At 44.1% G+C, this 128,345-nt stretch overlaps 3 protein-coding genes across 23 annotated transcripts; 2 read left to right on the plus strand and 1 right to left on the minus strand.

The window, feature by feature from the left end:
- Positions 1 to 12,335: 12,335 nt before the first annotated feature.
- On the plus strand, positions 12,336 to 14,820 carry LOC104635275 (transcription factor HES-4-A). Of its 3 annotated transcripts, XM_075761841.1 has the most exons (4): positions 12,336 to 12,456; positions 12,909 to 13,004; positions 13,155 to 13,233; positions 13,698 to 14,820. In XM_075761841.1, exons 1-4 carry the CDS (start codon positions 12,394 to 12,396, stop codon positions 14,141 to 14,143), a joined length of 684 nt encoding a protein of 227 aa, XP_075617956.1. In that variant the 5' UTR covers positions 12,336 to 12,393; the 3' UTR covers positions 14,144 to 14,820. The 3 variants fall into 3 exon arrangements, with proteins under 3 accessions (XP_075617956.1, XP_010300321.2, XP_075617955.1); XM_010302019.2 differs by lacking the exon at positions 12,336 to 12,456 and having other exon boundaries at positions 12,649 to 13,004; XM_075761840.1 differs by lacking the exon at positions 12,336 to 12,456 and having other exon boundaries at positions 12,649 to 13,004; positions 13,158 to 13,233.
- A 30,438-nt stretch (positions 14,821 to 45,258) lies between these two features.
- LOC142602903 (transcription cofactor HES-6-like) lies at positions 45,259 to 47,801 on the plus strand. Of its 2 annotated transcripts, XM_075760937.1 has the most exons (4): positions 45,259 to 45,410; positions 45,490 to 45,576; positions 45,659 to 45,740; positions 45,825 to 47,801. In XM_075760937.1, the coding sequence occupies exons 1-4, from the start codon at positions 45,330 to 45,332 to the stop codon at positions 46,256 to 46,258; spliced, it is 684 nt and encodes a 227-aa protein (XP_075617052.1). In that variant the 5' UTR covers positions 45,259 to 45,329; the 3' UTR covers positions 46,259 to 47,801. The 2 variants fall into 2 exon arrangements, with proteins under 2 accessions (XP_075617052.1, XP_075617051.1); XM_075760936.1 differs by having other exon boundaries at positions 45,659 to 47,801.
- Positions 47,802 to 61,663: 13,862 nt separating this feature from the next.
- On the minus strand, positions 61,664 to 113,191 carry PER2 (period circadian regulator 2). 18 transcript variants are annotated; one of them, XM_075760959.1, is made up of 27 exons: positions 112,759 to 112,842; positions 104,836 to 104,892; positions 103,768 to 103,821; positions 101,676 to 101,739; positions 95,936 to 96,032; positions 94,190 to 94,460; positions 93,521 to 93,589; positions 90,271 to 90,425; positions 89,630 to 89,751; positions 87,789 to 87,990; positions 86,190 to 86,241; positions 84,974 to 85,116; positions 84,551 to 84,629; positions 78,218 to 78,324; positions 77,451 to 77,604; positions 76,927 to 77,035; positions 76,382 to 76,513; positions 74,762 to 74,858; positions 73,871 to 74,027; positions 73,661 to 73,788; positions 72,537 to 72,710; positions 72,026 to 72,286; positions 69,777 to 70,624; positions 67,624 to 67,810; positions 66,923 to 67,115; positions 65,120 to 65,270; positions 61,664 to 64,103 (listed from the first exon to the last, which is right to left on the minus strand). In XM_075760959.1, the coding sequence occupies exons 6-27, from the start codon at positions 94,444 to 94,446 to the stop codon at positions 63,954 to 63,956; spliced, it is 3,927 nt and encodes a 1,308-aa protein (XP_075617074.1). In that variant the 5' UTR covers positions 94,447 to 94,460; positions 95,936 to 96,032; positions 101,676 to 101,739; positions 103,768 to 103,821; positions 104,836 to 104,892; positions 112,759 to 112,842; the 3' UTR covers positions 61,664 to 63,953. The 18 variants fall into 18 exon arrangements, with proteins under 18 accessions (XP_075617074.1, XP_075617060.1, XP_075617057.1 ...); XM_075760945.1 differs by having other exon boundaries at positions 94,190 to 94,664; XM_075760942.1 differs by having other exon boundaries at positions 94,190 to 94,664; positions 101,487 to 101,739.
- Positions 113,192 to 128,345: the final 15,154 nt, after the last annotated feature.

The following is a 128,345-nucleotide window of genomic DNA, read 5'->3' on the forward strand; positions in this document are numbered from 1 at the left end:
AATTTACTCTCGCCACGGTGAGGTGACTGGGTGGGTGAAAAGCAAAAGCAACTTCTGTGGCGATACCTGAAATAGCGCAATGGGGTTTCCGCGGGCTCCTGGACCTACACACCCCCCTGGGGACTGCAGGGTCTCCTCTCTGCCCCCACGCCTGGTGGGCATCCGCTTCCCCTGAGCGGGAAGTTTACCAAATTAAAAAAAACCCCGAACATAAGCAAAAATAGTTTTCATACCCAGAGGACAAACAGATCCCCAGCTGTCTGCGAAAACCCAGCGGTCCAGCGGTGCTGGGCTGGCACGCCCAAGCAGCGTGCTCGGCCATCGTGCTGCCCCGTGGGTGGCGTTTCTGGATGTATAGCCCATGGACTCTGCGCCAGCCGTGTCTTTTAGCAGCCTGGCGGCAACCTGCAGTATTTCACAGTCCAACTTCTCGTCCCTGTGAGATGGATTTTCACTTCTGGAACCTTTGCACAGCTCTGCCTGCAACTTCCCTGCGCAAGGACCCCCTGCTCTCCTCCGGTTTCCCACCCTGGTAGCTCCTTGGGCTCGCCTGCGACGTGCTGCAGGAAACAACTCCTAACAGCAGCAGAAAAGAGATTCCCGGTGCCGTCCCCAGCGTGGAAAGATCTCACAGAACACGTGAAATGCTCGGCCAACATGTCTTCTTGAATTAGCCTGCTTAGTCAGCTGCGTGCTACAGCTTGGGCGCAGAAAAATGTTCTGACCACGCTTGCCTCCGTCCCTGCGCCTGACAGCACGGGAGCGCAGAGGAATTTGCGCCGGGCGGCGTGGGTGCTGGGCAGCTGCGCCAGCGCTGGTTCGCTGGGGATGCTTCCCCGACCGGTCGTGGGACAGGACGTGGGAGTATAAGCAACTATATATATATACACACACACACACACATATACATTTTTTTATATATACATATATATTTATATATACTTGCTTGTATCCCCCAAATGTTTACTTGCTCTTATATAAAAATATAAAAGCTGAAGCAGCTCTGGACCCGGAGCAGGCAGGGCGACACGCTGCCTGCCTGAGGTGACGGCACCTCGGGGCACGGCTTGCCAAGCTCGCCTGGGCCCCAAAGCCAACATGGAAAGGGTGTGTATGTCTGAATTCAAATTGTTAACCTGTAATTATGCTAAAAACATTCAAGTTTAAACAGATAATATTCAGGGTACTGACAGAGAGAAGAAGGAATTAAAGGCAAGGGCTGGTACAGGGATTTGACAGCAGCTCCTGCTGGTGACTACCACTGCTTTGCAAAGGACCATTGGAAAAAGGATCATTGAAGTGATGGGTTCACTGCGGTTCCCATCCCCGTGCAGCACGCTGCAGGGAAAGCCCTGAGCAGAGCGAGCGTGATTTTTTCTAAGCTCTTAGAAACAGGAATTAAATTCCACACGTGAGAGAGCTCTTAGTACACTAGCAATTCGCTAATTCGCAACCATGACTGAGACATCCATAGTGAATTAATTAATCCTTGCAAATTAGGAAGTGAATAACCATTTAAAAATCCAAGTTACTTCACTGGAGGGAAAAAAAAACAAAACCCAAAACTTAGTCAGAAAGGCAAGTACTCAGGTGCTTTGCTCAGGAGGGACAGCCAGCTGGATGGGACCCTGGGGGGTTTGCTGCTGGTCTGAGGCCGGGGAGCCCTCCACTACCCCGCCGCGGGGGCAGGTCCCCAGTGCCTCTCCTCCTGTCCCGCACGGCGTCCCCGCAGGTCCTGCAGCCTGCCACGCGCTTCTGGGTGTCACTGCCCGTAGCCCGAATGGGCGCAGTCCCAAGCAAGGCAAATGCCGCTCCTACGAAAAGCCCCACACCGAGTTTTCCCGGCAGCGGTGCAGGTGAGAGCTCCCCGGCATGAGCCCCGTTTGCCCAGAGCCCAAACCGTCACAGGAAAGCGGGGCAGGGAGCAGAACGGTAGGAAGAACCGCCCGTGCTTCGTGCACGTCACCACCTCGCCGTGCGATGGCTACGGAGATGTTCCCGCCAACTGCACAGCCAGCTCAACAGGCACGGCACGGACCATGCGAAAAAATAATCTGGGCTTTCTTACCAGCTGCGTTGGCAAATATGCAAAGAGGAAAGAACATAACCAACATCCAGTTTATGTTTTAACTGGGCACGGGCACGCGTTGGTGTGATTCACAGCCCAGAGCCCGGGTCTCCGGTCCCTGACAATGTGCTTCACGGAAAAGGCTTTGGGGAGGAAATATTAGGAGTAGGGACAACTGCAGTGATGCTGAGTATCTTCTACTTAAAGTTTGGAAGAACAAGAATCCTGAATCTTTCCCTGGACTTTGGACCAAGCTGAAGCGCCTGAATTTAATCACCCGGATTTCGCAAGCGCCCGTGACTGTTCCTCAAACTGCGGGTCACCCGTTACTGGCTGGGGCTGTTCACTGCAGACTTTTAAGGGTCTTCTCAAAGAAACATCTCCGTGTGAGCATTTTGTTACCTTTCAGTTCATTCAATTAATACATAACAAACGGACTCACGCCCCCCCAAAACCTATTTACAGTAGAAAGCACAAATAAATGTAATTGTCATCCATATCGGTTGGGGGTTTTTTCGCACAGGGATGCTATGATTTATCCTCAATTCCAGGTGCCATTTCAGAATTAAAACACATTTAAAAAATATTATTGGAAATCACAAGAACTAAGGGTAGCATATAAAGACTGTCAGAAAAGAAAAACAATTGCCAGAAGAATCATAGGGGGGGAAAAAAAATCTGTTGCAAATTCCTTTCCTGGACAGCAAGAAGAGCAGTACGTCATTTTGCAGAACCATGTCCTTTTAATAAACTTTTTGTTACTGTGAAACAATTGAAAGTTATCTATAAAGTGCAGCATCCATTCCGGTGAGAATCTACTACTAAAGCCAAAACCAGATTTCCATCAGTGTGGTAAACATGAAAGGAAATAACAGAAGTCGCCCTGAAAAACAGCACCATAGAAGAATGTATTTCCTGAGTTTAAAAAAAAAAAAAGGCAAAACCTCAGTCAAATACATCCATTAATTCAACAAGACAGGAAGCAAATATATCTATGAATCCCAAATCACGCAGGAAAGATAGATGAGGCTCTGAACACTGGTGAAAGGATTCGAAAGGACATTGCACATTCAAAAGGACACTGCACACATCAGCAGGAGCCTTTAGTTTTCGCCCTTTCAACGCTGGTGCTGTAAGCAATGGCAGAAGGCAGCCTACGTCCAGGAACCTCTGCACGCGCCCCCCAGGCAGGCAGCCCGCGTGGGAGCTCTCGCTGGGCGACGTTTTGCTCCGCTGGCCACCCCAACATGCCTAATGACCGTCATCCCCACGCGCCGGCCCCGCGCCACGTGCCCGCGCCAGGGCTAGCTGCCGCGTAAAAATTTCACGAGGCTTTGGGAGAAGAGAGGCTGAGCTACCGCGGACGTACCGCAGGGACGTTCTCTACCGACCTGAATTTACCCACCCATCTTTCTGAACGGACTGCTTTTCTTCTATTATTTCTCAGCACTTTTATTCTCCTGCTTTTACCGAACCAATTCTAAAATAGAAAATTATTGAAGGAGAAAGGTTTTCCCTGGTTATGCTGGCAGGTTAAGGTTGAAAGCCAGGGAAGGGGAACTGGAAGCCAATTGCTCGTCCTCCGGGGAGCTGGCTTCTTTTAGTGACTCTTCCTCAGGCTCAGCACTACCGAAACGACTGGTGAGGTTTTTTTCAGATGCTTTCCCTGTTGTTTTACATTTTACAGAAATTGCAAACCAAGTTTACTACCTCGGTTCATATTTAAGTAGCACCCGTTAAGCTTTGAAGCCCACACCCTCTGGATAAGGCTGCTACGCACGCACTTACTGCTTTACCCTTCAGCGGACTTTGCAAAAACTAATTAATTAGCTCAGCAAACTGGTGCACTGAATGGCATGGGCTTAGTGCTGCTGGTCGGCGGGATTTGGTCTCAGCTGCTGTGGGGCTGAGTTAACACAGGAGCCGTTGCCATGTCGCTTGACGCTTAAATCTGTGTCGAGCCACTCCAGCAAATACATACAGGGACCTTCCCTGAGAATCTCCAAAGCTTTTGTGTGCCTCTCCTCCTTCTCGTCTTCCTGCTCCTCCTCCTCCTCCTCCTCCTCCTACTCCTGATGGGCTCCCTGGCTCCCAAGGAGGAGGAGGGCACTCGGAGCTCTGCCTGTCCCCACCCTCAAAGTCAGGCACTGGTTTGGGGAAGGGCTGAGCCCCTTTCCCCCAGCTCAGCAGGATTCACCTTCAAAAGAGAGTTTATTTACTTTCTACAGTGAAATTTGTAGCTTCTGAAAATCTTCCGTGCGCAGGTATGCAAGTGAGTTGCTGTCTGCACGCGTGTATACGTACACACCAGGAGTAGGGAGATGGGACGAAACATCACCTTCGAAACGCAACAAAACGCCCAGCTGATCGCAGGTATTCTTCTGGAAAACTCCCTGGGGCGCTCAGGTGTGTCGTGGCCTCTTTTGCTTTTGACAGAGCAAACCCAGGGCACAGCTCCTAATGTTGAAAATAGACAAGAAATTAAAAAAGGGTTGTGACAGCGGGGTTTTGTTATTATTTTTACATGCCTCATTGCGGAGAAGCTGAACCAAGCGTAGGCTCTGCTTTTCCCCTTCACAGATCGGCCCGTGGAGCATCCCCCACCTTGTCATGGGTCCTGGGTGCTCTTCACCCCATCGGGGCTCTGGTCTTCTCTCCACCGAGCGACTGTGCCCCAAAAGCTAGCAGGACTTCCTACACCCTTCGGTTTCTCCAGAGAAATGAGAAATCCTCGTCCCAATAAAAAAGGACAGTCTCCTAGATATACTTGAAGAGGGGAAAAAATTAAAGAAATTAAAGAGGAGAGATGGGTAGAACCAGACAGCTTTATAAAACAAAAAGCAGTATAAAACTTTTTGCTTTAATTGGTAAAAAAAATTAGATATAAAAATAGAGATACAAAAAAAATTATCTTAGAGAGCAGGATGTGATTTTATGTACAATCCAGGATGAACTTGACTCACAAAGACCACAGACCCTGCAGCTCTCGCCCTCCCATCCTAAACGCGTGTGTTTTCCGCTGCCCCAGCAGCAGCCGGGCTCTGCCGAGACTGAACCCGCAAGTGCCAAAAACCCCAGGGAGTGTTTCTGCCGGCAGAGCAGTAACGGTGACCGGCCTCGTTGCCTCATTCGTGCTGACGAGGTATTTTGTGTCAGGGGGTCAGGATGTGGTGTCGGTACACGCGTACACAGGTACTATAAAAAGAAAGGTGCTGTTGGCCCGTGGCCAAGCCGGGACGAAAGCCGCGCTTACTCGCGGTCACACGAGAGAGATTTGTCTCACAAAGGTGAAACTCAACCCGGATCCTTCTTCCTCCAAGAAGCTACAAGAAACAGGCTGTGTGGGATGTGCCGGGGCTGGGTATGGGGCGTGCGGGGGCTGGGATACGGGGTGCTGGGCCCCGGGTTCCGGCGTTTGGGGAGCCAGGCACCGGTGTTGCTGTGAAAGTGAAGCTTACTGAATAAACCAAGCACTTGCTGCATTACAGATGAGGTTTGTTATCAGGTGACATCTGGTAACATCACACACACACAGAGCGTGAGAAAGCCCAGAGCCGCCCTCCGGAATGAAACAACTCCCCATGAGAACAGCTCAAGAACCCCCCTTGAACACTCCCTCGAAGCCCCCCTACAAGCTTGGCTCTTCCCCCTCGTCCCACCGCTTGGGCAAGGGGCTAACCCTTACCAGCCTGTCCCCACCCACACGGCTTATCCGACGTTCTACTTCCTATAAGGTGCTCTTGGCCGAGGAGCTGTGTTGCAAGCAGGAGCTTTCCGACTTGAAGCAGCAGGTGAGAACTTCCTGCGGGGCCGGGAGCGCTGCTAACCCGCCAGGCAGGAGACAGCTTGAGCAACGGCTGGAGCATCAGCTGATCCGTAACACCAAGGCTGGATGGGGGCGTGTGAAAGAGAAGCTGAGAATTGCTCAGCTGGTACCAGCCTTGGAATTATTTCCTGTCCCAGGAGTCCACTTCCCGAAGATGGCAGAGCCAGCTGGTACCGAGGAAGCCGAGCTGGGGCTAGCGAGGTTTGGTGCGCTCAGTAAAGGAGCTGGATCAAGAGACATCAACAGAATTTACAGATGTCCAGTGCTACTTCTGGAGCTGGACTTCCCCTGTGATGAAAATACTGCATGTAGCACTGTCCGATGCCATAGATGTCCTCGCTCTCTGCACCCGTAACTGTCTTTGGAGCAGGTGAACCTCCAACTGCTCCTACCCCTGCCTACACCCTGATGAATTAATTGCACAGGACAGTGCCTTGACAGGCCGCCACTTGACCACAGACATCAAGACTCATCTCCCAGACACCCTCTGCCACACAACTCTCGCCCAGCCACAAACCCCATTGCTGCCCAGCCCTCTGCCACAACCAGTGACCCGGTACAGCCAGTGTCACCCCTGCCCCAAGGATTTAACTGATACAGCCTCCCAACACAAAGGGGTCTGGGGCAGCCTTCCCCAGCGCAGCCGCAGCTCCCCTCGCTGCAAGCTCTGATGGTGCCTTCGGTCCCGTGTCCCACCACGGATGGTGACTGCTGCATCGGGGCAGTGCTCTCAGCCGACTCCCCTTATCATAGCAAATGACTCCAGATGCTCTTCTCCACGCAGCACAGATAAATCATCCTTTGCTTTTCTGCCCCAGCCTATTTCCAGCACTACACTGTGCTGGCCAGGCTGCGGGACACGGGGGTCCCCTGCGGACTCCGCTGCACCAGCCTGAGATGGGACACGGTGGGTACAACGTCCCAAACTGAGCCAATCTGGAGACGTAGCCCTGGTCCCCCCAGGCAATCCAGCGGTGAGTAATCTCCGAGCAGCTGCGGTTTACGTGCCTGCGCGCCCGGAGCCAGCCTGCCTGCCCAGGCACCGCCTGCACCCTCCAGACCCGGCGCGTCCAGTCACCGTGCCGGCATGTCCTCCTGCTCCTCACATTCCTCTCTTGCTCTAACATTTTGGGAGCAAACCACCCCTGGGCAACACAGGACTTCAGAATGAGCTGCTTGGGATTTACAGCTATCAAGAAACCTCCAGATTTAAACCTTCTAAAGGAGAGCTTTACCCCTCATTTTTAAACCTCACCCTTGAACCAGAACTGACCTTCTAAAAAACCCAGACAAAACCCTCTTTATTCGTAATGCCCTAAGCCCCTGGAAAAGCAGCCTCTCCTCGGCGAGTGTTTGCTTATGGCAAGGCGGGTCTGGAGCCCGTCCCCGAGGGAGGGAGCGCAGGGTGCGGAGGGTGCACCGAGGTTGCACATCGGGGCCGACCTGCTCCCCGTGCTGGCGGCAGCCGCTGCCTTCCCCTGCCTGGGATCGCAGCTCCCGAATCCGCACTTTGCTCCTCGCTGCACAACGCCCCGGTTACCGCGTGTGCCGACAGGAAAGCTGCTGTAATAAAGGCAGAGCCAGCAAACCCACCCACAGCTGGGAGCGCTGGCTGGGGCAGGACACCTCGAGCACCCTGTCCACCCCCTGACAGCCGGCCCGCCGGCACCTCCTGCGGGCCAGGGACCCCCGCTCCCACACCCAGCCAGCAGAGATGCCTCAGAAGAGGGGCAAGGAGTCACTTAATTGGGGACAAAGCCAGTCCAGATGCATCCCCAGCCTGGAAAGGAGAGGGCATGGTGCAGTCCTGCTGTGAAGCACACGTGCAGCAGACCGGGCGGCTCTCAGGAGCACCTGCTCATCCCTCCTCCTGCTCTCCTGTGGCAAATCCATCCCCGCAAAAGGCTCAGCCACGTTAACGAGGCTGTTTAATTAATTAGCCAGGGGCCTGGGGTTGACTCAGTGGCCGCTCCAGTGCTACAGAGGCCTCCTGGTTAGTCCTGCCAGGTTGCGAGCTGGTATCCACAGCATCACCCCGAGCTGGAAGAGGCAGGAGGGACCGGCGTGCGTGGGCGCACGGGTCTCTGGTGACGTGCAGCATCCTTCTGCAGTCTGGGGCTCCTCAGCCCGGCTGAGAAGGCTTCTGCTTCCCAGCCGCCGTGCAGGGAGGGCTTTGCCGATGGCAGAAACACGGGGGACACCCACAGCAGGGGTTTGGGCTGCTCGCCCCAGCGCCGGACCTCCAAAGAGGCAACGCGGCTCCATCTCCCCGGGCTTTCCCCTCCAGCCCCGAGCGGGAAAGAGGCACGGCTGCCCCAGCACCAGGAGCAGCTCTGCCCTGCCCAGAGAAAATGGACCGGGCCGGAGATGAGGCAGAACAAAACTCAGAGGAATTAGAGGAATAATCACAGAGCTCAGCTTTAACAGCAAACCAGAATTTCTTACGGGAGTTTTCTTGGCTCTGCTTCCTTTTCTCTAGGCTTCTCACTTTTTTCCTGTGAAGTGCCTAAACTGAAATACTACCAGCTTTCATGGCAAAAACTTACTTTAAATCACTTTACCAGCCAGAGAGAAGGGGAGGGGGTGAGCAAGAGGTTCACAGAAAATACATTTTTCTCTCAATATTTTTGCTTTCCCTTAAAAAAATCTTCTTTCCTCAAAATCAGTTTCACAAGGACCTTTCAACTGGCCCTAATTAATAGGGTTGGGGGGGGGGGGTATTATTATCTTGGCAAAACCTCTTATTTAAAAGCTTAATTAGACATCCCTGCTGTCCCATAGCTGCCCCTCTCCTGCTGCTTTGACCGGAGGGGGGTTCGCCGGTGGCCTGGCCGGTGGGTGTGGGCCAGCCCAGCCCAGCCCCCCAGCAGGTACCTGCCCTCCATCTCCTGGGCTGCTGCCGTGGGGCAGCCAGCTCCCGCCCAGCTGGGGCTGCAGACCAGCCGAGACCATTTAGCACCTCGAGAAGGACCGTCCTTGGCCAAAGTCCCGCTTGGATGCCCCAGAAGGAGCAGGCGGGGGGCGAGGAGGGGACACGGCGAAATTCCCTCCTTCCGTGGCCCCTGGCTGCCCCGAACCCCTCCCCAGCGGGGCTGGGGGCCGCTGACCATTTCTCTGCTGGTTATTAGATTGTTCACGGCTCTCAGGTTTGTTTGAATAAGGCCTTTTGTTCGCCGGCGCTTTCCCACGTCCCTCGGTTCGCTAGGCAGTCGCGTGTCCCAAGTCAAAGAGGAGCCCTGGCCGCCAATCCCTAAAGAAAGTTTTCTTCGGAGCAAGACATCTGCGTCGGAGGGAACCTGCCAACATCTGCCACACTTTCTCCCTTTTCAAGAGCCTTTCTTTCTCTCTTAAAAAGTGCAGGAACAGATGTTAAAAGTTGTTTTCTTTCTCCAGGGTGTGAAATGTAGACAAATAGCAAAAAAGAAAACTCCAAGCAGCGCTGACCCCTTTCTTTTTCTTTTTTTTTTTTTTTTTTTTTTGGAAAGCCCAGGAAAAAAGGGAGGCTTTGTTTATGAAGCAGAATCCCCTTTTCAGCGAAACCTGGCGGTGGGCAACGTACAAGGAAAGCGGGAATTTGCAGAAAGCTCCCTTTAATGCTCATTTGCATTGGCCTGTTGGGTCCCTACAATCCCCGGCACAGATGTCAGCCTTCCCCCCAAAGCCGGGGCAGCTCTCCCGCCCGCACCCTCCCGCCTCCAAAATAAAGGCCTTTGCCCTGCCTGAGAGGTGTAAAATAACTGTTTGCAGCAAAAGCCGCTCCTCTTTTTCACCGCGGTGCTGTCTTACAAATGAACCTTGAAACGAGCTCCCTGGGAGCGGATGCCAGCGGGCAAGCCCGGGGTCTGGCCCTGCTGAGCCTGGGCTCTCGGCGGGCCCTGCGTGGGCTGGGCACGGACCGTGGCTGGGCACCGGATGCCACCGCGCTGTTCGCGGTCCCCCGCCGCACCCAGCTGTCCCCAGCACCCACCGCCTCCGTACCAGCACCCCCCTGCCTGCTCGCTTCGTGGAAGCCGCTTTGCCGGGGAAGTCTGCGTGCCACCCTCCCGCAGAGCATCCCGCTCGCTGAAGCTCAGCGGCATCTCGCAGGGCGAGGAAGGGGGGAGGAGGGTAAGGCAGAAGCAGCGAGTCCAGGCCAAGGAGGAAAGGGGGGGCGAGAGAGGAGCTGCCACCACCGCGGAGACCAGAGAGACCTTTCCTGGTGGCTCTGGGGGCTGGCCAGCCCCACGGCCACTAATGGGGGGGGGGCACACACAGCACCCTGCGGCTGTGCCCAGCCAGGGAGGGATGCCAATGGGCACGGGCCGTGTTTTTCAGAGCTTTTAAGCAATTCTGCATTTGATGACACCTCTGCCATGGCCAGCAGCCAAGGTGGTCCCAGGCTTCCCCTGCTGCCCTGGCTGCCTCGGGAAGGTGCCTCCTTCTGCACAAGGTGCTGGTGGAGGGGTGCTAGGCTGGGAGTGGGGGACTTCTCTTCCCCACCCACCGTCCGAGCCAAACCCAGCTAGAAGCTGTGTGCCCAGGTGACGGGCAGGTGCTTCCAGCCTCGGGCACCCTAGGAAACTGCCCAGAGCCAGGGGTGCCCTTGCTCCGTGCCCCCCTACCCCCGGGCAGGGCAGAGCCCTACCCCAGCCCGCCCGCTGCCTCTTCCACGCCAAGCTGCTGGAGTTGAGTGGCGATATGGATGCCTCAGCTACCCCTTTTATAAATACCAGCGACACTCCACTTCCCCAGGCAGACTGGAAAAAGCTCGAAAAACCAACGGAGCCTTCACTTGGGAGCAGCCAGGGCTGGCGGACCTGTGGGGCTCCCGCACAGGGCAGTGGGAGCTCCTTTTGCTGTCTGTGCAGGGGATGCACCTGAGATAAGGAGCCCATCCCTGGTCCCTTTACCTAGCACAAAGGACAGGTTAGTAACCTTCCCCTCCCAAACCCTCCTCTCCCAGCGCAGCAAGCACACCGGCCCGTCTCCAGCCCTTGCCAAGTAGGGCGCTTATAAAACCGGGTAACTGCCCCCCAGTTCTGCCTTTGACTGACAAACAACCTCTGCCTGCAAGATACCACGTCTGGAGATGCGATTTCGTGGTGAGCCCAGGCAGCGGGGCGTACGGATATGCTGCAAGTATGTTTGCATTTACACAGGCAAACACACACCCACACGGTGTTTAAGCAAAGGACGCAATGTCCTCACTTTTATCTCTGGGGTACATCCCCACCCACGGCTGGAGGGGGGGAGAGAGGGCTCTGCAGCCGCAGCGCTACGCCGGGTGCTGGGAAATCCCACCGGTAGATCGGGACGGGTTGCGGTGCTTCTGAACCGCTGCGGCCGCTTCCTCTCCATTTCAAGAAGGTGACACATTTGACACCAGCCCAAAGGGCTTCACCTGTGGGACTCAACAGGACACTGCCAAATCCTGCTCATTAGCAAAGCGCCCGTCAGAAAGCAAAAGCACGGTCATGAAAAACACCTTCATACTCCCCCCCCCCGCCCAGATCAGGCAGAAGTGAGGAAGCATAAAAGTGCATTCTCATCCTGTGCCAAGTCTCTCCAAAGGCCCGTCTGCTTCTGCACCAGCATTTCAGAGGAGCGAACAGAAAAACACCCTGACCCCAAAGCCACCCAAGCCTCCTCGCAACACGGGGGGGAAAATCCAAGAACTAAAAATCCCACAGTCCCAAGTCACCTCTAGGTTCGTTTGCATCTGCAATGGCCTGTAAGTTTAATATTAAATTCTACACAGCAGCCAAAAACTAGAAGAGTTGCGTATTTCCTACATCCAGCTATGTGCAACAGAATTCGGGTTCCCAAGAGGTAAATAAAGTTCCCCTGTTTTCCCCAGAGGATTTCTGTGATGGAAACAATGTTCCTACAGGCGTCTGCTGTCAACAGTTTTCAATCCATCATCATTATCTTGTAATAATAATTCCTGGGAGGAGGAACTAGCTCAAGTGCTCTATTATTAATTTAAGAGGGTGCTTCAAAGACGTAAAATGGCTGGGGCTTGGGTTAGCAGGTAAAAAGAGGCATCGCTTCAAGGAGATAGAGAGGAAAAAAGATGGGTAGAAGGCATTTTCCCAGGTGTAATTCAACCGCTTCCCGGCTATTGTTTCCCTCCCTGGGAATCTGTGCGAATTGAGCGAGGAGCCATGCAAGCTGCTCAGAGCGCGCCCATTTTCCTTCCCTTCTTCGCTAACAAAAGAGCCCTCCAAAGCCCGGCGTCGGAGGCTGGACATCTGTCGCCATTTGGGGGGGCCGGCGTGGTCATTGAAAAGAAGCAGTGACCTGTCAGCTTTGATTGATGGCCGCAAACCTCCAGGCTCGACCCCTCGTGTGGGAAAAGAAGTCCCGCCAAGGAAAGTCGCCTTTCACATGCTAATTCTGGGTTATAAATACGGCAGAGGAGCAGCAGAGCAGCAAAGAGCCCGTCGGGAAAGGGAGCGACCCGCTGCCCGAGTGCATCCTTCCCATCCCCGTCCTCCCGGCGCGGGCCGGCTGGATTACAATGACCGCCGCAGCCACCGCCGGCAGCACCCACAAGCTCGCCAGCACCAAGGAGGAGAGGAAGGTAGGGCCCCTCTGCGCTCCTGCGCCCACGCGTGCCCAACGGCAGCCCCACGCGTGGCACGCGAGCGATGAGTGCGGGGCTGCGGGCACTGCTTCTTGGAAAGAGAAAGGGGACAATTTTTTTTTTCCGTCTGATTATAAAGATGCTTTCTCTGAATTTAAGCCACGTGGGTGGTTTTTTTCTGCTTCCTTTCTCCAGTTTAGAAAGGTTTCTTTCTCTTTCATTTCAGTAAATTCTGCTTAAAATGAGTGGAAGTGGGAGAACTGAGAGCTGATGCTGTCTAAGAGACAGGCCGTGGCGGGAGACCGCACTCTCCATCCGTAGCTTGTCCCTGCCGAGCATCTGGCTTCACGCAGGGGATGGGGCACTCTGCCCTCGCTGAACTGCAGCAGGGAGAGGAAGAAAAAATATCAACTGCGATTTTTCCTCCTCCTTTTCTTTCCCCCCCCCAGTTAAGGAAACCCCTCATCGAGCGGAAGCGAAGGGAAAGGATTAATAACTGCTTGGACCAGCTGAAGGAGACTGTTGTGGGTGCATTTCACCTGGATGTAAGTGCTCATTTTTATGCTGCTTTTTGTCCTTTTGCTGGTGGGAGACTGGGGTGCTTTTTTTGGGGGGGGGGTTTGTCTCCTCTTTTGAGGAACTGGACATGCTACAACCCTTCATTGCCTCTAACTGCTGTGCTCTTTCCTTACCAGCAGTCTAAACTGGAAAAAGCGGACATCCTCGAAATGACGGTGAAGCACCTCCAGAACATCCAGAGCAGCAAGCTGATGGGTGAGTGCCCGGTCCCGCACCCTGCGAGCGCGGGCGGTGCCGGGGCAGGAGGGTGCCAGCAGGTTTAATCCGCTGGCAGCTCGGCAAAAGCATCTTTCCAACCTGTTGAGGCCCCCGGCTGCTGCTCGGGTTTGGCTTTCTCCACTAGATGGGGAGATGGAGCTGGGCACCGCTTCACCCACGGGAGGGTTTTTGTCCTCCCAGAGCCGCTTTCTGCTTTTTTGTTCTGGTTTTGCCCTTGGCCGTGGGCAGCAGGACGTGGGGGTCCCTGCCGGGGTGGCTCGCGCCCCGCGTCACCTTCCCCCGCGCCCTGCGAACGAGTCACCTTCTAGCAACGCCCAGCTGGGTTCAGCAAGGAGCCCCCCAGGAACCCGGGGAAGCTTCAGGGCGAACGCTCTTAAGCAGGAGCGCACCGGGCAGCTTCTACCCGCTCACCAACTCCCCTTGTCTCCTCCCCAACGCAGCCGACTCCAAAGTGGGTCTGGAAGCCCAGCAGAGGTACAGCACCGGGTACATTCAGTGCATGCACGAGGTGCACAACCTCCTCCTCACCTGCGAGTGGATGGACAAGACCCTCGGGGCGCGGCTGTTGAACCACCTCCTGAAATCCTTACCCAGGTCTGGCGAAGACACCTGCAAAGCGGCATTAAGGTCTTCGAGCCCATCTCAGCAGCCTCTCTTGACGCCAAAAAGCCCCCTGAGCCCTAAGGGGAGCGCTCGGGGCACACACCCATCGCAGGAGCGCTTCTACCCCGCGGAGAACAAGCAGGCTTCGAAGAACTCCTTCCAGCTGCCATCGCTGTCGGTTTTCAGCCAGGCTGACGCTGCACCTCCCAGACAGGTCCTGCAGCCAAATTTTTCCCATAACAACCCTAGAATGGGATCCTTAGATATGTGGAGACCGTGGTAAAGTGTGTTTTAAAATGTTTATCCTAACCTTAGACACTCTTACGTATGTATCTTATAGATATGTTTCTTTAAAACACTTGTGGAGCAAGTCTGTTCCTGTAGGTGTACTAAAGACCAGGGTACTTCAAGCCGAAGTAAACCTATGTGTAGCCTGCATTGTAGAAGGCTGCTATTATTTTTTATTTATTTAATACATCTAAATTATTGTATAGAATCCTCTCATGCTCTTTAGTGTATATTAATTATATAGATTTCTTGTCTCACTTTCTTAAAATAATTAACTTCCTATTAATAAAAACACAAGACGACAAGCAACGGCCCTCTCTGGCATCAAGTTTACCTCTCAGACCTCTCGTAAGCCACTGAGATCACTTCGTTGGGTAAAGGGGTAAACGGCCGATCTCTTCTGCTTTTTATTTTTATTATTATCCCTGTGCAGCTGTAGGAGATTCCCGTTCTGATTCCTGTAAAAATGCTGCAGTGATTAGGAAAAAAAAAAAAAAAATAGAGAAAGGGAGAGGCTTGGTTTGGACTTTCTAGGCTGTTTAGAAATGCTCTCTGGATTGCTCACGCTGGCTGTGCTGTTCCCAGCCACCTGGATGCCCTGACGTTACTATTAAACTCGTGAGCTACGTGTATATATATATAATGTTACATATAGTTATTATTTAGAGATTTTTGTTTCTATAACTAAAAGTTCTAAATAAACTTTCGGAAGATAACGACTGATATTTCTCCCAGCCTTGTCCTGTCTGCTCTGAATAAACAGTACTTGAGGTTCTGCTTTTGTTTTCTTCTTTCACAAACGGTTTTTCCTGAAGGCGGTTGAAAGCGATGGTTTGGGTTTCACCCCTGATGCTTTGTAGAAAAAGCAGTGTGCACCACACACACAATCACCTGGCTCACAGCAACACTTCGAAAATTATGAAGCAAATCAGGAGTTGAGTTTATCATCCTGGATTGATGCTTTAGCTTTTACTTATAAGGGAACTGCAGAGATAATCTAAAGGGCAGAAGGCAAAATTCCCTGCAAATTGGACCAAAGAGACTGGGACAAATCTGCTCAGCTTGTTGGCAACATTTGGTTGCAGTTTTTCATCTCAAAGGCAGTTAAAGGTTCCTCACAGTTAAAATAAAAGAGCAAGGAGCTCTTAAACAAACACTGTGCATACTAATTAATGGCCCCGCAGTTCAGAGGGGCTCATTATGCAGCGAGATCTATTTGATGATGTGCCGAAGGAGCGAAAACCATCACCTCTGGGTTTAGCATCTTTTTCTGTCAAACTCTCCCTTTCATCCAGCCCGCCTGAAAAGCCATTAGGAGCAGCGGCATAAGGGCGGTAGGAGAAACAACTGGCCTACACATGGCTGCGTGGAGGCACGGCAGGTTTCTTCAACCGTGGGGTCAGGAGGCAGGTAAAGACACCGAATTGTACAGCTCTTACTGCAACCTTGGTTTTCACCCTCTGCCTGAAAATTAGCCCGTCCCTCTTTACTGATGGGGGCCTCCAGAGCGACCACCAATACAGAAAATCCATCCAAATCATCCCACCACAAAAATCCAGGTGGGGGTGGGAGCTGGGGCCAGCCCGAGCAAACAGCCACAGCAAAGCACACCGACTACTCAGAGCACACCGACCGCCCACGGGCAGGGGGAACATTCAGGCAAAGCAAACCCCCAAAATCCTGGAAGAGGAAAGACATTAAAGACCTTCCCAGTTTATTATCATGCGTATTGCTGAGTTTAGATGAAACCCCCACGCCACACAGGCCCACGTGGCTGCACCCACCAGAGGAACCTCCATTGCCCAGCGCTGAGGTCTGCGCACCAGTGGGGCAGGTAAGAGGAGCAGATGGGGCCTGAAGCTTTCACTTGCTTCTAGACGCTGTCAGGAATGCATCTCGTGGCACTTGCGGCCACCTTATTGTTATGCTGGGAGAGGCTGTGATGAAAATATTTTACTATGGTTTGACAGCATCAACTTAAAAACATGCTTTCCCCCTAAAAGCTGTAAATCCCCAGTGACTATAATTATCGGCTATGGTTACTGTGCTGAAAGGAGATCAGTGGGAAATACATATTTCTCACCATCTCTGCTTGTTTACTTTGCACATTTGAAAATATTTTGTGGTTAGTGAGTTTTATTATTTCCTGTTTCTAATCAGTAAGGTTTTTTCTGTTGTGGGTGTGGAGGGAAGGGTCACATAGCAGCTGGTGAGAAAGTTTTAAAAATAGGAAAGTGAGACTGCAATACTTGGCCAACAATCTCCAGTTTTAGTACCAGACACTCATTTTTTCATTGCCTTCATTTCAAACCGATGGTGACCTTTTATATGATCTCCCTGTCACGTATCCAACTAATGCTGCGGGAATCCGTTGCGAGTCACTACTTTTCAATAAAGAAAACACTTCTTCCAAAAGCCAGAAGATTACTCATAGCACTTCACATACACGAATTTCAGATATTATGTGTGGTTGACAAAGGAACTCCGTATTTTCTCCAAACCCATGTGGTTTTACCAAAACCAGGACTGTACAAGAGCAATAATACTTTGCTCTTCTCTATACAGCCCTGTCCACTGTCAACCGAAAAACACATTGCCAGTTACTACCATCTTCTCCCCAGGAAAAAGGAGGCATAGAGAAGCTCTCCCAGCCAGCCGGCTAGTGCAGAGTAGATAGCACTGTCCTCGTAAATCGGTGTTTGAAGCTACACCACGACACACGCTCTGGACACAGCAGCAGGATCGATACAGATGTTATTTTTGCTCAGTCCCCCAGCACCCAGATGAGGCACCTTCAAGACTTCACCACCGTTCCCACCTGGGCTGCATGCACCAGGGGTTTGGAGGCGCAGACGATGGGGATGCCGCACACCCAGGTCTTCACCTTCTAGGCAGACTGGAAACAGCCGAGACAAGCACCCAGACCAGATTCCTCACCGTGGGCACGGCCAGACAGACCTGTTTGCTAGAAACGGTTACAAGATGCATCACATCTCACCCAGCACATGCAGGGCTGGGACAGCTCTGGTGCAGATCTGGGCTTTGTTTGTCCCCTGCCAAAGTGCTGTTCCAGACGCTATTTGTGAATTAAAAAGCATTAAAACACAGAGGCTGGTTGCTGTGTGCCCGGGGACGTGGGGAATGCTGGACCCAAGGCTCAGGACCCCCACATGCCTTTAACACAAAGCAATTACAGATTTATATAATAACATATGTCCAGGTGGACAAAATACCCACGTGCACAGCAGCTCCCTTTATATAAACTGTGCTCCCAGACCCGCTCTCATGGAAACCAACAGGAAAACTCCCACTAATTTCTCAGACAATGGGACCAAATCCTTTTCCATTAGGAAAGCACAGAGGTTCACGAGTTTGTAAGAGAACTTACAGCCCGGCCATGCGGTCTTCTCCCAGCCACACACAACCCCGGGGGCCTCCGAGCACTCCTGCCTTTTCCCTTACTCCTCCTCCCACCCCAAGGGCAGCGGAGCAACCTCCTTCTGACCCACCCGGCCCCAGTCACCCACAGCAACCTGGCCAAAACGCTTTAGGCATTCAGGAGTGGCGCTGAGCCCCTGCGGATCATTACCCGAGAGGGCTGAGCGCTCTGCTTAAAAAGGGAACACGAGCCAAATTTTCAGCTGACCTCTTCGTTGAGCGCTCGCTTTGGCAAAGAGGAGGCTCAGGGCTGCCGGCGTGACCTCTCCAGGAGCCGCGGAGGGGCTCCGAAGCCTCCACGCTCACAAGCAAGTGACTTCGCAAAACCCCCACGCAAAAGCAATTCTGGGGCAAAACGTTTTCAAACAGATTTGAACCATGCTGCCGTGGCTGCGAGTGCTTGTAGCTCGCAAGCAAAGCGCTCCTCTTGGGAGGGAAGTGAAAACAAACCCACCGAGAGCAGAACACCAAAGACTTCACTTTCCCTTTATGTATGCCATTATCTCACAGCTTCCAGTGTATACATTCCTGCCTTCACAGGGACACGCTCGTATTTCATCTCATGAGAAGTAATGTTGTGTTGACAACCTAACCCAAAGTCTGTCACATTTTTCAGAGCTTTTGCATGCTCATGAATAACGCAGCAGAAGCTGAAGCCAGCCCTGGATCTGATCTGCACTGCTGAGATGCTTCATTTCTGAATCGCAGCCCTGGTGAGAACGTGGCTTGCTGCCCAAGGCATCACCGCAGATCTACCAGAGCCTGGGAACTCGCCCTGCTTCTGAGACTCTCCTATGGTCCCTGCATTAGGTGTCGCAAATCCTATTGCACATTTGGAGTTAAAAAGCATGTTGGAGCATTTTCATCAAGTTTTCTATGGCTAACACCACCAAGCAAATGGACTTCTTCAATCGATCCCACATCTGCTGCCACAGAGAGATCTCGTCCTCTAGAAACAGCTCAAAGAGCACAGCCCACATCTCCGTAACGTTCTCTGCAGAGAAGAGAAACCCAGTTTCTGGTCTTGCTACCCCATCAGAAATGCCGTCCTGTGCTGCGAGGAGCTGGTTTACTGCCTTTCATAGCCATCTAATGGAGCGCTCACCTCTTCACTTCTATCCTCTGTTGATACGGACATTTAGGGCGGCTCTGGCTTGCTCCTGACACATCCTGTCCATTTAAAAGCACAGGACTTAGCTGTATGAAAGAAGGCTGTACATAAACCACGCAGGCATTTCCATGGTCCTGGTGTGGCGTTCACCTCGCCCCCCTGCACGAGCTCCGTCGGGATCCTGCTGGCTCTTGCAGCCCGGCCACCAGCAGCTGGCCTTTGCACAGCACCCTAACAAACAGGATTATTCAGGGACCCAGCCAGCCCCTGAGGAGCCATCTGTCACAGCCCTGGCATCGCCGACCGCTGAAACAGCACACTGCAGCTCCTCCTTTAGCCGAGATGTTGGTGCTTTCCAAAGCCCCAGTGCTCACCAGGAGATGCATTCCCACAGGGAGGTGGAGTTCCTACCGTCCTGGGCCATGAGCATCATTTCTGGTGTCTGCCGAAGGGAACGCAGCAAACTCTGCTGGCAGCACCTTCTTGCCCCTGTACGTCCCTCACCCTTCGCTCCAGGCTGCTCCAGTAAAAAATGTTTTTCAGTTGAAAAAACTGTAAAGCTAAAAAAAAAAAGCCCTACACAACCACAACACTACAAGGCAAGGAAAAACCTCACAGTGGCTCTGGAATGCCACTCCTTTTTGTCTCAGACAGCTGGTAGACGGAGTGTGGATCATGCCAGGGAGCAGGTAACCGTCTGTAACGCAAGCCACTTGCAAAACTGAGCTTAGCAAACAGCTTAGCTTTCCCCCAGCAACGTCTCCGCGCGGTCACACCATCGCCCACTGCTCAAGCTGTTTCTTTCTACCTACGGACTGAGAAGGGAGAAAGAGAGAAATAAGCATCTCCACACAGTTCAGAAGAGCAGATGTTAGGCAGGACAGTGAAGTGAGCCAGGAGGGCTCAGCCATGGCTGAGCTCCTCAGGACAGAGGAGGCCCCATAGCAAGGGCAGAGCATCACTGTGCAGGAGCTGGGACTTTCCTGGGTCCCTCTGGGGCTGTGGGAAGAACCGCTCAGGAGCAACCACATAACCTCAAACCTCTCTGTCCCCTGCCCTCCCCCTGCCCTACCCTAGTTAGCCTACAGAAGTATTAAAGTACAAAGCCAAGCACTTCAAGATATGCACTCTTCCCACTGGAGAGGCTGTGAGAACAAGTAATCCACGTGGGATAGCAATCACATCACCTCGTGCACTCCTGAAAAGTGCTGAGATATTATTTTGATAGGTGTGATAGAAGAACCATCCAGACCATTGAAAACAATGAAAGCACTACCTGGACAGACAGGTTCTCCAAACCAGACACGTTGCTGTCAAAATCCTCTGGGGAGAAGGAGACCAGTGCCTCCCAGGGTTTCCCACAGTTTGACACTGCACACATGAGCACACACCTATTAGGAGATCTTTGTGGCAGTCCAAGGCTTTGTCCTCCCTCGTCCATAAGCACCCACGAGCAGAGAGAGCTTTCCACTAGAGGAAAGCCCTATGTCTACCAGTATAGCTTATTTCACCCACGGCTTTGGACTTGGTGTTGATTGCTGTGTGGTTTTTCAGAGCAGACACAGTTACAGCAGCCTAGCGTGGGGCAGCAGCTGAGCATGGCCCCATGAGACAGCTGATCTCGTTCTAAGCCCAACTCTCACCTCCACTTGCTCCACACCTGAATTTTTCCAGTCTCCTACCTGGGGTGATGATTGTATTCGTCTTGGAGATGTCCAGATGAAAAGCACCAGCAAGATGCTACGGATTGCACAGATTAAAGAGATGAGGCAGGACTTGAAAAGCACCTCTCCCACCACCTGTCATATGAATCACTTCTCCACATCTTCCCAACTTGCCTCTTCAAAGTTCCTCCATACAAACATACCCTTGCTACCACTGGAGCCTTCCCTACAGAGCGGGCAGCGTCTGGCCCAGCCTTCCCACTGCTCTCAGCCTTGTCTGCTCCACACTCCCCACCAGACTTGCATCACCTAACTGCCCTCCTACCGTTCTGCCCTTATGTTGGCAATGGTACGGTCAGCCCGGGTCTTGCTCCCTGATCAAAACTGCCCAGCTCACAGGATGCACAGCATCAGTCCTGTCTGAAGTCACCCCCACCAGATCAGATAATGCTTGTCCTCCTGCAGTTGACATAAAGGCAACATGAAAGCATGAAGCTGTGCTTGGGAACACTAACTTGTGGCTGGGAGATGCCTTGTTTTTGCAGAGTAACCCTCTGTTTCTTTCATGTGGAATTTTTTCCAGCCCTGGCCCCTTATCAACGGGCTGGGAGGCCATGCCCGTATCAGAGTAGCGGGCTCTGCTCAGCATCTCTGCCCCTTCCTGCTGGAGGTGGTGCCTGGTCACTCCAGACACTAATGATTCACTCAGGAAGCGTGTGATTTGAGGTGATACCCACAGCTGGGCAAGAAGGAGTGGGGAAGCATTAAGCCTGAGAAGAGCTGTTTTCTGTTCCAGCCATTCCTCTGAGAGCTGTGGGGAAGCTGGCACTGCGCTGAGCACTGCATCGGCCGGTTACGCTGCCATTCCCAGGCTGGTGGTAGCTGAAGGACAGAGCCCAAAGGCAGTGAGCTTGGAGGTGCTCCTGGGGGTACTCCCCGGCACAGCGCAGCTCCTGGTGAGGTCGCTCAGCCCAGATTCAGCGCAGCCGGAGCACAGTGCCTGGCAGCTGAGCACATCAGCCACTGGTACTGCCGGCAGTGCAGCAGACTGGCGCACCCTCACCTCCCAACAAAATGCTTCCAACAAACAAGGATCCCAGGATGGCTGCACTTACTTCCAGATCACAGCAACCCCAGGGAAACCCCAGGATCTGTCTTGATGGAGGTCTCAGCAAACAGAGTTGGAGGAAGAAGACAATTTTGACCATTCCCTGAAACACCTAATGTATAAAACAGCAGCCTGTGTTCTTCCTGATGGCCCATGCTGATCCTACTTCAAAGGAGGAATACCTAGCCCTCACCCTGGCAGAGTGGAGCCTGCAAACACTCGAGCGCAGGCCATACTGCAGTTGTAAGTGTGGGACACAAGCATGATGACCTATGGTCCCTGGAGAGCTAAACTTCAACACCCACTTGAGGCTGCTACTCACCAAGGACTCAAGGTCACATAAGCTCAAGGGCAGTGTCTACATCGGCAAATAATTGCATGATAGAGGAGGTCAGCTGGCTGAATCAGTTGGTTTTGGGGCTCTTACATCTATCCTGTATGCTGCTCAAGGATGTTACTTCCAGCTAGACTTAGTCACCTGGACCAAACCCCTGCACATGCATGTGGTTCATAGCTCCTCAGAGGACCAGCTGCTGCTTCCAACCACCACGTCCTCCCCTGCAGTCGGAGTACATCTGGTGCAAGCTCAGAGCAGAACTTCTGATCTAGTTTCCACCAAAATGAACCCAGTTTGTGTTCACAAAACTGCACCACCACTGATACGGTGTGCAGAGAGTGAGGACAATTAGGAAATTTGCTTCAAAACCACACGACTGCTCCAAAATGAACACCAGTAGAGTTGGAGCCTATGATCTCTCGACTCCCACTGGTTTTGGAGGGAAATAAAGCTACTCCAAATGAAGCTCCAAGTATTTCCATAAACTTTTGGTTTCACAGCTTTAATCCTAGCCCCTCGGGGGGGATTTTACACACCTTTCACCTTTCATCCAGCTGTCTGTGTCTATATCCAGCTCCTGGCATGCAGATCAGAGAGGCCTCGCCCAGCACACAGACAGCGCTCCTTCCCTAAACGTGGGGCAGACACCGCTCCAGCTGCATTTAGAAAGCCAGCCCACAGTACTCCTGGGGATCGGGAAGCAAGTCTGAGCGGGAAGAGACCTGCCTGCCAAGGGCACACCCCCCTACCTGAAGGGACACTGGGCCAACAGTCTTGAGATGGTTTTGGGTAGCACCTACCTGTCCTCAGCTGGACTGGGTCCCATCATGAGCAGCAGGGGCCACATGGGAAAGCGGGTTTCTGCTCCACACCACGTTCCTCCTCAACCGCTCATGTGGTAGGGTTGGATCCTGAGAGAGGACAGGGAGCTTGAGGTAGGCATCAGGAAAGCCCCCATGGCAGAGGATCAAATGCAGGCTGTGAGGTCCACCTCAGACAGACTGACTGCTGCCAGCTTGAGGGGACAGAATTCTCCATTTACATGGGATCCTGCCTGAAATCAGAAACACCGGATTTAGCGGCTTTCATCAGTCAAAGAGGAAAAGCAGAGAGAAAAATGAACCAGGAGAGCGCGTACACAAGCTACGTTTTAGAACAAGAGCAGGCTCACTCCAGCGCCTGTGTGTCTCTCTGTCAGCCCCTGCCAGAGGTCCTGAGTCCTTCCATAGCTGGGATGCGAACCACGATGAGGTGGACAATATCTACGTCCTCAAAGGCAAGATGTCTGTGTCCCAGGCGTGCTTTCATAGCTTTGACAATACTCTTTTCAGCCTTGTCACCTCTTCACAGAGTGGCCAAGGGCTGAGGAGGAGCAGATTCTGGCTGCCTCAGAGTCACGAAACATCTGTGGCCGAATTGAGTCTGCAGGTGTCTGCACCGCTGCGTGGTGCAGGGCTGACCTGGCGGTGGTCAGCCCTGCCAGGGCTCTGCGCTCGCCCCTGGTACATCGCTGCCACCTATTACAATTCTCTCAAACAGAAGTGAAAAGCCCCTCTCAATAAATATGTGAAGGCAATACATGCTCGTTTTGAGGGACATTACAGTAACTCAACAACTAAGTTTCTTTGGCTCAACATATATATCCATATGTGTGCATTGCTCTGTGTGTTAATGTATGTACATACATGTGCGTGCATGTTTGTACATACCTATATACATATACATAAAGAAATATCTGTCAGACTGCTTGGGAAATAGAAAGATCAGGACACAGCAAAGCATGAGGAGACTAAAGCCACTACACAAAATAATTGCTTCTCCGAGAGCCTCCCTATTTTTTTCCACAATAAAGTCAACAATACCGAGGGCAGAAGAACCAGCCCAAAGCAGCGGTGAAACCTGCGGCAGTAGAGCAGAGAGAAACAACCACAGACTGAGAAATAAATGGGGCATAAGGTGAGGAGCACATCGCCCTGTACATGCCACCGTCAGAGTCCTACCGTGGCATTCTGTGGAGTGTCCTGGCTTCCAGGGATTCTGGAGGAGTCAGAGATCAGCTCCTGGCGTGCCCCTCGTGCACAGCACAGAGACAGCTAACCTGGTGCAGGTGGGAAAACAGCGCAGATTTCATTTCGGGGTTCCAAAGATTTATTGCACTCACAGGCAGGATGAAATGGCTTCGAGATTATGCAGCTTGTTTGCTGTGGAGAAGGGGCCTTGTCTTTTTTGAAGGAAGACTTCACAGGTGTGAGAGCAGGACCACCACAATTTTCAGGAAAAAGAAGGATAAAAATGCTAATTATTTCATGCTCCCCTCCTTCTCCAGCACCCTCAAAACCATCAGCTCTTCTTTAGCATCCCCCTCTCCCCAACTCAAAAGAAGTCATTTCAAAAGCTTGTTTTGCCCTGGCCATTCCTAGCGACAGAGCGCGGTGTGTATACATGAAATGAAGGAGATGCTGCATTCCTCTGGGGGAGATAAGGAGGCGGAGGGGAGGAATGCTCTCCCCTGCGTGTCTGTGCACGACCCAGACCCAAACAGAAGCAGCACGCGACTGGCGGCTCCCCAGCAGATGACTCTCAAAGTGCTTGAATGCAAATCAAGGTGGCAAAAGCGATCAGCCAAAAGGCTTGTGTGCAGGCAGGCTGTGCAGACCTCCAGGACACAGCGAGAGGCCATGGTGCAGCACTGTCTGAGGGCTCCCTGGCTGCTGGAGGACCTGGGCTTTATGGAGAGCTCAGCTCAGGCTTTGGGTCCTGAGATATCTGGCTCTGGGGCACTCTGAAGAGAAACCCTCAACCTCAAGGTACGATGGGGTATGGACACGTGAACATGGGTCCACACATGCACATACGGTGAGTTCCCTGAAGACTACTCTGCTCCCCATGACGGGAAGCCCACCACACATTCCTGCTTCCAGCTATGAGCAGGGATTGGCCATGCCTTACCCATACCACATTGAATACTGGCTCAGGAAACAAACACCCTCGCTTCTCGTATCACCGAGCCAGCAGTGACTGAACGGGGAGATACGGTGTATTGGCTGCCGATCAATTGATGCGCATCCAGCTCCACTCACCTGCACTTACCAGTTTTGCTGGTGTAGCTATACTGGCAAAACTCCCCACCACAGCAAAATCCACCAATGGAATCAGCACATCAGACAAGCAAAATCACCTTCATTTACCCGGCACTTTTATGCTGGTATAACTGGTAGGGATTTTGCAGTGAAGCAGCAGAATTAAAATCAAACAAACAAACCAGCCTTTGCCACCAACGTCCTGCACTGACCAGACTTGAAAGCGTGAGGCTGTTTGAGCCAGGGGTCCCCTGCAAAGCAAGTACAAGGGACTATTTCAGCTGCCACGGGGAAGCTCCCATCTCTGGAGTAAAATACAGAGCAGCGTAACGCTGAAGGTGCTTTGGCTGAGGTAAACGATCAAAAATGCTGTAGGCAGCTGGAAGTGGAGGAAGACGGAGAAGCCTCATGCTAAGAGGCTAAGAGCCTAGCATGAGGCTTTGGCCACCGTAACACTGATGTATTTGGTCTGTGGCCTGGAGACCCTCTGAGTTGCAGGATTTATGTGTGCAGGGGTGTCTGGTGTCTAACAGCCAGGTTAGAGACAGGAATTTTCCCCGTTTGCACCATTACTTGAAATACCTGTCAGGAGGTAAGAGCGTAAGACTCACTTTAGACGAGAGCAGGGGCCCACCTAACACAGCATCCCATCTCTGATGGGCCGGGGAAGGAGCAAAAGGAGTGAGCACGGAGCTGTTATTCCACAGCACACCACTCTTACCTTGCTGGGGTTTTTTTATGGTTTCCATTTGTAGATGGCCTAATTACAATCCCTATATATTGAAATCGGGATTAAGCAGGGCCAAAAAAAATGAAGATTACGGAGACTTGAATTTCAGAGAGATAGTGCTGAGGTTCCTATTTTAAGTCCAGCCAGATTTAGGGCTGTCAATCAAAGGGTCACTTTTGCCTTCAAAGGCCGCTGTGCTATGAGGCATTTCCTGATGCTGAGCGCCCGGGCTTAGCTGCCCATTGCCACGGCAGGCGGGGAGCTGCCAGAGCAATCACTGGAGGTATCAAATACCCAGCACCTCAGTGCTCTTCCTTCTCTGGGGGATGCGACAACATCTTTGCCCTAATGTCATTTTCCAAGTGACGGTGCAGCCTCAAAGCGAAGGAGCAGCTGCGGCGTTGGTCTCTGCAGCAGCATTTCTCCAGGCGTCCCTCAGCCCAACAGTGAGGACACCTGACGTGGTGAGGGCCTGTACTCTGTTTCCATGGTCTCTGCTCTCTCCAGGGGAGGTGTCCTGGCCAGCCAGCACAGCTGAGAGGGAGGAGATGGGCGAGGGCACAAGGCCCCTACCTGGGTGCCCCCGGGGTCGGGGAGCTCTGCCTGGGGCAGCTGCGGCCATTGTCAGAGCAGCCGGGGCAGAGAGCTCCCCCGTGCTTCCCCTCTCCTCCCACTGCCTTGCCAAAGTTTTTACAATTACTTTTATGAGTTTCCCCCAAGGGGATAAAAAGATTAAGGCATGAGTAAGAAAACCAGAGGCGTGTGGAGTCTGGCCATGGCGCGGGGGCTGGCTCAGGCTCCCGCCTGCACTCAGGGGGGCTGTTTTGATGCCTGCAGCACCCGGGAACTCCCGTTTTGACTCCCGGGGACCATTTTCTCCAGCAATTTTGGCACACCTCGTGTTCCCACCATGTTATCCTCCTTCGCAGATCTGTCCTCAGACAGCAGCGTACCTCACCTCGTCTGCCGGGGACTGCAGCCCTTCTCAGCTCACTTCAGCAGTGGCGACTCACAGGGAGGAAAAGCTGTTTTCAGAGTTGAGGTTTGGCACTTCATCCAGCCCACCCCTTCCCCAGTCCAGGGGAATTTGGGATTCTGATCTGGTCCACTGTCTGCACAACAAACCCCTTCACCAGATCCGTGACTCCCCAGCTGCCTACAACAACTCAGCCCATGGGGAGCCCTTACTTGCTTTCCAGGTGGTTTCTCCATTTGTGTTACATGAACACAGATTTGAGGAAAAAAAAAAAAAAAAAAAAAAGGAGGTGAAGTGTCTTCTGGAGGAGGCACAGCACAGGCAGGCCAGGGCAGAAGGAACTCCAGGCTGGTCGCTTTGAAAGACCTTCTTTTTCACGTAAATTTGGCATGGCCGACCACCAAACCTGCTTTGGGAGGCCAAAAATAATGTATGTACAACATATCTGTGAGAAAAACAAGCACGGGTATGACTGCCTTCAATGAAGACTTCCCCATACAGGTTGTGCTCCACTTAGGAACCACCTGCTCTGAGCAACCCCACATCCCAGCCCCAGAGCACAGGAGTCGGCAATGTCAAACACAGCCAGAGCCTGCTGAGGTACTGCCCACAGCAAGGGCAGCCCTTTCCAAACTGGGACCAGAGGGGTCAACCAGTCTGGAAAGCCCTACAGCCCAGCTCCCCGTGCCCGCAGGGACTGCCTGCTGGCGAGCCTCGGCGCGGGCAGGGTTTGCAACACCTCCCTGCTGGCATCTGAAATCAGAGTGCAGCGAGAGGCTCGCCCGCAGTGGTAACTGGTGGGGAACATCCTGGCGGGGAGAGCATTTTGGGGTGGTGTGACAAGCTATATTTACAGGAATACAATATCCACAAGAATACACCGGGGACTCGCCCAGCTGGCAGAGACATGGCAGCTCCTGCAATTGCACTCGACATACGAGAGACAGGATGCCAGCTAACACCTGCCTTGTGTTTGTACAACACCACAGTACAACAGCTGCTGCGTGCCCCCTGCATCCCAGACCGCCTGGAAGGTAAATATACCGAGTATAGGATAACCTGAAATTGCTCGGCAGCTAGGGCAAACGCTCGGTGCAATTGCTGGGCTTTGAAAAGGAAGGGCGTGCGTGCAGGGATTTTTACCAGTGCAGACCAGGTTCTCCGGGAGGCAGCTACCAAAACTTCGATGCCCACACGTCTTTTCTTCTCCGAAAGCTGCACCTCTTCTTTCTTCCCTTCAAGTCAGTGTGTTATTTGCAAAAGCCTAGTGAAACCCTGAAGTCACACTTGAATGAGCTCTAGGAAACAAACCCACAGCTGACAGCTTGGCTGCAAGCACTGATTGCAAGAGCAACCAATGCCTCCAAAAGCTGAGCAAAGCGAAATTTCAGCCCAGGTGAGCTGCTGCGAGGCAGTGGGGGCATACGTGACCCTGGCTGGTATCCCTGTACGGAGCGGGAGCTGGCTGCTGTGGGCTGGCTGGAGGGATTGTGTGGAGATGCCATTCTGGTTTATGAGCTGGAGAAAGGAGAAACACAGGCACTCAAGAACAGAGCAACCCTTGGGCGTCCCGAGGGAGAACACACAGTCCCACACCACCACCCAGGGCAGCTGGGCCCTGCCTTCAGCTCTGCCACTGGTCTCCTCTGGATGCTGCTGGAGTCACTCATCTTCCCCTTGCTCGTGTCCTGCCCTTGCAGCCCTCTCCCCACCTCCCTGGTGCCGACAGCAGCACGGCCGGGCTGGCGCTGCCCCTCGCCCCTGCTCCTCTGCCGGCGTGCGTCACGTGGGGAGTACTTTGCCCTCTTCTCCTCGAAAGTGCAAGCAAGAAGTTATCTCGCACAACCCCAAACGAAAGCTCACAAACTTTCCCCCGGGTATTTTAAATTGCTGTTTGAATGATCGGTTTCTCCCCCATCCTCCTCTGCACCGAGGGTGAAAGGGAATCGTGCCAAGCTCCAGATCCTGCCCAGACTTCAGACCATCATGGGACTGGCTTGTACGCAGCAGAGTTACAGTTAAGGAAAATGAAGAATAGGGAGTAATGGTTTGCTCTGAGCAGACTGGATTCAGCCAAATTACAGCACATCACCTGTAGTCCACATGGAGCCCTGCTAAATTTAGTGAAGCTAGACTCAGTGAAACGCCAGGTAAAAGAAGATTCAGAAGTAAAGCTGCCAAAATACATCCCCCTGGGAGGCATGACAAACACTGCACAGATTTCCAAGGGACGACAGCTAATTTAAAGGCACAGTTGATGCATGAAGGTTTCAGGAGGATCCACTGATTCCAGTGTGTACCTTTAGTGCCATTTCAGGAGATGGATTTCACCCAGAAACGATGGGACGAACTGAAAGAAAAACACTCAACAAAGTGGTTCCACGAAGGTGATACCATCGAGCATCCACGGACCGGTGCCACAAGGGTGCGGGGTTTCCTGCTGTCAGAGAGGGGCTGAGCTCCTGCTGCAGCGTGTCCTGCAAGAGGGACACAAACAGGGTCTCTTTGTTTCCACCCAGCTGCCTACTCCTCCAGCCCTGGAGAGCCGGGGCTGTGCAGCACCCAAACCCACCGGCTGTGCAGCACCCAAACCCACCGGCTGTGCAGCACCCAAACCCACCGGCTTGCCCCACAGCCCAGGCAGATGCGTGATGGAGCCCCGACAGGAGCATGGCAAAGCGCCAAATGCTCCCGCTTCAAAGCCGAGCGAAGCACCCAGCTTGTCTGTTGGCTTTTATTACGCCGCTATTGCTTGCGTAGTGAATTCCAGGTGGGGAATGTAATGATAGACCGGCGCGGATCACGTCGCTCATGATAAAGTTCAGGTACAACGTGTAGCTCATAAAGAAGAAACCTCCAGTTTCATCCTGAAATTGCTGCTCTGAGTCACGAGAGTTTGCGGAGCACGGGTGCAAGGCGTGACAACCGGCAGTGATTGTCACCTTTGGGAAGAAGGTGGATTTTTAGCCCAGTACTGGAGATGGTAAGAATATTACCAACCAAGTTTATTCCTGTTAAAGGCTGGCTCATCTGCTGAAATCTTTGAGTGGGGTGTTTGCAAATAGGGTGAGTTGTGGAGCTTTGTCTTCCAGATGGAACTGAGCCACGCAGTCTTCGCAAATCCATCCCCCTTCCACCTCGTCCCACAGGCTGGAAGGAAGCAAGCACAGCGGAAGGGGATACAGCTAAAGGAATATCACGGGCCACGTCTCGAGGAAAAGTACAGTGGCGATGCACTCTGGTGGGTAGGGCAACAGAAGGACTCGGTCGTTACTACATCTGCTAGCTGCCTACTGTGTGACTTCGGGGGAAGTCACGTCATTACTCCACCTCATTTTTCCAGTCTATGGAAGTATTTAGGTGACAGTATTTTCAAACTAAAGAACAAGAGCACTATATATAAAATAGGCCTACTCAAGCCCAAGTAACTTCTGTTTGCTGTATTCAGAAAAGGGCTGTTTGCTTTGGCCGCAGCTCTTACACACATCTAAAGCCCAAAGGTGTACACTGGTCTGCCAATCCTTGTAATGCTACACCACTAAAGTGTACCGTGAAGCAGAGAACGGCATCCAAAACCTATGGAGAGCCAAAAATTCCCCCACACTATACCAACAAGCAGGTGATAAGTGAGCAACCGTACAGCCTGAGAATTTGGGACTGCTGGCAGGTCTCCATCAGGCAGTGGCCCTAGGGGCTGACATCCCCTGAGGATTTTCAACGGCAGAGACAGAGCCTGGCACAACAATCCCATCAGTCACCGGCTGACAGCACCGCTCAGATTTGGCACTGTGGCGGAGATAGCAGCAGAGATATGCGTAGCCAGGTGTGCACATCTGGATCAATGTACCCAGGGAAGATACTCAGACTCTTCCCTCCCTAAGACAGGCTGGGCTTTGCTTGGATCTCTCAGGGTACCAATCCGCCAAGACCAACACTGCTTGCACTGACATACCCTCAAAAAAGCTGCAAATATGGCCCTGCTTTGCTGGAGTGACAGGCTGGGGAAAGCAGCACAGAGCACAGGGAGCACCTGTGGGCAGCCAGAAGCGAGCGTGTGCTTAATCAGCTTAGCCAAAATAGATCAATAGGCACTAAAATGGGAGGGTCCCCTCAGAGCGCCACGTGGCAGACAGAAACCCTCTGGAGGGAATGGAATGTGCAAACGAGCAGCTCTCCCCAAGATATGATCTGAATCGACCTGAAGCAGCCCCGGCCAGATGCACCATCTGCTCAGAGCATTCCACAAGGACATCCCGGTTGACGGTGTCAAAACCAGCAGACAGATCAAGGAGCGTTAATACAGAACATAGCCCCGAGCCAGCCGGCAGGGAGAGATCACGGCAGACCTTCAAAAGGGCTGTCTCAGGACCATGCCTCCCGCTTGAGCCAGACTGGAATTTATCAATGGCATCGTATACACAGAGGTGTGACTGTCGCTGTAATGCAATGGCTGTCTTGGAAGAGGGGAAGGAATGGCAGGATGGACGTCAGACAGCAGCTGACAAATCATCCAACAAAAGAGACGGCTGCCACGAGAGAGAAGACGAGACATCCAATTTTAGTGCTCTAACAGAACAATCCAACAGTAAGGAAGCCCCGATAGGGGATAACGTTTCACAAGTAACATTGGTACACTTGCAAGCAAAGGGTCGCTCAGTCAGATCATAAGGGTAGCAATGAATTCACATCACACTTCTAAAGTTCACCTACTTGGTGTGATCTCCAGGGAGTTCCCATAAGATGCAGGATGTGGCTGATAGACAGACGTGGCTCCCGCGCGGCCCACGATCTGGGGATGTAGTCCAATCTTATCGTCTCCTGCACACCTCTGGAAGGGGCAGGTTACCTCTGCTTTGCTTTTCCTCTTGTCATCTCCTGCAACAACAGATGCAATTTTTGAGAGCTCGCAAGGCAACACCTCCTGGTCCTGTGTCACACACAGCGAGCTGGCACTCTGGAGTACCAGCTAGAGCAAACAAGTCGAGCCAGCAGCGGGCCAGCGCTGCACGCTCCTCTAAGCCTCACCCCCTGCGTGCTGCAGGGAGCACAGGTTTAGACCGTCAGCCCTTTGGGAAACAGCATGTGCAGTAGCCCCTGAGTCTCTAGAGGATGTAACTGGGAAGAGATCACTCTTGCCCTCACCCCAAGGATCCGTGGTGTGCATGACTCCCTCCCAGACATGCTCACTTCTCTCAGCTCTCTGGCCACCATCATTCCTCAGGTGTCCAAGATCCAGCAGACAGAAGAGCAGCACATCCCTGCTCTTCGCAATCCTGGCACGCAGGGAGGGAATACAGACCAGGTGATTTTCTCTCTGCATCTCAGCTCCTCCGTGTGTTTCATACACCGATGCGGCTGTCTGAGGTAAAGCGGGGAGCAGAGGGAGCTGTATTAGAAACCCAGCTTTCTTCCTGAAGGATTTTGAATGGGGACCGACATTAACAGGGCAGAAGAGAATTATCCCTCTTTTCTTTACGGGATGGCTCTATCAGCTACAATACAGGTAACATCTGAAAGGGGCAGCTCTGGAGGCTGGCTGGACATGTTGCGAGTATCTTAGGAGTAAGATGATTCAGTGCAAGAAAAACAAACAAACAAACAAACAAACAAAGGCTGGAGGCCAACCAAAGGCTAATTAGAGCTGTACAGCATTTGCCCGAAAAGCCCCCCGCTGAGCTACAGCTTACCCTGGCAGAGGGACTTGTCTGTCTGTCCAGACAAATCACATCCCAGAACAGCTCCTGAGCAGCTGAGGGGCAAGAGGGCTCTCCTGGGGGGCCCCTCACGCCCCCCCCCCCCGCCGGGACATCCTCAGCGGCACCCTGCGGGGCCAGGTGCCCTTTCTTTTTAACTCCTCGAAGGCAAGGCTATGCCGTGAAAACGCCTTTAGGCTGAAGGAATGCAATTCACTAGAGATCAAGCCTCTTCTGGCAACCTGGGTTTTAAGACAGAAATGTGAACATTTTACAGGTCTTCCTGGAAAAGTTGGAACGTCCCCAGCCATTTGTGGGACAGCCAGGGGACACCGAGCCGGCTCGGTGCCACCGAGTACACAGCCGCGCAGCAGGGCTCAGCCGCATGACATGGTCACGCTTGGCTTGGTCGGTTGATCTCATTCCTACACAAAAACAAGGCAGGCCCTGGGAACTCAGTGTATTTACTGCGTTCAAGGTACATTTTAAAAACCCCATTCCAACTGCATTAAAATTGAGTAACTTGGCAGAGAGTCTACCAAACAGACTGCATTTCAAGACATAGCAAGAAAGGAAGATGGTTAATGCAATTATGCTGACAGTAAAATGCCGAACTTAATTATGACTTCAGCAATGATGACATATTTGTGATGATTAAGTTCAAGATCTGCAGATAAGAGGACACGGGTAAGCTGCTGGGTTCCATGGACTCCGCTCCTCGGAAACAATCTGGCTGCAAGCCTCAGTCTCTTCCTCAGCCTGTCAGTCCTCCCCCAGTAACATTTGGCTTCTCCAGATTAAATTTAATAAAGGACAAGGAAGAAAAAAATTACAAGGAAATGAAGTTCCTGTAAATTCTGTGAACATGAGCATCTGGGCCAAAGTGAGAGGTCCTGCAACAGGAGTTCAACTTTTGCTGGGATGCAAAGGCACAAAGTATGGACACAAAGGAGAGAAGATCCAACCAGACAACACAAAGCCACAGGGAATTGAGTTTCATTGCTCCCAGAAAAGCTTGCTAGATGGCAAGCATGGAAGGAGACTTTCTGGAGGCACACAGTACATCAGAAAAGATATTAAAGATAGTTCCATGTCACTCCTCCTCCCTTTCGCTGGCTACTTGTCCTGCACAAGTGCTAAAGAGGCAGCTTGTTACAGCTCCACGGCCACCTCTGCACAGCGTTGCACACATACAAGAGGCCTTCTGCTGCCAGAGCAAACTTTGCCTTGCTTCTGTTGCAAAATTCAGAGAGCATTCAAACAAAATTCCAGCCGGAATGGGCCGCTAGAACAGCTCTCTCCCCTCGCACCCACCTCCTGGTCAGGGGGCAAAAGTGACTCCTTTCCACATCTACCCCACTCCCTGAACCAATATTCTTCATACTGAGATCATGCTGCCCTAGTAAGCTGGAGCAGACAGCTTCCATCTAGATCTGGGTTACTGTGTCAAACAAAAACCAGCAGATATTTAGATGCAGAAATTCTCCTTGAAAACTCTGACAGCATGCTGGCAGTCTTACCAGAATGAACAGTGACTCAAATGCTGGTTGGAAGGGGCCTGTGGACGTCTCCAGTCCAAAAGTCCTTGAAGCAGGGCCATTGCCAAGAGCAGATCAGGTTGACTGTAGCTTTGTCTAACTGCGCCTCAAAAACTACCCAGGAGGGAGATTCCCTGCCCTCTGCGGGCAACGTGTCCCAGTGCTCCCACCCCTGTGAGAAAAAGGGTTTCCCAATATCTAATCTGAACCTTGCAAGCTGCAATGTGTGGCCACTACCCCTTGGTTTATTATCTGCCACTAATGAGAAGAGTCCGACTCCACCAACTCTGTAACTGCTCTTCCATTAGTTGTGGGATGTTGATACATTCCCTTCAGCTTCCTCTTCACCAGACTAAACAAGCCTACCTCCTCCAGGTCCTGACCACACTGGTAGCTCCCTACCAGGCCCTCTACATGTTCTCACAACCCTTCTTACCCTTGGGTCCCAGAACTGGACGTTACGGCACTTGCCATTGGCACAAAACCAGAGTCCTGTCCGTAGCCCGGCACTCAGCGTTTCTGAAGCTCAGAAGCAGCCTGATGCTGGGTAGTCTTACACAGGTGATTTCTATCCATCAAAACCATGGAAGAGGTGTTGCGGTGAAATACTGGGCAGTCTAGGGTGAAGACAGAACTTTTAGTAATACAATCATTGAGCATTGCTCCATCATCTAGCGATGAGCTGCTCAAATGCAAAACACATAGGTCCAGGATGCCAGCCTTGCTCACTCTGCCGCACCGGGACAGCAACCTGCTACAAGTGCCGACTGATGTTTCTCCTGCCCTCCCCAGGAACTTACCACACACCATGAGCAGGAAGCTCTAATTTAGACCAGAAGTTTCCAAGATCACGTCATCCTTCAGATGAATTCTGTGCAACTAACTATTGATACAACAAAGAGACAGACATCGCTAGGGTGCATCAGTCAATTGCCCTCCCCACATTGGCCTGAACACAAACATCATAAAGCCTTTTCCTGGGAACCATGACACAAGAAGAATAAAAGCAGACCTTGGAGTCAGGACCTGAAATCACAGTTCCCCTCTCTTAACGTGTAGCCCACAGCCCATGTTCTCCTTCCCTCCTTGCTTTCACAATCCCAAGAGATGGGTTTGCCTGGCCTGAAAGGAAAAGCTGAAAGCAAGTCTCCTACTTGATGCAGTACTGGGCTCGCCAGGAGACTATGACAGCAAAGACAGTACCTATCCTGATGGAAGCAGTGCTGCTCATGAGCACTGCTGGATCCAGAATGGATGAGCACCTGTCTGAAGCCTTAAATCAGCTCCAGGGGTCAGGAGGGTTTCAGATACACCCATACAAAGTCCCCGACTGACAATTTCCTGATAGCTTCTTGCTAAGCACGTGGCTTTCTTAGACCTCCCTTTCAAGAGACACAACTCTCAGACACTATGGTTAGATGGTAGATGTTTAAGTCCCTTCTTGGAGCTCAACTCTTCTCTTTGCAACTCTTTTCTTCTATATAAAGCCATAAGAAATAAATTAAAAAATAAAAAATGAAGTAAAACCGAAACAGTCATCATAACAAAGGAGCTTTTCCTAGAAGAGAAAATCCTAGAAAACAGGAAGGAGTTTTGGAGAGATGACTGTGTCAGCAGAGCTATGGGGAGACACTGCAGAAAACCACACACTCTGGCACTCGCAGTACCTGCTAAACACAACACACATGACAGCCAACAGGAACTTGTGACAGCTTCTTCTGGCTGCCCTTTGGATTACATTTATCACCAGAAGATTTTTCCCCAAAACCACCACATGTTTTTGGCAGTATAGAGTAAGAAATACTTGAGTTTCAGCTGATTGGGAAAAGCAGAAGAGCATGACTAGAACCTCCATGCAACTGTCTGTCCCAGCTCCAGAGGGTACAAAGATGTCCAAGAGATATGGGAGGCAGAAAGGTGAGAAACTGAAGGAGTTCAGGATGCCACAACACATGGCATGCCCAGAACAGAGGCTGTAATCACAGCACCAGGCAGAAACATGTTCAGTAGTCATCTACAACTACCACGTGTCATCCCCTGCCCTCCTGCGCTTATTGCTCTTCGCAAGAAGGAAGAGCTGGCAGGCAGCGGGGCAAGCATACACCCCATTCATACAGAAGGGCCCTCATCTTGTGGAGTCCAGTGGAGCCCAAAGGACCTGCCTTCTTGCTCCATAAGGAACAGCATCAGTGTCTCTGAAGACTCTCTCCCAGGGATGCTGTGACCTGTTGATCCTTTGCTCAGCAGAGACATGCTGGATCCTGCACTACTTTGCTCCAGCCTTCCCGGTCTGCCTCCTAGAGTTGCTGGTGCCCTCACTCTGCAGTAGTCTCACACTCCAACCACCTTGCTGCAGGTCCCTGCCGTGCCCAGGGCTGAGAGAGTTCTCCATTCTTGTTGAGGTGAGGCCAAAGCTCTTCCCAGGCAGCTGCGGGAAGCAGCTCAGCTCTACCTGCCCGATCTGGGTTGTTTGAATTTCAAGCACTGACAGGTAAGGACTTGCATTTTTGCCCATGTTTTCCATAATGAAAGTCCCCAGAGGATCTGTTTACATTGACATCTAGGGTCAAGCCTGAGGGTTGACTCCACCCAGCTGAAGCCTACCTCAGAGAGCTTGCACTGAAGCCATCTGCTCTGTCCTTCCTGATCCTCCAGATGAGCTCTTCAAGGAATCTATCTTGTTTCTCCTTCTGGGCTTGTCTCTAATTACGGGCACTAGAGACAGGAAGTGGGCTCCGCTCAAGACCAGGCAACTGTGGGTTTGGTGTTGGCCAACTCCTTGAGCTTGCATCTGGCAAGTGAACGGTTTGATCCCAGGCACACAGCACGGAGGCGTGGGACTGACAAGCTGATTTCTTCTCAGATCCTTAAGTTGAGCAAAGCTGTGCCAGAAAGTCTCCAAGAGCAAAGCTAAGGGAGACATCAGAGTAGGTGGCTAGCAGAGCAGGAGCTGGAGATATCTCTAAAGTCAGGCTTTAGTGATTTCCCTGCTATGGCCTGAAACCACGTCCCTAACAAAGTTTGTGCTCTATATCTGTGCTGGGTTTGCGTGGCAAGGTTTTGGTAGCGGGGGGGGGGGGGGGGGAGGTGTTTTAAGATTTGGTTTTATTTCTCATTCCTCTATTCTGTTTTGCTTGGTAACAAATTAGATGAATTCCCTCTCTAAGTTCAGTCTGTTTTGCTCGTGATGATAATTAGTGAGTGATCTCTCCCTGTCCTTATCTCGACCCACAAGCCTTTCGTTACACTTTTTCTCCCCTGTCTAGTGAAGGAGGGGAGTGATAGAGCGGCTCTGGTGGGCACCTGGCCCCCAGCCAGGGTCAACCCACCACAATACCCCTGTAATCCAGGGGCATTTTATAGACCACCTGGAGCAAGGGGCACCTTCTGCACCTTCTCCGGCACATGCCTCTTGTGAAAATGTGCATAGGAAGTCACCAGCTGCAGCCCCAGAACTCTTGCTCCCCAACATCTTGCTCTTTGAATTCCTTGTTACTCACCAAACACTTAATCAGGGACAAGCAGCTCTTCAGGTGTCTGTTCTCCTACCTTTCATTCCCCTACTTTTATCCGTACAGTTGTCAGATGAGCTTGCTGGGATCCAGACAGCTCAGCAGCTCTGGGAACAAGCCACCCCTGCTCTCTTGCAGCCCTGGCAGACCACATACCACACCTCAGAAAGGGGTGGGAGGGAAGGAAAGCAAGAAGAGTGACTCAGGCAGTGAACCAAAGCCGCCTGCATTTTCAGTCTGTACATTGATTTTCAGAGCTGCCCTCTAATTACAGTTTTAGGCTGTATATCATTGGGATTTTTATTTGACACAGCAACATCCACTAGCCTCTAGTGCATCTAGTCCTACCGCTTTGGTCACAAGCCCCTGTTCATGCATGTGTGCAAACTTGGCATTTGCTTTGTCTATCAATTGCAAGGACACAGAAGCCATGGCTGTGCTAAGAAATTTTTACTGGAGTTTAGAGAACATCGAGTAATCCCCAGAAGCCAATAAAATGCCTTCCCCCCAAACTAGCCATTTCTGAGTCCAATTAGACTGGGTCCTGAATTCATCAAGTAAATGAAGCCCTTCCTAACATGCTCCATAAAACAAGGCATGCTGCAAAGGACAGCGCTGCCCTTTCTCCAGAGCTTAAAAAAACCAAACAAACCCCCAAAATAGAATAAAGCATTTTGAATTCTCTAGGAAAAAAATACTGTAGTGTATGAACCAGCTACAATACTAGCTACTAGCATTTTTTCCTCTTTTAAGTCACCCTCTGTAGCAAAAATCTGAGCCTGCATGTTCCTGACTTCCTGTGATTCCATTGCTCTTTCCTGAGCTGTTTTGCTTACGTGGTTTGTTTCTAGTCATAGGAGCTGGCTACGATGCTCTGTTGATGTATCCATAATCACAGGAACAGCAACCATTTTCTACTGATTTTGGAGGCACAGCACCTTTGCTTCAACCCTCTGAAGATCCCATCCATCACCACCACACGGCTGCTGAGAGGTGAGCAGAACTACTGAGCAGCCCCACATGATCAAAAGTCAGCACAGAAAACAGCAGGAAGACATTTTGCATTCTCCTGCAAATACCTATGTCCCATTAAAAAACAAACAAACAAAAAAAAAACCAAGAAAAATTACTGTCCTAGCAGAGGAATTAGGTTCTCCTCTGCATGTTGCAATCCTGGATCACGCTCATGCCCCTTGAGAACCCATTGAGGCTTTGGGAATGGGAGACCCAGGCAGATCACATTCACTGGCCCCATCGGGGCAAAGCGTATCTTCCCATGGCTTGCAATATCTGTGAATGTTTTTGTTTCCACCCCGTTTCTGACACCCACAAGTAGCCCAAACCACATTTACTGGGACTGACTTGCCAGCCCCGCGTTGGTCTCCCAGTTGAACTGGAGGCAGCGGGTTTCCAGCCAGCAGCAGCCCCTTGCTCTGTAGCTGACCGGATTCAACTGTGCATTGCCTGTATCAGCAAGCTGTGAAGAAGCACCTTGTAGAGGTTATGTTTCTCTGAGATGAAGTTCCAGAGCTATTTCTCAGACCAAGTATTCAAAAACATTATGCTCCTCCTAAAGTATGCTAGGCTTCTCCAGAAACAAGGGCAGACACATACGGAGAGGAAGGAATGACAGCACTTGTCACCTTTCAAATCTGCTTGCTAAGCTCCCTTCACACTACCTCATATCAGCACCTTCCAGCATCACTCTAAACGATGGCCCCTCACCAAAACGGACATAAGCTTCTGCAGTGGATTAAAGGACTCAACCACCAACGTCAATCAGCTGAGCAGTATGCCAAGTAAATGAGCTGTGCAGGACAGCAAGGCTAAAATCCACTCTAAACTTAGAGTAGTTAAAAGACACCCTCTTCCGTAGTACACAATAGACCAAGTCCACCAAAGGGTCCTTTTTCATACCGTTAAAAGGAGTCTGGGCTATAAAATATCACCTCCTTTGAGAAACAACCAGCCCGGAGTGGGAGCAAGGCACGGTTAAGACAAGATCCATGAACATCTGTTAGTGTGGTCATGTCCCAGGTTGTCCATGGGCACCTCCAGGAAACGCACCTGTGCAACTTGAGGTGTGTCTTGCAACAGGGTCAAACCCAGTATTTATACAAAACACGAGCTACCACAATGGGTGCCGGGACTCTCAAGTAAAGGGGATTGGTCTCTGCCTGTAAAATATTTCTCATTTTGATTGAGAAAAGACCAACGTTTATCAAAACTGACCATAAAATATATTCTGTCATTGCTAAAAAGGATCTCACAAACATCCCCCTGAGAGCACAGGGGTTTTTCCCCCCCACCTACAGACAGAATTTGCAATGTGAACGCAAGCCCGTGAGAGACGAGACTATGAAAGCAGACATTTTCTAGAGCATTTCACAAAACACACGGGAGCAAAGTTCAGAGCCTGGTTATGTACATATTAATCTGATAAAAATAAAACCTGTGTCCTGTCAACAAACTTGGAGTGTCATTGCCAGAGGTACAGGCTGGGAGTTACCCCGGCCACACACTGCATGTCAGAAGAAATATGCTCTGAAGGGCACACACTTAAAAAAGCTTTCAGCCTCAGTCAGGATTGGGGTTGAGGGATTCAGAACCTTCTCTGAAGAAAATTTACTTTAACAAGGATGCCTGTAAGTCATTTAGGAACTAATAAAAATATCTTGCAGAGGAGGACTAGTGATATACGCATCACTGTTATAAAGATAGGATGAAGCCTATGATGAAGTCAGCCCCATGATTAAGATAACTTTCAAACACCAAAAATATTAGAGAAATCAAAATACAAGAGGCTTCCCTGGAAACACCACGAAACTGCTCCCTGAAGCACCATAGGCAGATTATTATTATTTTTTTAATCCAACTGAAAGAAACCTCTGCACTTGCTTCAGATAGTCCTTCTCACCTCCCTGAAATAACTTCGACAAACACAGCGTGACCAAGCGCCGGTCCCTCTAACCTCGCAAGACACGGGACCCTGCCGCAGTCGCTGACAACAGACCACAGATGCGAGACGGTACGTGTCGAAGCCGTTTGCGACGAATGACATCTGAGCGTGGACACCTCTCTACTACAGCCCAACAGGTTGAGGGGAAAGAACGACAAGGCAATAAAGGCGGCACACAGGGGTTTGCCGGGGGGAGCCCCACAGCGCACAACACCCACCCGTCGCTCACCCGCGGGGAGGGGCTCTGCCGTCCTCACCGCTTGCTCAGCACAGCCCCCCACCGCCTGCTGCATTCGAACATCACCACGAGCAGCTTTGCAATGGCAGAAAGCAGGGCCCACCCCCTCAGGCAAAGGGGAACCCGAGCCTTCACAGGCAGCAAACGCGATCTTGGGGCTCGTCTGTGAACGGACGTAAGACCCTTCTGAATGCTGCTCGTTAGCAGCATGTGGCTGGCCTGAACTGTTCTTCTGTGCCCCAGCCGGTGAACACGAGCGCTGCCGCCAAGCCTGCCGATAAATAAAAAAGGGTCAGAAAAGCCGTATGATTTTTGAATCGGATTTTTGAATCGGATTTTTGACGGAAACTCAAGGCAGCAAACACAATTTGCAGTAACAAACAGATTCAAGTCCAAGAGCAGCTCAGTGGTGATATTCAACCCCATTTTCCTCTTAAACATTTGCTTTTAACAGCAGAGAAATCGATAGCACTAAAGGCAACCAGGATGAAGCTGATGGGGAATGCTGCAAACTTCTCCAAACAGCCTTTCTCATTCACTTCATTTAGCACCTACAGCCCTCAGCTCTTCCAGCTCCAGGCACGCTCCCCTCCGCCTTGGTTCTGCGAGGGGGACTAATTTTCATCAGAGACAAGTCAGGAGACTAATTACAGCACACATTTCATTTGTGAAGGGACCCCAGGGAGAGGAGGAGGGGGAAGATAGCTCTGTGCTTGCTCTGCCACCTAAACAGTTTGTATTTGTTAGTGTGGAAATACGTATGATGACAGCAAACTGATGCCTAAGGAGCAATTCACCCATTAACCTAACATCCGCCACAGTTCACACCCACCACCATTTATATGCACCATTAATATTTATAAGGATGACGTGTCTCTTTGACAGGAACTTGTGGCTCCGATGACAACAGATGTTATACCACTTATGAAAGAAACTACTCAAGCATTTCCAATGGACCTTGTCCATGCTCATCATGTCTTTATCCCCTGCTCTGATTATATTATCCACGGAGAGCCTGGGTGACCTACTGACTCAAGCCCAAGAACACGGGTGGCAGCACACTTGCTGTAGAGTCCTTAAAACTTTTCAGAGTTGCATTATGTCTCTGTGGATGTTCTTCTGGGAGCTGGAGACCTTTCAAACGCACCTGACAGCTCAAACAGAAGTGCGTGAGGCATTACATGGCAGACTCCCCCATCTCATGAAGATCTGCCACTTGCCTGGGCCTCCAAAACACATGGCAAGTAGCTGAGGCTGCAGGATTGTCTCCCACAGTTGCCTTTGCCACTGTGACCACAGCTGCATTAGTGATCATACATGATCTACAAAGAATTAAAACCTGTTATTATATGCTGCATTATACTGCTCTACACACGGACTTGCAGGAAAACGCACGTAGCAAGACACCGATCCCATTATCTCTGCTGAAACCATACTGCTCCTCAGCCAAACTGTAACTGCCTCTGGCAGGACAGGGCTCCCTGCTCTGGCAAAGCTTAAACTCCCACCCTCCGCGTGGGAGAAAGCAGTGCCCGCACAGCTCTCCATCAGCAGAGAACAGGATGGGTTTGCCCTGGAAAGAACGATATGGCTAAGTCGATGGGTTTACCGAAATCTCCTTCAGGAACCACCATGCATGAGCAAGCACTGAGGTATGAGACAAGGTATCTAAGGAACGTTCTCTTTTACTAGATTGCAGTTGACATTTCCATTAAAATGCATGAGGTTATCATGAATTGCTTCACCTGATGTGACGGAGCTTGTTTAAAGTGGCACAAAAATGTCACATTATCCCTGTGGGCCAGAGCAGATAGCCTGCAGTGACTTCTTGCGCCGGAATGGCAGCTCTAGTAATGCCCTGATATTTATGGCACATACATTTTTAATGTCCAGCACAAACGGCTCCAGCATTTGTCAACTCATTTGACCTGCAGCTTTTCAAAGCACATACACAAAGACGTGCTGCAGAGCAAGAGCTGGCAATGCGTAAAATACCTTGCCATCAGCTCCCACCAAGTCAGAACAGAAATTGGATGTTATAGCCATGGCCGACTCACTCTGGCCATTCTTGGCCAAGCTTTGCTAGCCCGCTGCTGGAATTTCATCTTCTTGTGCATCCAGGAATCCTCACCCTGTGCCAGCGGCTCCTCACTGCTCCAAAACACGCAGATCTAAGGTTTGTGAGAAATCATTGCTGTTCAGCAGCCATCAGCGTCCCATCGCCCACGTCCTGCCTCATCTGAACCACGACTGAGGTGAATTCGGGAGCTCCTCCGCTCCACATTTTCCTAGATTAACACTGCAGCACCTCTAACCTAAGTGAGCTCTGAAGCACAACCAATACGAACGACTGCAGTAAGGAGACCTGACGGATTTGGGGACCATGCCTGCAGCCACGGCGGTGCAATGCTTCTTGTGTAAATCAGCAGAATTTACGCCAGCGTAAAACCCGCTGTTTGAGCATCTCTGATTACACATGCTAGGAAAAGCTAAGCTTTCTCTGAAGAGAAAACAAGTTCACAAACTCTTGGAAGTCCATCTTTTACCATGCGATTACATGCAGTCAGTGCGTTACTGCATGTTTTATAAACGCGTGTGTCTGTGCTTATGTGTTTTTATACACCTCTGCTGACCTTACATGCCTAGTTTTGGTTCAGAACAGAGATGGCTCCTTCAAAATCGTGACACCCATTACTTTGCTGTAGTTTGCACCCACGCAATTGTCTTTTCTCCCTCCTGTTTAGGCTAACTGAATGAACTATACGCAAAATACAGACAAAAACATTATGGACCTAGCCTGGCCTAAACAGCATTTCTGCTTAGTCTGCGTTAATGGTATCGATGAAAAGGATAAGCCAGTTTCCACATTGCGTTACATGGACCGTTGGGTGCATCGGAAGGACAGATTTAGTCATCCAGCCCCAGCTCCATCCTACTCTGTCCTGCCCAGTGCAATGAAATGTGTCACCTACAGAGCAAACTCCACCAAAATCCAGCCATTGTTGCTTTAAAATACAAGGAAGAAACACAACAGAAGCATCTTTCTGAAAACAGAATCTCCTGTCTATTGCAATACAAAAAGCAGAGCGGTCTGAGCTTAGGTCTCCAGCCAAGACATCCCACGTGCCGGCCTTCTCTCTGATGTGCTCCCCTGCGACGGCTGCGAGAAGACGGTGCTGAACAGCTCTATCCCGGTCTGCTCTTTTATCAGACACGGGTTAGCACATTGCAGGCACGGAGGTTTATACGGCGCTTTGAAGACGAAAAGCGGCATTAAATAAGAGTGGGACTAAGGGCTACCCCGGCCTTTCTCAGCGCGTGTGCCGGTACCCGCTGGACCACACGTGGCAATTCAGACGCCGACCTACGGCCGCGGCTCGATAAAGAGTAACAGAGCCGGGGGTGCCAGGGCACCCGGCACGGCTGTGGGCACACCAGCTCACCCCAGACCTCTCAGCAAGGAAAACCTCAGCACCGCCAAAACCGGAGGGTGCTCCCTGGGGGTTCTAACGGCGAAATGAACAGGGGCGTGCCGGAGCGGGAGGGGAGCTATACCGGACGCGTAGAGAGGGGCAAGCGCGCGGCTCCGCGCCGGCGACGTCGATTCAAGCGGGGGACGCGTCTCCCGTTTCCTCGGGTGGTAAAAATATGACATGCATTAACGAGGAGAATAAAAGGAGGGAAACAAAGGAGCGGGAGCGAACACCTGTCGCTCTCCTCGGGGACGAGCCCTAATGCTTTTATTTGCCTCAGTCTGCTGGGGGAACTGCAGCTGCCAACTGTCATCAGCATCAAGTTACCCGCACAAAGCCGGCCTGCCCCGCTCTTTCAGCCAAGAGAGGCGGAGGGCTGCGACGCACCCAGGGACGGCACCGAGCATTCGGGGCACAGCTCCCCAAGGCTGCCAGGCGGGTGAGCAGCCCCCCGGACAGGGAAAGGGCCGCACGGCCCCGTCTCGGCCAACCGCCGGAGAACGGCCACAGTGCTAACGCGGCACTGCTACGCAGCCCGAAACGAGCGTGTTGTCCCAGGCAGGCACCCAAACGCCGAGCCCGGCTTTAAAAGCCTCCCGATCCATTTGGGGATCCCCATTTGGATGGGGACCCGGACCCCTCCCCAGCTGTGCCCGCTCTGCCCCGCTGGGGGATGCATCAGCCCCTTTCACGCCCGGCCGTCCCTGCCCACGGCCGTAACCGCGGCTGGCAGCGAGGGGCATCGATGGACTCAAGCACGCTCTCGAGGCGATGCACAGAACCCCCACACAGCCATTTTCTAAGCCTTTGACCACGCAGATGGCGGATGGCTGGGGGTTTCGGGGTGGGGGTTTTTGGAGGTGACCGACGTGCCCCAGCGCTTCGAGGCCGCAGCGGGAGCTGCCACGCTGCAGACAGGGGGCACGGCCCCCGGCCCCCCGGGCCCTGCCAGCCTCCGCCCTGCTGTCCAGGCCGTGACAAGCCCCGGGGAGCGAAGGCAGAGCCGGGCCGGGCGGCGGAGCCGTGCCCGCCCCGGGCCGGGCCAACAATGCGGGCAGGGGCCTGCGGGCAGCGCGGCGGCCCACGGCAACCACGGGCTCGGCGGCGCGCGCCCCCCTTCCCCCGCCCCGGCGCGGACAAAGCGCCCGCCTTCCATTGGCCCGTTCGGCCAACGCTCCGGCGGCTGCCCGCGCGGCGCGGCCAATGGGCTCATTGACATGCAAATCAGAGGGTATAAGTAGAGCGGCGCGGGGCGGGGAGCCGAGCTGAACGGAGCCGCCGGAGGGGAGCGGAGCGGAGCCGAGCGGGTCCGCCGCGCCGCGCCATGGCGCCCTCCTTCCGGCCCGGCAAGGGCCGCCCGCCGCGGGGGGACGAGGACTGCGCGGAGCCCAGGGCCGACAGGAAGGTGAGCCACAGGGGCGCCGCCGCGGCGGGCGGGGCCGGGCCGGGCGGACGGCGGGCTGACGGCGCTGTTGTCCCCGCAGACGAGGAAGCCGCTGGTGGAGAAGAAGCGCCGGGCGCGGATCAACGAGAGCCTGCAGGAGCTGCGGCTGCTGCTGGCCGACAGCGAGGTGAGGCTGCGGGGCGGGGGCCGGGCCGATGCTGGGCGGCGGGGCCCGGGGCCGTGCTGACGGCCGCGGCGCCCCGGGTTAGTTTCAGGCGAAGCTGGAGAACGCGGAGGTGCTGGAGCTGACGGTGCGGCGGGTGCAGGCCGTGCTGGAGCGCCGCTCCCTCGGTGAGTGCCGGCGGGGCGGTGGCGGCGGGGGGCCGGCCCGGCCCGCGCCTCACCCCGCTCCCCTCTCTGTCTCCCGCGGCGCAGAGGGCGGGCGGCTGCACCGCGAAGCCAGCGAGCGCTTCGCCGCCGGCTACATCCAGTGCATGCACGAGGTGCACACCTTCGTCTCCAGCTGCCCCGGCATCGACGCCACCACGGCCGCCGAGCTGCTCAACCACCTGCTGGAGTCCATGCCCCTCAACGAGGGCGGCTTCCCGGACTTGATCGCGGACGTTTTGGCAGATCCGGCCCTCGGCCCCTGGCCCGGCGGCGAGGCGCTGTCCCCGGCGGCCGAGGCCCCCCCGGGCCTGGCTCTCCCTGCCTCGGCACCCTCGCCCTCCCCCAGCGAAGAGACCTGCTCCGACTCGGACGAGGCGGAGGCCGAGCCGGGCCAGACCTCCACTGACGGACTGGACGCGTCCCGGACGCAGGGCCTGCCTTCGCCTAGCTTACCCAAATCGATGTGGAGACCCTGGTAACAGAGGAGCGCGCCGGAGTCAACGCAGACCTACCTATAGCGGGGAGAGCAGCCGGCCCCATGCTCCTCCAAGCAGCACGGGGGGACCGCCAGCATGCGTGCGGCTGGCATGGCTGCGTTCTGGGACTGCATCTATGGCACTCTTAAGCTGTCATGCCCTGACAGGCTAATAGCTAAACGTGTTAACATTTCATCCCTGTGTATGTGTGTGTGCGTGTGTGTGGCATTTTGTAACTTTAGGGGTTGTTTTTATGAGAGGTTGGGGAGGGGATGGGGGGAAGGAGGGAGTTCGCTTGTAGTAGCAAAGCTCTTTGGTGGACACACAGCAGTTATTTTATAGCCCTGTCTCTTTCTCTTGGCCCTTATAAGTGGCCCAAATATCACTACCTTTTTCTCTTTAAGAAAAAAGCCCTTGTGCATTTTAAATCATGACAGTTAACTCCATGAGAAGCTCTGATAAGTCTGCATGTGCGGTTTTAAGTGTTCTAGTGATAGCAAAGATCCCTGAAAGGGGTTGGTGTGGTTAGCATCTCTACTCGGTAGCAGTCTAGCGTCTCGCCTTCAGTGAAGGAAGAGAAAACTAGAAACCTGTTTGAATTAGACGAACATTAAAAGATATTGGTGGCAGGGTGCCTTTTAGAAATGAGTGTCTTTATGCACATTTTGCTTTTAGCACATTTGAGTTTATTGTGACTTAATGTATATTAGGGTGTCAAATGTTCTTTTTATTTTTAATCTTTAATAAATACTGAATTCACAACTGATTGCACGTGTTGGAGTGTGATGCACTTCTAATTGGTTTAAAAATTAAAAATACAGTTCCCTGTTAAAAGCATCTATCTGTTGTGGAAACAATGCTGGTAATTAAGCACTTATTTGTACTAAGCATTGTTTAGCTCAAGTATTGGCATTCAAATATTTCTTTTATTTAATACTAGAAGACACTTAAGTTCTTCCAGCAGGCAAGGTCATACTGGTGATCTTGGGCCACAGATTTCTTGGTTAGACTAGCTGGATGCCAGTCTCAAACCTATGCTACTTGATCTCCCATCTGAAGGTGTTGCTCATACAGCTGCAGTCCTGACTTCAGAAGTACCAGGCAAATCCTGGCCTGGAGCATGACTTCACAGGGGGGTTGAGTTTGGTTTAGTTGTTCAGAGTGGTTTGTTTGGGGTTTTTGTTTATTTTTTTTCCTCTCTTGAATGCAAAATTGAAGAGTATGCAATGGATTTAGAAACTATAAAAAAAAAAAGTTTCTAGGGGGCTGGGGGGGAACCTCAGCATTATTGTACATGAGGTTTGACACCTCCCCTGTTCCTACTTTTGAGAGATGCCAGGTTATTTATGCTGTGATAATACCTTTCAGAGAGCTGCCATTGTAAAGAGAAAAACAAAAAACCAATTGTAAAGTTGCTTAATACATGGAAGTTCCCAAACATAGAACAAGCAAGAAAGGAAACAACCTAACTACCAAGGGACTAGACATGTAACTTACTTTTGTTAACAACCTCATGAAATAATAAAAATGGAAACTAAGATACTGGTAAGACCTCTCCTTTGTACTTTTCTTTAAGTTACCTGGGGTAGATGTTCTTATTCAAACATGTCCAGATTTGAATGTGTGTTCTTATCCCTTTTTGTGCTGAATTCCCTTTGAACTCAGGGGAGAAGGGCAATAACCAGCTCAGCAGAGGAAGGTGAGAGCTTCTGTAGTGACCTTTCTGTTTTAGGGAGGGAAGTTAGTGTTTTGAAGTGTAAATGAAGGAGAAGCCTGGGGAACACTTGCACTAAAAGTAACACCCTACACACAAGATGACCTCTCGGACTGAGCCTGCACCTCTCTAGCACCAGCACAAGGCCAGATTTATTTCTTATAAAGCTACTTCCCCTAGGTATCACAGTTGATACTTCACTCTCCACTTCTGCTTAATTAGCCTAGATAACAATACCTTGCACAGTCACCAAGGGCAGTTCACACTACACATCACAGTACATTACCCTGCCGCGCTAAGACAGAGCTCCTTGCTTTTAACACCTAGAACACACCCCATGTTTGTCAGGCCCTCTCAAGAGAGGGGTAAAGCCACAGCACATTTCCTTAACATGACAACAGCAGCCATGGCCCAGCCTGTGGCTCACAGCAGCACACACACAGACACACAGAGCAGCATTGGGCTGCAGACACTTACCTGAGAGAGCTGTCTTCAGGTGTGACATCCAAGGCCATTCCTGGGCTGGCATGGCCGCTTCAGCCACTCTGCTGCTGCAGGAACACCGGAGGCAGCTTGGCTTGGCTTCATTTCCATGAGATGAAAGACCCCCGGGTTAGGGCTCTTCTGTAACGCTCCTGTGAAAACAAGTGCAAATCCTGACACTTCAGTGACAGAAATACAGCCAAGAGTCAACATAGAAGTGCCACCTTTGGTTCAGCAGTGGATTTGGGGGTCTAATAACAAAGTCCTCCCTGTTAAGCAGCACTGCAGATGTGCTACTTAACTTTTCCTGTATTGGCCTTGGAGAATCAGAGACCATTTACCTGCTCCCTTTCCCACTTCTGTGTAAGTGCTTCCCACGCTGAGGGTAACCCTCATGGGCTCGTGGGCCCACACAGCTCCCTGCACATCTGCCATCACAGGGCTGGAGACCGGGGCACGTCCCATCCCCGCTGTTGCAGAAGAAATCACGCAGAGGGGCTGAGAGCTCCCTGGCCACGGCCGCCTGGCCAGCTGCCCCCCCAAAGCTGGGATGGATAGGAAGAGCCACAGCAGAGGGGTAATAGGTCTTTCCGCTGTGCACTTCAGTCCTGTATTAGCTGAAAAGAAAAAGCCAGGTCAAACCAGTCCTATTAGGAATTTTTTAAAAAGTGGGAAAAGCATTTTAGAAATGTGTTAGCAATAAGGCCTTTTTTTTTTTTTCCTCCTTTTAAATCCACAAATTAGGTTCACAGAAAGTTTACATCCTCTGATTAGGTGTTGCTGGATTTCTCCATTTGCATTTCTGTACCTTACTGCAAAGGTGTCAAATCTGACACTTCCCTGACAAAGGCAGGAAGAGGTGAGCATTTCGGGGGTGGGACTGGGGAAGGGGGGAGGGAGGAGGAAGGTTTTCAGCAGCTCTGATGCAAAACCAGTGAAGCCTTTTCAAGTCCTTCTTTATAGAAACTGCCTTTATTCTTTTCCATTCCAAAGTAATACAAACAGACTATCTGATCTGACAACACACTGCCTTGTAAAAGGAGAGAGGAGCAGCACACTAAGAGGAGGACTCTCGTTTGATATGCAGTTGCAGAATAATAGAAAGAAAGGCTCATTTTCCTGTCTCTTTGCATGTCAGTCACTCACACCTGTTGCAGGGGAAAATTGCTCCTTGTTAGACCAGGTCAGCTGGGAGCCTTACAGTTCAAACCTCCTCCTAACCTCTTGGCAACACGTACCAGGTCTTTTGTCCGAGCTCTCTGGCCAGGATGCAAGATCAAGCCTTCACGTTCTCCAAATCAACTTACATCTTCCTTTATCTCCCACTAGCACATACCATGTAGCTCTCTGCAAATTTTTCCCCTCCAAATAAATAAATCTTTCAGTCTGTATTCCAATTAAAAATTAACACAGAAAAATAAAAACTCAGTTCAGCCCTCAGCAGTAGGGTAGTGGAGGCATGTGGATATCATGAGAGGGAAAGTCCTGCTAAGTAGATAGTTCATTCCTGTCTATAACACAGAAAACTTACATTTTTACCATCCAAGATTGTGTTATTAGCAGAATTGTATTGAAACTAATCACAAAAACGGAGGATTTATTTCTATAAGAAATGTGCTGGGATGACTGTTGGTTAATCCTGACATCCAGAACCTTGCCACACCACGGTAAACTCTCTGCAGATAAAATCCCCAAAGAGCCACCCAGTCTTGACATCTCCAGCTGCTGAAGCCCATTTTTAAGATTTCCCAATTTGTGGCCCCATCTCCAAGCATCAGCTATGTGCAGACACACGCACACATAAGCAGGTCTCCAACCCTAACTACTCCTCTGCCCTGCAGGGACATGGCTGCGGACACGTGGGGTTTACAGATTTGGTGTTCAGCTTTTGGAACACAACAAGACTTTTACCCAAGCAGCTCTTCCTTCCCTCCGCTGATGAAAACAACTGGGGCAAACAGCATGTCCCCTGCTGAGTTTGGCCCAGCAGCCACGGCTTGGGCCGTGCTCACTTGGACCACGGAAACACACAAGCCAGTATGGATGGGACCTGGGAGGAGACTGTCTTCTTGTCCCACAGATGGGCCCAATGGTTTGAGCAAGGTCACGCAGGAAGCACATGGTAAACTCAAGGATCAAACCAATTCACCAATCTGGCGGGCTTAACCAGAAGCCTATCCTTCCTCTGCTTCCTAAGGCATACTTTCATTTTCTTGCATGAGATCCCTGGTTCCAAGTTGCATTTATACTCTTTCTTACAGAGATTTCCCAAGCCCATAGTTAGCTAAATGGATAGTGTCATGAAATTGTGCACTTTGAGCCTCTCAGGCTTCTGCACGAGCTGAGCTAAAGAAAAAGAAAAGGAGAAAAAACAGTCTCTCTCCTTCCATGGGATTTTTAGCTCCCTATACAACATAAGCGTTTCATTATTGTTTTCAGCAAGTGCAACTCATTGCACTGCATTTTAAGAAGGTTAAATAAAAATCAAAGCTGGTGCAGAGAACATTCAAACATGAAAATACACCTTACAGCAAGAGACTTTAAGCTTAATTTAGTTAAACAAGATGATGATTGAGGGTGATTTGATTAGTTATACTGCATATGTTATATTACACATATGTTATACTGCTCACTTCCTCAGCTGGTAAGTCATGGGTTCAAAAAGTCTTTTAATGCAATAAAGTAGAGCCTTAAATGCCAAGAGCTAGATAGTGAGTCCACGCTGTTTGAAATGAGAAGGAAAAAGATTGAAATCAAACACTAGAAGAAGCCATGAATTTCCTTTCTCTTAATGTCATCAGGCCAAGTGAGACAGACTCTCTTTCCAGAAGCAAATACAAATTGCTTTGGTTACAAACAAAAACAACATAGTAAAGCAATAACGTGCAAGCAATTATATTAGCTGATGCCTTCTGGCCTTATATTTCTTAAGTATAAAATTACCTCAATTTGTGGGATTTTTTTTTTTTTTTTTTTTAGTTTTCACATTGATCTCAGGCTAACATATAGGTTGAAAGCACAGTGAGTAGTTTTTCTTTGGATCTGGGAAAGTACGCAGACCTAGGGCACCTTCAAACATACATTTGCAGAGAGCTTCAGGAATTGTCTAGATTCAGCCTCCCCCAGCTGAACTCTGCAAAGATCCTGGACCATTTAAGTACAAAGTAGAACAGCCTAATTTGAAATTACCACCAAAAAGCACACTTTAAAAGTATCCTTGAAATCATGTGTCCATTGAGGGGAAAGGGAAATTACTGGGCATTGCATGGAACCTGCATATCCGCTCAGCTACATGTTTCAAAATGGGTTTCACCTTCTGGTGGCCCGCTGCGGAAGACTCACTGTGTTTTGGGGTTTGGACTGTTCATGACCGACAGGCACACTAGCAAAACCATAGAATTTCATTCTCCCTAAACTGACTTTACCAGAACTAACCTGTGCTAAGCAACATACGATAAAATCCCTTCTGCTGTCACCATGCAACAGCCTTTGCTGTGGTGTTCCACAGATTGGGTGGGGTGGAGGGAAAATCACAGAATCACAGAATCATAGAATGGTTTGGGTTGGAAGTGACCTCAAAGATCATCTAGTTCCGACACCCCTGCTGCAGGCAGGGACACCCTCCACTAGACCAGGTTGCCCAAAGCCTCATCCAACCTGACCTTAAACGCTTCCAGGGATGGGGCCTCCACAACCTCTCTGGGCAACCTGTTCCAGTGCCTCACCACTCTAACAGTAAAGAATTTCTTTCTAACATCTAATCTAAATCGACCCTCCTTCAGCTTGAATCCATTACCCCTTATCCTGTCATTACACTCCCTCATAAACAGTCCCTCACGATCTTTCCTGTAGGCTCCCAAATCACACAAGACACACACAGAAGAGACATCACCTCCATTATCAGCCCCATCAAACTTTTCTACCAACTCAGAGAGGTTGTTCACAGCACCCATATGCCTCACAAAGGCCCGAATCACACAAGTTTCTAGCAAATTTGCATCCTTTGGGCCTGCAAATGCTGGTTGGTGTGTACAACCAGCCTTCATAAAACAAGTGTGTCTTCATTACTCACAGCAGACCCCCAACACAGGTGGTATCTGCCTACACATTGCCTCCTTCCAAAACAACATACACAGATTCCTTTGCCACTCAGCAGACCCTCAGATGATGCCTGCAGAGTACCGGGAGTCCAAGACTATATACACACACATCTGAGCTTGGTTCAGGTTCTTCCTGTTCTTCACATGAGTGGATGAACCAGTCAGAAAACAAGTGTAATTGAATCCCTTCATCCAGGCAGAGAGAGTGCACAGCTTCTTACCAAAATCTAGGAGCAAATCTCTACTGAGTAGCTGCTACTCTCACAGCAGCTGCAAGCCTCCCACTCATTAAGCCCTCCACTGAACCAGCAGTTTCTTAATAAGACAACACAAGATCCCAGAGAAGTCCAGAGAAGCAACCTACAAGCAAGCAATGATGTGCTCCTGGGAGCTTTGGGATGCCCAGGATGTCCTCTAGATCCTGGAAAGCTTTATATGAAGTGACACATAATTTGGAAAGCTCCTGAATGTACCTGGTCTCAAAAAGAAGGTTGTAAGACTCAAACGGCACAATTACCCCTACATCATGCCTTACGTGCCCTGTTCGTATGCACAGATGCAGCTGGCCAGAACAGCACCGTTAATACAGCCAACAGGGACAACCAAGCCAACCAACAGGTCTATGCAGCTGCTTTTCCGCTGCGGTGTGTTATCAGCAGCACTTGGCTGCTTAGCAGTGACCACGCTGGCCGTCACAGAGCACAGTCAGGGTGACTCAGGAACAGTGGGACTGACTGCACTTTCAATTGCTGCAGGAAGCAGGAAAGATGATTCACATCCTTTTAGCCAACGCTGAACCAGTGTCGTTCCAAGGCTTGAAAACTCCAGTGACAAAGGGAGTCTTCAAAATACAATGCAAAACCTCAAGATCCTGATGCTCTGTGCTTACTTAGGAGTCTGTTCCCACCCCTGTTCCTTCCCAGAAGCACCACTCCTCTACTTGTGAAGTTATAATCTATTCCCTGAACCCCTTAAAAAAAAAAACAACCAACCAAAACACACAAAAACCCACCAATGAGATTCTTATCTCTCAGCTTTTTGCTAGAAGGTCTATTGGCTACATTTCCAGGGAGGACAAGTAGTAACATCTATCTGCTTGCTTTAAGACCTTGGGATTTATTTATTTAAGTTTAAAGATGCAACAAAAATATTATTATTCTGATGTGCCAGCTGTTATAACAACAACTAATAATATTTTGCTCTTGTGTAGTTCTAGCAAGGCTTCACAAAGAAGGGAGAAGTATTATCTCAGGGTTTTTTGAGGGGGAAAGAGGAGATAAAAAGAAAATTTGCCAACAACTTGCCCGTCTTTTGTGGGTTTATACAGTTACACAACCCTCCTCAAAATTTATGTTCTGAAGTCTCCTATGAATAAAATATGAGGCTCAGGTACTGGGTAAAACATTAAGGTTTTGCATAAATAGCAAGTGTTGATGTAGCTAGGGTGAATGACAGATGCACATGCTCTCTCTTTTTGTATTATTTGGTCACTCACACAGGTTTTCTAAGTCCCATGCAACCCTGAGCAGTTCAGAGACAAGGTCTCCTTGGCCAGCCCAGCAATGACCACTCTGACTCCGCCACACACATGCATGTAAAATTAATAGATGTAAATGACATAGGCCAGATGGGAAATGAAATATGCAAACAAACATGATCAGTGTCATGTAAAATAAAAAGATCAGGAAAGACAAAAAAAGTGACATGCATTCAAGCATTATTTGGTTTGGTTCTGGGTTTTTTGTTCTTCCCCCTTTGCTCCTAAATAACACGCTTCCAAGCATACTGCCTGTCTGCTTTAGGGAAATGGCAATACCAAAGGAATTCTCCAGTATTACCTCCCTCCTGGAATACATTAGATGCCATGCCAAGTACTTTTAAATCTTGTATACACAAAAACAGGTGAACTCTTTAGTCTTGCAATCTGTCTGTTATAGTTACTTTTACAATACAGCATATACAGACAGTCACTACACAGTCATTCAACACATTGAATCACCTGTAACAAACAGGTCCTTGCCACAAGGAAACAGTGATGGTTGGCCAAGGAAGAAGGGATTTAGCTGTGGATCCCAGTTTGTTTCATGACTTCTGGGAAAGTCCATCAGTTTGTGGGGAAGTCTCCAACTAAGTGTATTGCTTTCAGCTTTCCTTCATTTCTTGTTGATGAGAAACCAAAACAAAACTGTTTTTCACAATACATTTCCCCCAGAAATGTCACAGAATCCTACAATGTAATGGGGAGGATTTGGCTCTCTAGCCCAAATTAGAAGCTTTTGACATCTGGTCCTTACTGTTGCTGAAAGGCATCAGTGTTCAGCCTTGCTCCATTTCCTGTTAGAATCCCATCAGTGGGCAGAGAAACCAGGCTGCTGGAAAACAGCAGGGGAGCCTACCTGGTGCCACTGTTTTGTTTTCCGCAGTGCTTGTAACCATGGCATCTGAGCAGCAAGAAATAATAAAAAAAAAAAAAAAATGCACCTTCAGAAGCGGAAGGGCTTCCACTTCCCCTGTCCTTCCCCTGAAACAAAAGAGTATCATTTTTACTTGTTTTGTACTTACTGGTTTTTAGAGAACATTTAATATTAAGAAGCTGTTTAAGAATAAACTTATTTTACACACTGCTCTGAATAAAAACACAGATGGGTTCAAATGGCCCAATTACTTATTTGAGTTTTGGTTTTCAAAGATACCAAAATCTGAAGTGTCTGGACACATAATTTTGACTTGACTCAGTTTCTAAAAGTTACCTTAGAGTTCAAATCTATACCAAGACACTGACAATTCAGGAACATAGCCAGCAGACAACCCAGGTGAGCACAGCCCTTCGTGGGGCTGGGCTCTGCAGCCGTAGCTTCTTTTGCCAAAAGCTCTAAACATCACTTTTCTCTCTCCTCCTCAAATTTTTTTTTTTTTCTTCTTTTTGTCTAGACACAGGACAATTCCAACCTTCCCCGTTTTGAGAACTTTCTCATTTGTTATGGTCACAGCTTATGGAGGCACACAGATTTAACCCTGTGCCTTCCTTTTCCGTCTGTATTTTAACAGCTCCCCTTCTCCATTCAGTTTAACTGTTAAAGGTCCAAATAGCCACATGACTCAGGAGACATTCGTCTTCATCTCATTCTCAAATTCTCTCTCTGACAAGGAACCGCTACATCTCACCCAGAGAAAAATAAAATTCTGTTTTGCTGTTGATAAAACTATTTTTAAAGAGGTAGTGTTAAACGATTTCAAAGAAGAGGCAGTGCCCTTTGGAACTGTGTTATTATCCTCTTCCTCCAATTCTTTCACCAAAGTCACAAACCAGAGCGCAACAACCCAAATGTTTCCAGAGCAGCAAACTGTCACCTTCTATATATAGCCCAGGTGTCAGAGTCAAACCTTGTCTTATCTAGGAGGCTTAGAGGTATGGCAACACACAATGTTTGGAAGGCTGTGGATACATTTAATTACAGCAATTTACTCACAGTAAGTTTTAGCAATCAGCTTCAAGTCACTACCGTGTGTATTCATGAAGTCTGCGAAGTTTGGGGCAGGCTGTTATCGTCCGTATTCCCGGGAACAGTCCTGCAGAACAAATAATACAGATTTTTCACTCACCTTCCTCTCAACTGAAAAAACAAATTTTATATCTGAAAATTTGAAAAGACTTCTTTGGAAATGCTTGAATAAACAAGTTAGACTGTATAAATCAACTAGGTGATAAATACCATCTCCGTTTATAGGTACTTCTTAAAACAAGTTAGATCGCACTGCTGCGCTTCCTGGACCTAATTTACTGCCAGCTCATTCAGACACATGGAGAATTTACATTACGGTGGCCAAGATATCCCAACCAACTGCATTACTTCAGTTTGCCCCCTCGGAAAGCACTATGGGCAGTGTCACCGTTCAACAACTTCCTGAGCATTTGGACCCTTTGATCCTGTCAAATACATTCAAAAAGACTCTACCTGTAAAGCCACTGTTGTCAGCATAATGAGTAAAAGTTAACACCATAAACTTCACAGGCCTATGAACACTAAATTAGGTGACAAAAGCAGTCATATATCACTTCATCAAGCTAATTCTGTCAGTAAGTGAAATCTGTAAAACCATTTACAGTTTGCAGTCAGGTTCAATCATTCTGCTGTGACACTGATTCAAGACTATAACTGGTTTACTCAGATTAGGATACAGACACCTTTATTTTGCTAATCTGTTAGCTAATAGACTATCAGGCAAACTTTTTTTTAAAAAAAAAAAAGCCAAACAGATTTCCCTCAAAAATCCAAACCAGAAATCACTGAAAATTCTACTTAAATTTAAGACTTAATCATCACCTCATAATGGCAGAGTATATACAAGGAAAAGCGCTTACATGGACTGATAGGACTTATAAAACAATGTTGTGTATAAGTGCTTTCATAATCAGGTCTTTATAGTTGATCTCCTTTAAATTCACTGCTCATGTAACACAAGGTAATTATTATTAAAAGAATATTAAATACACTGCCTGACTACATCCAAAGCTCTAGGAGCCTCCATTCGAAGTAGTTTGGTAACCATCTTTTTGTATGTGCATAACTAAGACAATGGAAGAAGAATTTCTGAGTTCTTTACCTAATGTGGGAATCCTTCATTGGTGCCATATGATTTCGGGAGTTACAAATTTCAACACAACTCTAAAATATACAAATATATATATATATATTATTGGATTTGTCTCAAAGGAGGGGAGGCAAAAAGAGAGCTTCAAGGCAACCAGCAGTGAACAAAAGTCTTCCAATCTTCAGCAGCAGGCAGGGAGGTGGAGTTTAGGAATGCATCTTCCTAGAAATCAGATCTGAACAGAAGGCACTCCTCCCCATCCTCCTCTTCCCTCCCGGCCCTGCACAGAGCAGCTGGGACAAAGTCTTCACTATTCACAGGCAGGCAGCAGCTCTTCAGAACACAAAAAGGAGGGGCACATAAAAACAACTGCATATAGACATCAGCAGTAACTCCTGATCACCACATTCTTCACATTGTCACTTCTTTCTGCATTGTGTCACACCATATGCTTTTTTTAAATGCACAAATTGCAATACTTAAGATGCTGCTTTTGGCCCTAGGCTGGTAACTGAGTCTCAGTATGAGGGCCTGAAAGCACAGGCAGAGCAGCCTTGGAGCCTGCGGAGCTCAGTTCGAGGGCTGGGCTTGTTACCGAGCCTGCCACAGCACTCTGGAGATCATCCCGCAGCCAGGCTGGTTTCAGGTCATTCTTGGGTTTTCCACGCCCTGATGCAGACACATATTTTTCTTCAACTCCATTATTTCCTAGAGAGATTTTTATTTTTTTAATTTTTTTTTAAATAAATGAAAATTTCATTTAACCCAAAGAGGAAGAAAAACAATTCTAGCAGATAGCTATTACGCAATAAAAGAATACAACAAAGTTCACTTAAATATTGTCTGATACTAAAATCTACTGGTTAGTTTAGTAAGTTACACATGTTGCTACAAGAGAAAAATAACAAGGTGTTATTTCATTTCGTAGAATTCTGTCTTGCTGCAGAAACAAACTACACGTTTTAGGACTCTAGAAGCAACAGTACCTCTGCATTGCAGCTATTGCCACTCCTGATTGCTTAGCACAAAGAAGTTAGTCTGCAGTATAATTAATGGTTTCCATCATAAACCTCTGGTTTTACCAAATTTAGAAGTGCAACTGAAGCATGGAAAAAAGAGTCTTCCAAAATATGGAAAGACAGATTTGTCAGTATTAAAAATTCAAACTGAAAGTTAAGGGAGGTGGGAGAAGTTTATTAGCCCAAGCGCAAGAACAGCACTGAGCCCAATCTATGTACAGACTTCAGTCTTTGTATGCTCCAGTAATTTTGTACATGCTCCCAACAACACTGCAAACACTTAAAAGCTGGGGAGAGGCAGTCAGCAGGAGCACAAGTCATAGCATTCAGAACAGACAGATGGTTCGGATTAAATCATTAGTGGAAATGCCGGTGTACAACCCACATCATGGATGTGGCTCTTACCTGGGAAGTTGAAAGAGCTGAGTCTCTCACCAGGGCTCTGCAGAATTGAGCCTCTCCAGTCCCAGCACTCATCTAAATTGGAGCAGGGGCAAGCGCAGGCCACCCAAACCTTCTTCTGCTTCCTGTAGCTAAGAAAATTAAAGATTAGCAAATGTATTTCTCTAGTTGGCTTTAAATGTATCCAGCACTTTTATGATTGGTTTGCTGGTGTTTTTTTCTGGTTTCCAGGTTTGTTTTTCTTTTGCTTCCCCTATGCAAAAAGGCCACATGAGATTTCAAAGGGAGTCAGCTGGTGACAACAGAAGGGTAAGCAGCAGACCTACTTTAGACAAGTAATGGCCAAATACATTTAAAAAAAAAGTATAGCAAATACTTTCTTGGACAGAAGTAGAATTTCTGAAGTTAACAGTGCAACAGCAACACAAGCAGATTACTTTTAGACCATTATCACAATTTAAAGAGCGCAATAAATTCACTATATTCAGTCTTACTATATTAACATACAGACTACAGAGAGAGAAGTACACCTTGACAAATCCTGGAATACCAGGAAATTTTAATCCATCCTTAGATTTGTCTCAACTAGTTAAAACGAAGTGCAAAGCAGTGTGGCTCTCTAAGGCTGATGATGTACAGGCAACCCCACCAAGCCACCTACACCTGGCAGATGCTCGAGAACTGTCTTACTATTCATTTCCCCATTCTTTATTACACAGAAATCACTGTACTCGTCACTGGAAATGCATCACAGTTCTGCCAAAGCACGGCTCATCTTGGTTAATCCAGTGCTGACAACAGCGGGGGTTTTTTGGTTGCGTGGGTTTGGTTTTGGGGTTTTTTTGGTTTTGTTTTTGGTTTTTTTTTTTTACAGGTATAGACACACATCCTGTGAGTAATACCAGAAAGCAAAGGGCCCACCACCTGAACTGCTCTTTCATAGTGCCTCAGGACAGTGGACCTCAGGACAGAAATACTTAGAATGACAGAAACCCCATCACACACACTGCTATTGCACATAGCAGCCTGATGTACCTCTGATTTTTTCAGCAGATGCCAGGAGAAATACCCATGATTAAGAGATCAGTTGAAGCACACTGACAAAGTTGTTATACACCTTGTGTCCTACCCCTAGAAATACTGTCCTCTTACACAGCCCGTAAGAAAAAGGAACTGATGAGCTGTTCATTACCTCATTCGATAGATCAAATTATTTCTCAAGCTCCTAACCATTTGTGAGCAAGTAAACACTGGAATTTCTGGAAATGACACCTATGAACGTTATTCTCCTTTTAAGTCATCCGTTTGTCACTTTGCCAGAAGCATGCAACTCATTTCACCTTGTTCTTTGAGTCAGAGGCTTATCAGTGCATTATGTTCTTTCCAGCCTTGCTAGAGAGACAAAAGAACAATCAAGGATCTTAATTCTCACCAAGTAGAGCATTTTTTTCCCTCCACATTCATGGCAGCTGTTAAACTAAAATCTGATGCTTTTCAGTAGTCCGTTTCCCTTTTCCAAATGGAAAATTTCTATTTACATTCACTATCATTAGGCCAACAACTCTTCATTATGAGTTTTCTCATAATCTTATTTGAAATTCAAGCCACAGATCTTTCCCTTTACATCAAATAATGTCATAGCAAACTCAATAGCCCCAAAATACAAGAAGATCAATAGAAGAAAAACAGGGGCGGCAAAACTGTCAAACAGAATCACAGGACACCAGTGACGCCTAGGGGCTACTGAGGTGGGAGAAACCCTCTCTGACAAAAGACAGTTCCCAGCAATTCTACAGTGTGAAGCAAGCCATTATCTTTGAACGCTGACAGAGTGCACATCACCAAGGAGGAGTATGTGAATACCTGAAGCCACGTTTAACTTGTACTCTTACTACATTTATGACTGCAAAAAATTACTGGAAGCAGAAATAACTGTGAAACATTACCTGGTAATTTATTGCATCAGCAGCACTTCAGTTCTCCCAACGTTATATATCAAAACTTACATCCAAACATAATGTAGCACAATACCTTCTCTGCTGAGTTGCACAGATACCCTGTGTATGGCAGATTTGTAGTTCTGTAAACTGCTTCATCAATACATCGCTCCTCTGCATCTTTAGCTAAGCAAGGAACCAAGGTGCTATTAGGATAAAAGTGTTTTCAGACTTCACATACACAGAACTACTCATATAGTTAGGGCCAATTCAGAAGACTTCAAAGGAACGCGTTGAACAAGCATGCTTTAAAATGCACATCTCAGCAACACAGTGCACGACATGACAATTCTACCCTTGCTGTAAAGGCAATTCACCTGTGCAGTGAACTGCTTTGTGGTACAGAAACACCTTCATTTTGCAGCTCACAGAAGTATCTGGTTCCCTCATGACCAAACTAGGGTTTGCACTAGCTTGTTCTGTTTTAAAAAACTACAAACCTATCAAAATGCAGTCATGGAAAGAAAGGCCTAATGAGGGTCTCATAACCTGAGTACATCCTAAACTGGAGGGGCAATCCAAAGCAGCATCCCTCACCCACTAAACTACATCACTGCTCAAAGTGAGAAAGACTTCAAGCCTCTCCACTTTCTCCATGCATCAGAATATATATCAAGAACATCAACAGGAAAGTACACTAGCTTGATGAGTTTCAGCAATCCTGGGAAGACATGACACTTCACACCATGACAGAAGACTACAAAGCAAATTCAAGGGGCGTAACTGGAATTCTCTACCTCTAAGCTACCAGTATAAAACCACAGGCTGCAGGAGAAGAGGTATCCATAGCTGACATTAAATAAAAGGACAATGTGTCTTCTCATGGGTTTGAACAACGCACAGAGAACCCAGTTGCATAAGCTCTTTCAGATAGTAACTTTGTACTTTTTCAGAACAACTAGACAATATAAAAATTCAATCTTTCATTTGACCACTAGACTTACAGGTCAGACAAGCTGGCAACAATTTTACTTCAGGACACAATTAACTTCATAGCTTGCGAGTTCTTCAGTCTGAAATACCAGTTCACATACTATCAATAATGCATATATTTTTTGCTTCTTGCATGGAGTAGAAGGCTCAAGGAACAAAAAGGCAACTAAAAATATATCTGTTTTATTTACCGGTTTTCTAAAAAGCAAAGTCATAAAAATTAGTCACAAGTGGCAAAACCAAAATATATTGCACAGTGTACAGAAAACATTGTTGACATGTTGACAAAGCATCATCACAAATAAATCATCTTACAACAGTTTGGAAAATTACAGCTTCAGAATCTTATCTATAAATGGAGGCATGTAGATTTAAAGTTACAGGAAAATATTTTAATACCACCCTGTAAATGCAAACACTTTAAGGATGCAAGATTAAGTCCATAAGTAAGCACATCCACAAAATGCTCTAAATATACTTTTCTCTTCCTTTCACTAAGTTATGGTTACAAGATGGTCATAAAAAAAAGGAGAACAAATTTAAAAAAAGAAAAAAGAAAAAAGCATGCTAAAGCAAATAAGTTGAAAGTGGTTGAGAAGTCCCTGAAAATAATTTGTATAATTATGATGCACTCCTTTATATAAAGCTTTTATTTTTCCCAAACCCTGGTCCAATTAAAACTCTTTGTGTTTACATGTAAAAATGGAATATATTTAATATGTTGGTATAGCTGCACTGTTCCATTTATGATTAAACATTTAATACATTGGACTTGAACACCAACATTTTAAAATTTCTCATTCGGTTTATATTTACATATATTTAAGTTTGACCTTGCTAAACTATTAAAGACAAGAATCAGATCTTGCTGGGTAGTGCTTCACACTACATTTAAGATACTTGTTTTTTAAATTGTGATTCTACTTGTTTCACAAGTTCACACACTCTGCTATCTGCAGAACCTGTCTCCAATGTAAATTTCCTCATGACACTGGCCAGTTAATACCTAATTGCTTTACACAAATTATTTCTTCCACTAAGCAAATACCAGTCACTTCTGCATGTTTTTGGTGGTGTCAGATCAAACTTCACATCCTCTTTGTATGCAAAGAGAAATATTTTTGTAGAATGGAAAAAACCTTTGATTTCAGTGAATAGAAATGTTATCCTAATAAAAAAGGAAATGGTTTCCATGAAAAATATTTTAAGACAGACATATCAAAGTTAATTGAATTTCTCCACGTTTTTCACCCCAAGACCTACAGATGATATCTAGCAATATTGCAACTAAAGGTCCTTTAACTAACCAATATATTAAAGTTGCTCTTTTGTGTTCTCTTCCCACATCCAACATGTATAAACAGCACAAGAACATAAAGTACACATATTCAAGTCAATACAATCTCAGAGTCATTAAAATTAAATCCTTGACAGCAAAGGATTCCAGCCACACTAAGTTTTAGATTATGCAATTTAAACATAATGAAAGTCAACATTATTCTCAAAATCACTTCTTTAAGAACTATCTTCAAATAACAAGAAATGCCTAATCCTCTCTTGCCACATACAAGTTTGGTGTTTGTTTAGCCACACAGGAAAAACTGATGGCCAACTTCCTGACAGAACAAATCAGAAATCAAGGTTAAAGTTATACCAAGCTTTGTCTAACAGTCACTGGAGCATATGCAGTCATCTTCTGTAGTCTTAGTTTTTAAAATCTTTAAGCATAAAGATTTCTTGTGTATAAATTCTCAGAAATGATGCTTCAAGGTAATAAACAGTTCATAGTATTGCAGTGTCCATTTAAATAAAAGGCTACAAAGTTGTCAGCACTCGTCTACACTTTCTTACACATTCACATAAGTGTTTTAATTCAAGACCATCTTACAAAATTAGTTCAACATTTCTCAGACAAAAAAGGTTCCTACATTCAAAACTATAGGAAACAAAGTGGATGGTATGAAAAGGGCAAGTGTGAATTGACTTGCTTGAAGGTTATTTATTCTACTATGCTGGACCACTTCAAATATTAAGAACAATGCTAAAGAGCCGCTAAGCAAAATTGCTAGAACAATTTATAATGCTGAATCGTTACCAAAAGGAGATTTGAAGAACCGTATGTACGTCAGGGGATTTTCAGTACTCATTAACCCACTCTACAAAAAACAGTAGGCATCAATGAAAGTTTCTATCATTTATAAAGAAATACTTGAGGCATGTAAGTGCAAAATATGAGTCTTTCTTTTTTTAAAGAAAAGCTATACCATCTTCAACAATGTCCTTACTGGGAAGAGATTGCCACCATTTAAAAAGAGATTCATTCACAAATTACTCTTCTAGAGCAAGAAAAAACATTTGTTTTTATGAACTGGATTCATCTTGCTGGATACAAGATTAAAACCTTTATGGATCATTACTGTAGTTTTGGAGCAGCTTTGAAAACAACAGGCTCAAAGGCTATGTTTGTTCTTCACTGACTTGACTCAGGGAAACCAAGTTGTTTTCCCCACTGTCTTCAATCATCTCATTAAGGTCCATTTCATGGATTTCTTCATCGTATGACGTATAAAAATTGCTTTGTATATTGTCCTCACAAAAAATACATTCCTAAAAACAAAAATTATAGAAACACTCATAAGGAAAAAAAAAAAAAGCTTTTCCAAACAACAGTCTATTTGCATGCAATGTCCAATTCCAAGGGAACCTTTACATCTGTACTGCAACTACTAGATAATATTCCACTCCCCAACTTTCCCACAGACAATCATTTTATAATGTGTAGTAAATCAATACAAGTACTTGAGAACTCTACTGGAAGCAATTATGTCATAGATCATTTATAATGCTGACATTTTACATGCAGTAATATATTCAAGCCAGTTGCAGTGCTTAAGAGACTGAAGCAGCTGTACGCTTACACAAGGTGGATGCTATGGTATATTAATGTTGCAGTAACATTAACATCAGGATTAGGATTCCACTACAATTCTGTTACACTGACTTTTCAAATAATCAAATGCAGAGGCTCCCTTTGCACATGAGAACATGCATAAAAGCTACAAATGATGGAAAGCTTAGGGAAAAGAAAATGCAATCAGGTATTTGAGCGTGAATAAGTAAAACACACAGACAACAAAATAAAACTGCAAGGATGCTTTGTTTTACTTTCTTCTTTGCTTTTCAAGCCATTAATCCACTTATAGAATCAAGGCAAGACATGATCCCACATAAGAATTCTGACAGAAAAAAGGAACAGTGTACTCCCATTAATTTTGTACTTTCTAGAAAGCAATGGGCATAAGTTTCTGCGCACAAAATAAAAATTTTTTATGTAGTGAAGTTTCTGGCTCTGTTGATAAATGATTTCAAACAGATACACAGAAATTTAGAAATAGGAAGAAAATTTCTTATACTGTATTCACTGCTACTTTGACTTTCCCATCGGAAAGATGACTTACAGTAAATTAAATCAAGCTAGAAACCACTGCATAGAAGTTTGAATTAATTTTTTTCCCCTACGTAATTGACCCAGCTTTCATAGCAACAGGAATGGAAGAATCTAACATAGGCAGCTAATAATTTAAGCACTGTTGTACATGCAAAAGTAACTCATTTAAACTTACAGAATTAGCAACAGTTTTTGGCAGTCCACCTTGCTGGATCCATGGATGAACTTCAATAAGCTCTCTTTTTTGTTCTTCTGTAAATTTTGGCTGTAGTTTCTGCATTTGCTTTAACTTCTGCTTATCTTCTTTTAAAACTGTTTCCAAATCTCTAAAATAAAATTTATTTAGAAATTGAGCTTCAACCGTTTCTGGGATTTATGCCTATATAAGGTTACACAGTCAAATAACATTTTTAAAGACTATTTTTTTTCTGGAATGTTAAGCTTACAAATCTTATATTGGAAGAAAATTAAGTGTGGTTATTTCAGCAGCTTTCTGCATTTGCAGACAAATTTAATGCATCTTTGCTGGCTCATTGTCTTTTCAAATCCCATCAGTGAAAACAGTTTTCTTAGAGCTATTCAGGCAGCACCACCAGTGAAACCATCAAGAGCTCCAGTTTCCCTCTGCTGCTGCAGTAAGTTCTGAGTTCCTTCACTGGGAGGACAACCCAGAACAGACACTAGATGCACATGAGATAATAAAGCAGAATAAGATATGTTTAAGAAGGTCATCAAGAATGGATTAAACTTCTAGACTGAGAGGGAGAGATTTAGAAAACACTGCTCTATTTCAGCAGCCATTCTCTCCCTCCCCCGCAATGCCCCATCTTGATTCAGAAACTTTAAAAACCCACACCACATCAAACATTTACAGGCTGCATACCTCTATAAAAGATGACAATAGAAAGCAAGTTCCAAGAAACCCAGTACTATTTCTGTTCCTGACAGCATACCTAAGAACAGGTTGGCTTTACACTTCTCTTCTTGAGCATCACGTTCTGACAGTGAGCTTAACTCTTCTTACCACAATATCCTGTTTTATACTATGTTCTCTTTGGCAGGCTTTGCTACTCTTACAGTCTACTGGAATTCCCATCTATAGTTGTCAACCCTTCAGGCTACAAAAACTGAGAAATGCCAGGGTATTTTTAATTATAGGGAAAAATTCTAAGGTTTTTATGATATGTTCTCTATTTCTGCCCCCCATCATCCCTGTGCTTCTGTATTTTGAAAGCTTGTTTTCCTTCCCTTTCAGAAGGCTTGTCTTTACTGAGACTTCTTATTCCTTTCAAAATATCACTCACTGCTCCCAAGAAATATAAACAAGAAGATTAAAAAAAAAAGTCCGGAGACTTGTCACCCCCTCTCCCCCTACATCTACTCTTTGCTATTGAAGCAGGAATTTATTTATTTTTTTTTAAGTTTTTTCTATTAGAAACCTTATTATTTTTACCTTCTACTTCCTTGTCCTATTTGAATGGGAATTTATTGAGAAGAATGAACATGTGGAAGTTAACAATCCAGGAGATAACTCACAGGGCAGAGAAAGCAGCGTACCATTGAATGTGGCATCTCAAAGACAACAGCCAGGGAGTAAAGATTTTCCATGCTACAAACCATCTTTAGATCTAAGCATACTCGCCAGGATCTATTAATCAGACTACAAGGGTTTCCAGGCAAGTAGTTACAAATCACTAACTGTAAAACAGCTTAAAAAAAAATATACACAGTTAATTTCAACTCAGGTAATTGATCTAAAAATCCAGGTATGCCTCATCAAATAATTTTTACTTTTTGAGAACTTCTTGTGTAATATACAAAAGATGTAAAGGAAGCAAGAATTCGTCTTGACACCGAGCTAAACATTAAAACCAATTTACTTCTATTGAGACAGATATTCATATATATCTTTCCTTCTGTAGATCCTGCTCCCCCCAACATATATAAAATTCATGAAGGACTATGACATTTGAATTACCGTGAAGGTATCTGGTAAGTCATCATAACAGTGTCATCTGTGTTTGCCATTAAAAGCCATATAGGATCCTGAAGGACATATTTAATGAAGTGCTCACTTTCTTCCATTTCTGCCTTCATTTTGGTTTTATGATGATTTTCTGAGGAATCAATACTCCCAAAGTATTTGCTGGTATGACTAGTTTCACTACTACCTTTAAAAAGAAATTTAAAGTTTCATTATAAATTGTCAAATACATAGATTATGTGAATACTTTTGAAAATAGGCAAGATTAAAAAAAACTGAAAGCATAAATACAGTCACTATTTTATTTCATTTTTTAAACAGAGGGAACTTCCACCCCTAAGTAACTGCATTAATATTTTTAAAACTCAAATTCACAAGCTAAGTCTACATTAAATTTCAACAGAATAATTAGCTTAAAGACTCTGAAATGAAACATGAAGGAGAACCGTATCTGTCATACCTACATAGCAACTTAATGTCTATTTTACACACACTTAAAAAAAGGTTCTATACTGTAAATCAATAAATAGAAAAAACTTTCATGTTGTGTAATAAAAAAATAAATCAAGAATAAACTATGCAATGAGGATTAAAGACAATAGAGATTTTTACATAAAACACTTGATGTTCAAGTGGTGTTTGCAATACCTCACGCTCCAACTCTAAACTAAGAGAGTACTCGCTGCCAGTGTTACCTGTTCTGCTCCCTGACATGCCACAGCCATTGGATCCAGACCCCAGAGACTCAGCAGCTGCAGATACACCACTCCCTGAAGAAGCTGAGCCAGTGCCTGAACACGCATCTTCTTGAAGTAAAATGTCAAGCAGGACACTAGACATGGAGAGTGCATCGCTATTTTGAGCATCCATTGGAGATTCAGCCTAGTGATAAGAAGGGGAAGGGGAAAAAAATAAAATAAAAAACCAAAACCAAGGCTATTTCATTACTAATCATTTACATTTAGCATTAATGCATTTCACTTTATATTCTAATATGTTTACACAGTTATTCAAAGACAGACAACCACCAATAACATATGCCATATGCAGAGACCAGCTGAGGAATAATGAACTGATAGGCAGAGAAGTGGTCCTTCAGTAAGATTGAGATTTCAATCCAATTTCTGTTAAGAAAAATAAACATAGCTTAGTGAGGAAGTAAGGAGGGCATTTGCTATTCAGCTTTGACAGCCGCTACTGTCCTGGACAAGTCAGAATTACCCAAGCCATCTAAGACATACTAGCAATTGCTCCTACTACAATGTACGTCAAAGATTTGCATCAACAGTCCATCACTGTTACTACTCTCAATGCATGATGAGAAGAAAGGTGTTCCCATATGCAAGCTTCCAAGGCACAATAATTTATTTGTATGTTTTTAAGGGAAAAAGCATTAACTATGTTGATTTCTAACATAAGCAAAACCTCACTGCAAGTCAGTTTGAAGACTGACTATTTGAAATTAAGGTTGACAAAACTTAGCAAAATACGTAATAATGGAAAGAATTAGCTTTATCCTTAACACACTCCTGAACAAATGCCCATATTGCCCTCATTGTCCAGGAAGTGATAAGGAAATTACTGAAAGTTACATTTTGCAGGTTTCCAAAGAATAGGAACTAACAGCTTGAAGAAATTGAAAAGAATTTTCCAGCAAAATTGTTACTATTAAGTTTTGTTATCAACCTTCTTTTAATACAGCAGAGGCATCTCAGAGCATGCTGTAAGATGCACTGTTATACCACAGCACAAGTCAGAGATAACATTGCAGAGATGTTATGTAGTGCACAGAATACATTTGTCCAAATAAGGCCCTGGATGCATAAATCCCTGAAAATTTCTCTGTAAGTGGCATTTACACAGCTAGTATGATACAGATTTTTTTTTAAATGAAAACCAAATGTATTTGTTCTCAGACATGCCTAAAATTAAAAGCCACCTCTTCCATTGCCTGCTTTCTTTTTATCAGCAGTGCACCCAAGTTCTACTTTGTAACTGCACCATTAGATGCAAAGACCAGTTAAAAACCACAGAACAAGAAAAGCAGGAGGGAGAAAGGAGCCAGTCTAAAAGGTTTAGGTTGCAACTCCATCCCATCGCGCACTTTGCATTTACAAAGATGCTCTATCGGGCCTTTAGAAAACACTAATATTAGTCTACATCTTTCTGTCATAGAAACCTTTACAGACATATTATTCCATCTGAACTTTCTGTAACGTTATTTGTTAAACTGATTTGTCGAAAGTGGAATGCATCAGGAAATAAAAACCCCTGAAGTTACCAAACAGATTAGCATAGTTTTAGTGCACCAAATAAATCAGCTTCTTTCAGACCACTTATAGATTGTTTCTCCCCTCCACACAAATTCACTAGCCCAAAACTTTTTGCTAAAAATAAAGCGCTCCTATTATTTTAAATCTGTTTCAGTGCTTTTCACAATAGGCTTATGCATATTCATACTTAAAAAAAAAAGTTGAACAAAACTGTTTCATGATGTATTTCCAAGCTTCCTAGTGTAACTTTAGAAGAACAACAAGGTAGCTTTAATTTTTAAAAGTGTGACTATTCTAATTATTGGATTTCATGCTTTATTCAGTCTGCTGAAGTTTGAATTTACTGAGTACAATTGTCAGTCCACCTCCTGGCATTATATTGACCGATTACCATCTATCATTAAAAAATAGATCCCACAAGTGAAATGACTGAAAACAATGTGGCAGAGACAGGAAAACAGGGAGAAGGGGGGAAAACCCAAAACATTTTAGGCATCTCTGCATATTAACAACTTCAGATATGTTCACCAATGTGAAAACTTTAGAAAAAACCTAAAACCCATCAGCATACTTACTGGCAAGGATCCCTTTCCGCTACAGTTATCAGTTGTCATGATTTTGCCTATGGCTCCTTCCTCACTTAAAGCTCCGTGTAAACCCGCAGGAGCTCCACTTTCAGCAGTTTTTGAGGTTTCTTCTAACTGCAGAAGATTCAAAGGAGAACTGCACCTTGACTGGAACAGAGGTGGTGAAGCCTGGTCTTGAGGACCCACTGACTGTGGAGTGCAGGAACGGGATGGCTCATTTCGTGGCTCTGTGACAGCAACCTTTTCACTCTCTGCTGGTGGATTATAATGGAATGGCTGCGTTGGAAAAAACGCCTGTTGTGGGAAAGGGCTGGGTGTAGCGAATGGTGGCTGTGACGGAAATACTGTCTGTGAAGAGAAAGTGGAATGGGCAGGAAAGTTGGGTTGGCTGTGGTAAAGCGTTTGAGGCAAGTTATTGTTCATCTCTGGGTAGACATAGTTGGGGAGCACAAGAGCTACGACAGGTGTCATGAGGGGTGCAGAGAACTGGGATGGTTGCATAGGGCAAGTATTTCCAGAGTCTGGCAACTGATTAAAACCAGAGAGTGAAGTCTCAGGAGCTGGTGGCACAGTCCCTCCTGCTGGAAAAACAGGAAGTGGATATGCAGGCATAACAGTGGGAAAAGACATCGCTGAATAGCTTGCTTGTGAAGTCTCTGATGGTGACCAAGCAGTAGCATTTAAACCTTGAAGAGGGAACCGATGGGGGAATTTAGTTCCAGAAGTTGTACTGTCTGAAGACTCCTGTGGTTTAATGCGCTTTGATTTCCTGTTCTTTCCACTTTTCTTCCAAGGCTGATCCATTCCAGAAGTGCCATTTCTTTGTCCACGGCCACCTGCAAAACACACAAAAAACCCCCACCACATCAGGAAGGATCCTACTTGCAATCTGATGGAGCCCTTCCACTTTGTCTTCCCTATAAGTTGCTCAAAACCACAGCTCTGGACTTAGCTTATGCAAATGAAAGGAGTCAGGTTCACTTTTACCTCTAGCACAAGAGCTGAGCTAACTGGGCAATGAAAACCATGCTGACACACCATGGAAGAAAAGAGGGCAGCAATGGATCAATTTAGGCTCAGATGTGTGTCACCCAAACATCACAAAGCTGCCAAACAGTGGCTCCCAGAGGGGCAAACTTCTAATTATTCCAGCAATTACAATGAAAGCAGTATGGGATATGACTGAAAGCATTTCCAGAGAGTTAAGGTCATGCAGGTCCATAACTGAAAAGGTGACCAAAAAAAAGCAGGAGAGAAAATACACATAAAGAAGAGAATGTCCTGAGGGGAGAAAAAAAAGCATGCTACCCTTGCAAGCTTATTTTAGGAGAAGTCTGCACCAAGCACCTCCCCTAGGTGAAGGCTGTCTGTTCATCTGATTACAGACATGAGGAAATCCATAAAGTATCTTCTGGCACTAAAATCTGTTCAAACTTTTTGTTTGTCTAAAGCTTATTTAGATAGGCTGAAAGTTTATAGAGCATAAAGAGTGCAAGGGGACTAAAGGGTTCCAGAACAGGTTTCCTACATCAAGGATCTGCATAGCTATTTAAATAAAAAATGAAAGATAAGAATCTGCAAGAAATGCTTAGCCGTGTCTGACTTCTGTTTCAAGTCAAGTCAAGACTGAAATGGGAACAAAGTCAGATCAGAATCAAGCACTTCTGAAAATGCATTTGGAGTTCCTAGTCCTAATAAACAAAAAAAAAATAATCTCGCTATTACGGCTAGTCTGTGCCATTTCCATTCCACCGATCACATTATTAACTTAAAAGCAGTGAAACAGATTGCTTCACTGATTACACAATAGCAGAATGGGGAGAACTGGATGTAAAGTAGAGGGGCTGAAAACAAAACAAAACCACAAATCTGAAAAAAGACAGATGGAAAGACAGAAGGAAAAGAAAAGCAAGGGAATACAAGCATACAGTAAAACAAACATGCTAGAGCATGGGTTTTGTCCCTTGAAAGTAGATACGTGACAGTAGTAGTATAGTGAACAGATAAAAATCAAAACATTTGTTACTAAAATGTTCATTATTACATTAAAAGCTATATTCCACTCTCAATCTTCAAGCAAGACTTATCAGAAATAATTTTTCTGTGGACTTTAAAAATGGCATGCAACTGTCACTATTCACAGTGGCCCCACAATACAGCTAAAAATGGAAGTGCCCTCTCAACTGGATTTACTTTCTATATAAATACAAGTTTTATTGTGAAAACTATTGCCATACCACGTTCACCAGGCCGTCCTTTTGGTTTATCTTGTAAATAGTAATTGCAGTGGGACTGAAAAATATTAAATCTCTTGATTTCTTTAAACTTATTCAAAAAGCTCTGTTCCTCTTTTTGTGTATGCACTGCAAGGACTTCCTTTGTAAGACCCAGTTTTTTAAATGGCTCCTTTTCTTGATTTACATGCGCAGAGCTGGATGGAGGGGCAAGAAGTTGGCCATCTAGGAGTTCTGCTCCACTTGGACCATCTTCTATCATTTCTACAGAAATAGGAGGAAAAAATAAATCAGGATGAAGCAGCTCTATATATGCATTTTTAAGCTATTACAATTCTGTAATAATTTTACTGTAAGTTTAAGATACAAATTCTGCCCCTATTTATTACATTCTTACAGCTAAAATGTTCCTATGGAAATGCAAGTCACAAGCAGATACTAGCTGTTTACACATCTGAAATTTAAACTTGCTAGCAATCACCATTTTAGAGAAAATTTATTAGCAAAATCATACCTAGTTCAGGTTGTGTTTTTTTGTCTCCAACATGAACAATGGTGCTACTGTAGCTGCACTGACTTGTGAGAGAGACAACGCTTTCAGGCTTGCCAGGTAAAGCCAAAGATGTTAAGTGAGCACCAACCACCGGGGGACCATTTGATTTACCAGATGCCTTCAACACAGCAGGATCTATTAAAAGAAATAAAGTTGCTGTTTATTCAGCATAAGAGCAAACACAAGTTATATGCTGCTAAGGTTGTAAAACAGCAGAGGAGATGCTAAACTGTGCTTGACAAAACACAAACCAAACATTTACTTTACGCATTCTACCAACGTTTTAGGAATAGAATAACTTCTGAGCAACCAAATCCAATCCTCTACTTTCACATACAGCCAAACCAAATCTTTTCAATTCAGAACTTTTTGTTCTTTACTGGTCTTCACCGTTCTTTCATGGCAAAATTTTGGAAAACATTTCTAGCCTCTTCCAGCCTGAGATTAAGACCAGCCCAGCTCCCAAATTGTTTTACACTAATCTCTGTCATTAGCTGGTTATCTTAACAGCTTTGCTCTGAGCATCCACCTATTTAAATTCTCTCACTTGAAAACTGTACACAATAATCCAGCAGAGGTCATACCAGTGCCTCATGAAACAGCATTAAAACATTCCTTCTCCAGCAGGAATACTTGGCATAACACATATTTAAGACCTTAAGTTTGCCTTTTTCCCGACTAGAGTATGCTGGTGACTTCATTGTTCTCAGTGATCGGTGCACCAAAGAGCTAGTCAACACACATCTTCTCCCATCAGCTAGAACTGCATAAACTCCAAATGACAGTAGAAATTGTGTTCCTAATTGCATGATTCTAGTTTTACCATTTCCTCCTCTCCAGTTCTCAAGGCATTTCAATTCCTTCTACAGGACACTTTGTTCCTATATATACTGATACCTTCCAATTTGATTCTAAAAGCTGCATTAGAACTTTTTTGAAGCTCAAAAGCAAATACAGATGAGATCATTCCCAAGACCAATTTCTGAGAAACTCCACTAGACACTTCCCCTTCAGCCTCATATCATGACAAGGTTGAATCAGCATTTAGTCTTTTCAATCAAGAAAAAGCTATGATGTAGAGATACCTCCCAAGGGCTGTATAGCGTTATCAGCTGGTTTTTGTTCATGAACTCCAGAATTCAGTGATGCAACACTCGATGAAGGTTCACATTTTCTTTTTGCTGTACCAGGCACGTTACAACTCTCCAAGTACCTAACATACAATGATTTAACAATATTAGATATGCAAATCTTAAGTCTAGATGTTAAGAGTAATTTACACCCTGGTTGCTTACCTGATGACACTGTCCAAACAGCTAATCTGTTGATAAGAATACACAGGCTGTTCTTTCCAAGCCAACTCTTCAGTAGTCACATTTTTAGGAACAGCTGTTACTGCAGTGTCCTTTCCCACTGCATCTTTCACCTGACCACCAGGACCATTTTGTTTTTCTGTGAAAAGAAGTACTGCTATTATGCAATTACGGCATTAAATCCTTGCGAATTCCCCTAAAAGCAACAGTAAAAGTTCTTGTTTATACATATTTCTTAACAGGTCACAAGTTAACCACTGCAAAGCATGTAAGAAGTTTGCGCTTTAATAGATGAACGTTGTGTAAATATCTTCCTGTTCCTATGGATTCTTGGAGGTGTAAAGTTTAGTTAAGTTGATGCATATTCCAAAGGGAATAGATATTATGGCTATAAGAGAATAGATATCGTTAGAGTTGAAACACACTATGAGGACGACTCTAGTGCCCATAAGTTATAAGTATTAGAATAATAACCTATTAATGTATGCAGAATGTAAGATTTTTCATTTATCAACTTAAAAATTCCTGGAGTTACAATGCGAACAGGAAAGACAACATCCATAACATTTTCCTCCACCCAACAGAAAAGATGACACTTGACTTGTATGAAAACATGAATTACAATTAAGGTACTTCAAAACAACAGCTTTAAGACATGCTCTAGCTGTGTGTTATACTATTATCAATTCAGACATAGCTGAACACAGTATTTTTCTGAACCCAGTGGTGAGACACAGGATAAAATAATTTTAATTTATAAAAATGTTGTCTTTATGCATTGATTAGAACTAAACTAGAAACAAATCTTACTGTCATATTGTATGAGGCACCAACACAATAGACTAATACTTAACTAACTTGATAATGTCTTACCTCCAAGAGGCTCTCTCTTACATCCCAGTTTTGCTTTATTGTCAGTGAAAATATGCTGTCCTTTATTTTTGACCTTACGGGCATCTTGACAAACCTCCTGAAAGCAGGTCATTAAAAAGAGTTATTAAAAAATTCTGACATAAAACATCATGCATAGTGATTCCTCAGTAGACTAAATCAACATGCATAGTGATTCCTCAGTAGACTAAATCAAACCTTAGTTAATGCCTATCTTACAATTAGTCTGATCAAGGGAGAAATCCTGATTAGAATTTTACTGTGCAGCAGCAGAATTTTGGGAATTGGAAACAGAAGAAATTTATAGTATGGCTTTTGTACACAATTACTCTGTATTTTGTTTAATATGGTTGAATGACTTGGATAGGAAAATATAAAGATATATTACAAACAAGAGTTCAAAAAAAACCCCAAACAACATGAAACAGCATCACTCAGGAAACAAATTAGTGCTGCTAAGACTGAGAACTTTTTGTGCTAGAAGTTTAACCAAGCACTGACAAGATGTTATAGAACTATATTATAACAGTCTTCACTATCTGGAAATACTGAAAGATAGGTATCTATTCCCCTCAAAACCAAGATCTCCTTAAACATTACTTTTCTGCATAGCTCTGAAATGTAGTAAGTTATCTGTTAAACAAAAACATCCAGAGTGTGCTTAAGCCACTAGTGTTTAAGGACTGAAAGCCAGGAAAGTGACCACCTTGCCAATAGCAGTAGTCTGCCATGACTGATCACAGAAGCAGAAATCAGATTTGGGAGAATTAGCCTATAAGCAATATAATTAAATAAAGGAAAATTTTGGCTTTCAGAATTAAATGCAACTCAATGAGCTACAACAAATTTGGGAAGAATGACAGGAAAGCCAACATGACTAGAGATGTTAAAAGGTGCAGTTCCTTTGACTGCATCCACATTCAGTACATTACTGTCCATCTGATTTACTTTGCCTGTGGAATAATTCTGTTAAGCACAGGCACAAATGTAATGCTGCTGTTTTGTTCAGACTAATGGAAACAAAAAAATTACATCTTGCTATCAGCTAGATGTAGCAGTGGCCCAATCTACAATAAAGTTAAGTTTTAAGCTCAAAAAATTTTAAATTTTATTCCATTCCATTTATTTAATTCAATCTTATATAGTGTATTTTTGCAACATAAGAAGTGATCAAGGTCAAGCTATCACTTGGTTATGCAGTTATTATTGCATTTTATCTTCTTAGTTTCATTTGGGAAAACAGTAATTACAGGCTTTCTCCTCCCAAAAGAAACTGCTTTCAAATATCCATCTGGTTTTCCCCATAAACACAGCATATAACATATAATGGGCATTAGAATAAGTTAATACACTGTACAGGTTTAAATTCTTTACACACACCAACTTTCATGCCTATAACCGCTTCAGTACCCTGAGACTTTATCTATCCCATAAATGTTTATTCCCCCAGAAAGAAAGTTTTTTTCCATGTTAAACAAAAAGGAAAGATCACCTTTTCCTTATATTTTCTTCCATCCCTAATTTATGCTAAAATTAAAAAAAAATCCCACATTCACTAGTTTCTTTTGTGCCACATATTTGAATAAGAAAAACCAAACCTACTGGTTTATCCTTATGAGTGTCTTCATTGTTATTTCCTGTGCTGTCGCTGGAGGATGCCACGCTCATTAAGTGCTCATGAGAGCCATTGCTACCTAGACTTCCATAGCCACTGGATCCACTGTTGTGTACGGGCTGTTAACAACAATAACAAAAAATATGTATATGTGTACATATATGTGTGTGTACACACACACCTCAGCATACCAGCTTGAAACAAAACTGAAATTGTTACCAGTAATTCCATGTGAGGAAAAAAGAATTTATTTTAGGTTTGGGTTTTTTTGGGTTTGTTTTTTGTGGGGTTTTGGTTGGTTGGTGTTTTTTTTTTTCTGAGGACTCCATAGCTGCATGAAATCCTTAAAATACCAACTGCAGCTTTAACATACTTCAGTAAGTCTTGTCTGGTAATCGTGAATTAAGTAATTTCCAGGACTGTAGCCAGAAATTCCAGTACAGTAGTAGACCGCTAAACAAAACGTCATACAAAGATAAATGTCCTTTCTCAGTGTGAAATGAAAAGGGTAACATTAAAGCACATTCCGTACCTGCAATAATAGCCGATATATTTGCTCAGTGATTTCCTGAACACTGGGATGAAGGATTCTATCCTCTGTATAGTTGGGAGCGGCAAAGACATCTTCATTTAAGGGACCCCTGCATAAACCAAACATATCCCAGCTCATTACAAATGCAAGTACTTCAATCACAGGAAGACTACAACTTCAATTTACTATCTATATAGAGTAAACAGAATCTGATGCTTATTCTATTGCATCTACAACCTTTGAATCTGATAAAATCGACACCCTTACTCACTTTGAGCATGACTTCCCTCTTCTGAAGCATTGAAAGCAGTGGCAGAATTTGAAGGACTTCAATTTCTTTTTTAAAGCAGTTACTACATCACAACCTCAAATTTGAAAAGGAAGCAATTTGTATGTGTGTGATCCCCCCTGCCCTAAAATCCCTTATGTCTTTCTTAAGGATCACTCTGTAAACCCGAGGGGAGGGAAAAGAAAAATAAATTTTAAAAAAAATATCTTAAAGTCCCAACAGTTTATTGACTTACGTCCTAACTTTGTGTCTTCCAATAATAAAGGAAACTTTTCGACTCCAAGGGTTAATGAAACTGGACCAGCTAGTGTCCATGGTTATATAATCTCCATTTCTGGTGCAAAACCTGATTGGTGAATAGTCAAAAGGCTGTCCTCCATACTGAAGTACTGTAATGGATGATTCAAAAACAAATTTCAGATTAATATTTGCACAATTCCACTTAATGATTTGGGATTTTACATGGAATTGTAAAGGAGGAAGATGATATTTGAAGGAACAAATACCAGATACATCTGTACATTTAGAAATTCTGAGCTTCCAGAATAAGCAGACCTTCATAATTTACTGGATTACGTCAAGAAAATCACCTTCAGAACACAAGAGATGACTGAAGAAACAGCTTTACATTTTCAAAGTTTAACAAATTAACACTGCCAGAATGGCTCCTCTTCTCTGTGAAATAAGAAAGATTATCATTTAAAGTATGACAACTTCTATCACTGCATTCTCAAGAAAATTTTCTTTATGTATGAAATATTAATTTGCAGTCAATTTGTTTACAGCAGACACATGCTTCATATAAAACATGAAATTGAGTGATTTCATGTTTTCATCTCTTTCCATTAAGAATGGAGTTGTACAGTAAAGAATTCAGTATTTGCTTGCATAAAAATTCAGTCACACTTAATTTTCACCTCCTACTTGCTGAGGTCCTTGTAGTCATTATTTTTAACTTTTAGGGAAAAAATTGTATTTCTGCCACAGTAAGAGATTACATACTTTTTTTGTGAATTGCTAGCATTAAAGGTCTGTCATTTGGGTGAAGATGCACCAAGACTGGTGTTCCTATTAAGTCCTGAGGTAGGTATCCCAAAAGAGGTACTGCTCTGGAGAAAGAAAAACAAAGAAATAAAAATAAAAATCAAGTGGAATAAACATATATTTAATCTTTAAAATGTTTCCATTTTAAGGTGGGGGTGGTTTTTTTGCTCTTTTTCCTATAAAGAGAATGAATAATTTTAAGTTTAAATTTGGAGAAATAGCAGTAGTACTCTTTAAACAAAAGAGTTTTTGTTTGTGGGGTGGTTGGAGATTTTTTTGGTAACTTTACAAACAACATGAGCAGACAAAATCAAGGAGTCTGCTACAGCAGTTCTGTCTTTTCTATGCTACCTAGCTCTAGAAGATAAATACTTACCCTAATTTTAAAAGAGCATTAATGAAGTTTAATCTTGTAAAACTCTCATGAAGGTAAATAGTGCCCCAATCTATGGGCTGCAAGCCAAGGCTAAGGATCACAGAATTACTACAGCTGAACTAGCAACAGGGTAGTTGACTAGGACTCAAAAAAAAAAATTCTCACAGGCCGGTTAAGAGTTCAACTCATAACAGAGCCGCAAGGAAGCAAGTTTCTTAATTAAAATAGATAATTAAAAGTAATGTTACTGAAGTCCTGCACATTATCAATTACTACTCCCAATAATGTGAATGACTAATTTATGTGATGAAATAATTTTTATTGATCACTTAAAGCATTCATATTAAGAAGAAAGAGTGAAAGTTCACAAACATCAGTTTGCACATTACCCTGAAAGCTAACCACCAAAAACATGCTTTGGGAAAAAAAAAAAAAACAAAAAAAAACCACCAACCAAAAAAAAAAATCACCAAGACAACATTAAGTCAATATTACTCAGTAATACTCAGATGCCAACAAGTCACCTTGTAAACTCTAAGTGCTGTCTACCTTTCCCCAGTTCCGTTCACTGACAAATGCCCAGGAGCAGAAAGATACTCTGGCATCTGAATAGCTTTAACGAAGAACTTAGCTGCAGCGCACCACAGACACAGGATCTGTGTTGTGTTGGAACTCAAAAGCATTATGGGACAAACACCTTCAACATTGCTCTTCCAATAACCCACTGGAACTAGATCAGTTCCCCAAAATATCAAACATACCCTTCCCACAAAGGGGTTGAGATATTCAGGGAAAAATGAGTACAGCAATTAATGCCTTATTATTGAGCCAATTAGTTAAATAACAAGTCTTAAAAACTTGTGGATGATCTGAAGCAACAACTTTACAAAGCTGAAACTGGCATGAAACTCATACCAAATCATACCATTTTGACACACTGACATTTAAAAATGCTACCAAGTTCAAAGCACTTAAGAAAAGTTATGCTGCTAGAGGATTTTAAAATACCAATAAACTCTGAATTACTTCAGTTAGAATTTCAAATAACATTGTAAGAAGTAGAAGAAAACACGAATTTGTTCAGCACTGTTCCTGTTCTTTGCCACCTGCTTTATGAAAGGCTGGCAAACTCTACATCTGCTACACATTTTTATACTGACATGTAGATCACTGGAAGACTCAGTGATCTAGAATATAAGACCAATGAGTAGAGATCAAGCTTGGCTTGCCTGTCCTGATGAAATGGAGGCTAAGGAATGATCCAGGAGCTTCCCACAACTACTGGACAGAGGTGTTACAAAGATAGAGTTAAATTTTCTTGGTGGTGCCAGACAATAAAACTATGGGCAATGGCCTCAGACTGCAGTCTGGAAAGCTTATGCTGGGTGTTAGGAAAAGTTTTTTAACAAAGCAAGTAGTGCAACACAGGAACAGTTTCCCACACAGATTGTGTCACCTCTGTCCTTGGAGGTTTTCTGGCATTATTGAGACAAGGTCACAGCTGACCTAACCTAGAACTGGGCAATGGTTTCATTTCAAGCAAAAGGATGGAACAGAGACCTCCAGCAGTCCCTTCCAACCAGCACTTCCGCAATCGCATAATGCTGTGTTTGAGAATACTTAATTTACTATCTACTACAGGCAGTGCCTCAACATCATTATGCTTCCTCATAATGAATAACTCAAAATAATTCAGAGTTTAAGTTAATAAACTCATTTTATGGATGCAAATGCACATATGGCATAAGAATGGCTAATTAGGAGAGGCAACGAGTTCAGTTTGTGTTTTATAGAATGACATTTAAAGCATCAAAACAACATGAATAAGAAGTCTCTTTATATTCTTATTGCAAGTTAAATAGGAAACTGCTTTAAATTCATTTACTAAGATCACTCCACTGTGAGCTATATAGAACTCCTTACACTCATCATACACATCAAGTGTCAAATATGTGAAACACATATACAGGAATGATCAATTTAATTTCAGAAAAATATTTATTCTTACTTAACATATTCTGTGCAGAGATCCACTTACAGAGTTAGGACAAATAAGCATTCTTCTAACTCATGAACACACACTGATTACAGAATTAACTTTATTTTATGCAAGTCAGGCAACAGTTTCAGCATTATATTATAAACAATTCTCACTCAACAGCAGGTGTTCAGTTGTATATTTTTAAATATTAGACTCCACTTTCTCTAATAATCTATTGTTCTGTGTATTCCACCTAACCCTGGAGAGCTTAAGAGTAATAAAGTGCATATGCATATCTTGGGTAAACATTTATCTGGCTGCCAATGCTCTCAGGAGTTAAATAATTAAAAGCAAAATCAACCACACAGACCACAAGAACAGAAATAAATGAAGCAAAGTCCTAATATCAGACCAAGACGTAATCAACCCTCTCTGTGAGGTGTTTGAGAATAAGTGGTAACACCAGACTAACAGGAAAAAAGCTTCCATAGTAGCTATAGAGAAGGGATTTACTGTACTCACTCCACCCAAGAATAAGGGCCAAGCTCTCCATTTAGTAATCTTGCCATTTCTGTTAAGTGACTATCTAAGTTCGAGAATATCTAAGGAACCTGGAGGTGCACAAGTCCATGGGACCTGATGAGTTGCATCTGCAGGGAACTGGCGGATGAAGTGGCCAGACCACTCTCCATCATATTTGAGAAGTCCTGGCAGTCTGGCGAAGTTCCCGCCGACTGGAAGAGGGGGAACATAACCCCCATTTTTAAGAAGCCTAAAAAGGAAGACCCAGGGAACTACAGGCCAGTCAGTCTCACCTCCGTGCCTGGCAAGATCATGGAGCAAACCCTCTCGGAGACTATGCTCAGGCACATGAAAAATAAGGAGGTGATTGGTGACAGCCAACACGGCTTCACTAGGGGCAAAATCATGCCTGACAAACTTGGTGGCCTTCTATGATGAGGTTACAGCATCAGTGGATAAGGGAAGGGCAGCTGACGCCATCTACCTGGACTTGTGCAAGGCATTGGACACTGTCCCGCACGACATCCTTGTCTCTAAATTGGAGAGACATGGATTCGATGGATGGACCATGCGGTGGATAAGGAATTGGCTGGATGGTCGCACTCAAAGAGTTGTGGTCAACAGCTCAATGTCCAAGTAGAGAACAGTGATGAGTGGTGTTCCTCAGGGGTCAGTACTGGGACCGGCACTGTTCAACATCTTTGTCGGCGACATAGACAGCAGGATCGAGTGCACCCTCAGCAAGTTTGCCAACAATACCAAGCTGTGTGGTGTGGTCGACACGCTGGATGGAAGGGATGCCATCCAGAGGGACCTTGAGAGGCTGGAGAGGTGGGCCCGTGCGAACCTCATGAGGTTTAACAAGGCCAAGTGCAAGGTCCTGCACGTGGGTCGGCACAATCCCAAGCACGACTATAGGCTGGGTGAGGAATGGATTGAAAGCAGCCCTGAGGAGAAGGACTTGGGGGTACTGATTGATGAGAAGCTCAACATGAGCCGGCAGTGTGTGCTTGCAGCCCAGAAAGCCAACCGTGTCCTGGGCTGCATGAAAAGAGGCGTGACCAGCAGGTCGAGGGAGCTGATCCTGCCCCTCTACTCGGCTCTTGTGAGACCCCACCTGGAGTACTGTGTCCAGCTCTAGGGGCCCCAGTACAGGAGAGACATGGAGCTGTTGGAGCGAGTCCAGAGGAGGGCCACGAAGCTGACTGGAGGGATGGAGCACCTCTCCTGTGAGGACAGGCTGAGAGAGTTGGGGCTGTTCAGCCTGGAGAAAAGGCGGCTCCGGGGAGATCTCATTGCGGCTTACCAGTACCTGAAGGGGCCTCCGGGAAAGCTGGTGAGGGGCTGTTTATGAGGGAGTGTAGTGACAGAACAAGGGGTAATGGGTTTAAGCTGAAGGAGGGTCGATTTAGATTAGATGTTAGAAAGAAATTCTTCACTGTTAGAGTGGTGAGGCACTGGCACAGGTTGCCCAGAGAGGTTGTGGAGGCCCCATCCCTGGAAGTGTTTAAGGTCAGGTTGCATGGGGCTTTGGGCAACCTGGTCTAGTGGAGGGTGTCCCTGCCTGCAGCAGGGGGGTTGGAGCTAGATGATCTTTAAGGTGCCTTCCAACCCAAACCATTCTACGACTCCATGACTACTGGAAATAAACGAGCTGGGGGTGCATGGAGGAAGGAACATTGTGCCATTAGCCTATTATGAAAAGATAAACCAACCCTGTAAAGTTGCAGTTGGCTTAGAGTATGTGCAGGAATGAGGGGGAGAGAAAAATCCACAAACAGGACAGAACTATGCTGGACTAAGTAGTTCTTTTGTCAACTTAAGCTGTTTAGAGAGACTGTATAAATCATACCATGGAAAAACAGTTTGTCAGCATTACATTATTTTCTGTCCTGCAGGAACTCTTCATACTAAGCCACAACGTATGCACAAGTTGACCAAAAATAGCTGTACCTTAAACTCCAAACTTATCCTCACTGATTAGCCATTGTCATCTTCTATAGTAGTCTCCAATAGCTATGTTTGGCAATTCTTGTTTAATTGCAGTAATACCAATGTGCCTGACCTCTCTGCAGTTAAGTTGTCTCAAAAATCAAACAGTAATTTTACCTTGAGTCCAAACTTCCCAATAACCTCCTTTCCCCCAATCCCCCTCTCCTCTGCTGCAGTTAAAGATTTTGCCAAGAACAGCATATTTCTTCAGAAACAAGAAGATTCCCCAAAAGATACCACAGAAAACCAAAATTGTCCATTATACTGTTACTCTGTCTATAGACATACTCCCCACCTAGACATACAAAGAAAATTTTAGTATTCTGGGATTCTCCCGTCCTCTTGTTTTTAAGCAGTCAGATGCTACTATTGCAGCCAACTTAGTTTTCACTAAGGAGAAAAAAAAAATCAAAATAAAATCCCACATACAGCACATCAGAAACCATCATGAAGAAAATATCAAGTAAAACAACGGAAGAAGAAGAGAGAAGGAAAAGATAGCCTGTGTTTTCAACTCAGGAACAAGTAAATTCTCTTGTCAAGTCTTCAAAACACTACAATATTCCAAAGTGCATCCCTGTCCTTAAAAGCTTGTTGAGATTATCGTCTCCTCCTCAGCCAAGTATGCTCTAACTCTGAAGGAGTATCTTCCGTTCTTTTCTTAGAACTCACATTTCCATCATCTAAACATCCTTTGAAAGGCCCAAGGCAAAAGCAATCCAGAAAACTAAAGGAAAGCTTTGTTTACACCTTAGTTCCTGAGCCTCTACATATGCCTTAAGATCACAGGCGGCATATTTGGTTCTACTCTGAAGATGTGAATATTTACTCTAATCACCTTCTATGATCGTCAAAGCAATGTGAAGTCTTCAGCCAATAGAATTTGAGTAGATTTTGTACACAGACAACAATAGCAAGAACTATGAAGACTGTAGTTTGAACTGAGAACACAATTTTTTTTTTTATTTTTAAATATCCAATGGTGCATTTAAAAGACACGCCTCTAATTGTACATGGGCCAGCAGAAAGTGAGAGCAACACATTGTTTGTTATTAATTGGATCAAACTTAAAAGAAAAAAAAACCCAAAAAAATTCTCATGCAGGTAATGATTGTTAGCACAGGAATTTTCCTGACTATGGGTTTCATTCATTGAATTTATGTCCAGATCTGCCTCAGATAGAAGAAAAATGGAAGAACAAGTTGTTAGCAGGCATATAGTTTTCCACTTAAATACCACAGTGTAATTTGTTTTCATGATAGTGAAAATTGGGGGATGTACTTTTCTTGGGTTAAACACTCTTCAGTAGTCACATAATTTTTTAACTCCACACAGACATCTTAAATCCTAAAAATACTTGTAAAGATACTGGATAGCTTGCTTATTAGTAAATTTAAAAAGAATATTTTTTGTGAGTTACCTTTCATCTACATCCTGGAACAAACAGGTTGGCGTGTGTGTAGTTGTAAAAATTCTTTTGTCAGGTGGAATTCTGGGTGCTGAGAGAAAAATAAGAGGAGATTAACAAGTGGGGTTTTTTTTTCCACACATGAAATACTTCAAGCTACATGTTCATATTAAATACTGAGTAAAGCCTAAAAGTCTGTCTAAAAGCACATAGGAAAGCAGCTTGCTAGCTCACAGCCTTTCAGCAATGGCAGAGAACAGAACCAATTATCTTTCACTTCAATAAAACTGGAGAACACTGATAGTAACTCATACAGTTGGCTTTCTTAGGCTGAAATTAACTTGCGCTACACCGCATGGAAATTCCTATAGCAGAACATAGAACAGTTTTTACTCTCAGGAAATCAAACCAGTCTTTGTGCATTCAAAGGATTACCTTCGTAACCAGAATGTACTTTTTCTGCAAGCAACACACAGCAAAGCTGGTCCTCTGCTATTTCCGGATCTTGCACTTTAATAAGGTAAGGAGTCATCCGAAACGGGTGATAGCAAATATCATTTTCACGCTCCTTTCCTGCACTAATAATTAAACAGAGTTAATTATTTCAATATTCATCTTACACTAAACAAATTTTTAATTCATCTATTGCAATTTCCTCATGACACAAGGACTGCATGATAGCTCCTAAAATAGCACCCAAGAACTTAACTTTCCAAATTCTTTTTTTTTTTTTTTTTTTTAGTAGAAGAGAAGCCAATTTTGATGGCATCTTTTGCATACCAACTGCAATAAAGAATATGTTGTCCTTTCTACTGCCCGAAATAAAAATTACTTTAAATGGAAGTTTGATGGAAAAAGAAAAACCCACCTGCTTTGATAGATCAAGTTATTCTGTTGATCAAATAATCTTGACATTATAGTCAGAGGGATGAATTTATAGTTGTATTTTATGAAGATCACTCTGGAGCAGTGCATTGCCTCTAATTTGTTCAAAGCTTACTCGTACCTTAATGACAAGTATTTATTTACTCCAGAAGTAACTAAGTGATAGGATCCACAGTTTTTGTTTTAGGAAGTGCTGCAACAAGCAGCAAGAAATCAAATTGCACAAGAAAGAACAAGGAATAAGTTGCCAGCAATTCTTAACTAAGAGCAACTAAAGGGAGTGGGGGCAGGAAAAGAGAGAAGAAGAGCAAAACCAAAAGGAACTCTGTAATCTAGTAAATGCAAAAGAGACAAGTCAAGTTGCCCTCATGTATCTTTCCCTACGGGACGCCTGAGGTAAGTTTAAGATTAGACATTAGTCTTCTAGAATAAAAGAGAATCTGTAGCAGGTGCTGAACAGACCAGTTCAATTAACATGAACTGAAGACTTTCCATAGCAGTGGGAGATACCGTATCAGCTTCTTTTATGGTGCAAATGTCAATATTCACACTGATTAACTTTTAAGATGCAACTTCCTGAAATCACTTTGCAGTATTCTCTGTAGCTTCTAGGAATTAATCAACTAGAGGACATGCATATGTTTTGCCTTATGTTCATATTATGGAAGAGAAACTTACATACTATATGGTCCTTATAAAAGTCAAATACTTCTGTAATGCATGGTTTTGTAATATAACGCTAAGCTTTATAATATTGTTGCCTTACCTGATGCGACAGAAAAAAGACTTCTCTTCCATGCAATCCTGGGTGGAAGACTCTAGAAATATGAAACATATTTCATAAATATAATCTCACAGAAATGTGCAACTTCTTAAAAGAAGAATTTTTCCTTAAATGATAAAGGCTGAATTCTTTAAAAAGTTTATGTACCCTATGTCTCTGTATGTATGTGCTAAACAATGTACTTCATAAGCAACTACATCTGTATACCACTCAGATTCTAAGGCTGGCATGTGAATCACAGCTTATTAAGGCTTATTAAGCCTTTTACCAAACCACATCTAAACAGTTCTCCAGTTTGAGCTGTTTACTCTTACCAGCTTTTCCACTGTACATTATAGTGTTGACCAAAAATATTTGATTATCTGGGACCCCAAAGTCTAGGAAAAGTGTCAGACAGGCACTAGGACAGCTAGATCATCAAATCTACTTCCCATCAGCCCTCCCTCCAAAAATAAGAGTATTTTTCATGAAGACTTCCTCTCACCTCTTAAATCTATTTCCCTCCTTTTCTACAGTAGCCATAGACTGATTTTCAAGGCAAGCTCTGGTCTTACAAAGGCCTCAGTGCACAATACTTTTGGATATTATACTCTGTGTCAGCTGACATATGGGATGGTGTGCATTATCCACTTAATGCATTTTTGAAATTTGAAGCTATACACAAACATAATAAAGCTACAGAAAATGTCTTTTAAAAATTGTATAACTGAATAATATCTGTAATCAGGATCACATGGTCACAATTCACCATTGACCCTCTTTTGAGCCAGAGGTTGGACAAGAGATCTCACAAGGTCCCTTCTGACTTGCTTTACATATGCATTACTTAGTGTATGTTTATTGCTAATTGTTTCTCCAGATTAAACACAATTCACACTCTGACTTAATAGACTTAGTATACAATGGACTCTAATTTCAAACATTTAAAGCAGACCTTGAATTTCAAGTGTTTGGTTAAAACAGTTGGCAGCTATTTCTCAATTCCTAACAGCTGTAGCTACACGAGCGAAACAGTCCTCCCACGAACAAATATCAAGTGCCCTAAGACATCTGATCCTTCATCATTAGCATGCCTAACAACATTTTTTTTTTTTTAAGGCTAAAAGAATAGAGATATGATTACACTTGGCGAATGCACAGTGATGGTACCTGAAGTACATCTTTCTACACTGTAATCAAGGTGTCCAGTATTCAAATCGTAACCATTTTAAAAGGAAGGAGGCAGATTATCCCCCTTGTATCTGAAGAAAAGAAATTTTAAAGAAAAACTGTGGTCATTTGATTGCTAGTAAAAGTGGAAAACAAATCCACTCTTCAGCACAAATACCTACTTTGTTTTCATTCATCATTTGGATGAAAGGGGCATGAGAAACAACGACATTCAGAAGACTTTAAGCCAATAGACAAGCCTTGCTGAGTTTATAAGGAGTGTGTTATACATCTAGTATTTTTCAGAGATGTTCTAATAATGCATCTGTGTTATACCCTCAAAGAGTATGGAAGAATATTAGAAATCAATTCCAGTATTTGCATTTGCATGACAAAGAAGGTCAGAGAGTATCTGCTGTTGACACCACTCACCAGCTCTATTGCAAATATTCCATGATGGTAATCTGTATGGGGTAGTAGAAGTATAGAACACACTGACATCCTGAGGTGCCAAGAACTCCACAAATTTGGCATTTTTAAAATAACCCCTCTTACAGCGGAGAATAGAAGCAGCTTGATCAGAGATGTACAAAATTTTCCCAGTTATCAAAGAAACAGCTACAGCAAACATATCCTAAGAACAAAAATCTCAGATTATTTAGACAGTTTAAAACATTCTTCAATCCAGTATGTATTTCTTAGAAAAAACACTTCAGACATAAAAGCATGAACAAGTTCAAAACAAAAATTAAGGAAATAGTATTATACCACATCTGTTTAGGGAGCAATAAAATAAAATTAATCTGCTTATGAAGTAGACACAGACAGTATATTTGTTGAACCATGCAATAAGAATAATACACTAGCCTCTTAATGGGTTACAAGCCCTAAATATCATGGCCTAAAATTTTATGATGCAGAATGAATTTATGAATTAAGAATTAAAGAGCTTCCAGCTATTAAAACTGCACATTGTCCTTGTGGTTGTTACAGGCATATTTTACATTTACAAAGTTCAAGTGTTTTGTGAAAGGCTGTTTATGTTAGCTTGTCCATCCACTGCAAAATGAAAAAAACATGCTCTAAACATTTATACTAATAAAACGTAATAGTAAACATAAAATAATGAGTAAACAGGTGGGAAAAAAGTCCCACACAGCCATACACACACTCCACTTGTATCATTTCACATTGGTTGTCTTCTCAACACAGAAGAGCTTCCTACATCACAACCTTTAGTGCTCTATCCGCTAACACTATACACAAACGTAAGAGCTGTCGTCAGAACACTGGTTTCATAAACTCAGATGCTTCAGATCAATTGAACAATGTTTATGATATTTGGCTGAAGTTCTCAGTTGCACTCTAGACTTCCTATTTATTTTAGCTTGTGGGCAACCTTTGCTATTCATAAATACAACAAAACCCACCTACTTCAAGCTAGGGAACATCCCCAAGCATGCTAATATTTTATTGATTTCAGAATTTCATGCACTCAGACAGAGGCTTCAGGGGAGAAAGAAATAGTGGAAGGTAGTCTAATAAGTTTAACTGCAATTATTTTTTGATGACTCCATAGTATATCCTTAAAACACTGGGAATGTGAAAAATAAATAATAAAAAAATCATTCAGACTATCATTTTACTGCTAAAACTACATTGATCATTGTAGCTATTCTTATCTAGAAGAGAAGACACAGTATCACTGGATCACACAGTAAGTCTATACCAGTTGCAAAGACTAGACAAATACCGTAGGAGAGGGCACAACACACAGTGATTCCAACACTTGCATCACTTTCCAGTCACACTAACACAAAGAACTGGTGAAACATCAAATAACTCCTACTGATAAGGATAAGCTCAAACAATTCAGTGTGCCTTGACTAAAATTTGGGAAGAATTACTCTCTAACTTTAGCAGGTGTTCTAAAATGAAAAGCAATGATGTCTCAACAGTGCATTATATCACACAGATGTTGAGATATGTCACACCATTGTCTCTAAGCATGAAGTATAATTCAGAGGACCAAGGAGTTTAGACTACTTATTTTCCTCCTAACTGACAGAAAAAAGCTTAGATCAAGATGCCATTGGCAAAGTCTGCAAAGGCTCAGAGTTTCTACTCAACATCCCCTGGAAGGCAAAAGCCAACTTCTTCAGCTTGTTGGCCTAGCGACCAACTCTTTTGTTGTAAAAAGAAGGTGTGCCTGAGATTTCCAGTTCTAGAAAACATTTTCAATACACAGTGTAGACTTGGGTCACCATACTCACTGCATTTTTCATGATGTATTCTGAGGTTATAGTCTCAACTTCTTCCACCGTGTAAGATGACACATTGAGTCCAGCAGGCTGGGATTCATTAATCATCAACAATTGGTAATACTCCTCATTGGCTAGATAAGAACATTAAACAACTTATATTCAGAATTAAAAATCTCATCAACAAACATCCAGCCTGGAAGCAGCGAATGGCCAAAATCTTTTTTTTGGCATAAGAACAGAACGGGTAGTTGGGAAATCTAGGTACTACACCAAATTAGTTTTTCCTCAGTAAAGCTTCCTCATCAATAACCCAAATAAATTTACCCATCTTAATATACCCATATATGCATGATCATATATTTTGGTCTGTTTGGCAGTTCAAATAGTATGAAATTATAAGTGGTTTTCAAAATAATTTTCTAACTCAAGAAAGTATCAGTAAAACATCAAACATCTAGAGAGCTGCTTTGACTCCCAAATGAGCACAGGTTAACAGAGCCAACAAACGGGAACACCATGAAAACATCTGTTTAGATGATCTTAAGAGATTCAAATATAATAAACATAATGACAATCACACTTAAATTCCTATTTTAAATGTTTAATTTTATCCAAGTTGGCATTATCTAGGTAGTAGAATACTTGATTACCTTTAACTTGTTTAATGCTTTTAAGGGCGTATTTCAAAGTTGTTAGGACACTAGATTTGCCTTTAATTCTCTTTTCAGAGGGAAGGTGAGCTTTCAGCTCTTGTAATGTTTTCAGCAATTCCTTTTGTGTTTTGGCTTTAGTGGACTGCTCACTACTGCAAGATTAAAGACAAAAAATAAAATGTCACTTGAATGCTTGAAGTTACACACCATCCTCAGAGAAACCCAAATTACTTGGACACTTTTCGCGTACCTAAATTTGTACAGCCAGCCACATTAACTTTTCCAGTACTTAGTATCAACATTCAGAACTTACAATAATTCTTAAATTATCTAGAATCATTTAAAATGAAAGATTTACCACCACCTGAAGTCTTATTGTAAAATGTACTCTGTATGTGCAATAGTACATATACCCAAGCACCAGAGAACTTTTTTTTTTTTTTTTGCCAGTCTCCCTCCTCCCTTTTTAGTGGTATTTTCCTTAGTTCCTTTCAAATTCAAACTCATAGAAATGTTCATGGACTTCAAAGGAGAGAAGCAGGAGGTCCATTCAAGTCTTCACCTCCTGTTCGAGCAGGTTCTCATAAGAAAGGTCCCTGAAAAGGGAATGGCAGTGGGAGAGCATCAAGTTAACAAAACAAATGGAGAAATCCTTGGAACAACGTATCCCAGATAAGCATGGCAATACATTAAATAAGATAAGGAAACTTGACTAAATACGTAGGGTAAAGAATCAGAGGAGACTGGAGACAGAAATTGCATTCACATTTCTCAGGTGCACGTTCAGAAGCACTGTCTCAGTGTAGAAGGTCAAACTACAGAGATTATCAGTGCCAACGTCAGAAAATTATCGCCTGCCTTTGCAGTTCCTGATATCTCTCCCCATTATTAAGAGCTGCTGACAAAATCAAAAAGGAAGATAAAAGGAGGGAAGGGAAGGGAGGGGGAGAATGACAGAGATGGGTGGCAGGTGGGTGCAAAGCAGTTAGAATGAAAAAAATCACCTTGTCTTTCTCATTGGAGTAGATTTTAAAAGCTAATCAGTCACAACAATCAAGAAGATTCTAGAGCTTTTCTTAAACCTTCCTGAAAATAAATTCTTTCCCATCAAAAGGAAGGTTCTTCTCTTACCACCTGATTGTCATAGCTGGTAGTCTCTAAGTACCTAAGAACCACTGTAGAAACAATAGTCTTGACAACTGCACTGCCCTGTGTGAAGAGCTCAATAAAGTGGCTTCAGCTTCCAGGTAATTTTCAAGAGGATTTCTGAACATTTTTCTGGGAAGTTTGAAAGGTTCTTCAGGTAGATCAATCATCTGACGGGTGTTGGGTGTATTTCACAAAAAATACTTGGAAAGTGACAAAGCTGGCTTCTACTAGGGAATACACATTGTTCTTGCTTACATCACAATGTACTATGAGAAACATAGCATTCACTTAATCAGTAGTCATTTTGTACAGAGAAATAATGGCAAGGGATAAGACAAAAGAGTATAGTACTCCCTTGGGAAACATTATGTTCATGCTGTATATTAAAATCACATCTACAACATGGCTTGACAGTTTGGACCAATGCAGTCAACAGGGCCTTGTTAATAGAAGAACCCTCTAGGCTGGCAGTAGAGAAGAAGAGAGAGGGAAAAGATTATGAACCGAGCACACTGCTGGTGTTGTACTCTCCGAGTATGCTTCATGAGAGTGGTCAGACTCTTGCAAGAAAAGAAACTTTTCCAAATTAGCCTATAGCAGCAGCAAATATTTTCCAAGGAGGCCCATCTTCTATAAGTTTTACAACTCAAAAATGTTTTTCCAAAAATAAGTAGTACCAGGCACAGTAGCCAACCACAGGGAAGTTGTGACTTGCAGAGGACAGAATAAGCAAGTTCTGTAAAGACAGAGGCTTCTTCTTTTGCTTTATGTGAACAGTGAACTGGAAAGGTACCTAGAGATATTAAACTAAGTAGTTGGCTGGTGCCGATATTGAATCCAAAGCCCAGTAGTCTTTGAATCAAAGACTAAACCTATAGCTTATCAGCCTATTTTAGTCCTCTCGTTAAAGATCATTCCCTAGACATCCTCAGTCTCCCATTCTTAAAAGATGATCAGATTCTGCTCGGTAACCCTCTATAGCACTATGCTTGACAGCTGGGGAAAACACTGTACCATCTGGATTGCTATTTGTTTCTGAGCAGAGAGCTATTAATGAAATTTAAAATAAGGAGGTATCAGAAAAACTATGAAAAGTAACCCCCCAAAAAATCTTGCAGTGAATAAAATGGAATCAATGGGAAAGGCAGATTAAGAAATGCCTTTGCTTCACTCTGTCTTTTATATTAAGCAACATGAACTCCAGAACACAATTTCCAATTGAAAATACAGCATGGAACAAGATCTCAAGTGCCTGCAAGACAGACACAGAAAATAAATTCAAGCACCAAATGGTGCAAAGGGGTGATTTTAATTTAACTCTTCTCTAGGAAGTGCATCAGGTAGAAACACTTTCAGGTAGGTACATGTAAATAAGGGTCTTAACATCAGTATGCTATAGCTAGATATCCTTGATCTGCTCAGGATCAGGTTTGGTCTCCTGATCAAAAGCTGACTTAGAAGACCCAACAAGTACAGTAGGGCACTCTGAAGTGTCCATATTTGAGCCTTCAAATCACCAGGTTTCTCAAGGCTATCAGGGTCAGAAGTAGAGTTCATACAGAGGGATTCCTGCAGCTGATGTTGGTTTGTCCTTACAGACTTGAGGCTTGAATCCTGGCGAATGGAACACAGAAGAGGCAGATGATATGGCTGCTGGACATCAGAACACATCCAACTCAATGGGTGAATTCTGATGTTAAAACACTACTAGGCTGTCCCCAGGCAAAGGTTTCAGACTAAGTTCTGAAGAGCAGAAAATTTAAAGAAAAGCTTCAAAAACCTCTATGGCTGAAGCAATATTCAAAGTGAACCACAAAAATAAAATTAGAGAGTTAAGCTACCAAATTAAAACAAAGTAAGATGACTTGAAAGATTATCATACAACTTGCATGGAACAGCAACAAAAAGCTCTAATTCAACCAAGTGGTTAATAGGACATGCTACTGATTATGGACAGGAAGAGAATCAAAGATAGGATTTCTTGTGTACTCCTCCAGGTATAGCCAAAACAAAAACCCAAACCACAACACTATTTAGTTTTCAGCATTTAGCATTACATACATGCAAATTACTGAGCATATATGCACATTAAGTTTACCTGCATCCACTGCTAGACTGATTGTGTTCAGAGTTTGCAATCATCAGACTAAATGCATTTGAGCTTGAACTAGAATAAGGAAAGATTGAAAGAGATTAATATTAGTAAACCTAATAAATAACTTTTAGTTCATTTTAGTTTTCTATTTTCCTATTAATGACTGGCTATCTATAAAAAAGAAAAAAGAAAAAAACAACTTTAAAAGCTTCTGCCTGGTACAACAAATGGAAACTATAGCTCCGTTATGAATTTGTCTAAGAAGGTTCTTCTTCCTGTAGCTTTGCTCTGTACACTAAGCTATTATTTAAAAGATGAAAATAACACAGTTGCATCCTTACACATAAGAACAGTTGGCCACTTTTTGATATACAGTTATAGAAGTTGGTTTACAACTACATATATATATATATATGAAAGGCCAAAAACACAATTATGAGAAGAAAGATTCAAATGAAGCTGGACCCACGGAACACTAGAGACCTTCTCTTTATGAGTTATAATATATTACACAATTTACATCATACAAGATTACAAGTTAACTAGAACACTAAAGCTTCAATCTGAAGATACACTTTATACCATAGTCATTATTCAGAAATTAGATTCAAATGAAAAAAAAGCCTTTAGTGACAAAAATAAAACTGAAATGTATTTAATATTAGCTACTACCTTTTATGACAATCTGAAGATTCCATAAGCATTGCGGATTCCTTCCCATTTTCATCAGATTCATGGCCATGAGAATCATGCCCACTCGAGTAGTTTTCATTTGTGTCATTTCCACTGAAGTCATTTCCACTGGATCCACTGCTCATTTCAATATCTTCCTGAAGAACTTCATGATGTTGTTCAGGCTTTGCCTGAACTTCTGAATCTTCAGCAATCATCTGGCTATGGTTATTTGCAAGTCCAGAATAATCACTCATTTTCTGTTGCTCTTCTAAAGAGAACGTCGAAGAAATGTTTTCACTGATACCAGGTTGCTGCTCAGGGTTCTGCTCCTCAGTGCTAGAGTAGAACCCCCTAAACTTGATAGAGTCCATGGGACACTCATTAGAAACACTGCCAAGATCAAGAGCAAATCAAGCCATATTCAGAATTTTCTCTCTGTACAAATTCTGTTTGGAAGTACAGACCCACAAATCTGAGGAGGAAGGGAAGGAAGAAAAAACACTTATTTTCTCCTTTGCTGACAAACTGGAATTCTCACTGACTGATGAAATTAAAAGTGACATTCATGGTTAATATATTCAGCATTTGAATAGTGAAAAGTTTAAGTTAAAGATAATCGCAAACTTAATGTTTCATTGTGGAACAGGTATTTATGGTTTTAGTAAAAAACCCCACAAAACCAGGAAGTGGAATAAACATGAAAAACACCTTAAAAATGTATGTATTCACTTGTTTTCTATTCTCCTACTTAATACTTGACAATTTTACTGCCTGGATTTGGACCATAGCTGCTGTTATTTTCAGCGAAACTATTCCCCTGGCTTCTAGTTTACCTTGATAAACAAAAAAGATTCCATTCAGACATCAGAGGATTCCTTACTTGGTTTGAAGCTTGTTTGGGTTTTGTTTGGGGGTTTTTTTCCTAAATACCCAGTCTTGTTTTTTTAAGATCAGTTCTGCCATTTTGACCAATTCTTCATTTATTTCATTGTACAAGAGCCACATTGGTAGGTAGACTGAACATACTGCAGGAACAGGGAAACTAAGTATGCAAACCTGCCTATTTATCAACAACAAAAATTCTAAGACACAAGGAAGTAATTTTATCTACTGATTACTAGTAATTTGAGGGGAAAAATAAATAAAAAATAAAAGTCTGCATTGTTTAGAAAAGTAAGTTTAAAACAAAACAAGAAAATCCCTTCTTTTAAAGCAAATCCTAATGCAGCAGGCTCAAAATCAGAGTATATACAGAAGTAAATTAAGAAGAAACTAATATTGAAGAGCCATCAAAGGAGAAGTACTAGAGAGCAGTTCAACTTTATGAATAAAGATCTTTAATCTGACTCATTTCTATGTCTATTTGAGCAACCCACAGAGACAACAATACTGCAAAGCCATGAACTAAGATTCTCTGAACAGTGTAACTGATCACTGAGGTTGTTTGTAAAACAACAGAACCATGTTTGTTCCTTCCTCTTTGTTCCTTAAAAATATTCAAGATTACAATTGTTGACTAATAAACCTGACTGGAATAACAAAGTCAATGAAAAAAAATCTGCAACTAAGTTTTGCTAGTATTAACCGCAGCAGCTTCCTTCTAAACAAAAAAAAAAAAAAAAATTAAATTTTTTAGAAAACCTGTAACAGAAAACATTAACTTAATATTAATTTTAAACACACTATGATTCAACTCCCTCCACACACACAAAAAAAAAAAAAGCATTGAAACTATTTTCTTACCCTCCTAATTGCTGTTTTTCCAGACATTTTACATTTGAGTTTTTCAGAAGAAAATACTACTCCTCTCCTCGTTTGGCCAAAGTAATATGCAAGATATCTGTTTTCATTTGAAAGAGGAAGTGTAGTTTAAGGACATTCATTTAAGCTAACAGTAATGGTATACAAATAAATAAGTTATTTCTCTTCAAGATTATTCTCTAGTACTTTACTACAGATAATAATAAAAAACCCCTTTAGGTAGAATAAAATATACTGACATTTCACTTTGGCATATATTCACTTCAGGTACTCCAATCCAGACTAAATAGGCATTCTGTTATGCTATTTTATTGGACAGTAGTATACAGGTAGTAAATTATACTTCAGGCCAGAAAAAAACCTGTTAGAACTACTAAGTAAGCCGCTTCTGTCTTAAAAATTACATAACTGGAACATGCAATAAAAGAGTATTTACTCTTAGATGAAACTCTAGTATTATTTCACAATGGCACGTACTCTGGTGGCCAATGATTAACTAGATCAGACAGTTCATCTCTGATTTAATCTCTCTGGTAAATAGAGCTCACATTTTCACTTGCCTTCCTTCGCTAGACATTTTAATGACGTTCTGTCCCTGTATATAGTCCACTTTCACCACACATGCTCCTAATGAGCCTGACCAGTTAGTGGTACCCATGCTACCATCTGCAGTATCATGGCTCATGCTTAAGGATGCAGGACTAGCCACAACTCATTTTGTCTGAGAGGGACTGAAAACGTCAAAGGGCTCAGGAGAGTGAATACAGAAGGTGGTACTGGGAATACCCATATGGACAGTACAAGACTTCAAGTATTGCAGAAATAAGAGCATCTGTATGTTAAATAACTGAACCCAGTCTCAAGAAGCCACTTCTCATGTGTCATCTGTACTATTATTTCTCACAGGACACTGAGGTGGTAAAGTTCTGCAGAGGATTCTGTGAATAAAGGTACTCCAGCAAACTACTGAGCTAGGAACAGGATGTCTTTTTACCTTCTCTGAGAAGGTTAAAAGTAACCTCAGAGGTCATCTATAGCATTTTGTCCCAAAAATTTGCACATCAGAATTACACAAATTAACCTCATTGTGATTAAAATGAAGCTTTTGGAAAAAAAGACAGCCACAACATCACCTGGAAAGGAGTTTAAGAAGTTCCTCATAATATATTCCGTGCCCAAGGTAGCAGTTTACTCCTGTTTTCCTGACCAAATATTGTTTACAAAGAGCTTTAGATACAAGAGAAAAAAAAAAACATACCGCCATATCTGAAAAAATACTACCTGCTAGTAGACTATGGTACATGATTTCTTTAGAGGTAGGGGAAAAAAAGCTCTCAAAAGAACCCCCCAACTTTGGGCTGCTATACTTAAACCCCTTAAAGACGACTCTATAAATCGCTACTTACAGGTTCATAAGCATGAACTGCCAGAAGACAGACTCTTAGTGTAGCCCTAAATTCTCTAATTAGCCCAATATTACAGTAATGCATATATCAGGAAAATTGTGCTATTTATGGGAACAGCAATGATTGTACCACAGCTTTCCTACTATAAATGCAAACATTTTGTATTTCAGTCTTTAAGCGAGAGAAACCTCTTCTCCTGAATTCTGAAGCCAAAGAGTATTATGTATGCTGTAGTATTTTAAGCCTCAAGAGTTGTCCACAAATATTTTTAACAACCTTTCCTTGGAAAATTATTTCTCCGAAGTCTTTTCTGTAATCTTGGGAAGTTTAAGAGTCAATGAAATTGTGCCATAAGTAGCAGGTAGAGTCTTACAGTTTGAAACTCTGAGCTGTTAAACCACTGATGAGTAATTTTTTCCACCTCTGAATATCATCTATTGTCTGATCTCCTCCCCTCTTTCCGTGACACCTAGGCAAGCTTCTGCCAGGTATTTGTAGGAAACTTCAATAGGAATTCCTTAGATGGCCGAGAATCATTCCCAATATATATAAGCTGTCCAACAACTTTTGAAGGATTTCCCTATGTCTCCTTGAACAAGAGTTGACTAATTCAATGACAGTCAAGATTTCAGGGTTTTTAAAATTATTTTTAATTTTAAGCAGTACATTCAAATTAAGAGAATTGACAACAGAAAAGAAATAGGTACTAGCCTATAGGAGATACCATGTGAATTTTCTTCCTCCTGATACCTGGCAGAAATTTGTGTCAGGAAACACTTAAGTTGTGTTGCTTCTGTCTCTAACTAGCAACATGCCAGAGCTTCTGCAGCTTTGCCCACAGTAAGCATCTATGCAGTTCCTACATAACTCCATTACAGTGACTATAATTTGGAGCCCAAGGCCAATGGCACCAGAAACAGCAATGAGTATCCCAGTAATGGAGGAGATACAAGTTTGACCTTTTTAAAGATATATTTCAAGAAGAATTGGCTCAACTCCTTGAGGTAGAATGGTGTTCTTAGGCAGGACTGGAAGATAATGTCACTCAAAGTCAGTCTTGCACAAAATTTCTTCTGTTTCAAAAATCTCAAAAGCCTCAGTGCCAGAGGCACATACCAGAGTAAGGAATACAGGAAGAATAAATAGGAAGGAACAAGAAAACATTATGATAGACTTCCAAGAGCTTCTGGGGAAAGAAGGAAGAGGAGTGTTTCTAAAACAGGAGCTTGTATAATAAATAAAAAAAGCCAACGATAATATACACTAAGTTTGGAGAGATTTTCTAAGAAGAGATTGGAATGACTATGAAAAAAGAACAGACTGGCAATTACTCTACACCGTGCTCTGTGCCTGTAATTTTAGATAAGAGCCAATGCATCTGGCTAGCCTTTACTCTCAGACAAGGAAGACCTTAAGTGGAACATCTGCATGCATATGCAAGCACCATGCAAACACTTCAAGAGCACAGAGGGTCAGTCATCCCAGAGAGATTAATTAATGTTGAAAGTAATCTCAGTCAAAATGACATAATAAGTTGCACATATTCATCCCACTTAATAGGCTTGAATAAATTTCCAATCAATAACCAAACAAGAATGAACAGGTAAAAGCTAGCACGCTTTCCCAGTCTGAGGTTCTCTCCTGTTACCAGTTTGTGGAAGGTAATTGCATGTCATACCAAGATCAGTAAGCAAGTGCAGAGGAGTACATTAAGTAATTTTTTCTTTGCCTGCTCGATCTTTCTAAACTTTTAAGGGAGGTTGTCTATTTTGACCCTGTAAATAAAAACTTCTTTTTAATCTTAAATTGGCACCAGCTAAGCTTGATTTTAAAGCAACTGGCTCACAAAAAAAAAAAAAAATTGTACTCTTCTAGACAGAGCAAAGCTGCCAAAGTCACTCTGGCAAAGACTAGAACTCTTTAAGATCCTGATGCAGTGTATGAAAAAGGCAACGTAATTCCACTGAGCACCAAGGACAAATGTAGGCATTAATATGCCAGGTTAGATGTGCAGAAAACATCTTCTAATTATTCATTAGCTACAGTAGCTTCTTTATCCTGCAGTAAGACAATGGAAACAGCTTGAACTTTATTGTCCCCAGAAAAACACACCAAAATACGTATGGACACACACTTGAAGAAATAATAGGTTTGTGCTTTTGAAAAACCCTCTTAAGAAGGGCTGTAGAACACCAAGGAGTCAAATGGCTGACAGAGTTGGGTTTTTTCAGCCTGGAGGCTCCAGGGATATCTTATAGCAACTTCCAATACCTAAAAGGGCCTACAAGAAAGCTGGAGAGGGACTGTGTAGAAGGGCATGGAGTGATAGGACAAGGGGTAATGGCTTTAAGCTGAAGAAGGGCAGATTTAAATTAGATATTAGGAAGAAGTTCTTCATTGTGAGGGTGGTGAGGCACTGGCACAGGTTGCCCAGAGAAGCTGTGGATGCCCCCTCCCTGGCAGTGTTCAAGGCCAGGTTGGATGGGGCTTTGGGCAACCTGGTCTAGTGGAGGGTGTCCCTGCCCATGGCAAGGGGGTTGGAATTAAGTCATCTTCCAACCCAAACCATTCTATGGTTCTATTATTCTTTTGAAACTATGGCATTTAAACTCTCGTTTCAGCAAAGATCTGGTTACATTCAGAGAACAGATTTTTCCAGATTTCTTTTCACACAAAAAATATCATGTCTAGTACTGGCATTTAAAGAATGAAAAACTAAAAATCTAGAGCCAAAATTATCTAATTCAAGAACTGAGTAAAAGAAAAACCATCTTAAGATTTGAGTCTAAATTTGCAACTAATATGAACTTACCAATATTCCCAAATGAAGCAATAAGCACACCACAATTTATGACTATACTTGAGACACGTGAATATTTGTGGACTCTTAACTGTACTACAACCAATAGGAGACATTCCTAATGGTCAGGATTCAACCTTACTGAAGATCTTACCAACAAGAAGAGTTTGCACATGTCTTCTGGATGACTGCTTTGCAAAATGGTAAGTTTTCTCATTTGTATGGCAAATAACTAGCAGGAATTTAATCATATCATGCAATTTTAGAGAAAATTTAAAATTAACATCCACAATGAATGCATTCTCCCTGTGCAATTAGACAATAATGAAATGTTTGGTAGTAGCAAAACATCAGGAAAAGATGTTGAAAAGCAAACAATAATCCAAGAAGTAACTTGTCTAACTGTACAACTTCACCAGCAATAACATTGAGAACTTCACTTTTTTTGTGGCAAGATAAAGAACAATTAAGAGAATACCCTCACTAGGACACTTTCTAGGAAGAGGGAAGAAAAAAAAAAAAAAGGATGGCAGTATTCTCAGACTTTGCTACAAGAAAAAAAAAAAGACGAGAAGATGCTTAACAATTTAAGACTTTTTGAATTAAAAAAAAGAAATTTTCTTTTTAATAGATTCCTCATCTCACTGCAAGTCGTTATGAACGAGTTTTGCTCTTTTTCTTAACAAGGAATGAGGTGTAAGTCAATTTTCTACTCATATCAATAAAATTATCTACAACATCTAGAATATCGCAAGTGCTTCCATAAAATCTGAATTTCACAGCATTCATTTCACAATTTGTTGATAAGGATTCACCTTTCAGTTCAAGAGAATCCTGAACACAGGGCTGTTATTTAAATAAAAATTAGTAATATCTTTATAAAGGTGATCCTAATTTCCCACTGTTTACAGCTGCCACTTTATTATAGAGGAACTGACCAAGACATAGCTTTGGTCCACAGCCACTCAAGCGCCACCCTGAATTTATAGCAGCACCTATACAGGAAGAGGTCAGCATAAGCACCAGGCTAGGGCCCTTGCATTCATAATAAGGATGCTTCCAACCAGACTGTTCCCTCAGTAAAGAAAGTCAAACCTGAATTTAAGAATAAGAACAGTTTTAGGCTAAAAACATTTAGCTTCAAATAAGGTAACTCCCAGTTTATACCTAAACAATAGTTCTGAATAACTATATATATATATGACTTAAATCACAGTTCTACAATAAAACAAATGGAACAATATAGTTTCTGCATAAGCTTTAGGGGACAGGAGGGGAAAGCACCTTTCTACTAACATGAATCATAACAATTATGCATGTTTCTTACCTGTTTTTTCTATGAAAAGTTGGTAAAAGTGTTTATCAAGCTCCCTCCCAGCTAGCATCAAAAGCATGAAGTGCCTAGGTCCAGAGTCTCCCACATGCATTTAATTCTCGTCTCATCCTCTTCTACTGGAAATCTTTGACCATTATAGAGTCCGGACACCTCTATAACTATAAAATATAAAAGAAATACCTGGGCCCCCCAACAGTGTCCTCTTCAAACAGATACCAGAGAGATGCTCACAGTTATGCCATGCCTATGCAGATAAATGTTGGTTAAACATGAAACTGTCATCCAGCAGAGGAATCAGACACAAATTTGCATTTTAAACACTTTTGGTCTAAAATAAGGTCTTATAGAGTTTTAAAATAACAGAATCTTCTACACTAGATAAAATAACCCTTCCAATTTGCTATCAGTATGGTATCATACTATGTACATGCATAGTCTGCATAGGCTGACGCAGCCACTAAGAATGAAGGGTCAACCTCTCCAGTAGATAACGGAGCTCCTGTTGACTACATCAGGGATTTTGTTCTAAGAGCTTAAGAAGTTTGGTTAGAATACCATTTTAACACCTGATCTAAACTCATCTACATTGCTGTGGGCTTGGTGTGGGCATTAAAGAGTTTACTAAGCAGTTACAAAATTTCAATTCACAGAATCATAGAACGGTTGAGGTTAAAAGGGACCTCTGGAGGTCATCTTGTCCAACTCCCTGTCCAGGCAAAGTCATCTAGAGAGAGCTTCCCAGGACCAGACCACTGCGAGATGACTTTTTAATATCTCCAAGGATGGAGATTCTACAACCTCTCCGGGCAATCTGTTCCAGTGCTCACTCACCCTCATGGTAAAAAAAACAAAAGAGGTGTTTCCTTACATTCACAAGTCTGTACTAACAGAGTCCATCAACACTGTTATTCTACCTAAAAAAAACCCCCCAGTTTTCCAAGAAAGACACCAAGAATTTTGGCAGGAAAAGGAAAATCTGAAAGTTCTTCTAAGCCTGTTGGTACATGCCACTGCCATGTAACACACAGAAACAGCAGAATCAGAAGTTCAGAAGATCAACATTTGTGTGGCAAACAATTACATCACTTTAAGTGCTTCATTTGAATATGCAGAAGGAATGTTTGGAACAAAAATTTGGAACAGTGTTCAAGTCACAAGCTAACCAGTTTGGAAGGCAGCCCATGTTAACATGCCTTAATTTAAAAGGCTGCATGTCTACCAACTGTTAAAAGTACATTTGTGTTGGCCAGACTTCAGGAAGAATTTATTCACAACATTCCATTCTGCATAACGTTGCAAAGCTGATAAGAGTTCTACGAGTCTCAGATTACAATACAAATCTGTGTACATTGGTTCTTTCTGATAAAGACAAAACATTTAAATTGATAAAACAGGATTATAAGCTCTCTATCTCTGACCACAAGAAGTGTTAGAAATTGCCGTATCTGGAGCTACTTGCAGATTTCTCAATTTTTAGCTTGGCCACTGAAAACGTGGAATGTCTTTCAGCACTAGTTAAATCCTGGTTTAGAGACAGCTCTTCCAATTCCTTCTCACTAACTCATCTCCCTGTAATCTGTATTTCCTTAATGGAGTTAAGTTTCTACCTTCACTAATCAAGATCTATGAGAAATTAGCCGCAAGGTCTTGCCTGACTATTTATGAAGTGACATACCACTTCTCTAATTCAATGACCTCCATCATGACATTTTCATAGATAAAGAAGTAAAGAAGGTTTAACAAAGTTTAGATTTGAAGAGGATATCTGCAGTAGCAGCAGCATGTACCATTTTAATTGGGTCTCATATTGGCTTCAACTACTTAATGCGTTTAGGAAGACATTAAGAAAAAACAGTTCTTGTAAACTACTTAAAATTCTCATAATAAGCCTCTCTACAATTTAACTGAAAGCTAAGACAAATCTACACCAAAAGGATCTTTATCTGAACCTAAATACAAGTCATTTAAACCAGGCATTTTATCAGTTTGAGTAGAATTAGAGGCAGTTAAATCTTATCTTCTGGTTTTCTATTATTTATCAGAGGAAATGTACACGTCACTGAGAATGCCCAAATCCCCAAGAACTAAAAGAGTTCATCCACGTATGGCATCTCAAGAAGGTCTTTTCCACAGAAGGCAGTCTAATTTGATCAGTATACAAAGAATATAGAACTTGTGACAATGTTTCCTTTGATATTGAGATATATCTATTCTAAGCATAGAAGACTTCAAATATTAGAAAAGAATGAACAACCTGTTTTAGGGAACACACCTGTATTACAGGATCCCAAGCAAGTTCACTTTCTGTAGAGAACTGAAGTCACACCTGCAGCGTTGAAAAAGAGAACATTGTTAGCCTTACAAACCTATTCAGATCACATTCTGTAGCCATAGAAAAAGGGTAATTTTTTTTTCAATCATTTAGACTAATCAGACACTACAGTATAAATCCTCAAAATCTCAATTATTTCATCCATATTGCAATATTACAGTACTATCCAGAACTGCTATCCTTCCCTTTCCTGTCTTGGGCCAATATTGTCCCATGACCAAATCACATATAACAAAACAACTTGGATAAATTTTCTTTGCATCGCAGATGACATGACACCACCATTCTCCTTTAAACTCTCAGTTGTTTCTTTTTTTCTTCATTTTCAAAATATTTCCGTAATTCTGAACATCTATTCTGCTTTCTTAATCCACCACACATCCCACCTGAGTTGTAATAAGCCTTTTTTGTCATCAGCTGCTCGCACAAACATGCATAAGTCAGTACCTCTGATGCCATGTGTTCAACTTCTCAAACAGAGATTAGAATAATATCAGCTTGTTACAAAGTAGAACACAACTGACCAAAAAATAATGTTGGAAGCTACGACCTGCTTTCTAAATCAAAGTTTAGAAGTATAACATTTTCCTTTTACTTCCTGAGCTATCATCCTGATTATCTGAGTAACATCAACTACTTTGTTTTCTGGACCCGTGAATTTTCCTCATCATTAAAAGTTTCTTAAAACACCTGCAAGAGCAATCAAAAGACTGGAAGTTTATTAATACACTTCTGCATAGCAAACAATGCAGATGTAGCACTTGATACTACATTAAATTTCATTTTCCTAAAGATTTAGAGAAGTCACATCATTTCCATGTGCTTCATGATTTGTACAACAGGTCTTTAAAAATTTAATGCCCTGAATATCTTTTTATTTTTCAGCATTCTGAAATTACAGCTCAAAGGAAGCTTACAAAGCAGCAACAAAACAAAAATCAGTTCAGACCCACTAAGAAAGAACTGATACTATAAATCACTTTCTTGGAGTCAGCATAAGACACTCACCTTAATGAATGTACTAACCATGATCTTTCCAAATCTGAAAGAGTCATCAATATATTCCTATTTAAAAACAAACAAAAAAACAAAACCAAGTTTTATAAGCAAGACAAATATTTACAAAACATAAATCAAGTCCATTTAATAATCCAAGTCCAGGCACGTAAAGTACGATTTCCACAGATATATTTGTAGTCTTTATAACTATTCTTCAAAATGAGAGGAAATGTAAGAAATTTTACTGATAAAAATATTTACTATTATTGTAACCAAACTTCTAAATTGGTTCCGCGAGCAACACACAGAATAACTATTCACTGAATTCTGTTCCTTTGATAAACATAAGAAACCCTGCAAAATCTCATCTCCATGATCTTCATTTATTGTTAGAACATTGTTAAGATAATACAGAAATCAGTGTATTTCAAAATTAACCATTTACTCATCTAAGAGTATCCAAGCTGAAGAATGATTATCCGGTATAAAATTTGAAATCATATATTTTAATTCAAGTTATGTTTCTTCTTCCACATATTTTAATCTTAAAACATTTCACCACTGAAATACAAATTCCAAATTAACCTTAGCAGATGAAAAACTCTTCAGAGCTAATTCAACTGAGCAAAAGTAATGACATCATGACCAAGACTAGTTTCATATTCCAAAATATAAGTATGCATTCTTAAAGCAAAAGCTGTTCCCAGCTTAAAGTTATGCTTCTTTTGCTTATATCTGTTAAAAAAAAAAAAAAAAAAAAATCACAGAAAGAAGCTTCCTTAGCTATGTCCCAGAGGACCAAACAGGAAAAAAATAAACCCCTCAGTCCTCAAGTGATAGTTCCTAAATTGATCTAAGCTTATGTCACAAGTCACTTCTATTCCTGAAGCACCCACAGCACCACTATTATTTAATTTCTTTCCAGTTTTACATTCGTTTTGTTGGTTTTAAAGCTGTTTATTCTCCCCACGGAATAACTAATAGCAAAAAGTTAGCCTGAGGTAACTGGACAGTCAACTCAGTTTTACTATGAATAGCACAGTACCAGCACATTGTTGAACTTATCAAGTTTGACCCTCCATGAGGCAATCTCACCTACGCTGTGCTGACCAACCTGGGCCAGCTCCCGATTCATCATTTGCTTTCCTGTAACTATAAGAAGCCAAGTACCAAAGTAATCTCCCCTTCTCCTCCCACTCAAAAAAAGCAGTCAGAGCCACTCCTCCAGCATCTAGCAGGTTCTCTTTTCTGCCGGACCAGAAGCAAAGCTTATTTTACCTTTTCAGGTAATTATTCCTTGTTTCGTTATGCCCACCACCTGTGCTCAAGTCTCCACAGTGGATCTGGACTGATGAGCCCCAAGAGCCAACAGAAACTGTCTTCCTCAAGTTTATTCCTTCACCTTGAATAATAAGCCATGGCACAGAGCTAAGTTTAATTGCCAACAGGTTAGATATTTGCCATAAAGAAAAAAGTGAGCACACATATACATCCCTGACAGACAAGATTATGGCAGCTGTGCCAAGACATCTTGTGAAGAAGCTAAACATAGTCTCTTTTACCAGCCTCATACTAATTTCTAGACATACTTCCTTCCAGTCTTACAATAGGTGCCTTCTTAAAGTTGAACTAAAATTCTTTGTATTAAGTGTGAATTTAAAAAGACATCTGGTTTTCTTTGTAAACAGAAAGCATTATTCTCTTCCTGACTGGAACTGGAGAAATTATTAAGCAGGAGATCAGTAGTCAGAACTCTTTAATATTTGCACATGTTAACTCTTGTCCTTTTTGAACAAAATAACAAAAATTATACATTTGAGGAAGTGTTGTCACAGGAAGGAGGGACAAATTATCACACTCCACCATGCGGTCATATATTTCACCTTTATTATAGGTGAAACTAGATCTAACGTATCTACAACACCATATTTCAGCTTTAATATTTGTTGACATCTCCATTAAGCAGTATATTTTCACACCTGCTGCTTCCCCCCCTTAAAAAAAGGGGCATAATTTCACCACAGGGTATTACATTTACAAAAGTTCCAGACTAATGCTGCTTTTTAGACATTGCCACAGCTCACACCCAGTTAAGATTTCGGTCAGAATGAAAGTCCCATTCTGGAAGACTTTATGTCAAATAAATTCTCAGGCTATTACTAATACAGCCCCCACCACATCAGTAATACACCCCACAAAGGATGGCAACCTAACAAACACGATGTACTTGTCCTATGAGTTGGCTACATTAGTACCGAGAAATAAGAGCTCAAGTCACAGAGGAATGCATGGTAGAGATGTCATTGAAATCAAAGAAGTGCTTTATATACTGAAGATCTTTGTACACTTAAAGAAACTAAGCAGCAGAAACATAAAAGTACATATAATAAGGTCAAGCACAAAACCCGTACTAAAATACAAAAGCTGTAAGGAATAAGGATAGGAAGCAAAACCAACAAAAAAGAAGTACTGGACATCCTCACCACTTTATCATGTCTCCCTAAGCTTCAATTATGAAAAATTACAGGTGTTATTTAACAGTGAAGTGCCTCTGTTTTAGGACAGAATGTTTGAAAAGCAGTATAGATTTGGTTCTACTTTTAAAAAGCCACTTCCACTTTTAAAAGCCATCTATACAAGGAAATCTCTGTTCTAAGAAAAAAATCAAGCATTAAGAATTACCACGGTACACTCAAAACCAGCTGTAACCAAAGCCCCAAAGTCTCAGACATTCTGACGTACAAATGAGCTTTCTTTCCCACTATCACATCTTTTCAGGATGAACATCAGTACTTCTTGCACCAAACTTTTGCAGCCTGCTCACACAATCTGCAGAATAATCTCATACTCTGCCCCAAGATACACGGTCCGTGTATTTCAGTCCACTTGTCCTGTAAACAGCACATTGAGCCTCTATCCCTTCAGTATTCCCAATAAAGTTTTACTTTCTATTGGGAGAAAATGAAGGAAAAAGGAAAATCATACTCCATGATTATATATCTCAAAGAAAGTAAGTTTAGCCTCACTTATTGTGTCCTACAAGCAAAGCTGTCTAAATCAGACTCTCCAAAAAAGTCAGAGAAATCAGAACAGTCCTGTAGGACTACCACACACTACTTCAGCAGCAGCTGAAAACATCTGTACAAACACTTTTCTTGACCTTACAATAGCTTTCACACAGACAAAAAATTCTCATAACCTCACTTACATATATGAATAAGCAAGGAAAACACACTCTTCAGAATTACTGCCTGTGCAACTTGCATGAAATTTAGTACACTGCTGTTGTCCCTCAGAAGCTCTTCAAGAGGAAGAGAGGACCAGATAAGAGGATTCTGTACTGGGCCGGTACAAGTCCAGGGCAGACATTCAGACATAAAGACCCTATGTGCACCTAAAGGATAACCTTAGAAATACAAAACAGATGCACAGAAGCCTGATCTGCTGATGTTCCAGCACTGCTGGCAGGCAGAGTACAAGCAGGCTGCACAACCATGCCTGGTGATCTACTAAGCCACTTACTAGAGTACCAGATCGCTGTGCGCATGCTCAGGCATGTGGATTCCCATGTGTTCGGGTGCTTTCCTACTACACATGGCTGCTGGCTCTCTGTCAGCATGAGCAGAACGTGCTCTAAAGAGTAGCTTCAGAGCCTCTGCCCAGCCTTTGCAGACATACTCAAGCCATCTGATCCTTCTTCATTTTTGTGAAATAAAGTATGGCAGAGGAGACCAAAGTGGCCTGGGGCCACAAGAAATCCCCAAAACAGATCGCAAAATCATTAGCCCATGAAGTGTGTTTTTAACGTTGCCTTCTCTTTTCCCATGCCCTTTAAACATAGTTCACAGCAGGAAGTATCTCACCTGTCGCTAAAAAGAAACAACCCTCCAAAAAAACCCTCTACATGTCAGGAGGTGGAGTTGTTCTTTCCTAACCAACAACTAGCAAGCAAAAGGTTTTCCTTACTACCATCAACACATGCAATATTAACAGCCTGGCCCCCGCTACAGCAGTGGTTAAGTTTAAGGCAGCGGCTAAGCAGGAGAGGGGACATACACCTTTCACACAGGAGACAAAACACCGGCAGCACTACTTTCAAGACCTCCATTTTCTGCGTCCAACCTTATCTGTACCTAAAAGTGCAAGTCAAAGCCCTTCAGAGTAATAAAACTATATCACAAAGAATAATACAGATATTAACTCATTTGCTTTTCAGTGCTTGACAAGATAGGTTAACATAATAAATATTCAAGCAGTTTAAAACTTGCACAATAGGGATAACTGGATGTGGAAAGAATGAATGCAGCAAGACAACCCAGTTAAAAATCTCTGTAATCCACCATCCTCATAGAGGAATTCTAGGCCATGCAACCAAAACTGGACACAAAAATTCCTTTTCAGAAACACCTGATTATCTGGTAATTATGATGTGGTAACTTTATGAGTATAATATAGTGTCTACAGGACATTCGTGCCAAGTATTACACAACACCTTGCTAAGTACATGATGTTCCCTTTTAACATAGGCCAACCATAGCAACCCTATATAAAACATTACAGTTGATCTAGACTAGTGATAATTTACTCGTTCTACTGGCTAGTGGTAATCTACCTGCTTTTAAACCACCCCAAATATACCTTGTCCCACAGTAACTTGCTCATGTGCTTATACTTTAAGGGGTTAAAAAAAAGCTTTTTCTGCAGTAAAGCATATTTGAATATTGTAAGTAAGAGAAATAAAGGTGTGGCAAGAACCTAGGAAAAAGAAAATTGGTTTATCAGTCTGTATCTAAACCAAACACTTCCTGGTCCTAATGAAGTCTAAGAAAGAAGAAAAATCCAGAACTCTATTTCCAGTTGGTTTCTCCATTTCACTCTATTCTCATAGTATGGCTAAACTCCATCAAAATCTCAGTTTACTCAAAAAATGTGATTCTTCACAGGGGAAATTTATTACTATATAAATGTATTGTCCAGGGACAGGCTCAAATAAGTTTATTTGATAAATTGAGTTGTTACCTATTTTAGTCTTATGGCTAGGAAAAAAAAAGTGGAAAAGTACGGTATTATGCCAAGAGCTGCCACAATACACTCTTTAATGCCTCTCTGTGGAAATCCAAAAGAAGTAAGAGTAAGCTGTAAAAATAAAGATTACTTAGATTTTCACAGATAGCATTCATGTGTTAAAACAAATATAGGAATCCTACAAGTAGTCCTACCAACTGACAAATAAACAGAAAGCCCAGCAAAACCATGTAGTCTGTGGATCATAAATGAAACCAGAAAACTTGCTGAATTTGAAGAAAGTGCACAAAAGCCAAAATCCTGCCTTCCTTGCCTTGACCTTCTGAACTACATCAAGCTGAACTATACTTCTTCACAGTGCAGGACAGGCCACGCTCTTTCACTGTGGTGCTGGACATTTATACCAATTACGCCACTAAAGCATTCTCCCTTCTACCTTGAAATAAACACCTGAAATGGCCAACACCCCACCAAAACAAAGATATTACGTTTTTCTTCTACTCTAGGCCAAAAGGTCCTCTCTTTTCCATTATGTCTTATTAATGAGGTAAGCAACCCCTACAGTCCAGAACAAGGACTCCACACCTCAGGACAGTACCCCCTAATCTCAAGGCTAACACCAAGTCTTGCACGAAGCAAGGACATGGTTGAGTTCTCCAGTGAAACTTCCTCGCTTTGCAGAAATAATGCAAGTTTCAGTAAGAAAGGTCAAAAAAGAAAAATCGCAAGAGCATGCAAACACACACAAGTGTAAGCAAGAAGGAACTTGATGTTTCAGCGCAACAATGTGGGCACTCTCTCTAGCATGAATCAAATTCTAGGCCCTGCTCCCAAATTTTCTATTTAAGAGCCACTGTGCATAAACAGCACTGTGCCCAAGGCTAAGAAGATCAAGGACACACACAGAGGCACACTAGAAGTTATGAAAAGTTTGAGATTGATTCATCAAGTTCAATGCCCTCAAACTATTTATCTAACATACAATAGGATCCATTTATGGGATGGGGCCACACCATCGAGGCTCGACATCCTTAAGTTTTATCAACAACCCTACGTTATCAAAACTTACCATTTGCATTCAAGTAGATATTCATCACCACCATCATTGCGATTAATTTGGATTTTACCTTGACAATTAGCAAAAGCCAGCTCCAAATGATAGCTGCAGTTTTGAAAAAATGTTAACTAACTGTCATCTGTAAACAAACTCTGTGGTTAAAATTATACTAGCAACTTGAAACAGTTTCTCACTATACTAAATCAGTTTTTTACTCTACTTTTGACTTGGCCAGACAATCATAACACTAGAATCAATACAGAATTTCCACCTTTTCCCCTTTACTTGCAAATACGTAAGTGGTAACTATTGAATCTCAGATATACGAGACTAAATCTTAGGTTCTTACATCTGGAAAAGAAAAAGAAAGACATCACACAGCCTAAAAACATAAACCAACATGTTTCTTCAAAATTCTTCATATACATTGTCTCAGCCAAGTTACTGTTTCACTGGAATACAATTTCAAAGTGCTTCAGTTTCCAAGTTCCAGAGACCTCATACTGACCTCTTGGGGGGCTTTTTAAGCTCCTGTGGTACAGGGAGAAATACTATACCCTATCCTAACCTATTACAAAAAGTCAGTTGTAAAGTGTCAGCTTGACTGTTACCATACTGCTCATCTATTTGCATGAAACTGTACTTACATAAACTGTTTTGTAATCACGCATGTAATAGCATGCAACTAATGTCAACAGCAGCACAACCACACCGTCTCAAGGAACAACGTGTCCTTGCAACTACAGCCAACACAAAAAAGAAATCGACGCACCTGTTGCCTACTCTACCTGTAGCTCACGCATCCCAGCAGCGCGCTGAGGTTCTGTTACTTATCGCCGCACAATTCCTCACGTGAAAAAAGCCACCCGTACAGCACTGTCCCCTCGAGGAGGACGGCGGGGCCGCGGGCCATGCTCACCGGACGGGAACGTGTGTGTTCCCCAAAGGTGCTACCCGCGCCCTATTTCGGCTCCCTTCAAACCCTGGCGCTGACCTTTCGCACAGATGCGGCCGCAGCCCGCACCCCGCAACCGCGGCCGCCAGGGACGCCAGAGCGGAGCCCCGCGGCAGCGCCGAGGGACCGGCCCCGCCGCCACCGGGCCCCCCCAGCGGCCGCGGGGCGGGGAAGTCACAGCCGCGCCGCCGCGCTCCTCCTCCACACCGGTCTGACCGCCGCCCCACGGCGCCACCACTATGGGCCGGACGCGGGCGGGGCGGGGGACACCGCCGCCCCCCTCCCGCTCTGAGGCGGGGACCACCTCCGCCCCTCGGCGCCCCCGCCTCACACGGGCCGGGGGGGGGGGGGGGTGCGGCGCGTGGCACAGTCGCCCCTCAGACCCCCCCCGCTCCCACCCCGGCCTGAGTTGGGGGGCCTGTGCCCCGCACCCCCGGACGCCCCCTCCTGGTCCGAGATACGGGGGGACCGTGCCACACGCACCCCCGGAGGCCCCCCACCCCGCGGCCCGGTACGAGAAGGAAGTCAAAGCCGGCACCCTCTTCCCCCGGTACGGTCTGAGATCGGGGGGGGGGCGTGTCACAGCCGCCCTTTCCCCGGTTCGAAGGGATCCCCACCCGCCCCTTTCCCGGTGGGCCCGGGGGAAGCAGCAGGCCGGACCCCCGCGGCGCTGCCCGTCCCACCAGCGGCCCCGTCCCATCTCCCCGGCAACGGGAGAGCCCCGGCGCGCGGGGGTTACGTAACCTCGGCCCAGCGGGCGGGGGAGGAGGGTGAGCCCCTCCGTCCCTAACGGCTGCTGCCGCCGCCGCCACCCCCTCCCGCCACCAGAGCCCCCGTGGACACCCCCCCAGCCCCGGCCGGTGGCGGGCAGAACGCCCTGCGGGGCCCGACTCACCGCGTACACCACCTCCACCCAGCCCGGCGCAGCCCGGCACCGACTTCATACAGGCAGAAACGTGACTGAGCCCGGAGAACCCGCCCCGTCCGCACGGCCATTGGCCAGAGGCGCGTGACGCTTGCGGGGGACGGCGGCGGGGGCGGGGCGCGCTCCTCTCCCATTGGCAGCGCCGGACGCCGCTCATTTTACATAAGCCTCACGTGTGGCACCATGTTTCCACCGGCAGCCACGATTGCCTCCGAGCCTGCCCCGCCAGCCCGCCCCTCCCCCCACCCCTCCCCCGCCTCGGACGAGTCCCCGCGGGACCACCGGAGCGCTCACCGCCGGCACCGGGCACCGCGCTGCCTCCCGCCGCTGGCCGCTCCGCTCCCCTCCGCCCGCGCTACCCCTCCGCCGAAGGGCCGAGGAGGGCAGAGGTTACATCACGCCTGAGGGAAGTGGCTCCACCCCGCCCCCTCGGAGCCGCCCGTGACGTCAGTGCGCGCCCGCCCGCCCGCTGGGTCGGCGCGCGGGAGACCGTTGGCGGCCGGGCCGCGCGCTCGCCAGCTGAGGCGGGGTGGGGCTCGCGCTCGGCCTCGCGGCCCGGCCGCCAACGGCCGCGGCGCGCGCTCGGCCCCGCTGAGGGGAGAAGCGAAAGGGCGGGGCGCGTTGCCCGGGAGCGCCGCACACAGTCCCCACACAGCGCCCGGCCGCCTCCCGGCCCTCCCCGGCGGCGGAAGGGTGGGCGGGGGGGGGTCGTCCCGCCCGCCGAGCGCGATCGGATGGTGGGGTCAGGAAACGCTCCCGCCCTGCCGGCAGGAAAAGGCCGCTCTGGAAGAGGCTTCTGCGCGGCCTGGCAGGAGCCCGAGCTGAGGGGAGAGGGAGACCGGCCTAGCCAGGAGAGCTTCGCGCTCCCTGTGAGAGGACGTTGACGAGCTGCTCGCGGTGTGGAGACAGCAGCTGGAGCCTTCGGAGATTGCCCTGCCGGGGCCAGCCAATGGCCTGCCGGGGGCCCGGTTCGCTTACATAAGGGAGAAGCGCCGGTATCCCGTTTCCTGGTGCTGCCGCCCGTGCTGGGTGCACGCCCTGAAGTTTCGAAAGTGACCCCGTGTAATGTTCAGAAGTTGCCGGGTCACAAACCAAAGTGCAGGACAGGCGAGCGTAGAGCTTCACCTTTATTCGGCACTATCCAGTTAGCATCAGTTTGAATAACTACAAAAATGGTTAAACTAAGAGTTTCCGAGGCACTAAAGGTATGTACTGTGCTCTTGTAGAAAACTAGCTCCCGATGCGCTAATTACCATATGATTACTTTTCATTCCAAACATATAAGAAACAATTTTTCATATTTATTCAAAAAAGATTAAATCTTTTTCCCTTCTGTTCAGGCAAAATGGTCAGCAAGTATTGACATTTCCCATCATACAGTAAAAAAAAAAAAAATTAAAAACTTTATTGTGACGTTGGTCTGACAGGTTTTTGCTCAGGCCCCTGCGCCATCCTAAATTGTGGTGAGAGAGATCCTGAGATTTGAGTTGCTACAGTTCAGCAGTGAGATTAACCACTGGTAAATAGTTCATCGTGTTGAGTGGCACTGTTCTAGTCTCCACATCTTCCAAGGCTGAGCAGAGCAATCAGTAGCTGAGAAAATAATGATAATTTATCCATATTCTGAACTTCATTTATATTCATAGACATACATGACTATGCAAAGAAGGAACAGAGGACATGCCAAAGCTCTGTCAGTCTTGATGTGAATACAGCAGTCTGTGTAACAGCATTTTTACACTTGCTGCATACGTGCAATTGCTCCATCAGATGTAATGCAGTAGAGAGCCATCAGGGCTTCCACTGTTTATCTGCAAAATGAGGTTAATGCCGCTTCCCTCCCTCGCTGTGGTGTTAGGGATAAGTCCATTAGGTACATGGATATTTAAGCTATGACTGTTACAGAAACAGCCTGTGAGTTAAAGTACTGTGGAGTATTTAACTCCTGGGAAGGAGAGGGGGTGGGCAGCGGAAGCATTAGGACCATATTCAGCAACTGGATTTGTTGCGATGCACAAGTCAGCTTATCAGGATCCCCTTCTTAGTTTGCACTCCTCTGAGGAGTCTAATTTAAAGACTAATCCTAATTAGATATTCTCTGTGTAGTTTGGTCAATTTAGCGTTGCTGTTAGGGGTTCACATCCAGTATTTCGTTGTTTTTTCTGCTTAAGTTCTCTGCTCTAGGGTTGGTTGGGTTGGGGGGATGTAAAAATGACATTCTTGGTTTCCATGGGATGTTGTTTTTCATGTTATGTGCCAAAAATACCCATCTCTGGCTGTGTGCTAAGGGCTATACCTCTTACCACAGATTCAAACTAAGGCACTTCAGTCAAGGCAAAACTTTGAGGTCCCCCCCTCCGCCCTGTCAGAGTGCGAGTGTGAGGAGCAGGAGGCCAACTATGGCACCACACTAGAGCTGAATGTGTTTCCAGAACAAACAGAATAGGAGACGCATTCTTCACTGTGGCAGAGCATGCCAGTTCTAGCAGGCAAACAGTAATCACCACCACCAGAAATAGCCAGTACCTTTTCCATCCTAGTAACTACTAGAGGCGTTGCTTGACTTCTGCTTATTTTAAAGGAATACTAAACCGTTATTTTGGACAAGTTTACAGGAATAATTTTTAAGTTCTATTCCTGACACCTCTTAGTGTTTATAGCTTTATTTATTTTACCAAAATTCAGGAAAAACAGTGTTACTCAAAATGTGATAGTGCATCTTGAACCAGTACAGTCCAGTTTTTTTCTATTGTGCCAGTTTTCTGAGAGTTGCAATGGTGTATAGATACAAGTCATCCCAGGCAACACCAGTATGAAATAACAAGGAGGCAAGGACATGGCTTCTAGAGGAGTGAATATTACTACTGACTCAATGGCTCATCTGCTAAGAAACAAAGAAAAAACAATAGTTGTAAAATGCTACAGGACAAAACTGTTTTGATTTTAAGGTCATCCTACCTAGTCAGTAGCTATAGCATAAGGGTTTTAATAGCAGCATGAGTAAAATGTTTGTGTGTGCATACATAAAAAGTTTTAAAGAACACAAAGATTGTAACAAAAACATTAAAATGGTTGTGGGGGTTTTTTCCAGCTTTGTTTATTTTTTGGTATTCAGTTGTAACACTTGGAGCATGGTGAGAACAAATCATTCAAATGCATGGCAAGCCCATTATATACATCTGTTTCACCATGTAACACACCACATTTCACACTAACAGTCACCCAAAGTGGCTTTTAGTTGGTGAGGCGGGGCACTGTCCTGCTTTAAATGCTACCTGGCTCCCTCATTTGGTTTCACAAGGCAAATATCAGTCTGTATGAAACACCATGGAAGACAGCAGGCCTTCTTTAGCAGGGTCCATCCCTAAGCAGGCAGGTTTGGGCCTTACCATTTTAACTGCACAACTAGCATTGCTCAAACTGCACTACTAATAGGTAGTTTCCACATGCTATTGAATCTCTTCCTTCCCTAGCTTTTTTTCCAGCATAGTATCTTTCTGAAATCACAAAAGATTAATAGGCAGAACTAGACCTTTTCTTTTTTTTTTCTTTTTTTTTTTCTTTTATTTTTTTTTTACTGCAAGGATTTTACATGGGGAAAAAAGTAATTTAGAAAAGTTTTCTTTTTTTTAATGAAACTCCCCCTGCTTCTTGCACTTTCCGATATTATCAGAACTTTACGCACACACACAAAATGCTGAATCTTTTCCCAGCACACTTAAAAAAAATAGAGTTTTTATTTAACAAAAGTATTTCAATCAGTTCTGATAAGCAGCAACTTATTGACAGCATCAACATTTTTTGGGGAAAAAAATCGTCAAGTCTTTCAATGGGGAAAAAAAAAAAAGAAGAATTTGAAACTTCCTGAAAAAACTACTCGAGGATTGCTTGCTTGGGTTTGCTACTGTTAAAGAAATAGGGCTCATCTTTTTCAAGTGACTATGCTTCCCTAGCCACTTGTCCACTTGCAGAAGTTACCTGCATAAATTATACCACAGCACTGATGGAACTGTCTATTGTTTAAAAAAAAAAAAAAAATTGCATCTGGAGCCCACGTCTGATTCTTCATTTCCTAAGTCTAATTACTCATCACTTACAGTGACGCTGACAGTCATTGATTTTTGTAAAAATCCGGAAAGGCTTTTTTAATAACGAGCGAAAGGCGTCACTGTTACTGTGAATACAGACAAAGGATGAGGGAAGGAAAAAACCCACTTTCCTCATTACCAGTGAATAATATATGGATGGATTTTTCTAAAAGCATTACGAAGTGTAGGAGCAAACCATAAAAAGCAGAAAGATAGCAATATCCATACAGTCTTGAAAACTCTTTGATTAAAATGTAAAGGACCTTAAGAAACATGATAAAGAACTCCAACTCAAGCAGCAAGTTCCTTAAAAGTGCTGCAGCTCAGAAGTCCTCTGCAAAGGTGTATGGCTGTCCCCAGCCAGAAAACCTTTCCTAAAGCATTCTGGGGAATGTAGTTTTTCATTCTGTCCCCATTCTTACAGTTTTCTAGTTATTTTTATTAAATTCAGTTTCTGTTGGCAATTTCAGTGTAATTTTAAGTTCCAGATATCTTGAAAAGTAACACATAAAGGAGCCCTGAATTGTTCTGTTTTAAAATGACTAGAAGGATAGAAATGGAAGGGGTGTATCTCATCACTCTAACTACATGCGCACTGATCCCCAAGTCCATTAACGTGATTTCAGAAGCAAAATACAGCTCTGAGCACTCCGAGTGTGGGATCCTGCTGTTTAGTGTGTATTAGCAACTCATTTTCTGCACTCAGCCTCACAGAAGGCTGAAGAGAGCCTGAAATTGAATCCACAGTGCTGAAAAGGGGTGTTAAGCTTTCTGTATAACTCAGTGCTAGTTTGTGATTTCACAGTCTACCTAAGGTGATCAAAGACCTTACACCTCCACCAAAAGGAACAGTCCTACCATCTCCATTGAGTTAAAAATTAGAGATTATGCAACTGTACTGTCAACCAGATTAGGAAACTGATTTGACTGAAAACATCCCATGACAGAAGTTTTTGGTTGGATCACATCACAGCTGCACGAGCACAAAAGCCAAAACAAAACAGGACGGAAGAACATATTTTGGGCTGAAGACCTATTGTACATGGAATTACAGTTAGACACTTAAAATGAAATGTGCATGTTATTAGACTAGCATAAGAGAGCTAGTAAGAGAAGCCAAACAGAAAAGTGCATCCTCATTCCTGCCTCCTGTGTTGGATTTATACATGCGCTGAAAGAAAGTGACTACCTCAGGCTGGGGTTCACTATTCAAAACATCCAGACGTAGATGCCAAAGACAACTTTCACAAGGTTTCTGAGCTAAGCTAACATTTTGCTTTTATCAAGGGGGAGCATTGCTGCTCTTTACCCCATCCCTGCCACCACTACCACCTTGCTACCATATACTGATGGTTATGTGGCCTTGACCCTTCCTTTTGTGCACTCTGCTACTTACTTGGGCCCTTCAAAGGCTGAGCCAGTTCAATTTGTTAATCTGTCAGAAAGCTTTCTGAGTTAGCTTCCTGCCTGTTAAGCCACTGAATCTGATCCCTTGGTGAGAAAGTACACTTCCGAGTCCATGGAAGGCATGGATAGGGCATGGGAGAGCTCTTTTAAAGGCAGTGAGACAGTAGAATAACATTTCCACAGCTTTTGATACCTGAGGCACACTACTTTCTGGATTAAACATGGCCACACGTAGCAGAAGTCCTTGAGACACCTGGCTTCCTCAACACACACCTACACAGCCAGGCCTATGACCTGGTGCTGGGCCTGTAACACAGTGTATCCCAGCCCTTGACTCCCCACAACCACTGATTCCTATGCACACTCTTGGTATTGGTTTAAACTCTGTATTTACTGATGAGAGTCAGTTTACATGATCTCCTTTTGGACTCTAGTAGAGTGAAGCGTTATCAGTCTCTTCTTACAAAAATTGAGTGAGACACACACCTTTAAAAACAGAATAAGGACAGAGACAAGATCTGGGTACTGGCTTCCCCACCAGTGAGCATTTATTTAATGAAAATTGTATAGTCATTACATAAAATGTTGGACTAGGTCTTGGCGCAGGAGTGGAGCTGGACACTTTCTTATTCCTCGGTAAGCTCTCGGTCATTGTGCCATGCTGCTGCTCTTAGCTGCTAGGAATCTTGAGGCATGCTTCTTCTTTAATTTGTTCTCATTTTTAAGAAATAGATTATAACATTAACAGAATATAACAAACATTTGTGAGAAATTAGATGCTAAGTAGCAAAATAGCTAGAATCTGTTCCAACACACCTACAGCTCTCCTCATCTTAATCATAGGTATAATTTGAACCCACCAGGCATTCCTTCTTCTAAGAATACTAATTGTAGATCAGTGATTTATAGTTGGTGAGGAAGGAAGAGCCAAATTTTAAATGAGAAAGAGCCTCTTTCTGTATAATTCTGAAGGTGTCTCTTAATTAAAAACACTTCATTTTCAGATTGAGTTTCCCATTACTGTTCTGCCTCAATTAGTTTTCCAGTGTTAGTTCACACATGAGCTGCTTTGAACTGAACGTTGCTGCTACCGAAGTCAGTGGAAGCTTGGTTTTGTTTTCAGGAGAGGGTGTATGCTGACTGGCTGACTTTGCTTCAGGAAGAGAAGCCTGACATACCTGGCCACACTACTGGAAAACAAAGTAGGGATTTTAATAAGCCTTTCAGGCACTGCAGAAGTCCCTTGTGGACTAAGTCAATTCAAGATACTTCAGTGAATAAAGTTTCACAGATTGTGTCCATAAATAAATTAGAAATTTCTGATAAGCAATCAGAAATTCTTTTCTTTTAATAAATTAAAGGAAAAAGAGAAAAGACAGCTCGGTTTGCACCCTGTCATTGATCCACAGTGCCAAGGAGTGACGGATTGATACAAATTCTATTAGGATAACTCCCTTTCGTTTAAATCGCTTTGGGAACTTGCTCTAAAGATGACAGTAACTGAAAAAAAGAGGGCAGAAATCTTTCCCATCTTTGTGGATTATCTGGTGTTTAGTTGGTATGAACTTAACTACAACCCTTTCCTCAGTGCAGATCTAGGGAGACTTTCCTCATTTACCTGGTTTCCCAGGTATATAATTTCTTGAAAATTATGTAATTGAAATATCCGTGAGACTTCTTCCTATCTGTCACATTTGTAGACACTGGCCAATAAATTTAAAACTATCAGGTGAATGGGGAGAGGCAAGCAAGCAGACAGAATCAAAGCGATCACATGAACCTTAATTACATAGAAAAACACTAAAATATAGTACTCATTGTCATAATGAGACACATTCTATCCACTTGTAACATATGATACTCGGTTAGCAGTAGGATAGCTTTGGAATTCAGTGCTTCTGTTATGTGACTAAACAATAAAAGAAATAAAACAAGCAGTTTAATTCAGTCAAAAGGGGAAAAAACCCCCTCCTTATATTCCTTAAATGAGAAAGGTTAAAGTGCATAAAAGGGAAGCCAGAATTAGTAATCCTAAGTAACATTAGCTAATTGTTGCTCATTAGAGAAAGGTTGCTGTCATCTTAAAGCACTGTGCTACAGGAAAGCTAAGGAAATATATTTGAGATAAAAGGGGTAGTTAGAGCAAAACAAAAAGCTTGAAAGAAATCTTACCTTGCCAAAAAAAGCAGAGCCATGAGATATGCGTCCTGTAGGCAATTATAAAAATGCTGTAGGGCTTATGGTTTCCTTGAGGTCTGGGTAGAAAACTGGGTAAGCATCAGGATTTCTTTTTTCTAGTGAGTCTGAAAAATATATCCAGCTGCCTTCCAGCCCTTTTATTGATCCAGGTAATTTACAATTATTATTTTGTGTCCCCAGCCCTGCTCTTTCACAGTGCATTATTAACCAGCCATTGTTAATAATGCTGGTAACTTTTGCTGGCTTCATTTAACACTGAAGAAAGCAGCACTTAGTTAGGGAGGCTGATTCCTCTCATGCAGTAATAGTATTCTTGTTCTTTTTTAAATGGATACAGTGCAGAGAAAGCAGTAGCTTGGGGCAGCCTTGGAGTACATCTGCATTGTAGGGACAGCCTGTGAAGGCATATTTAAGCTAGCTTTAAAATAGTGGCAGCTCCCTGGATAGGTACAGAGCTCAGTGTGGATGCAAAGCCCACCCAAGGAGCTCAGTCAAGCATTTAGCCCATTCTGCTAGACCATTCTCCCAGCTCATTAGCACAAAGCAGGTTTAGGCAAGCTGGTTTCTACTACAGTCCTTGCAGCTGGTATCCTCCTGAGTGGTGGTGCCTAACAAGTTTCCTGAAGTGTTCCCTTTTGTGTTCTCCTACTCATGTGACTACTAGAAAAAGGATAATTTCCCCCTGCAGAAAAACTTTATACCTTTACTTTGTTAGTTTGTATATGGTCCTGTCTAGGGTTCACTAGCAAGAGTTACCTAGCTCATGTTAAGAAGAGTGATAAAAGCACCATGTGTTTTGACTGAACTTAACACCTTGGATTTAAACACTAGGCTCATCTACTTCAGGTGTTAACCGAAATTAGTTGCTAAGTTTTATCATCTCTGCTTTTCTAACCTGAATTAGTCCAAGGCTTGTGCATGTCTCTTCTGACAGCGTGGAAGGCAAATCTGAGTTTCAGCAGAATTCCCTCCCCCCGTAGTATAGAGCTACCTACTATGGCATTTAAGCAACTTTACCAAAACTAAAAAATGAATAACTTTAAAAGTAAGCCATCAATTTGTCCTTACCTGCAAGTCAAAGAATTTGCAAATCAGTCAGGCCACTTTAAGCCTTTCTTTGCCTTTACCTCTAGAAGGAACAAGATAGATCTGAACATCAGCAGAATTTGAGGTGTTTTGGCCTAGTCAGAGCAGATGCGTATGCTACTCTTCAAGGTACTTCAGAAAGCAAACCAAAAAAGGGAGAGTTTTTAAAATGTCAGATTTTATACTTCATTAGAACCTAATAACCAATGAATCAACCTTTCTTGTCATACCCTGCCTGTCTACTGAGACAAGATCTCCTCAAGCTCTAAAATGCAATCAAAGTGCATTGTGTCACTATCTAAAAGCCATTACTTCACTGCAGACTTGATCATTAGAGCTTGGACTCAGGTTCCTTAGAAACACAGATCAGTGCTCAAGACCAGAGACAAGGCACTCCACAACATGTCCTGAGGCTGTTACAAGTAACCACGCCTCAAATCTTGAGATGGAGCATCTTGTAATTCACACTGAGTTAATGCGAATGTCAGTTACAGAAGCCAAATCTATTTAAACAAATTCTTTCCCCAGCCACGTGGCGGATTACTGTACAATGAATTGTACAGGGAGACCATTATCAAAATATTCTTGAAAATTGCACTGTGCCCATCTAGACACAGCCATAACTGGTGAAGTGAATAAACTCCATATTGTTTCCAACTTAGGATGCCACTGCAAGTTAATTATGTAGGATCAGTTCACTACAATCACATTGAAAAAATAGGAGAAGACCTAGTATGAGGACTAGTGTATTGCACATTCAGAAGATTATGCTGCTGTTTGCATGCTGTAATAGCTTAATCTGAGATGAAGCCTCAGGTCCACTTATATAATCAAGATTTTGTTGTTGTTGTTGTTGGCATCAGTGGAGTTGAGATATAATCCCAAAGATATTTCTAAAATAAAGTTCAAATTTTCAAAGTTTACCCTGACATAATTTCCATTATCTACTTTCTCAACAAGAGCTGTACCAAAGTGATTACTGATATACCACAAGGTGGAGAAGCAAAGGCACAGCAGGAATTAATTTCTTAGCCTCTTGTTCAGAAAAGTGAGTGTGGAAGTTGAGCACTCTTGGGTGTGAAGTCACCTTCAAGGCTTGGTCAAACTAGACACAAATCTCCTTATTTGCAGAACCCTGTTCTCATCTCAACACGATTATTATTATTATTATCATCATCAAGGATGATGATCTCTCCTCAGCACACCAACATCTTGTATTTTTAAAGCTTTTTGGTTTTAAAGAACTGTTAATTTGTTAGTATTGATATTAGTATTGGTGTGTCAGTATCTGCTGCTAGAGGTGATTATATTGTGAGAGCTCGGGGAAGATGTGATTGTGGAGGCACAGTTCTTTCAAACATGCTCCTGCAGCAAAGTGAGTGGTGTGTGAGAATGCTGTGCAGTGCTGACTGAAGAACTCTTTGTTCGCCCTTCAGTTCTAGTTTACTGACTTTGGTGAAACCAGTTATTAAAAGGGAAGGTAGGGAATGTTCTTAAATGAGTCATGTTTGTTCTGTGACTGTCAGACTACATCCATAACTGGTTCAGTAGCTCTGTTCAACTGGTGAGGTCATTCCCATGCAGCACATGGCACAGGGAGCCTGTGTACTGACAGCTGCAGGCAACATGCTTCGTATTGGCTCCTGACTTAAATAAATGATGGTCCATGAAGGGATCAACAGGTACTTCTTCAGGTTGATATGGTGTTTTCTGATGCTTGTAAGAGTACAAAAATAGACCTAAACCACAGGAGAAACTTTTAGCCTTTCCTTCTAAGACAAAGGCGCATTTATATTATATACTTGTTTTTTAAACAAGAGTTGAAAGAGTTTATTAAGGACAAATGAGACAACTTAGTCACCCTGAGCAACGCTAAACCAGAGAATGCCAGTATGTAGGAGGCAGCCCAGGAAGCATCAGGAGAATACAAAGACCTTGATGGCTTAATCAAAGTGTTCAACCATTGTGGCTAGACACAAATCTGATTTTTTTTTTTCCCCATAGAGAAAGCGGGGAACATAAGAGTTAAATGAAATTACTTGAGAAGTAATAGCTGTTGTCGGCAAGAGGGAGAACAGTATTTCATTCAGCACTGTGAAACAAAGAACAGGTGGAATGAAGCAGAGAGGGAGAATGAGACAACGCCAAAACCACAAAGAAAAATGCTTTTAAGTTTGGGAATGCTTGACAAATTTGAAGCCTCAGCTGAAGGAACTGATGTACAGGAGACAAAAAGAGATCTGAAAAACTGTCAAAACGAGTGCCAGTTACAGCGGAATGGCTAACCCAAGGGATGGGCAATGTAGTTTAATCCCCTATAGACAAATTTTCACCAAATTTGTTTTGCATTTGAGATCGAGTCTGACACTGTTAGTCATCATTTGTGAAATAAATTCAGTAGAACGATAAGCGGTGACTGACGGTGCCCGTGCTGTCACAGGGCGATTGCGGCTGCCGCTGTCTGACGTTCCCCCGGCTGCGCGCCAGGGGGTGGTCACAGCTCGGCTGGCCGGGTGCCTCCCGAGCTCGGCTCAGCCGCACTTCGGGGCGCTGCAGCAGGCGGCCGGCTGCACTGCCGGCCAGCTCGGGCCACAAGACGTGTCTTTTTTTTTCTTTTTTTTCTTCCCTCTCCATTAAGGGGGTTTTAAAAGCAAGACAATATTTCTTTTTAAATACGTATTTAAAGGAAAACAAAATCTAAAAGACAACCTGCTTTGTGGCATTGCAGGTACTTAGTGATGTGCCCACTCTTGTCCACACATTTTAAGGAGGGGAGAGTGGTTCCAGAAATCTCTACCAGAAATTCCCACTGATTCTGCTATGGTCTGCAAAGAGAAAACAATCAGGAATAGAAGCTGCTAGTTTGAGTGGGTTGAGGTTTTATTCCTTCCTCATGTCTGGGTCAAATAGGAACAGACAAGTTATATGCTGAAGGGCTCCCTTTTTAATGATTATGTGCCTTTTTGCTGCTTCTCTTTTTCAGACACACATCATATAAGTATGATGTGTTATACAGCTATACAAGGCTGAAGAAGTGTTCACATTGCATTTAATCATATATTAATGATCTAACCACCCAAAGACAATTTTATCATAAGATCCAGACACAGGGATGCCTGTAAGACAGCGGTGTCTTAATGGCATCAGAAGGCATTTCAGTATCCTATGTGAAAGCTGATAAGTGTACGTACAGCCAAAGGAGGCTCATAATGGGCACAGCACCATCAAAATGCAGCAATGCTGCTTATACAGCCAGCTTGGCTTTCTCACTCTGTAGGGCTTCAAGTTCTAGGGTTAGCTGCAGAAGAACATGTGGCGTGGCTCTTCATCTAGATTAAATACAGGCCTCAAGGATACTGCTTTTACCTACAGCACCCCAGAGATGCCTTTTCTTATCAACAAAGACTATTACTCTATTTTGTCCATCCAGCTGCGAACCCTAGGCATCTCAAAAATAATAGCATTTTCAACCAGCATTTGTATTCAAAGGGAACAACAATGTCTGAGTAGCCAAGAAATGCTTAAGCTGGTGAGTACAGGAAGCAAGAATTTTACTTTTGGTATATTAACATCTCTGGGGAAAAAGAAAACCAAACACTCAACCTTTGAGACTTTTGAGTGAAACAGAAGACCCTGAAATGAAACTATCAGTTGATTACCTACCATAGACAATATCTCAGGCCACCTAGCTATCATCTGGTCAGGCATTGGCAGCATCAGTAGGATTTGTTTTGGTGGTAGAGGCAGGAGAATTTGGATCAAATTCATCCTTGAGGATGTTGCTTACTATTGTTTCACCAATGATAATTCTGTTGGTCCTTAACTATAGAGGTAAGAGAAAGAGATGAAAAAAAAAAAGCAACAGGTGTAACACAGGATGATTAGGATGACTGCCTTGGGAGTGGGAGGATAAATACAGTTGTGAGAAATACTAATATGGTAGTAGGATGTTTCAGGTTTCTTTAATACAGACAATGAGATACTTATGCCATCACATACAGCATTTGGCAAGCCTTTACTTGGACCAGAGCACTGACTGCTGCTCTGGTCATAAGTGATGGAACTGGCAACTGTGCAGAAATGGACTGTCAGGATGACTAAGGAGGACATGGGCTAGTCAAACTGAAGAAAAAATAGCAAACAAAAGAGTAAGAACTATACATTGTTCCCAGATAGAAACCAAGACATTAGAAAGAATTTTCTAGTCAGCTCAGGAATGGAGTTCGGATCGGGCTTTCTAGAGGACCGAAGGGTGCCAAGAGTTCATGCACTTATCAAATAGTGCCTGATAAGCAGGTGGAAGGATGCCAAAACTGATCCAGACAGTTCCTGGTGATAAAAAAATTGGACTTTGTCACTGGAACTTGTAAGTGTCTCCAAAGTGGTTTGAAAGGAGATGGAATCGTTCATTGCCAGTACAATACGTACACTGTAATAACCCCATATTTCAAGGCTTCCTTTGTCTAGAAAGCTATATAAAACTGGTTTACTTTCCCAGCTTATCAAGCACTATGAACCCCAGTATTCCTTGTGGCATTACACTTTCAGATGCTTGCTTTCTGCATGCTATTCAGTTAAACTAACTCAGTGGATTCTGAACTGGGAAAAGGAACTCCCCTCACCCCTCCATCATTTAACATGGACTAGGGAGAATTTTTGGATTTCTCTCCTCTGTAGCTTTCCTGAATCATTAGGAAGGAAGTTTAACAAACTCTGGGTTGGTGCAGGGCTGTATGATGCTGGTGACACCCTTGATCTATCCAGTTCTTTCAGTGCACTGTAGTTATAGCTTACTACAGATTATATCACAGAGGCATGTGGTGTGTGGTATTGCAAAGTCTGTCCAGGCTCCTGGTGAAGCTGGACTATGGAACAGGTGTTTTCTAGGCTAACCCAGAGAATATGTAAATAACGTGACGCTGTATTATACATCTTCTAGTAAAAAGAACAACCTGCCAGTTATAAGAGAAGCACTAGAAGTGTAATCCACTGACTACATTCAACAGAGTAAAGGTGCAATATGGCCAACAGAAGGTAGAAAAGCCAGGCTTACTTGCCTTTGTAAAGCAGTTCAGCTAACAGCTGTTAAATTATAATTAGACTGTTCAGAGGCTAAGGGAGAATGCAAGGGTATTGTTTCTGCAGAATCATTCTAAAAGCTGCCTTAAAAGTGTAATAATTCTGGGCATTTGGTACAAGGAAATTCCCATAATAAAATGTATTTAACATGTCTACCACATCATGGTAAGAGCTTTTGATGATAGCTGCCCAAACCACAGGTGGTGTTACAAGGTTATTTTCCCCTAGATTTGAAACACCTGGGAAAGCAAAAAAAAAGGACATTTTGGTTTTATAGAAGTCATCATCACTGCCTAGCTCTCTCTTATACAGAACTCTAGCACTCTCAAGATTACCTGCTTTTCTCTCAGATTGCAGTTCTGCCCATCTTTAATCATGTGAGACATTGTTTTGAAATTTTAGATGTCAGGAGCACTTAAAAGCATCTTATTCATCACTTACCTCTGCGTACTTCAGCTCACAAAGTATATAGACAGTCACTTCAAGGTTTGTTTTGTCTTTGAACTATCCTCTGTTGACTTTCCAAAGCATGTGCAAGTCCCAGAGCTCTTCAGACCATGTAACTTAGTAACCCCTAAGAAGCAGTCCTTCCTTTTGCTCCCTGAACTTCCATGAATTCTGCAAGTCTGCTATGTGAACAACATGCAAAAATATATCAGATTTTTTCATATAATCTTACTGATTCTGCCATCTCCACCTTAATCTCTCCAGTACATTACACATAATTTCATTTTCAATTTGTTTCATCATTTGCTGGAGTTCTTTGTAAGCTCGGAAGTCAGAAATTGGGATGTTTCGTTTCAACAAAACTGAGCTAACTACAGAACCTGACTATAAAAGTGCTAATGGAGTATTAGCCCATTGTGGTCTCTTAATTATTAGCATAAGCCTTATTTTGGCTTTGATCAGTTTCCTGTGTTCTTCACCATCACATTCATATGCACCAATCAACCTAATTCACCTTCTCACTTAGTCCTTATTTGCTATTTCACATAGACTAGCATAGGCACTGTGTGAAATAATGATTGCTTTTCCCCAGTTCCTCTTTACAGACTCATAGTGCCTTCAATTTATTGCCAGGTATGCTAAGAGTTACTCAGGAAAAATCTATAGTGTTACTAATAAGGCACTGTCATATGAGAAGGCATCATGACATTAACTGGTTTGGGTGGGGAAGAGATGATACTGTGCCCTTTTTATGTGCTGAGTTGATTTGCAACAAAATTAGAAGAGCTGTTGAATAATGCCCCATATGCATGAAGGTGCAGAGCTACCCAGGAATTTTTGCGATGCTTATATATTTTAAAATGTAGGTGTAATCACTAGGAAGGGGAGAAAAGCTGCTTCCAACTCTTGTCCCTTCAAAGAGCTTAATTACTCATTAGGAATAATGATGGCAACTGTTACCATGCGCCATTAAGCCATCACACTAGCAGCCAGCATCAACTGTTTCCAGTTAAGGCAGAAGATGACCCTGCAAGAGAGTCTGTACCCCTCTCACAGGGAATCCTTTTTAGTTAATTTAAAAAATGTGTCCAAAGTACACCAAGTTTGTGAACTAACAGTATCTCATGGCAATGAGTTCCAAGTTAACTGTGCTCTATTAAAAGGAAAACATATTTTACCATTAAGTGAGTTAAGAATAAGGTCAAATGCACTAAATGCATTCTCCCATCTGCTCCTCTTCACAATTCTCTA

The sequence above is a fragment of the Balearica regulorum genome, chromosome 9, assembly GCF_011004875.1.
Source record: "Balearica regulorum gibbericeps isolate bBalReg1 chromosome 9, bBalReg1.pri, whole genome shotgun sequence".
Lineage (NCBI taxonomy): Eukaryota > Metazoa > Chordata > Aves > Gruiformes > Gruidae > Balearica > Balearica regulorum.

Excerpts from the sequence above, each read along its gene's own strand:
- LOC104635275 (XM_010302019.2), top strand. The coding sequence starts at position 12,816 with ATGGGGCACTCTGCCCTCGCTGAACTGCAGCAGGGAGAGGAAGAAAAA. Across the intron at positions 13,005-13,154 it reads TGGGTGCATTTCACCTGGAT|CAGTCTAAACTGGAAAAAGC; the intron begins GTAAGTGCTCAT and ends TTTCCTTACCAG. Across the intron at positions 13,234-13,697 it reads CCAGAGCAGCAAGCTGATGG|CCGACTCCAAAGTGGGTCTG; the intron begins GTGAGTGCCCGG and ends TCCCCAACGCAG.
- PER2 (XM_075760950.1), bottom strand. The coding sequence starts at position 94,563 with ATGGACTCTATCAAGTTTAGGGGGTTCTACTCTAGCACTGAGGAGCAG. Across the intron at positions 90,426-93,520 it reads CAGTCTAGCAGTGGATGCAG|TAGTGAGCAGTCCACTAAAG; the intron begins GTAAACTTAATG and ends TTAATCTTGCAG. Across the intron at positions 84,630-84,973 it reads AGTACATTCTGGTTACGAAG|CACCCAGAATTCCACCTGAC; the intron begins GTAATCCTTTGA and ends TTTTTCTCTCAG.
- LOC142602903 (XM_075760936.1), top strand. The coding sequence starts at position 45,330 with ATGGCGCCCTCCTTCCGGCCCGGCAAGGGCCGCCCGCCGCGGGGGGAC. Across the intron at positions 45,411-45,489 it reads AGCCCAGGGCCGACAGGAAG|ACGAGGAAGCCGCTGGTGGA; the intron begins GTGAGCCACAGG and ends TTGTCCCCGCAG. Across the intron at positions 45,577-45,658 it reads TGCTGCTGGCCGACAGCGAG|TTTCAGGCGAAGCTGGAGAA; the intron begins GTGAGGCTGCGG and ends GCCCCGGGTTAG.